Below are 144,179 nucleotides of genomic sequence, written 5' to 3'. Positions count from 1 at the left end.
TTATGTAGCATGGGAAGAGAGAGTATTATACAGATGGCAGTACTGAGGCAGAAAGCGGGGGATAGGGGCATCAGAGGTGTTATACAGAAAATGTCACAGTACTGCTCCAAGAAAGTATTGAGCTCTGACTCCAAGAGGAAAATTATATTTCCAGGAAAAAGGATTTAACCCAGCCATACCTGCCTCCACCCAGTAAGATCATTGTAAGCTTGGGAGGAGGAGTCTTAGGGACTGCCAAGACTGGAGTCCAAGAGCAGGGAGAGCCAAGGTCACCCAGTCTCCCAAATAAATGGAGCTGTGCATCACACAGATGTCTCCTGCAGCTATAGAGCATCATGTAGGGAAAGCAAACCTTCCTCACAAAGCATCAGATGAAGACAGGAGACATGTTCAGACGTTCAGACTAGTAGTCTCTCCTTCCCCTTCCAGAATTTCTTATTGATTTTAATTCTGACAGGGATGTCTCCATGTTAAAATTAAAATCCAGGAATAGTTAAGAGATAGGAGAATTCATAGGATACAAGGAAAATCTGTTAGAATTAGGAACAAGAGACTAAGATTTATAACTCTACTAATATGCAGATAAGATATCATTAATATCATCCTTCAAAACACCAGGAAATTCTGGATAATATATAACAAACATCCTTTTAAATGTATAGCCTAGCTTTTGATAAATCAAGAGAATTCCCTCAGGGGCCAAAAATAAAGAGGAAGCTGAAAGCCAAGGAATTAAGCTGTCACTTTCAGTGCCTCGAAGGCATCTGACTTTAAATGTCTTCCTTGACTTTAAGCATGTTAATTCAATTATGCCTGTAAAAGTTTTGAAGATGAAATAACCACCAAAAAGTAGAACATCTCAACCAAGAGTGGAGAAATAATATATATGAAAAAAAAATGGTAGAAATTCAGGGGACTACTTGAGAGGGGCAGCTGAAATAATTTTCTCCTTGGACCTAAGGATCTTTTTTGAGCAGTTGACAATAAACATCATGCAAAATGCAATTTTTAGGTGGAATGAAAGCAAATTTTCAAAGCTCTGTTTATGCTTAGATTGTACTCTTCAGCGTTGCTCAATGTTCATGGTGTCTAAGAATGTCTACAAATTAGCAAGTCTTTGACAATAGTGTGTCTTCACCTCTTTCTCCCCCTCTTCCTTTGCTAAGGTGAAGAGACACCTATGCCTCTTCCTATGCCTGCCCCTCCCCCCTCCTCCCCCTCTTCCTTCTCCTCCTCATCTTTAGTAAATGGCAATATCTGTTTAATAAATATTATCAAAAAGCTTATCTATCCTAAAACTTATCTTTGGTTCTCTTAATTCCTCCTCCATCCCATCTCTAGCCTTTCTCCAAGGAAATAGAAACCTCCCCCCTTTTTTGTCTATAACCAAACCTTCAGGGACCTTTAAACCATTGCCTAGTCTATTTTCTCTCTCTCTCAAAATTTAACTTTCCTAAGTCTCTCTAATAATTATTCCTCAAAAGAAGACTTCTTACTCAACATTGCATGGCCCTTTGGCCATCTATTTTTTCACTTTGCAATCAATAAATCAATATTTGTAAAAACATAGTCTATGCATATTTTCTATACTATCCCACTTTCAAACTCCAAATCCCATGTATGATGCCATTATTCTCTTAATCCCAACTAAAACTTCTAACTGTGGGCAGTAGTGACATCCTTGATGTTAAATCCATGGCAGGTTTGATTGTTGATCTTAAATGTCTTTTCTGCAGCTTCAAACACTGCTGATTCACTTCCTCCATCTTGATCACTTCTTCCTTCTTGAAATGATTTTCACTTTTATCTGTGTAATAACCACTGTTTCTTATCTCTGCCCCTCCTATGACAAGAGTTCTCAAAATCTATGAGATTCTCTTTTATGTTGATAGTTTCTAGAATTTTCTGATTCTTCTCACATTATTCCTAGATGATTTCACTCTTTTTCATGGCTTCACTATCATATACACAATGCTAACAAGGTCAATGCTTGATTTTATCTCAAATCTATGTATTTTATATCCTACTAGATACTTCCATTCGGGTGTCCTATAAACACCAGTATTCCTATGTTAAAGATGAGTTCGTTACCTTCTTCATAAAATACAGTTGGCTTTCCATATCTGTGGGTTTGGATCCTCAGATTCAAAGACCTGCAGATCTTGTACTACGTTTACAAGTACATGGTTAGTTGAACCTGAGGATAAAGAACCTGTGGATACAGAGGGCTGACTATGGGTATCCATAGTGGGTCCGGGAACCAATTTCCCATGGATAACGTGCAACGACTGTATTCTATTATTCCTTCAATCACAAAGAAACATCACTTTTTACTTAGTTGTCCACGTTAGAGATCAGATCTCATTCTCTACTCTTGCTTCACTCACCCACTGAAAAAACACTGATTATGATCCTGACTTTGAAACATATCAAACACTCTTTATCATACCAGTTTCATTAAAGTATTGCTGGAAAGGTGTTGTATAACCATAAGCTATTAGATATATAAGATTACATATCCATAGTTGTCTCTATCAAAAATTGGGAGATAGGGACTTCCCTCGCAGTCCAGTAGTTATGATTTCACCTTCTAATGCAGAGGGTGTAGGTTCAATCCCTGGTCAGGGAGCTAAGATCCCACATGCCTCATGGCCAAAAAACCAAAACATAAAACAGAATCAATATTGTAACAAATTCAATAAAAGCTTTAAAAGTCCACATCAAAAAAAATCTAAAAAAAAAAAAAAATTGGGAGATAAGTTCTGAAGTATAAGTGTACATTCTAGTATAAATATTTGGAATTTTGGAAACTATGAGGTATATATTTCTTAAACATTGTTGTATGGATTTTTTGAAATTTGACTCTTGAGAAATTCCATATTCAATGTTGAGACTTTCTGAGTATAAGTATTTTGAATTGCGAATTTATCAGATTTTAACATTACATAACTGAAATAGATGTTCTCTGTGGGATTCCGATCTAAAAAATGTGAATGGCATAATGTAAAAAATAATATAAATAGGCGAAAAATGAGAATGAAAGGAATAATAAGTTAAATTAATTTTTCCCATTTTGTATTCACACAGTGTATCTGTTTTTATTCAGGGAAAGAAAGAATGTGAGAAGTCTCTTCATTATTTCTATTTTTTTAAATATAGGCATGATTTTTTTTTTTTTTACTTTAGAGAGATACTTCTTATTTGATAATAATGAAAATTATTTAGTGATAACATCCAGATAATTCTATTGTTAACAGAAATTCTAACTTTTTATAGTCATCATTTTTATCCGAATTTAATTCAAGAACCAAGAAGATGTATAGAAAAGAACAAACATAGCAAATAATTTTTTTCAACCTCTGTGTTACATTAGTGTATAATATTCCCACTTATAAAAAGTGTTAAAATCACCATTTTTTATTTTTGATAACCTTATTTTCAAAATTTTGAGATGTATTATTGAATTTAATAAGACACAACTAACCTTAAAGCTCACTAAGAATGTAACTGTAAGATGAGTCCCTCTTTTTCATATTTTCCAGAAGGTTTTTAAACTATGGAATCGATAGTAAGAATAAACAAAGAAATTAACACTATAAAAGTTATCATTATAAAAATATCAGCAAGGTATAGAAAACAATAGGTATTTGTAAAACTATAAAGGATGTTTAGGGAAAATAATATTTAGAAAATATTCACTGGCACTAAATACTAAACAAAAGGTGAAGTAAAAATCTATCAATACCAGTAAAGGAAAATATTGGCAATACCTAATTTTCACCCCATCTAAAGCTCTGAAAAAAGGAATTCCCATCCCAATCAGAAAATAAAAGACTTTTGGAGAATTCTATGACTTTCACAAAACCGTGGCAAGTTAACAATCACGAGTGGACTCAAGTTTGAAATCATGAATGGCAAAAATATTTGTTTTCTCTGTCTCATTCTTTTCTTTTACTGTTGTGTTTAATTTCCTATAGGTGTTTTTTGATCATTGATTTACTTGAGAATGTGTTTATCCCCTGTTCCTGATACAGACCTTCTAAAACACTTAATTTCCTGAGTGATAGGGGTCAGAATAGAATCTTTTGTTATTCATAATAAGGACCTTTCAGCCATACCTGACTTTATGCTAATGAAGTGACCATTCGAGGATGAGAACTGGTTGTCAGAAGAACCAGCTATGTGATTAGAATGTCGCAGGTTTCATCCTCACACCAGAGCCTCAAGGGAGGGGAGAGGGTCTGAGATAATCACCAATGGTCAATAATTTAATCACTCATACCTACACAATGGAACCTCCATAAAAATTTTAAATGAAGGAATTGGTAGAGCTTCCAGGTTGTTGAACATAGGTACATATGTGCTGGGAGGGTGGCACTCCTGAACTCCAAAGGGAAAGAAACTCGTGTTCTCAGGACCTTTTCAGACCTCACTTTATGTTCCTCTTCAGTGGGCTGTTCATCTGTATTCTTTATAATATCCTTTATAATAAATTGGTAAACATAATTAAAATGTCTCCCTGAGTTCTGTGAGGTCTGTAACACATGATTGAACATGTAGGAGGGGTTGTGGGAAGCCTGACTTTGTAGTCAAGTCAGACAGAAGTGGATACCTTGGGGATGGCAGTGTTGTGGGACTGAGTCCTTAAACAAGTAGAGTCTGACACTAATTCAGGGTGAATCAGATACTTCAAGTTAGGAGCAATTCTTTGATACAGTAGATTTGAAGTCATAATGTATTTGGCATAAAACTTGCATGGCAAACTTGCATTCTGCTATTATAGAGATAACTGTGCTTAGGTGGATCTTCTGAGTTTCTTAGATTTCAGTTCAATTCAACAAAGAGTCCTCAATCAGACTGTGTGAGAAAACATAATCAGCCCTGGGCCCGTGAGTTTTGATGCTCCAACATAAAAAGACTATGTTGATGTAAAGTTTACTGAGGACCCCCATTTATCTGTGGAGGTGGCTTTTTTTGGATCATTTTACTTTTCTTCATTTTATTTTATTTTTTTATTGAAGTACAGTTGCTGTATAATATTATATGTTACAGGTGTACAATACAGTGATTCAAAATTTTTAAAGGTTACACTCCATTTATAGTTATTATAAAATATTGACCATATCCCCCATGTTGTACAATATATCCTTGTAGCTTATTTTATACCTAATAGTTTTTAATATGATATTTCAATTGAATGCTGGATTTGGTGGCAAACTATGTCCTAGTTGAATATCATGTTGCATAAACTGGCTGTGTATTGCTCATTATAAAAAATTTTAAGGGAACACTAAACACTAGCCCAGTGTTTCTAAATTGATTCCAAGATAACAAAATTATTTTTGTAAATGACTATCCCTTGCTACTCCAGATAATTTGTTTCTCTCTTTTTCTTTTCTTTTTTTTTTTTCATGTCTGTTTGACACAGTGCTTAGCATAGGCACAGTGAAGATGGCAAGACTGAATTTGATGGCACATCTTACCACTAAGGGATAGATTGCAGATTTCTCAAATGACTCAGCTAAGGAACGTAAAGCTTTCTTTTGTACCTTTACCTTATGCAACTGACGGAATTATGCCAATTGCATGGCAAATGCCAAGCAGTAAATATAAACCCTCTGCCTCTTACAGAAACCCATTAAAACTTGAAGAATCTTATTGCTCTTAGAAATAGGCTTTGATGGCCCTAAAGTCTCCTAGAATTGCATATAAAGTTTCCCAAAAACCACCTTTAAAAATTCCTGCAAGCTGCCTCCCCAACTTCCAGCAAGAAAAGCCAGAATGCTAATTAAACACTACCAAATTGTATTACTTTACAAAAAATCAAAAAAAAAATCATTAGTGAAAGAAGACATGAGAATGAGAGAGAAATGAATGAGCTAGTTAGCTGAAACATGCTTGTTACAAATAACAGGTATCCCTATCCCCTTTCTATATGAATACAAGATTGAGACATTCAGTATCAGAAGCCAAATTGGAAAATAGCACCTTATATTAAATTATGAAGAATAATTTATTTCACATAAATTCATTGCGTGCCTACTGAACTACAATGATGAAGGATTGCTGAGGGTACAGAGACATTTTTACAAAGTAGCTGATCTCAAGAAGCTTATAATTAGCACAAGAAAAGTAGTATTCATGCATATAACACAGACATGAATGAAATAAGTGTTACAATAGAAGGGCAAGCAAAATGCTTTGGCAACAAAAAGGAAGGAAACTCTTAACAAAGTAACTTTTGAGTGAAGCATAGAAAGTTTACTAGGATTTCACAGGAGCATGAGATTCTAAATTGAAGGACTGTCATTAGCAAAAGCAGAAATCATGAAAGTGCATTTGGCATATTATGTTTGGTCTTTACCACTACAAATGTGTAAATGTGTAAAGACTTAGTTTTCTTAAATGCTCACTGATTAGCAATGTGAAATTCCTGTGCTCCCTTTTCCTCATCTACAAGATGGGCTTAAAATAGTACTTCATATATTGTTGAAATTAAAGAAGAGAGTACATGTAAAATATCTATAACAATGCCTGACACAAAGTGAGAGCTCACCAATTTTTAACTGCTTTAGAAAGAAGTTATGTATATATGTATTGTTAGATTGGGAGCCTCACAGCTTTACAGAATTAGCTAATATAGCAATTTAGTTTTCCTATAATCTTAAGGGTCTTTTCTGCTAACGATCTTTAGGTACATGTCTTTGAATGAGTAGACAGAAAGCTCAGAATGGATAACCTTTACAGTAAAGGAACTCAAGTGGTCCAGTCAAAGAGAGGTGATGTGCAGAGAAAAGTACAATCCAGTTGACTAAAGCATTTGAGAAAATAATATACTCTCTACTGCACTCTTTAAAAAAGAAAAATAAACAAGTGGGTCAAAATGCATATATTACCATAGCTGTTATTTTAATCCATTTTCTATCATCTCTAGTATTTCTTTCATAGTACCCCCAATGAATGTCTTAAGCAGTGGAAAATAAATATAATATTGAAACGCATTGTTCTATTTACAAATGCCCAATTCTGTTTTTTTATTGGTTATTTGGTGATGTTGCTAATCAGTCGTATCTGAGCAAATATCCTTCCATTATCCATTCATTTATTCAACAAGAGTAAGTTACATCTCTCTCACATATCACACACTATGTTAGGAACCAGAGGTAGAGGAAAAACAAGTTAATTTCCTTTCTGGCAAGGAGTTTAAAGCCTAGTAGGTAGGAAAGATATGTTTAAATATTTGCAATACACCCTGATAAATATAATAAAAATCCTTCACAAGTTTTGACAAATATCTAAAGTGGGTCAGATATTTCCCCAAACCGGTGACACCGTAACTGACTCTCAAAAGGTGAGTCATTCGTTCTCCTGACAGGCTAGGAAGTAAAGGGCACTTCAAACAAGGAGCAAAGCATGTGCAAGGGTGGAGGCACCTAGTGCTCAGGGATCTTTAAGTTGTTAATTAAGGTGTGAGTGTACATTATATTTGGGAAGTGGTGGGTAGTTAAAAGCAGAATGTTGACAGTTAAATATGTTATATCTAGGAAATTAGAAAGACATTGAAGACTTTCAAACAGCAGAGTAGCAATTATCAAATACCCCTCTCTCTAAATTCTGATACACGTTCTACTATTCTGTCTTCTCCCAGGTTCTTTTATCTCTGATCTCCTTATCCATCCCACACAGATTCTACCCATGGAAAAGAAATGAGACTCACTGAAATGTCTTCTCTCTCTGACATTGCTCAAAAAATTGACTCTAATGCTTTGAAACATCATGTTTCAAATATCATTCAGTCTCCTTATTACAAATGGTAATTTTTTTCCATTTCTATTTTGTTATGGTACAAACCAATTCCATATAATTACTTTAGGATATGGGACTCATCTCCAATGTAAATATATTCACAAAATATCCTCTCTGAAGATTGTATACAAAATGTCTACTAATGTCTTTTTTAATGGCCTTATCTGAGAGAGGAGTATTTGAAAAGTCCACTTACATGATTTTTCTTCATTATTAAAAAAAGTGCTCTTTTCTGTCCCTCAATATGGCCTAACTTCAGAAATTAGAGTTAAAAATCTTTAGTATTCCTCTTTTTGGGGGTTTTTATTTAACCATTTCCTGCTTACCACACAACAGTTGCATCAGCCCTTCTTTTAATATGTAATTGGTATATATACAGAACTAAACTTAAAAAAAAAATAATTTACAGCTAAGAAAAAAAGATTAAAAAGAGTGCTTTTTTTTTTTAACAGATGTGAATCCTTAAAAATGCCTAAAATTTAGGACAAAGGTAATTGATCAGCAATTTTACAAATCAGGTATAAGAACAACACAGGATTCCAGTTTGCAAACCACCAGAATTTCTGTTTGTGTAATAACTGTCTTGTGTTTTAAAATGCAAATTTCTTGCATTAAAATGGAAAAGGGGTTACTAACAAAACGTATACTCTGTTATGTTCATTGTTGGCTTTACATATCATATTTCATTAATTATTTCATAGCATTGGTATTAGGATTTTAAAATTCCCAAATCACATTCCAGAAAAGTTGATTTATATATCTTTATTACTGATGGAATAGTGTGAAATGTCACAGGCTTTAAAACCACTTTCTATTTTATATTTAACTTCACAACTTCAGGCTAATATTAAAATATTTAGTAGAGTCTGATCATTTCCTGCTGGTTGGTTTATATTAAAAATATATGGCTTTATGGGCATAGAAATTAAATACGTGAACAATCAGGCTTTGTAAAAATGCACCACATGTTAACCTAAGTAAAAGCCATAAAATATAAACAAAATGTGAAAATTTAGAACATTCTCATAATGTATGTTCTTTTTATGAGCTAACTGCTCTGTTTTGGGTCATATTGCACAGACCAGAAAAAAAGGAAATAATTTAAAAGATCTTTTCATGTAGTTTTGAAAATGATAAACTAAGCTAAATCTTTAGTTGGGTTTTTTAATCATAAATCACTTTTAAGTTTAGTGACATAGTATTCTGACACCTTGACAATAAAAAAGGGCTTATGACAGTGCTGGGGGCATTGTTTTATTGTGTTTCCTTACAGTTAAGCAGTAAATCTGTGACAGACAGGATTCCTAACCTGCCACATTTTACCATGGTTACATTAAATCCACATTACAATATAAAATGTAATTTCTCCCATTCCCAGTTGAAGAAAAGTTACTCCTCGAAATCTGCATTTAAAACTTCTGGATGAAGTCTTGTTTGCATACAACCATGTAATTTCCAAGAAAATACAGCAACTTTTTCAATAATTGCTTGCTGAAGGCCCAGGAAGGGTCATTCCAGAAAAAGAAGTCATAGGTTGATGGGTTTTTTTTTTTTCTCTTTAATGGATGTGTTTGTTCATTTCCCAGACTTTATGGCAATGAATAAATTTAATATATCATCCAAAATTATGAGATTATTGTACTAATTTTGAAAGGAAATACGATGTAATACTTTGAATAATATGCTAGCCTTAACTGTGTGTAGTATAGAATAATACAATAGAGTGAAAGAATATGGGGGACTTCATTTAGTACATCCAAAATAACCTGATTTATCTGCATATTCACGTCAACCTCTCCATTACACTGAGTTTCTTGTAGAAAAACTGTGACCAATTTCAAAGGAAACTGATTATGCTCAATATTTGCAAATGTCACTCATGTAACAGCAATGCCATACAAGCTTTCCTGGAAAGTTTTACTTGTAAAAGAGTAATATTTCCCTTAAATTATAAAAATAACAATAATTTAAAGTAAAAGGAAACTCAGGCATGAACTCTCACCTGGAAGAATTATAGGAAGAAAGAGAAAGTGAAAATACTTTTATAATGCATAATCTACAATGTCAACATATGTCCAAGATATGTGAGCCAATCTTTGGAGACATAGGGTTTAGGTGCTTTCATTTCTATTTTATTTTCAGTTCATTTACAAAGTTACTTTTAGCATAAGGTGATCAGATTATTCTTTACACAGCATTTCAATACTCAGTTGCAATCAATATATAATAAAAATAATTGAAATGTGTCCATTTATGGATTGGATTTGATAAAATTTGAACTAAGATTTTGCAAACACAGAGCAGTCCTCAGACATGATTAAGCATTATGCTGCATAAGATATTCTAGCAGATGCCTTCATTAGTTGGTGTCTTCATTTTTTTTTTTTTTTTTTTTAAGTCCCAGGGTTTAAATCAGGTCAAAAATCATTTAGGATCACAGAGCCTGCAGTTTTTCTTCGTAAGGTCTACAAGAGATAGGTGCTATGAAAGGGACATTTAAAATTAAATTTGTTTAACTTTGAAATTTAATTTGCTTCTGAAATCAGAACTGAAGTGTGTCTTAGACTCATTTAGCAAGCAGGAGAATGTAAATACTCTGAGAAGACACAGGTTCACCCTGTAAGTAAGTAGTAGCTGTTTAGATTCCAATCTCTGTCTGCATGCTGGAACAGTAACATTATTCCATTGTAGGATATGCTTATCATTTTTTAATTTTTGAATGCTATTTATTGATTTATTTATTAGAATTTTTAATGTCTCCCTAACTCATGTGGTCTGTCTTGGTAAAATGAATAACAAATTGTTGTTTGGGGGGCGACGTACCATGTAGAGTGCAAATGGGATTCCTGAATGGAAGACGTCCAACATAGATCAAGACCTTGCCCATATGTGGGGTTTTTGTCTAAGCAATCTTTTTATAAGCTTTTAAATACTTAAACAGCTACCAAAGCAAACAGAGACATATTATTTATTAATTGTGCACCATTAATAGTGAGGTCTCACCAACTGCCAATCCATACGGACATAAAGCCCTCAGTCCTAAATCTGCTCAGATTAATTTCTTTCAAGGGCCTCCAACAGCGTGAGGCTGAAGTGAGAACGGGGTTTTGCTCCTGCCTTTTTATGTCATGCGTGGCAGGTTAGTTCGCTAGGACTTCTTCACAAGCAAGAAAAGCTGCCATCCTCCTTGGTCCTGTCCAGTCTAGAGAGTTACTAAGATGAAGATGAAAGGACTTTAGATCTGTTGTGTTTTTCCCAGATCCTCTCCAAAACCTGCATAATCCTTTTGTCCCCAACCTCACCAAAAAAAAAAAAAAAAAAAAAAGTAATAAAAGAAGATAAGAAACATGCTTCAACAAACTCAAACAGCTACAATATCTAATTATATTAAGTGGAACTCTTACTTGCAAAACCTCAAACTTAAAAAAATAATTAGGCCTATTTGCAATTTCAAGATGTTCATGCTTGTGATTCCTGGCTACTTTCAGTCATCTGATTCTTCATGTGAAAATGTAAAAGCTACCTAATCTAATCATAACACCCCTACACACATCGTCTGCCACATATCATTATGTTCGTTTTTTTAAATTGAGACATATTCTGGTCTTTCCTGAAATTTGCAAACTAGCTCAATATTCCTGGATGGATCCGTTCAGAGAAAGGACCCAGATTTTGCTGCTTCCAGATCTTTCTGCTAGATGCCTCCTCCCATTCTTAAAAGGCAGAGATGGTCGTTTTGAGGAGCTTGCTTGTCCTTGGTCACTCTCTTCTATCTTCCTGCTGCTTCTGGGTTTGGCACAATGTGACTTTTCACTCCTCTCCCTCCTGTTGTCTTGCCTCTGTCTGTCTAAATGACTTAAGTCATTTTGTGGTGCATTCATTTCCTTGTAGAGATTTGCAAATGATAGAAATCAGACAAGTTTTTGTTTAACAAATTAAAATATAAAGCCTGGAGAATTTGAGTGGGCTTGTATTCATGCATGAGTGTGTGAGTGTGTGTGCATGTGTGTGTTTTAACCATCGTCAAACTAAAAGCATTTTTAGTCACCTCTTAGGACAGTATGTTTACCATGTTAACCAGTTGTTCAGTAGACTATTAGAAAAGCTAAACTACTGAACTTGTGGAACTACACTGTTTAAACAGGAACTCTGAATTCTGACTTCCCCCCTTTGCTGAGAAAGAGCTGAAAGCAAAGTTCCCAAAGGAAGGTCCCCTTGAGAGAAGCTGGGACTCAGCAGTATCAACCATAGATTTTTAATTTTTTAATCTAGAAGACCAGCTATTTTAATCTTTCCTGTCCAGTGCACATTCCCTGTAAAAAGTATGCATGAAGCAGCCTATTACTCACAGGTAAGAAGGGAGCCAGTGTGTGGACAGTCCCCTCAGCAGACTCAGGGAGCACTCAGCCCAGTTTCTGCCTGGGCCTCCCAGGGCAGGAAAGGTCATTTTCCTTAAGAAACAGCTGAACCCTTCAAGCAAGGGCTAGGCTCTGGGCCTATGGAAATCACTCGTTTTCCACTGGAACAGTATTTTTAAAACAGCATTTACTCTTAGCAGTGGTAGCACTCCCTTTGTATTGTTTTTTGTTTGTTTTCAAACAAGTCATTTTAGAAGGTCACCACTGCTTCCTGAAGAATGTGTTCATATTTAAAGTCGATTGACTTTTAGTGACTTGCCAAGCTTTGTACGTTGCACTCTGGAGCAGTATTTAGTTGGCTGGGTAAACTCACTGCAGAAGAATCTGACTGTGAATGTATTTCTTTTTTCTTTGCTTATATTTTCTCTTTCTTCATTTTAATTCTTAAATCCAGAGGGATGAAGGCACATTTTACTAATCTTAAAGATGTCTTCTAAACCATTTGAGGATAGATCCTTGACTTTTTTGGATCTCAGGCAGCAGCTTGCTGTAGATGTAATGAAAATCTGTGCATGTGCACAAATTGACTAAAGGGAATACATCAAATGTTAATTCATAGCTATAGGAGTAATATGCAAATAGAAATTCTAAACTTACTGCACCATCATTTTTAATGAAATAAGTTATTCAGCCCTTACATTTAAAGAAATAATAAAATTATGCCTTGGCTCAGCACACTGGAATAGAGAGTCTCTTTCTCTTAATTCACTGATTGCCAATTCACTTCTCTTCAAATCCACCAAATGGATTTGAACTTTGTGAACTAAAAGGATTTTTTTTTTTTATCTTAATTTAGGTAAGCTTGACAGTAAAGATACCTAGTTGTGTATAAATTATGTGCCAATATGTTTTTACTCATATGTAAATATGCACAAAAATGAATACTCATGACAGATTGTTAATTTCATGCAATATTAATATAAATTCAATAAATACATTACTGCCTCTCAACGATGAGAGCTATAAAACAGATAAACCTCACTTGCACCTGTAATGTTTTGAAAATTGAATATTTACAAAAAATTATAAAATTGTATCTAAGTTAAAAATTATAGTTATAACATTTACCTTAATTTTATTATTTTCTATTACTTTCAGAAAATTTTTTATTGTAGAAAAAGAAATTTATTTAATTTTTATTATAATTGAGGGTATTTACTACAGGTGGGAAATATTTATTAGCAATAATTTTACAATTTGGTTCTAACAAAGTTTTGAAAGCAAAGGGACTCTCCATTGGGCAGCAGGACATTCCCACGGAATTCTACCAAAGAGATACTTTTTCCAATAAAGTTTGTGGACCCTTCATGATTAAACCAGTTCTTCGCCTTCATGAAGCAAAGTGTAATGATACAAAAACAAAAAAACTGAAGAATGATCATGGGGTGAGCTAATGCAGATGTTGAGTCAACTTTCCCAGATTCTATCCATCCTGTCCATTATCTCCAAGCACATGTTGACATGTATAGATTTGCTTCAGTCTAAGCAACCTAACCATCACAGTATAAAGGTAGAAGAGGTTATATATCAAGGAAAATATGGTGGGAATACATGAAACATAAAAATAGAAGAGAGGCAAAATGTATACAGTTCAGAGAGGAAGAAATCTTGGACATTTAAGACATCATCTCATAGCACAAAATGTCAGTAGGCATGGATGAAAGGAGGAAGATACCTTTACTTACCACCTAGTTATACAAGCTGCCCTTAGCATCAGGGGGAGGGAAGACTTGTTTATTCTTTTTTTTTTTTTTAAGTATCACAAATGAGGTCTTTTATTTGTCACCATTAAAAGTCTGATTTTTAAACAGATTCGTGGACTGGTGGCTCATATCCATCAGCTCATTCAACTTTAGCACCTGTCTCGTCCCCAGTAGCTTTTCCAGAACTACTACCTTCACCATGTAACTCCATGAGTTTTCCCAATTCAAACTTGGGCTTCTTCAGCATTTTTACTTTTCTAACAAAGACATCATGGAGTGGATAAATAGACTGGCAGGCCTTTTCTATGTCTTTTCCAATGCTGTCTGGAATCAATTTATTGACCACCTCTTTCAAGTCATTTGTCTGCACCTCTCGGGTAATGATTTCCATCATCTTCTTGTGGATCTGGCGGACCTGCTGGTGCTGGGCATAAGAGGTCTTCCGAATCTGATTGCTGCGTTTTTTAGTAAAATCCACACAGAAGAGACGAAGCAAATAACCATCGGTAGTCTTGACATCAACGTGAGCTTCAATCATGGTCTGCCATTTTTTGACCATGGAGCACATTTTGTCACGGGTAAGATCCATGCCATGGAAATTAGTCAGGCAGTTTTTGCCCTGAACGTCCTCAGTAATAAGCCTGAATTTTCTAAATGCAACTTCATCATTCTGCAGATCAGCAAGGCTCATTTCAAACACACGACCCTTGAGGCCATCAGATGCGATTTTGGTTCTTTGAGTTCTCGTGACTAGTGTTTCCCAATATTTCTTATATTGAACATAGCTGGTGCTTTCACATCATACCAATCTTTCTTAGAAAATGGGTCAACCACTTTCTTCTTGGCTCCCTTTTTACCGCCTTTCGTAAGGCGCTTGTTCTTTCCAACCGCCATGGTGCTATTCTTTTTTTTTAAATTAACATATAGTTGATTTACAATATTGTATTAGTTTCAGGTATACAGCAAACCGATTCAGATATATATAGATATAGATAGATTACCTATCTACCTGTTCTTTTCCGGATTCTTTCCCCTTATATGTTATTACAAAGTATTGAGTATAGTTCCCTGTGCTATACATAAAATCCTTGTTGTCTATTTATTTTATTATAATGATGGGTATCTGGTGATCCCATACTCCTAATTTATCCCTCCCCCACTCTCCCCTTTGATAACCATAAGTTTGTTTTCTATATCTGTGAGTCTGTTTCTGTTTTGTAAATAAATTTTTCTATTATATTTTAGATTCCACATATAAGGGATATCATATAATATTTGTCTTTGTCTGATTTACTTAACTTAATATGATAATCTCTAGGTCCATCCATGTTGCTGCAAGTGGCATTATTTCATTCTTTTCTATGGCTGAATAATATTCCATTATATATATATAATATATATGTAGATATCACATCTTATTTATCCATTCATCTGTTGATGGACACTTGGATTGCTTCCATGTCTTGGCTACTGTAAATGGTGCTGCTATGAACACTGGGGTGAATGTATCTTTTGAATTAGAGTTTTGTCCAGATATATGCCCAGGAGTGGGATTGCAGGATCATATGGTAGCTTTATTTTTAGTTTTTGGAGGAATCTACATATTGTTTTCCATAGTGGGTTCACAAATTTACATTCTGACCAAACTGTAGGAAGGTTCCTTTTACTCCACACCCTCTCCAGCATTTATTATTTGTAGACTTTTTTTTTTTAACATCTTTATTGGAGTAAAATTGCTTTACAATGGTGTGTTAGTTTCTGCTTTATAACAAAGTGAATTGGCTTTACATATACGTATATCCCCATATCTCCTCCCTCCTGCATCTCCCTCCCACCCTCCCTGTCCCACCCCTCTAGGTGGACACAAAACACCGAGCTGATCTCGCTGTGCTACGTGGCTGCTTCCCACTAGCTATCTGTTTTACATTTAGTAGTGTATATATGTCCGTGCCACTCTCTCACTTCATCCAGCTTATCCTTCTCCCTCCCTGTGTCCTCAACTCCATTCTCTATGTCTACATCTTTTTTTTTTTTTTTTTTTTTTGCGGTACGTGGGCCTCTCCCTGTTGTGGCCTCTCCCGCTGCGGAGCACAGGCTCCGGATGCGCAGGCTCAGCGGCCATGGCTCACGGGCCCAGCCGCTCTGAGGCATGTGGGATCTTCACAGACCGGGGCACGAACCCGTGTCTCATGCATTGGCAGGCAGACTCTCAACCACTGCGCCACCAGGGAAGCCCTATGTCTACATCTTTATTCTTGTCCTGCCCCTAGGTTCATCAGTACCTTTTTTTTTTTTTAGATCCCATATATATGTGTTAGCGTACGGCATTTGTTTTTCTGTTTCTGACTTACTTCTGTATGACAGACTCTAGGTCCATCCACCTCATTACAAATAACTCAATTTTGTTTCTTTTTATGGCTGAGTACTATTCCATTGTATATATGCACCAGATCTTCTTTATCCATTCATCTGTCAATGGACACTTAGGTTGCTTCCATGTCCTGGCTATGGTAAATAGAGCTGAAATGAACATTGTGGTACATGCCTTTTTTTGAATTATGGTCTTCTCAGGGTATATGCCCAGTAGTGAGATTGCTGGGTCATATGGTAGTTCTATTTTTAGTTTTTAAGGGAAACTCCATACTGTTCTCCATAGTGGGCTATATCAATTTACATTCCCACCAACAGGGCAAGAGGGTTCCCTTTTCTCCACACCCCCTCCAGCATTTACTTTTTGTAGATTTTTTGATGATGGCCATGCTGACTGGTGTGAGGTGATATCTCATTGTCATTTTGATTTGCATTTCTCTAATGATTAGTGATGTTGAGCATCCTTTCATGTGTTTGTTGGATAAACCATATTAACAAATTGAAGGAGAAAAACCATATGATCACCTCAATAGATGCAGGAAAAGCTTTTGAAAAAATTCAACACACATTTATGATAAAAACCCTCCAGAAAGTAGCCATAGAGGGAACTTGCCTCAACATAATAAAGGCCATATATGACAAACCCACAGCCAACATCGTTCTCACTGGTGAAAAACTGAAACCATTTCCTCTAAGATCAGGAACAAGACAAGGTTGTCCACTCTCACCAGTATTATTCAACATACTTTTGGAAGTTTTATCCACAACAATCAGAGAAGAAAAAGAAATAAAAGGAATCCAAATTGGAAAAGAAGTAAAGCTGTCACTGTTTGCAGATGACATGATACTATACATAAAGAATCCTAAAGATGCTACCAGAAAACTACTAGAGCTAATCAATGAATTTGGTAATGTAGCAGGATACAAAATTAATGCACAGAAATCTCTTGCATTCCTATACACTAATAGTGAAAAATCTGAAAGAGAATTTAAGGAAACACTCCCATTTACCATTGCAACAAAAAGAATAAAATACCTAGGAATAAACCTACCTAAGGAGACAAAAGACCTGTATGCAGAAAAATATAAGACACTGATGAAAGGAACTAAAGATGCTACAAACAGATGCAGAGATATACCATGTTCTTGGATTGGAAGAATCAACATTGTGAAAATGACTATGCTATCCAAAGCAGTCTACAGATTCAGTGTAATCCCTATCAAACTACCAAAGGCATTTTTCACAGAACTAGAACAAAAAATTTCACGATTTGTATGGAAACAAGAAAGACCCCAAATAGCCAAAGCAATCTTGAGAAAGAATAATGGAGCTGGAGGAATCAGGCTCCCTGACTTCAGACTATGCTACAAATCAAGACAGTATGGTACTGGCAGAAAAGCAGAAATATAGATCAATGGAGCAAGATGCAAGATAGAAAGCCCAGAGATAAACCCACACACATATGGTCACCTTGTTTTTGATAAAGGAGGCAAGAATATAAAATGGAGAAAAGACAGCCTCTTCAATAAGTGATGCTGAGAAAACTGGGCAGCTACATGTAAAAGAATGAAATTAGAACACTCCCTAACACAATACTCAAAAATAAACTCAAAATGGATTAAAGACCTAAATGTAAGGCCAGACGCTATAAAACTCTTAGAGGAAAACATAGGCAGAACAGTCTATGACATAAATCACAGCAAAATGCTTTTTGACACATGTGCTAGAGAAATGGAAATAAAAATCAACAAATGGGACCTAATGAAACTTAAAAGCTTTTGCACAGCAAAGGAAACCATAAACAAGACGAATAGACACCTTTGACAATGGGAGAAAATATTTGCAAATGAAGCAACTGACAAAGGATTAATCTCCAAAATTTACAAGCAGCTCATGCAGCTCAATATCAGGAAAACAAACAACCCAATCCAAAAATGGGCAGAAGACCTAAATAGACATTTCTCCAAAGAAGATATACAGATTGTAGACTTTTTATAATGGCCATTCTGACTGGTGTGAGGTGGTACCTTATTGTAGTTTTGATTTGCATTTCTCTAATAATTAGCAATGTTAAATATCTTTTCATGTGTCTATTGGCCATCTGTAAGGATGTGTTTGTTTCAAAGAGCAAAGCTTTTACTGTAAGTGTATTAGTTACAGTATATAGCACTTAATAGATAGTAGATGCACTTACCTATCTTTGTTATTTATTCATCCATTTATTCTTCTTTAAACATTGAGGCTTAAGAGCCTCATGTATCACTCTCCTAGGTGTACATTCTAATGGTAGGAAAAACATGTTAATCTTTGATTATATAGAATAATATCATTGTTAAGAAAAACATGTAAGAGATGGAAATAAAAAAATATTTTTAATGGTGACTAATGATAATTCTGAGGTTGTTAATATAAATTTTCTTTCTAAATCATTCATCTGAGAATCATAACGTAGCCTTAATCTCATGATTTAGATAATTGGAAAGTGACTCTTTTTAAAATTAAGTCTATTGAAATTGTATAATTAAATATCCAAAGTATAAAGTTTCATAAAGAAAGTAAATAACAGCAAGGCATTGCATAAAAGCTTTTGGAGGAATAAAGATATTAAGTTAATTTTTTGTCATTTAATATTGGGAGGATTTCAAAGTCTTGGTTATTGCATGCACCCTTTTAAAACTTATTTCTATTTAAGAATAAGCTGCATGTATATTTAGATGCATTAAAGCATAAGATATTATTTTAATAAAAGTATAAATTCTAAAGTCATGCCCTTTTCTGAGATATTAACTTCAATTCTGTAATGGGATTTTAGCCTGTCAGATTTAAAAACAACTGGAGTAAGAAAGATAAGTGAACAATACACATGAACAGAAGTTTAACAGAAATAAAAAAGTGAGAAATTTTGGTCAATGGAAGAGAAAATATAGAAGTCTTGGCAGAGAAATAAGTAGACCATACTTAGTTCTTAATGGCATGCTTATGGGACATAGCAATGTGTGTAGACCCACAAAGCCAATTTATGGCACACTCTACAATTGCAGTGTTGTTGTGCAAAGGGGAATGTGCCGTTGTAATGTGTAAACACAAAAATAGAATATATGTCTTTTTAATGAAATATTTTGCAAGGGTGTGACCACTTTTAATAAACTTATAATTTCCACTCAGTCCAAATACCTACCAGGTATAATTCCAGATTTTATCAGTATAAAGGTTGTGTATGTGTGTCTGTGTGTGTGTGTGAATGAGAATTCAAGCAGAGAGGGCGGGGTGGGGGTTGGGAGAGGGAGAAAGGAAGGGAGAGGTGTAAAGAAGAGGGAAAGAGAGAGAAAAAAATATGCCTGGACCTCCTAGTGAGTAGGATTATATTTAATATAGAACTAATCTGGGCATAATTAGATTCAACAAATCTTATGTTTCCACATGTTGCTAATATCTACTTCCATTCCTGAGGAAGTGGTAAAAACTGCATAACATTGTTCTGACTTGGTCTGAATTCCTCTTGTTTCATTGTGCAGCTTTAGCTTATCCTCTTATTTCCTTCCACACTATTTATGCTCCATTCTGTTCTGTCCCGGTTTGGTCACCATCCTCTTGTAGGATACAGATCATGAGTCTTTACTTCCAAATTTGTTACGTGTTCATTTTAAGACACACTGTTATTGCCAAAGAAGATTTGCTTCTCCCTAATACACACTGCAAAACTCCAATGGCATGAATGTTTACAGAGGGCTTAGATGGCTTTTGTGTTGCATATTCAGTTAGGAATGCTCTCTAACCTGAGAAATCTTTGCTTATTTTCTCTATGCTTGATTCTTTGTCAACTTTCAACAGGGGAGTTTGAAATAATTCTTGGACAAAGAGTTGGACAGAGGGGGAAGCAGTTGCCTGATTACAATCTATAGAAGTTCCTAACCAAACTGATTCTGTTAGATTCCACACCACATCCTTTATATCTTTCATGACAGATGGCCACTGTCCTCAGGCCCAAGAATGAATCATTATTTGTCTAAATGGGTCACACTGGTCTCATTCCCATTCACACTGCTCTTAATTCCCTAAAGTGATTACTTTAGGCCTGGCAGGCTACGTGGCTCTGGCCAATGTTACATGGGGGAACTCTGCTGCATGTCATTTGGGACAGATTTTCTACTCTGATAAAAACTCTTTTTCTGAACTGAGAGGTTATCATGAGAATGGAATCCACAGCATCTTGCAACCAAGAGAAAGCTCACCTGATGATGGTGGAGCAGAAACCTAGAAAAAACCCAGGTCTATGTACAGCTATGTGTCACTATGCTGAGCAGTTTAACTAACCAATCCCAACATCTGTCCCAAATTCCACTGAAAGCAGAGATTGGTAAAAACATACACTATTATTTCATTAAGATGCATAGCCTCAGTTTTTATAAATGATGAAAGGGAGAGTGGAGATAGAAAGGAAAAAAGCTTTTCTTTTTTTTTTTTGATATGTTATCAAACTGATCACTGTTTGTATCAAATGTGGCTAATTGCTCCACCTGGAGCTACTTTCTTAAAGAATCCAAATGAAGAACATAGGGCAGCTCTAGAATTGGTTATTGTGATATAGATTTGGAAGAAAAGAAGAAAACTTTATCTAGGGGCTCGTTCCTCCAATTGTGTAATTTGGTGTTCAAGAAGAGAAAGACAAAAAGATCTAGAGTGGTGCATAGCAACACATAACGGTACATATATGTACCTTCTATTTTACTGTTTCTTGAGCACTTCATTCCTTTGTGTAGAGAAGTCTCTTCTGGCGTATTTTTTCTAAATGAAGAACATTCCTTGCAGTGCTGGTCTGCTAAAAAGAAATTCTCTCTCTCTCTTCAAAAAAAAAAAAAAAAAAAGCTTCAATCTATTTTCATTTTTGAGAGATCTTTGAACTGGGTATAAAATTGTGGGTTGACATTTTACTTCTTCCAATACAGCCATAACTTTTTATTGTGTTTCACTTTATTGTGTCTTGAAGGTACTGCATTTTTTACAAATGGAAGGTTTGTGACAAACTTGCATCAAGCAAATCTATCAGTGTCTTTTTTCCAACAGCATTTGCTCATTTCATGTCTCTGTTTCACATTTTAGTGAGTCTCACAGTATTTCAGACATTTTCATTATTATATTTGTTATGGTGATCTGTGATCAGTGATCTTCAGTGTTACTATTGTCATTGTTTTGAGGCACTGTATTAGAAGGCGAACTTAAGTGATAAATGTTGTGTCTGTTCTGACTGCTCCAGCAACTGATCATTCCCCCTCTCTCTTCATCCTCTCAGGCCTACCTCTTCCCTAAGATACAACAATATTGAAATTAGGCCAATTAGTAACTCTAAAATGGTGTCTAAGTGTTCTAGAGAAAGAAAGAGTCCCACGCCTTTCACTTTAAATTAAAAGCTAGAAATGATTAAGCTTAGTGAGGAAGCTATGTTGAAAGCTTAGATAGGCTCAAAGGCCTCCTGTGCCAAACAGTTAGCCAAGTTGTGAGTGCAAAGGAAAGGTTCTTGAAGGAAATTAAAAGTGCTCCTCCAGTGAACACACAAACGATAAGAAAGCAAAACAGGCTTATTGATGATATGGAGAAAGTTTTAGTGGTTTGGATAGAAAAATCAAACTAGCCACAATATTCCCTTAAGCCAAAACCTAATCCAGCACAAGGCCCTAACTGTCTTCAATTCTATGAAGGTTGAGAGAGATGGGGAAGCTGCAGAAGAAAAGTTTGAGGCTTTCGGAGGTTGGTTTATTAGGTTTAAGGAAATACGTCATTTCCATAATGTAAAAGTGCAGGGTAAAGCATCTAGTGCTAATGTAGAAGCTGCAACAAGTCATCCAGAAGATCTAGCTAAGATAATTCATGAAGGTGGCTACACTAAACAACAGATTTTCAATGTAAACAAAACAGCCTTCAATTGGAAGAAGATGCCATCTAGAATTTTCATAGCTAGAGAAGAGAAGTCAATGCCTGGTTTCAAAGTTTCAAAGGACAGGCTGTATTGTGTTTGAATCTGGTCCTATTGATTATTTATCACTTGACAATAACTAGTTTTTCTTATTTTTCTGCATATTTTAAAATTTTCACTGAATTCCAGATATGGGCTTTAGATCTATAGAGACTGAGATTAATAATATTTAATATGAATATGGGTTTTTCTTCATTCAGACCATTAGAATGGAGGGCTATTCAGTCAGTCTAATCAGAAACTTAGCTGGGTTTTGGTTTTGTTGCTTGTACAGTTAATGTCAGTATATTACAAGCTTCAGTTCCTCTGGTTGTCAACTAGCATTGCATTATGGGAGGGCAGATTGGGGTGCAACACAGTTTTTTTTGAGCACTTATGTTCCACATTCAGCTTTCACCATCTCTGCATGTCCATACCACAGAAAGAGTCTCTCTCCAAATTCTTGTCTTTCCCTCAGTCGATGGCTGACATTGCTTGTTAATAAGTACCAACTTTGTTTTAGGGGTAGCAGGTTCTATGTTATCCTTGTCTCACTTCAGCCTTTGGGAGGCCATATACATCTGGACCTTGGTGTGGGATTATCTTAGCATTGATAATCCATTTCCTCATGGGAGCCAAATCCTACCTTGTATCTGTGGTTGGTACTAGGTGGGAGTTTCCTACCACTGCTCCAGTAGAAGGAAAACTCTGCTTGGTGTTCATATAAGATATAAGACCTAACAACACTTGCCCTTCCCTCAGAGGCTAGTACATCATCATAGAGAAGAACCTTGTAAAGAGAGCAGAGCTTTGCCTCCATTTCTCGTGCTACTGCTTATTACTCTATCCACATCTTATAGATGAGAGTGTTTGCTACTCCTCCCCAAGCAGCTTAAGGTTTTGTTCCATACAACAGAAAGGTCCACAGAGGTGTGCAGGATGTTGGCCTGTCCCCCAGCATCCAAAAATCACCTCCTGCTTGCTATCATCATGGATAAGCTCTCTCTCCCCTAACCTGCTCCCAAATTGCCACAATGATGGTGTTCCAGTTATCGCTGCAAATAAACCATCCCAGTGCTCATTGGTTTAAACCATTAATTTGTTAGAATCGTTCATAGTCCTCTTTGTTGACAAGCTCACCTTGGCTATCCTTGAGGACTTTTATGCAGTTGCAGTCAAAAGGAGACTGGGGCTGGAGTCAAATGAAGGCTCAAATTCCAATATAGCTCATTCCCATGACAGATAGTGGATTATGGCTCTAGACTAAAGCTCAAGTGGACTTTTTAATGGAATAGCTATTCTTTGTACCTTGTGCTTCTTATAGTGTGGTGGGTTTTCATTAAGGATAAGTTCTAGGAGTCAGCATTTTAACATGCCCAAGTGTAGTGCAAGCCTTTTAACTTAGCCCCAGAATGTCACATTCACCATATTTTATGAGTTAAATAAGTCACTAGAGACAGCCCAGATTTAGGGAGAGAGGGGATTTCACCCTTTAATGTGAGGAGCAGTAGACATGGATAACAAGGGAAGGAATTGATGATGAGTATCTTCAGGACCATCCTCAACAGACTGCCCTGTGGGACCCATAATTCATGTCTCTTGGGACATCCAGTTATTCACCAAATCAGAGCTTGAAGCTCACCTCATTACAGTACTAGTTTTAAACCCAGGATTTTAGCATCTAAATTGGGTTTAACTCCAGGTTATCAGGTATGAGTCCTCTTCCTCGCAGTCTGAAAATCTGTGAACTATAATGTCTCTGCCTCTTCTATGCCTTCTTCTCAAACCCAGTGTAAAATGGTGATACAGGGATAAGAAAATTGTAATAGATATTCCCATTTCAAAAGTGAAGAAGAGGATGGGGGCACATAGACATCATCAGTCCACCTCTGCACATATCACCAGTTACCTGGTTAGCTTAAAATCTACCCTCTAGGAATGATTCTCCATGGCTCTTAAGTCCATTTTCCAGACTCTTGGTTCTGAGATCCAAGTCATCCATAACAAATGACCAATGTGTGCAGCTAAGTAGCTCTCATCTTGCTTTCTGCCCATAGAAAGTTGGGGGCCCTGAAGGCTTTCATTTTGAACTGCCTCTGCCTTTTTTACTCCAAAGTGATGACATTTTTATTCATCCAATATCCCTAAAATGTTAGACATTTCTTATAAATCTTATTAGGGTTCAATTTACTTGACTGAAGGCATAGTCAAAAATTTCTTTGAGACAAGCCCCATTCTGGTTAGAGCTGAGAATCATGACACAGTGCTATAAAGATTTTAGAAATCTTTTTGTCTAGAGAGAGAGTCTAAAAGATATATCATTATCATACTTCCCAGTTTAAAATGCCTAGGAAGTATACCCTTAAAATTCTTAGAAGTCTTCTTTCTTAGCTGAGATGGTACACAAAGCACTGCCTTAAATATTTCTGAAGTCTTAACAAAAGGCCTTATAACCACAACTTCAGTCTGAACATTGCTACCCCGAAGACTCATTTTACTGGAAAAACCTTGTATTTGATCTTTGCCCAGAGTCCGTTCCTTATTTTGAAAGCGTTTTTGTTATGGTGAAAGTCCAAGAATGAGAAATGATTTAATTTTTGACCTAGAATATCCAGACTCTGTTATATTTGCTCAAAATTATTTTTGAAAATGAACAATTCACTTTTCATCCCTTCTCTATCTGTACCTGATCATACATGGGTTTCAAAACACATTTGCACTTTTATGGTTCTGGAAATCTTAATCAAAATCCATTATAGTATTTTCTGTTTTCTGCTTAATCCCAAGTGTTGTCAAACATTTTGATACAACAAATATAAAATGGGTCACTTTTCTTTATCCTCTAACAAAATTCCCTCCATGCCTTTCAAATCTACCATAATAATCCTCTTGAGATCCCTTCAGCTTGTGTCTGCCTCTCAGTTTCAAAGAATGGCCACATGTTTTAAGTTTTTGTGAAGGCAGCAACCAACCTCTGGCACTACTTTTTGTTCTAGTTATTTATTACTGTGGGAAAAAAAGTACTCCAAAACTCAGGGGTTAAAACAACCATTTATTGTGATTTCCCATGGTTTTGTAGGTCGACTGATCTCAATTGGTTGATTGTTTTTTTGCATTTCTTATGAAGTTACAGTAAGTTGGCAGCTACTGCTGGAGTGATCTGAAGACTCCACTGGGCCAGACATCTAAGGTAGCTCATTCATATTGTCAGTGATGCTATCTGTTGCCTAGAAACTCATCTTTGTTGTCTACCAGGGCAGCTATATGGTCTCTCCATGTGGTTTCAACTGACTTCTCACTGCCTGGGGGCTGGTTTCCAAATAGAAACATCCCCAAAGCAGGCATTCAAGAGACCTAAGTAGAAGCTGCAAGACTGTTTTTGGACTAAGCTTGTAAGACCCAGAATATTACTTCTACTGCATTCTGTTGGATAAACAGTGCACTAAGGCTAAACCAGGAGCAAATAACAAACAGTATATGCATATAGGGAGAGAAGGATATTATGGCAGTCATTTTGGAAACTATCTACCATGGAAGCTGTGTGCAAATTCAGTGAAGGAATGATGCTCAGAATGGGCTAACTTGAGAAGTAGATCTTCCATAAAACTTCTCTGTATCTGTGCACCATACATAGTCCATACAAAAAACATATCATCTCGGTCCTCTACTAACTTCCTTGTCATTAATTTCTATCTTGCCTTTAATAATCATGTTAGCGATTGAATGCTATGTCAATCTGTCAATTGCTAAATCATTTTGTTTTTATTGTTTTATAAAATCTACCACTTGTATGTGAGCCTCATTTTATGACTACACACACACACACACACACACACACACCCACCCACCAGGAAGGCAGAGATTAACACTATGACAGATGACTCCCCTAATAAGTGCCCATGTACCAAGTAAAATATAACATTTAACTTCTATTTAGTTTGGTTAGATAAATTTTCAGAGATTAATCTGCTATGGAATTTTGATTCCCAAATACTGTTTTAACTAACCCAAATTTTACTTTTCTTTATACTGTGCTGATTTCTAATTAACCTCCATTACTCAGTTATCTAAATAATGACTACAATTACATATCACTAGACTATTTTACCAGATTGAGACTGTAATGGTTGCTGGTGATTTTTTTTCATTTTTACCACAAAATTGTTGGCTCTTTGCCTTCTGTATCATCAGGTTGCTAGCTTTTGAACTACATGTACATTCATAAAAATTTTAGGAGTAAATTGCACAGGTAATTTAAGATAATTAAAAATACAGTACGTAAATGTTCTGCTTTCAAGAAAATTACTTAACCTCTATGTGCCATCTTTAAAAATAGAACAAAATAATTACCCTGTATTATTTCACTGACATGTTTTAAGGGGCTGCTTAGAGGATCTTTTAGCTTGCCGAAGTCCTTCAGTATGTTGTAGTTCAAATTCAAAGTAAAAGAACCGAAACAAATGCATTAATAACCTCTACTTTCAAAAACAAAAAGACTGTTACTTTCAAAATACACACCCACAAACATACACATTCTTATTAAAGTTGGATAAACCCAAATGTTTATCACCCAATATTCATTTAAGAAATCAATAAATGAGCACTATATTAAAATCTGTGAGATTCATTTTTAAATGAGTAGTTATAAACACAGGAGCTAATTTTAGGGATAAACAATATATAGAAAATACACATTTAAATAGTCAAGGAAAAGAATCACAGATATCAGCTAATATGTCTTGTAAGAAATTGTTGGGTGAGGTAACAGTAGAAGGAGTACTTGGAGGACTTTTAAAATTTTGTTGGTATTACGAAGGAAATACATACTCAATGCAAAATATTTGAAAAATAAAAAATAAGGTAAATAAGAAAATGACCACACTTCTTGGACCCTCCACTTATTAGCTTTGGGAACTTGGCCTGTTTCCTAATTTGTAATGTCAGAAAATAATGGTACCTACATTATAGAGTTGTTTTCAGGATTAAATGCATTAATATGTATAAAGAATCTATTAAGATTAGTTAACACATAGAAAATATTCAATATGCTGGTCATTTATCTTATTATTATATAAATTTCTTTTTAAAATTTGTTGAAAGCCTACCAAGTGTCAGGCATTGGTCTGGCCATTAGGCAAAAACAGGAAAGATTAACAGACTTAAATCTTTGCCTAATGGAGCTCATATTCTAATGGAAAGAGACAGAAAATGTACACCAAAAATAAGGGGTATATTGCCTGTTAAAAAGTAATAAATGTTATGGATACAAGTGAGGCAGAACTGAAGAGCAGGTGATCATACTTTTAATCAGTGTGGACTGGATAGACCTAACTGAGAAAGTTAATTCAAACAAAGACCTGAAGGAGCTGATGAAGTAAGCCATGCAAAACACACAGTGCAAAGGTCCTGAGGTGTTCAAGGAACAGCATGGAGGCCTCTGTCAAGAGCAGACTGAATGAGGGAAAGGGCAGAAGAGATGTGGTCTGAGAGCAAGAGGAGGAGCCCATCACGCAGGGACATGTAGGTCTATGGTTTCTAATCTGTGTAAAATGAGGAGCTATTAGAGAATTTTGAGTAGACATGATCTGATGCATGTTTTTAAAGAATCTTCTTTGCAGCTTTGAAACTAGACCATACGGAGACAAAGGTGGAACTAGGGAAGCCAGTTGGGAGGCTATTGCAATCACCCAGGGGAGAGATGATGATGACTTGGGCTAGGATGGTAGCAAGAAGAAATGACAGTGCTGTGGAAAAGGCTGGTGATTCAGGAGAGAGAAAACAAATTTCTTAAATAAAATCATTGAATAGGAAAGAGAAGTAGACAGACTGGCTTTAGATTAGAACTACTGTTCATACAGTAACAGGAAGGATGGCAGGAAGGTGTGGGATTAGGGATTTGTGAGATTCTCTTATACCATTGTTTCTAACTGCAGAGAAGAAAAACGTTGATATTTGATGTGTCAGTGTCCAGGCTCTACTCTCTATATCACAGGAGAAAATGAGGGCAGAGATCAGGGTGACGCATTTATAAGCCAAGAAATGCCAAAAGATAGCTGGCAAACCACCAGTAGGTAGGAGAAAGTCATGGAAGAGATTCTCCCTCAGAGCCTTCAGAAGGAACTGAATCGGCGGACATGTGATCTTGTAGTTCTAGCCTCCAGAACCAAGAGACAATAAATTTCTGTTGTTTAAGGCACCCGATGTGTCATACTTTGTTAGGCAGCCATAACAAATTAATACACTACCATAGCCAAGTGATTAAGGTCAACATCAACAGTAATAAGTCATGTTGATGGTATGTACCCTTGATAGGATGTGATGAAAATGGCACTTTATCTCTGTGATCTTCCTCCAAAACACCACAACCACAGCCAAATCATGGGGAAAACATCAGAGGAATCTTAACTGTGGGATATTCTGTAAAATACTTGACCAGTATGTATCACAACTGTGAAAGTCATTAAAAACAAGGAAAAATGTGAGAAATTATCACAGCCAAGAGGCATCTGAGGAGATGTGATAATTAAATACAGTGTGGTAAAGTGGATTGGATCCTGGAAAAACAACAAAAGTACATTAGGTAAAAACTGGGGATATCTAAAAGTATAAATTTTAGTTAATAAAATCTATCAATATCAATTAATTAATTATAATTAATGTACCATACTAATAAGCATGAGATATTGGGGAGATTAGGTGTAGGTTGTATGGGAATTCTAATATCTCTCATTTTTATAATGTTAATTTTTTGCAATTTTAATACTTTCTGCAATTTTTCTATAAAGCTAAGACTATTCTAAAAATAATATGTATTCTTAAAAACTATGGAAAATGGTGCACCTGCAATGGAAAACAGTATGGAGGTTTCTCAAAATATTAAAAATAATTACCATATGATCTAGCAATCCCACTTTTTGGTATATATCTAAAAGAATTGAAAATAGGATCTCAAAGAGATGTTTGCACATCCATGTTCACTACAGCATTATTCACAATAGTCAAGAGGTGAAAGCAACCTAAATGTTCTTTGATAGATGAATGGATAAACAAAATGTGGTATATACATATAATGGAATATTATTCAGCCTTGAAAAAGAAGGAGATTTTGCCATATACCACAACACGAATGAACCTTGATGACATTATGCACAAAAAGACAAATAATGCATGATTCCACTTAAATTAGGTATCTATATAGACTAGTCAAATTCATAGAAACAGAATGTAGAATGGTGGTTTCCAAGGACTGGAGGGAGGGGAAAATGAGTTGTTGCTTAATGGGTGTAGGGTTTTAGTTTTGCAAGATTAAAAACTTCTAGAGATCTGTTGCACAATAACGAGCCTTTATTGTACACTTAAAAATAAGATGTATCTCGTGTTAAATATTCTTACTGCAATTTTTGAAAATCTTGCTTTCAAATTTCACTGAACTAATTCTGATCTTCTCTCCCACCACTTATCTCAGCTGATTTAATTGGTCCAAGCCCTAATAATTAATATCATAGAATTTCAGTGTTGAAAGAGACCTAAAAGGTCATTTAGTTCAAACACTCATTTTTCATAGTAAGAAACTCTGTCCAGAGTGTTTAAGATCATAAAGCGACTGATTAACAGAGTCTGAGCAAAAAACATCAAGTCACCTGACTCCTAGTCACTACACTATAATGCCATTTACAAAAGTGTTTCTTCATACCAATTTTTAATATTAATTTTCTATGCAGTGTCATTCAATAGTTGGAATTTGTCTACTTTCTTTCTTGTTTTATGGAAGTTTTTTTAAGGAGAACCTCCCTCCAGGAATAACATCTATTTAAATGTTTTTATGCAACCAGTGCTTCTTTTTGGTTTTAAACTACTATTTTCCCACCAAGATCACGCTATTTTCAATGAACTTACTCTCACAAACTATAGTTAGGATGCAGCACATTAATTCTAAAAGAGGTCACTTTTAAATGGAGAAATATTCAAAATGTTTTTGATAAAAATGACAAGACACTACACAATCCCACCACTCTAATTTAACTGTTTTCATTTTCAGTTATTCCAATATTTATACAGAGCCTTACACATTTCATAATTCTCTACATATGCCTCCATATTTATCAGGCCTGATAACGATTATTTTTAATCACTACACTGTAGTCGGTCAAACTGATACATCATCATATTCTTAACCATGCACTTATTACAGACTATTTTTATTGTTTCCAATTTTCATTGATAATGGTAAATTGCACATAGCTTTTGTCTTCTGCTGAATAATTTAGTAAAGACAAATTCTCAGGATTGTTAGTTAATTCAAATCCTTTATTGTTTTTTTTATCCCTAAAGTTAACTTTTAAGGATATGCAATTTAAAATTTTTAATGCAATTTAAAAATAATTTTAAATTATCATTGCATAATTAAAAATCATTCATCAACCCCCCCAAAATAATTTAGAACCGTAAGTATGCAGACAATGTTAGTAAATGATAAGATGTGTCTATTAAGTCAGCAGAGCCAACATTTACCAACTAAGACTATATAAATTCAGGGATATACATTGATAAAAGTTCAGGAAATGTTCGAAGGTAATATGAAGATATTTTTCAAATGTATAAGGTTTACTATGTGCTTGTTTTTACAATAAAAAACTAAATTTAAAAAAAACTGGAAATTTTTTGGCTGAGCCCTATGCTAGTTTAGCCAAGACCTAGACCCTCTCTGATTCTGCCATACTTAACTGTGTCTAACCCAAATGCTTTCCACAGTTATGGTTAAAACATACAGGTTTTTTTTGATCAGCTTAGTTTATAGTGACATGGATAACAAGGTAGTGTGTTCACAAACAAGATGAAGGCCATGTTTGTTTTCCTTCCTTCACTAGAGACTTGAGAAAAGGCAAATGAAAAAAAGCTGTTTGATAATGACAATTTTTTTTTAATTTGAAAAAATGTTTAGTCTTCACATCCGATAGGTACACAATATAAAAGAGGATAAAGAGGTGAGATTATAAAGAGGAAGAATATATTCAATATACAAGTCTGTCTTCATGAAAACCAAAGAATAATTTTATAAGTCAATTGCATGCAATTGTGATAAAGAAAGAAAATACAGAAAGATGTTATATATTGTCTTTCACTGTAATTTTAAAACAGCCAAGTAGATTAAATAAAAAATGTTTGAATTTTTTATATTCTAAAATTATCCGTTAGAATAAAGGGCAATATACAAAATATTCTAACATTATAATATAGAGAAATATTTTTTAAATATTATTAGAAAGCAAAAAGAATTCCACGAGAATAAGAGCTTCCACAAAAAGAAAACAAATTAACAAAAACCTGCTTATAATACTTCTGAATAGAAATAAAATATATAATATTTTAAAAACTTGTTTTACTTGCTTTCAAGTGTGAAATAATCTTTAAAGAATCCCAATTGACTTTAGAATGAATATTATATTTTCCAGTCTCTTTGAGCAATGCTAATGACTTTGTGGATCTAAATAAAAGGAAAATAAGTGAAATTTAATAAAAACTGAGGTAAAACTCTATAATTTCAATATCAAAAATCATGCTAACCTTCTGGAAAAAGTTCATAGTATAAACTATATTATTTATTGTAATGATCAGTTATATTATTTAGCTAAAAGATGTTCTAGTCATGTTACAGTGGAAAATAAGATTTTTTAATTGCTATAATATTTTTAAGTGTATTCTTTGAGTTTGCTCATTTAGAAGAAGTCAATTTGACCTTATGCTTTATAGCAAGTTTCATATTTTCATTTTTTAAGACTACAAAATGAAAATTAGGAGTCTAAATTTCATCTTTTATAAATAAATATGTCATTACTGATCCCTGTCTGCTGAGTGTGCTTTGGGGTTGTTGTTCTCACAGTACTGTTCTTTCATCTCATCCCTTCTTGCAAACAAAGGCAACTTGTCAGGGTTTGGGATATGAGCTGTGACCACAGGTTAGAGCAAAGTTAATTACTCTGTAGAAGCATCAAACCCAAGACTTTGACCTCAAGAATGTCATGCTTGAAGCAACTGGACTAGCTTGGTCATAGAAAAAGCAAAATAAAGTTGCAAATGAGCTAGCATTTGAACCAGTGGTGGTAGGGTGAAGCTGGGAACTCATTTTTCCTCCACATTTTGATTTTACCTTTGAGTATATTAATCCATTCCAGAAAGTTCCTTGTACTTTTACTCTCTTCCCCTTCTCATTGTTTATTCTCATTCTCCCCTGCTCACAAATGCCCAAACCCTCACAGAGTCCTAAGAGAGTTGAGAGGATGAAATAACAGTCTTTCATCTTCCTTTAATTCCCAATCATCTACATGCTCTATCAACCAGTAAGTTTTTCTATCAATTGGGATAGCTTTCCTAATTTACATAATTTGTAGTTTAAAAGGAAAAAATGCTCATTTTCAGGTTTGGACCACTGATAATGTGTAAAAACCCTAATCTGTTCTTCACTCCGCTTGCGAGAGAGATTAATCAAGATGCTGTGCCTACAATTGTGATTTTCCCCTACAATCGTCTTTTGGTTTTATCATTCTTTGCCTTGACACAGCTTCCCTTGTAGCCATATGCTCTCCATGGCTGATCCCCCATTTAAAGAACACTCTTAATGACTGACTTCCCTGACTTGATTCTACATCCTCTCCAATACATTCCACTCATGATCATTATAATGTTCTCCCTCAGATCCCTACGTAATTACTGACTCCTCGTCACCAAACATATCACACTCAAGCTCTTCTCACTAACCTCAAGGGCACACAGATATTTCTTATCTCCGTCGATGTTAATTTCTCATTAACATCCAATGTGCCCCCATTTTCAGCCCAGGGTCAATACCTCCTAAATCATGGAGAAAAGTAACCTCTTTCCCTGTTTTTGAGTCACTGAACCCCCAACAGCTCCCCTCTTGCCCCTCATGCTCTTCATGAAGTTGATTTCTTTTCTGTGTTCCAGTCCATAACCGTAACACACACACCAGAACCAACCCCAAACATAGCTGAGGAACCCTGACTGCTTCTGATCATATTTTCATGTGGCCTCTTCCAAGTGCTCAAGGACTAAGTCTATGCTATTTTTCTTTATGTCTTCAAAGTTAAAGGTCATGAATTAGAGCGCTCTACACAAAACATTGATGAGCCACAAAATACTGGGTGAAAAAAGGTAGAAGAATGTGTAGTTTGACATCACTTTTATAGAAGATTTTTTAGCACAGAAAACAATGTTATAAATATAAATACAAACATAATAAATCTGTCATAGATATATTAAGGTATGATTAAAACATATAAAGAAATGTATGGGAATGGCAAATCTGTAATTCAGGGGTAGAAGCAAGTTCTGTTCAGGAGTAGAAGAGGGGTCTTTAATCCTATAGAAAATGCTTTATTTCAGGCTTCCCTGGTGGTGCAGTGGTTGAGAGTCCGCCTGCCGATGCAGGGGACACGGGTTCATGCCCTGGTCTGGGAAGATCCCACATGCCGCGGAGCAGCTGGGCCGGTCAGCCATGACCGCTGAGCCTGCGCGTCCGTAGCCTGTGCTCTGCAACGGGAGAGGCCACAACAGTGAGAGGCCCGTGTACCGCAAAAAAAAAAAGAAAATGCTTTATTTCTTAAGCTGAGTGAGGAGTACATGAATATGTGTTACATTATTTCTCTTTTTTGTGTATTCTATGCTTTTTTATAGTAAATTCAAAGAGTAGGCAATATCCTTAACATTTCACACCAAATTCAAAATACATGCGCTATTTTCTCTACTGACCTGTAATATTAAACACATAATTACAGAAGGGACTTACAAAGTTATCTATTCCAAATTTCCCTCAAATTAAGAATCCACTACCTAATATTCCAATCACGAATTTATTGTTATTCTTTAACTTAAAAGAAAAAATTTTAAGTATCTCTTTGTGGTAAGCACCAAGATGTCAGTGGAAAACACAGAGAGGAATAAAAATCTGCCTATTTACTCTGGGAATTTAAACTGTAGAGGGAGAGACAGATCTTCAAAAACTTAAGTGTTGTAGACACTATAATAAAAGGATCCAGGCAGAAGGCAAAGCCTGATGATGTGAAACTGAAAGTAGCCTAGCATATATATGGGCTGGGTGCTCAGGTCCAGAGAGGAATACGGCAACCTCTTAGATATTAGGATTTTGTTTTCCACCCTGCACACTCCAACCCTATAAGCACACTCTGTACACGTGATCTTTATAAGTGTGTTAGAGCTATACACATAATGAATTTAATAATATTCCCCCACCACCACAAAGTTCCAATTGGTAAGATCTATGCATAGTCAAAATGCATAGCCTGTGTTTATGAAAGTCAAGCTAAATGAGGTGAAGAAAGGATGTGAAATAAAAGGAGGGATCAGCGGTAATGCTACAATTTTAATTCTAGAGATAATGTTGAAAACATTCCTTTTGCTTTTCGGATTTTTTGTTATCTCGATTGCAAATATTGTTTTGTTCAACTGAGTAGTTATTGATACTTTCACCTTTATTTAAAGAAGTAATTAGAAGCACGTATGTTGGCATCAGAGACACTGTCACAGTATAGCTGTATGTCTTTAAGGAAATTTCTTAACCTATGACCAATTTTCTTTTATGGAAAAGAGGAATGACAGGAATATTACTCCTAAATTGTTATGAGAATTAAAATAGATAATTCACACAATGTTCTTAACACATTACCTGGCACACAGTAAGCAGTCAAAAATGCTCATGTTTATTATTATTATTTCAAACTGCTTATAAGGAAAATCTAAAAGGCCATATGGTATTTCTTATCAGACATTTGAAACTCAATTGTACATTATTTCTTCCTAATCCCCTTAGTTCTTTCACTATACATTTTCTAAGATGAGACACTTTCAACTCTATATAAATATGAGTAATGTTACAAACTAGAGACTTATGAAATCTGCCTGCCACTCCAATCAGGGAATTGTCTACGTGCTTTTCAGCAAGCATTGTCATGCATTTACTTCTATTCTCTTTAGAAAGAAACCATTGATTTTAATGGATAGCACAGAACGGTTGTGAGAAATTACTGCAAAAAATCATGGCATCAAATTACATGCCACTAAGTGCAACATAACATCTAATGGCAATGTAAATCTTCGTTGTATCTCCAAGTGTTATAATAATTGTTTGCTAGGGAATTCAGCATAATTTGTATTTAAAATATTTGTATGCTAACTCTGGTAATACCTTAGTTTATGTCGTTTTGTGAAGTTTATCTTTCTATAATTTGCAACTATGATAAAACTAATTATTAGAAAGTTGAAAGTTTTATCTGGTAGGTATATTCCTTAGGAAGATCTTGGGACTATAAAGAAATGACAATAGGTGGTCATTCACAAATGATTATTCTCTTCATTCTTCTGTATTGTCGGCCTCAAAATACATTCCTTACAAATAAGTTTCTTATTGTGTAGTTTCAAAGTCTACACAAACAGTAACTACTGATGAAGAAATCAAAAACATTTTAATAATTTGCACAAACTCATATCTGAAACCTTGAATTTCCACAGTTCTTGGGAAATAAAAATTAGGGAGATAATTTTTTTGTGAAAAATGAGATACTATGTGGAAAATTTTATATATATATTTATATAAAGAAATTATGTATGTGTCTTTGGGAATCATTAATATTTTAAGAGATTACAAACAACAGAAAATTTATTTTTAAGGTGTTTTATAAGATTACTTAAACTAATAACAGCCACCACTTTCTTATACACACAGTGGGACCTCTTTAGAAATAACTACATAAAAAAACTTCCATAACCATTTATCACAAAATGTGGCAACTTTTAATATATATATATATATATATATATATATATATATATATATATATATATATATATATATATATATATATATATATATATATATATAAATATAATGACTGGTGCTAACTTACTGGCATATTTTGAAAACATGCGGTATCATCTATGGTTTTATTTCTTGTAAGGGATCGGTATACATTAGCCTTTCTGTGGGAATATGAAATATATGACATAATCTGGTATTTTAAAGTGACCAGAAGTGAAATCATGGTCAAGAGACAGTGTGTGGTGAAGAACAGGTACAAGCCATTTATCTTCATTTTCTCTGTCTTTTTTTGGTTAATACCTGTTCAGGGTTTGAAGGTAGTGCTGAGCGTCATCCCCCACTTTAAAAAAAAAGCTTCCTTTTTCTGTTAATAAGTAAACCTTTGATTTTTAGATGACAGAGTTAATAATGCTTTAAAAAAATTGCTCAACAGGAAATCATATGGAGTGCATGTGGAAAGTCAGGAGAGGTGAGTGGTGGTTGTCGAGGAGCCCTTGTGGCTGATGGACAGATCACTGGAGAACAGGAGGCCTTGTACTTATCAGAGCCTGACAGGCTCCAGGAAGGAGAGGTCCTCTGCCAGCACTCACTCCAACACTTGACTGGTGTGCAGTTAGACACAGTACAATGATCACAGCATTGGATGCAGTCAGAATTTAATACCCTGGCAGCTGTGGAAACAGTAAGAGGATCCACCTCGCTATAGTGGGATTGAGTAACGTTCACAGGCTTCGCTGGGGGTTCAGAAAAGCATAGCAGTGCCTGCTCCACTGAGCTTCTTATAATTCTCTAGAAGTTTGAAATTTTTCTGTTTCAAAAGGGACATTAGCTGAAGGTCGTTTCTCCTGACTGAGGTTGCAGTGATTAATTTCATTTCCCTTGTTCAAGTGGCCTGTGTATACCTTACAAAATTGCATCAACAAATTGGGTTAGTGGCCTATTAGGCTAAGAAAAATAAAATTATTGCTCCCCAGCTGCTCTTTGTACTTTCTGCTGAAGCATGAGTGTGTCTCCCTAGGTCCTGATATTTTCACATGATAAGATGAACTTTAATAGAAAAATCATAAGTTAGCAGAAGAATACTGCTAATTCAATTTTCCTTGAATGTGAAATAATTAGAAATCAGGGAAGTAGGAAATACTTCATTTTCTGGATCCATATATGAGAGTTTAGGAATCCAGCAATACCTTTTGTTTTTTTTTTAAGTTGAGATATAATTGATATATAACATTGTATTCATTTTCAGTGTACAACCTAATGACGGAATATGTGTATATATTGCAGAATGATTACCATAAATCAGTTTAGTTAACATCCATTACCACAGTTACACCATTTTTCTCTTGTGATGAGAACTTTTAAGATCTACTCTCTTGACAACTTTCAAATATACAATACAGTACTGTTAACTATAGTCACCATGCTGTACATCACATCCCCAGGACTTATCTATCTTATAACAGGACAGCAACGCCTTTTGACATATAGTTTTGCTTAGTTCAGTGGGACGCTGCATCTCTTTTGATACTTGTTTTTTCTTTGAATGTATGCAACCATTTTTTACAGTGATGTTTCCATATTTTCTGTTCTGTTACAGATCCTTAAATATTTTTTCTTATAGTAATTTATTCTGTTCAAAACTAAGAAATATTTTAAAATTCTAGTCATAGAAATATTCTGTTCTCAGAAGAGCAGAATAAAGAGTCTTTATGCTAGGTCTTTATGCCATTTTTTTAAAACAAAAAAAATGGATTTCTTGGATATGGTGGGAAGCAGATAGACAAGGGTGTGAGCAGGAAGAAGTGTGTGTGAGGGGGTGGAGGTGTGTCCGTGTGTCTGTGTTTTGTTGCTGTTAGTACACCCCGCTCCTTCATCAGGAGGGAAGAAACAAAGAGAGCAGGTAAGAAGTGTGGGCGATGAATTTTTCAGAGGAATAGATGAAGACAAACAGACTTATGTGAAAGCAGGTGGAATACTATTTAAAAGAAACAACAAACAGCTATTTTAAAAAATCAAAACAAAAACCTGAGAGTGCCACTACAAAGAACTTTTGTCTTCCTATCAGTATGAATAGCAATTCACTTTTCTTTAAATTTTTGCCCCAAGATAAAGTATAAAATATGTTGTTTTTTTTTAAAGATTTGTTGATATGTCAAGTGTCCTGGAATTCTACATTGGTGATTTAGTTAATCATGAATCAGACATCACGTTTCTATAGCAGAGAGGAGGAGATGAGGCTGTTTCATAGGCCAGTGATAACGCTTGTGATGAACAAGGGCACTTACTGCTTTTTCCAATGGGAAGGATCTCTCTGGAACAGTTTGGGCTTCTGGCAATGAAAATCAGTGCCCCCCAAAGGACTTTGACAAAGGCAACTGTAGGCAAAAAGAAAAAGATATAAATTACTAGTCGTTTATGTCAACTTAGGTAAAGGAGTTTTATTTTGGTGTGATGGGTTGTTTTGTTGTTTGGAGAGTTTGTTAATTCGACTGTTTGCTCTCAGACTTGTATATTATTTACACATATATTCTCTATGCAGATGTCAGTGATTATTTTTTCTAAAGGGATAAGGGATATGTATATATAGATAGATAGATCGATCGATCGATTGATCGATCTTTATGGGCCACATAAGGTCTCTGACTGGGCTGTTCCTTCTTGTACCTTCCCTCCTCTCCCCCCCCTCTTTTTCATCCTCCCCCTCCTAAAACGCCTGAATTGTTCCTCCCATACAATAAAATATTGCAGCTTTGAGGAGCCACTTATATAAGAACATTGGAAGGATACTAACCATAAGACCATAAGACCACTATTTCTAGAAATGACCTTAAGATCATTCCATTTAACACTGATATGCTTCTGACATTGTTTTGTCTTCCTGATGAGGAAACTTACTGAGAGAAAACAGTGACTATATGTTGTCTTCTGTAATTCTCGATTAAGACACAAAATAGGTTTTAAGTCATCAATTTTATTTATTTATTTATTTTAAATATTTATTTATTTAGGCTGCACTGTGTCTGAGTTGCAGCATGTGGACTCTTAGTTATGGCATACATGCAGGATCTATTTCCCCAACTAGGGATCAAACCCAGGCCCCCTGCATTGGGAGCGCTGAGTCTTACCCACTGGACCACCAGGGAAGTCCCTAAGTCATCAATTTTAAATCAGTGCCAATTCTTTTTCTAAGACGTCTAAAATGTTTGCATCTCACTAAAATGCTGACTCTGTAGATGTAATTTATAAGGTCGAAAGATAGAAGATGGTGTGTCAAAGCAGCATCAAACTCCACGTTTGCATAGCACAAATCATAACTAGCGTTTAAATATCTATTTTCTTTCAAGGAACATCGTATAAACATTGCCTAATTGCCCTAATTGAACATTGCCCTAATCCTAATCAGAAATCTCTTTAACAAGCAACTGGGCATTCATTTTTCATGAGTCTTCAAGAGTTCTGTTTCAGTCTTCTTCCTTTTTTACTTTTCACAGATTTCTTGAAGGATCTCATCAACACCAATCATTTTTATATCTAGTTTCCCAAATCCCTACCTTTATAACTCCAGTCCTGACTTTTAATCTTTCTCTTGATCCATTTATCTAATAGCCTAATAGACATCTTTTTCTGGGGCTACAACATATATATCATAAATGTCACGTGTTGGAAATATAACTAAGTCTCATTTTTCCCAAGCCTCTTTTTCCATCTGTATTACAATATCAGTCCTATTGAGTTCCTCAAGTCTGAATGCTGGGCACCCTATTTAGTTTATCTAACCACCAACCCCCCCGCCCCCCGACCTGCCCCTTATCCCCATGCTAAACCACTTACCGAATTCTGTTGATTCTCTCTCTTTTGTATCTTATATATACATAGGGTTTCCTTTTCCACCACTACTGACAGTGCAGGGCCTCATTATCCTGGCTTATACTGGTTCAGTAATCTCCCTGCCAGCAGCCTTGACCCTCTCTAATCCATACCTGACACTGCAACTAGAGTAATCTTTTAAAATGCAAATTTAATCATCTTATTTCCCTGTTTAAATCCTTCAAATGGCTTCTCATTTCCTCTAGGTTAAAGTCCAAATGCTTTTGTATGGCATACAAGGCACTTCTGTGATCTCACACCCAAACTCACCTCTTGCCCCTGCACCCACCTTCCACCCATTCTAACTCCCAACCATGAAGGCCCAAATGGAACTTCTTGGAGTTTCTGCACAACCCAATTCTAATTTCTCGCATTCTGCTTTCTCTACTTATGAGTCCTTTACGTCTTCATCCACTTCTCAAAGTCCCGCTCACGAGTTTAATGTTTAGGATAAGTGGCATACTCTGTATTAGGGCTCTCAAGAGAAAGAATCATCTATATACATACATATATATCATATATATATATATATATATATATATATATATATATGATATATATATATTAAAATATATGATTTAGAAGGAATTGGCTCATGCAGTTATGGAGCCTGGTAAGTCCAAAATCTGCAGAGTGGGCCAGTAATACAGGAGCCCCAGGGAGAGGTGAGGTTCCAGTTCAATGGCCATCAGGCAGGAAGAAGCCATGTCACCAGTGAAGACTGAGGCAGTCAATTGTAGGCGTTTTTCTTACTTGGGGGGAGGACAGGGGGTGTCAGTCTTTCTGTTCTATTCAGGACTTTGACCCGATAAGGCCCACCCACAATGGGGAGAACAAACTGCTTTACTCAGGTCCACTGATTTAATACTAATCTCATCCAAAAACACCCTCACAGAAACACCCAGAATAATGTTTGATCAACTACTGTATCTGGGAACCCAATGGCCCAGCCAAACTGACTCATAAAATTAACCATCACACTCAGTATGAAGTAATTTTTCAGTGTTCTAAAAAGAGTGAGTTGATTATTCTCTCAGTGTAGCATAAACATCTATTATATGCCTCTATTTCTATTTACAATGTTTTTACAATTACTTATGTCAGTCTCTCCTATCAGATATGAGTTCCATGAAAAAAGATACCATTGCCCTGGCCAAAAATAATGGTTATGAAGATAATAATAAAACCAGAAATTGTAGAGCTCTCTATTATTTTCAAAATATGCTCTCTCATTTGATTCTCACATTAACCATGCTTATATAAAAATGGCTGGTATTTTTTACATCTAATAGAAGTGGTAACTGAGGCTTAGAGAAAATATGGATTTGACCAAAGTCACAGAGTTAGCACTGCCAGAACTGCTGGATTCTATCTATTTAGCACTTTTCCCCTCAATAATCAGGTTTTAATAAAAGCCTGTCCCAGTCTCTTATTTTGTCATTTTTTTTAGCTAAGTGTCTTTTACTTGGTTATTAATTTTCAGACTCTTACTGTACATAGTGAAGTGATATGCTGTTACTTGGAGCAATATGTTGGAACATGCTACTGCTTGACTCATTTCCAACTTTCAGTATCTGTAAAAAATAGAAGTGGTTCAAGTAGCTGCAAATTAAAGCACAGTTTAAAATCACTGTATCATATCAAACCTATCTGTACTTTGGCTTATAAATGCATGCTGCCTGTGCAAGGATAATCCATCACAGCTTAAAAGTAGAAAAAGACTCACAGCAGGTCACTGGTTTTTCTGACAACATGACCTTCTAAATACTTTTTAAACTGAATAGATGTGTTTTCCACTCCACATTTTCAAATCCAGATAGTTTCAATGGAGCCTCATTTCTGTCTGGGAAGCCTATTCGAGTCCATCATTTAATTAAACTGGTATTTGCATTTATAAAGCAGAAAGGACCGAAGGCAAGGGCATCTCCTCATACATGTGCCCTAGTTCCATAATGGAGATGTGCACATCTGTCAAGGTTGTTTAGACTGAAGCCATGTGTCCTCTGATGTTGGATGGTATTCTGGACACACTGTTTTAGCTTGTCTGCAGAGCAGTGTCAGATTTCACAGCCCCTCAAGGGATAAAAGGAATCTGTACTGAGATGTAGTAGTATTAAACTTGGTCAGTATTTCTCATCTCCCTTTTTAAAAACCATTTTTATTATGTTTATTTTCAGTGAACACTTAAGAAGTCTGGGGAGAACTATAAATGCGACTGTTCACAATACCCACCCGATTCAAATATCCAGCTAATATCAAATACCCAACTATTTAGAAACATGTGGATGACTGTGAGAAGGGTTGAACTTCACAAAGATTGTGCCAATACAGTCTCCTTTCTAGACTCAACATCCATGTTATTCCCTCAAACCAAATTTCTTCTCTTTGTTTATGTGACTGCAATTCTGGATATTTTCCTCAGCATGCATTATCTTATATAACCACTTATCCAAATTTGCATCTCCCTGCCCCCCATACTCACAACAATTAAAAAATTTTATAACATTAAATTAAACACATAGTGGGTGATATTTTATGAGGCATTGTGGGCTTCTTACAAATGTAGTGATCATATTTCTTTTAGCCAGGATCACCATATTCTTTCTTTTTTTAAATTAATTAATTAATTTCTTTGGCTGCATTGGGTCTTCGTTGCTTCACGTGGGCTTTCTCTAGTTGCAGTGAGCAGGGGCTACTCTTCGTCACGGTGCGCAGGCTTCTCATTGCGGTGGCTTCTCTTGTTGTGGAGCACGGGCCCTAGGCACACAGGCTTCAGTAGCTGTGGCCCGAGGGCTCAGTAGTTGTGGCTCGTGGGCTCTAGAGCGCAGGCTCAGTAGTTGTGGTGCACGGGCTTATTTGCTCCACAGCATGTGGGATCTTCCCGGACAAGGGCTCAAACCCATGTCCTCTGCATTGGCAGGCGGATTCTTAACCACTGCACCACCAGGGAAGCCCCACCATATTCTTAACTATGAGTGGAAGGCTGCTTCTTTAGGATAAAATGTAGGTTCCTGGTCTGCCTTTGGTGGGGAGGATTTTAAATTGTGCAGCTGAGGGAGGAAACTTTAGGTTTCTTAACTGTTAAGCTGTTCCAGGAAGTTGTGCAGCTGAGGGGGGGAATATATCAGTGAACTTCTCCTCACTGGGAGGCAGTGTAAAAGTGAGAGATCCTACAGTGACATGGGCATGGGGAGCCGTGAGAGCCTGCCGCAGCTTTGGAGAATTGCAGACTTCCTTTTGGCTAATGAGAGGGATCTAGAAGAAGCATCTGGCAGCTGGGAGGGGCCTACATTTTAGTATAGACAAGAATAGAAGATAAAAGGATGTAGTAGATGGAATACATGCACTTTGGTAAAGCATTTGATACAGTGTCTGGTGAAATTGCACTTTAAAATACTTCTAGTAGGTATAACTATCCAAACAGATGAGAAACACATGAGAAACTACACATAAAGGCAAAGGCATCGTAGTATGGCATGGTTGGCATGGGACTGCCTGGAGGACTCAGCCTGCTCCGTGGAATCTGATGGGTCATGGTGGTGGGTCTGCCTGGTGTGTCACCTCCTCCAGTGACTGGAAATAATGGGAGGGGGTTTGTACATGATTCACAGATGATGCTGAGCTGGGGATGTGATATGTGTACAAGTAAATCCTACAACAGGACTCAAGAAGCTCGGGATATATATATATATATGTGTGTATGTGTGTGTATATATATATATATATATATATATATATATATATATATATCAGAGTCTAGAAGGTCATGGGAAGTAGGATTTGTGTTCTTCCTATGTTCTGAGCAGTACCTGGTTCACTTTGGGGATTCTGCCCTCATTCATTTAGCCCAAAGTGTCAAAGTCCATCCTAAATAAAGACTTGATTTTGTTAACCTATCTTGACAAAAAGAGCAAGAGCCAAAGACAGCAACTGGAAGCTGACACTTCCTTAATATGAAAAACAAAATGAATTTTAAAAAGTTAAGAATAAATATAGCTAATATGAAAATTAAAGCCGCAGAAATGTACATTTCTATGTAAAATACAGTAAAAGTCATCAGGATAAAAGTTAATTGTTGTATTTTTAAACTGTTAGTGTGAAAATTATATTCCCGTACTTAGTAAATAGAAGATCTAATGAATAAAGAAAAAGATACAAAGCCAAATTTAAGTGAACAGAAATTATGTTTTTAGGTTTCGTTAGAGTAACAATAATTTAAAATGCAAAGATAATTGTAACCTTGAATGATTGCAGAGTATTTTTCTTACAAAGAGTAAGTCAGAATATGCTAATTATGATATAGGATGTGATAACGTATTTCAATAGCTTCACAAAGCTAGGACAAAAGCCATATGGTGAAATCAATGTATATCTCCCTTTCTAAATCTTGTTATGTTTAAAAGTGGTCTTAAAAATCATTTGTCTTATAAAAAGACACATGTTCCTCTAATGGAAAACAGTGTGCATCTGAGCACAATTTGTGACTTTAATCTGATTGCTAATAAGAAGAAGACTTTATATAAATACAAGGCAAATAATTGATGAGAGAGAACAAAGGAGGAAATCTAACACAAATTTTCTTCTCTTTTGGCCCTGAAAAAGGAAAGATGCAGAAGTTATCAAGCTGCATGGAAAATGTTAAAAAGGCAGAGTAAGGCTTTATCTCTAATTTACAGAAAGCTGTCATGGATGAGACTTGCACTCAACTGAAAGAGCAAAGCAATTGATGGATATTGGCCTAAAGCCCTAGAGCAGTGTGTGCACTTTGAAAACATTTTAAATTTAATTAAAATATTCAAGATGGTTGAAAGAGAGGTCTACTCAAACCAGAGTATAAACTACTACTAGAAAAATTAGTCATTATTAACAATTAAGGATCAAAGTCAAAATATAATAAAATTGTACGTAAGTATTGGTTTTGGCATATAGAAAAAAGAAATCTTTTCCAAGACCAAAACCTATATTTTCATAGCTTACATTTTAAAGTAAATAGTGGATATTCCCATAACCACCACTCCAAAAAAAAAAATCCTTATCTGTTAGTTTTGTTTTTAGGAAAGCTTGGTGTCCCAAACATGACGGTAAACCCAGGGAACCATTGCTCTCAGCATAACCTAAGTTAGTAATTTTAGTAATAAGCTTAAAAGATTAAGCCTAGAAATGGTGATAAATAGAACCTGCCTAGATGCAGAGCGTGTACATTTTAACCAGAGAGGGAAATTTTGTGATTAAAATTACCATTGACCTTAAAAATGTTATCTATTATCTTTTAGAAATTCTTTTATTGTATCAATCTCTTTTACTTCTTTCATTTTTTGTTATTAACATTATTGTTTTCTTTATTCTCTCCTTATTTTGCTCTTTATTGCTTCTATTTCTGAGTGGAGACTAAGCAAAGTGAAACAGTAGACTTTTGAAGTTATGTGAAGCCTGGTCTGAGCACTGACTGGGTGCCTGGCCTCCCACTCACCAGAATTTGCATCTACCTGAATTTCTGCATCCCACCCTTTTGGCCTCCCCTATCTGGATACTTCCCTGTGTAGGAACGGTCACACACATCCAAGGCGCTCCCTACTGTCTTCACATTATTACATTCTTATTTGTTCATATTACATTCTTTGTGGCTTGTTTTGGTTTCAAATCTAATATTGAGTAGTTTATATGGGGATTCAAGATTTTGAGAGTGTGTGATAGGAGGAGAGACAGGTCTTTGATACAGGAAGAGAGAGGGTCTTGTGGCTGTTGTCTAGTCTGATACCCTTCTCAAGCTGGCCAGGAGTCAGGTCATCCCATGAACGCACATTTTCTACAATATTCCTCTGCCCTAGTGATGTCCAATCTGTGTAGACTTCTTCCTGATATCTTGTCTCTCCTAGTCTGGAACATTTCATATCCTTTTTGCAAATGCTTAAGTATTTACATTCTAAAAGGAAATTTTCAAACATTTCAAAAGAAATGTCTTAATTACCAATTCAATTTTAGTATAGAATAATAGCCCTCACAAAATTAAAATATAGAAATACGTATGTTCATATAATAAGATTTATATAATCTTTACTATTTAAAGATGATATTATTGATGATAAACAAATGTTACTATCAATGATACAGTAACTGGAATTAAGAGTGCCTGGAAAGAGCAAAGGAAAATGAATAACATTTTCTAATCAGGGTCCATGAATTATATAGCTTAATCTACATTTCATTTGTCTCTTGTAATAAAACACTACATTATCAGAAAGTGAATATGTATATTTAATATTAGATTATATCCATTAGTAAATGAAAATATTGTTGACATGATGAAATTTAAGTTTAGAATATTAATTTGGTAAATAAATTCACTGCTATGTTACTATTTTATTCTTGAAAGTAAATTATAAATAAATATATACATACATATATATATATATACACATATGTATTGCAGAGAGAGAGAAAAATTAATGTGATTATTTTCTATCCATACAAGACATTTAAATCACAATTATTAATTGTTTTGGCAATAATCTTTATGATTCTCACAGTGTCAAATTGTTTTGGAAACATACTCATTGCAAGGTAAAAGAACCCAGTAGAACCAAAGGATAAAGTTGTCTGGAATATGAAAGTGTCAGTGATTCATCCATTAATTCAATAAATACTGGTATCTACCATATACTCGACAACCGTTCAAAATCCTAGAAATTCACAGATAAGGTGTTCCCTGCTGTTAATAGTCTAGCCAGATATGGTATCTTTTAGTTACCCTAGCTTCCTGGGTATTAATAAAATGGCAGCTCCATGTTCCTTGACAGACTAAGGCCCTGGCTGGACACTACTTTTCCTCTTTCCTTTTACTCTTGATTCTTCCCTCTTTTATTTTTCATTTATGATTTTTAATTGAAGTACAGTTGATTTACATATTCTTCCCTCTCTGAAATCCTCTAGACTTGAGCCCTACTATACTAATTTCTTGCTTTCAGTTTATCTTCAGTTTGGACCTGAAAGATAACCCCTTTTTATATAACTAACTGTGGACATTCCAGACAATCTTTCAAGTTCTCCTCTTGGCTGTACTGTTTCAAGTTTCAGCCATCCTGAGTAAAAGTTGGTCCCAGCCCTGAGGTCCCCCTTCTAAATACTGCACATCTCCAACGCACTCTTTCATCATATCCTTGAGCAAGATCTGGAAGTCAAACAAGAGAAACAGATATGTAAACACATAGTGAAACCATGTATGTGGGATGTTATTCCACAGAAGTCAACAAGGTACGTTTATGATCTAGAGCAAAGAAAAAATACATCCGTTTTTTTAAACTATAAACTAAGATCATTTTGCCATAATTTTAAGGCATTCTCTATATCCTCTAAAATAGTTCTTTACCTATTTAGTAAGTAAATATTTACCTACTATAGCTCTGGATATTTAGTAGTGAGGAAGGCCCTACCCTGTTAGAGTTTATAGTTTAGCAGTGAAAACAGACATTGAACAAGAATCACAGGGTGTTGTGTGCTATAAAGGAGAAGAGCTAGGATCAATGAGACGTATGATAGCCTTTACCTGGCCAGCCTTCTGGGAAGAAGTGAGAAGCAGTGACTTCACGTAATAATGTGTCAGTTTCTCGAGCACCATATCCATTATTATGAGCCTACCTGTGATTCACCCAAGAGAAAGTGATCAACAATTATCCACATTTTAATTCTCTTTTAGAACAAGGCACTGTACTCTTAGGAAGTAAATATATTTACTGCTTGATTGCATTGCTTAATGTATAATAACACATTTCTCTCACTGATGATCTTCTATTATCATAAGTGCTTATGGCAACAAAAAACAAATGAACCAAAAAGTTAACGGACAGGAGTGCATTCAGCTCTTCCCATAACACGTTCCCCAAAGCACTAAGGTGGTAAATCATTCAACACAGCATGAGAAATCCACAGGTACTTTTTTTGTTCCATATAGATACATTTAGGAATAAGTAGATGCATAAATTTATTCAGGTGTCCAAGATGCTATCTGCATAATGTAGTTTTGCAACAAAGTACTGAACTGCTCAAATCCCACCTTTTCCATTAAGCCGGCCCTCTACCCATAAATTTGGATAAATCTTTTATTATTATTTTCATGTATTGCATATCCCATTTTCTCTCTGTGTCAGAGTTTTGTCAGTCTGTACCATTGGAGGACCCTCTGCTACTGAGTGTTTGTTTATTCCCCCCTTTAAGTTTCCCACAGGAACCCTAGCACAGCGTCTGTTCTGCAGCCAGTATTTAACACATTTTTGGTGGGTAAAATGGAATGCAATGGGGGTAAGTGAAATGTCTATAAGATCAGTCATATTAAAGGTGTTAAAGTAAATGATCTCAAAAAACACATCTGAATACTGAACAGAAGGTCCACAATTGTATAAACATCTTAACCATGATTATAATTATTTTCCTACCGAACATGGGGACATGAAAAATTGAAATCACTGAGTTATTTATTTCAGTTGCTTTTTTTTTCAACCAATCTTCTTATTAGAATCAGTAGCTAATTTTCTGATTTGAGAATTTTTTTTCTTCCAACTGATTTATGTTATAAAGGGAACAACATCAGGGGAATGATTAAATACTGAGGAAACAAAAGACCTGGGCAGCCCATAGAGGACAAGCCCTGAATTATCAAGGTTCTCTTGCTAATGACAGCCCAATTACGACAGATTGGGATGTTGCTATGTCAGAAAGACCAGAGTCAAAAACCATAGATGTCAGTACTAAATAGGCATAGAGAACACACACAGCCCACAGGGAAGACAGTTATCAATACAGTTCGTTCCCCTGTGGAAAAGACTTTGGTATCTAGCGTTAGTCTGCAGGAAGGTAGCTTTCCTAGAAGGAATAGGGATTCAAAAAAATACCCCAGGCTAAGAAGGATACTAAATGTGATGAAGAGGTCATTGAGCAGAGATCAAAGGAAGTCTGCAGCTGTTGTATTCTGGTTGTCCAGGGGTGTTCTTTGATGTCTGTATAACTGTTTGGGCTAAAATCAGAGCCCTGTGGAGGAAAAGCCACGCCCCCCTACTTTCCCCAGTCCTACCCAGAAATTGGGAATTGGGTAAACACCCAGGCATATCGGCTGTTTAAACATTTAGAGTTACGGGAAAGTTCTTACTTTGGAGAAGTGTGGTAGATGATTAAATAGAAAGTGTACACAAGTTAAAGGTCTTCTTTCTTAATCCCCGATGCTAGTATAATATTTCATGTGTCAGAATTTCAGATTTCCAGTGATGAATCTGCTGCCTCTTTCAAGTTGCTTCTGTAGTACCTTACTACCTTCAAAATGATCTGATCTTTGTCTATCTTTAGACATGTTCCTAGAAATTAAGAGGTTAATGTTGAACTAGCTAAATTAAATATATTAGCCACCATGAATGTTATGTGTTATGATGTCATTACGCTTTGTCTCGCTAACACTTTATATATTTTCTAAAACTCAGCCATATTTCATTTAGACATATTTCTTTTGGTAATGGTAACTAAATAACTAAAATATAAAAGGTTTAATTGTGAGAGGAAAAGAGTGCTTACATGTGTAAGGGATTTAAGGATAAATTCAAAATCCCCTATTTTCACAAACCAATTGAGTGCACATTTCCTAAGTCTTTCACCATGGCAACAGTGCCGGCGAGTTCACTCAGACCAATGTGACACAAATCTGGTATCATTGGCACATTTTCATAGCCAAAATGAAATTGAGAGTAATTATTGAATAACTCAAGCAAGAAACCCCTATCCCACAATTCCCTTAACTATTTGGCTAATAGGTTTCTGTCTGAAACATCCCAATTAATTACAGCATTTCACACTTCAGCCTGACTGTGGACACTTGCCAATTCAATGATATTCGCCTGTCCTCTGTGCATGCAAATGTCTCCATAGCAAGGGACGTGCTTTCTGAAGAGTGACTCTCCTAGATACCTTAGAACATAAGTGAGGCAATCCAAACAACAACATTGCAGAATGGGTCTGTTTTATTTCTATTTAAAAGCCAGAGAGACTCAGCACCAAAAAGCCAACCTGTTTCCTCAACTGGAAACTTTCACTTAATCTCTGTGACACTAAAGGAACAAGTATTTAGAAGGTGTCCAATTAATGGGAGCAATGAAGATCACCGATACAGACTATATATGAAAAAGCTGATCCCAGTTACTAAGTTTGTAGTAGTTTATTCTGAAACTCACTATATCTGCATTTATACACCATGAGCAAAGTCTGGTTGACTGGGTAGATAATACACTGACCAATAGACAGAAGACAGAAACAATATTTGCTTTTTTATTGAAGACTCTGAAGATGATGAAATAAACATTTTAAATAAGGCTTTTTTTCATCTTTATTGCAATTCAGGAATACTTCATCTGCTAATTTGCAAAATATAAATATCCATTTTATGATGCATAATTTCTGGACAGACTTGTTTCTAGAATAATTTCTAAAAGTGCTTTATTTCAGCTGGGTTTTTGTCTGGCTTTGTTTTCCTCAAAAAGAAAGCGAGAAACTATAAGGTTAGACATTTCAGGCTCCTTAAAAGCTTTTGATGCATTCTATTTCCTTTCAAGGTTTTATGTTGAGAAGTTATTTTAGGGATAGAAAAATTAATTACAATTATAGCAATTACAAAATGGAAGGCAAAAAGATACTGGGTTAATATGTCATATACAAAGTGCAGGGTCTTGTTTATGTAAGAAGTTTATAAAATACTCCTGTATTACCAATCACATCATGCAAAAGTAGTTCTAAGGTAGCCAGCAGACGGGATTTAGAGATCAAGGGTGTATCCCATTGCTGTGCAGTCCACCGTGGGTAGTGCCTGTTGCAGTGTGGCTTTTGCTCTTGGTTTCAAGGGGAACTTTGGCACAGAGTTGGCCCTGGAGATGGAATTTTGGGAGCAACATACTGACCATTCTGGCCTGTGTGTTCAGCATCTTAAATAGGAATTAATTGAATGGTTATGCCCATGGCATTCTGTTGTCCTGCCCACTTCCTCTGTCCCTGAAGGGATGGAAGGTAAAGACACCAAGCTCTGGGAAAATTAAGAGATGCCTAAAGGGCAAAGGGACAAAGCTGCACTGCGGTCAGGCATGAAAATTTCCCCAGCTGTCAATTTGGACTCCAAACACTAATTTTAAAGCAGAAAGATAAACCTTATCAAGTTGTATGCCTTCCTTAAGTGAATCTGTATGCCTTCCTTAAATGAATCTATCTCAAAATGCTAGCCTCCTTCCTAAAAAAGAAACCAGACAAATAAAAGCTTATGTTCATTAATCTTATCAAAAAAAGAAAAAATTGCTGAAATGATGCACTACTCTTCCCCTGTTTTCGGGTTACTTCAGTCCTTTTACACTCTTATGCATGGTTTCTTCACACGTAATATGAATGTTGTTCCTATGTAGAGCATTGCTCTTTGTCTGTTTTAAAAATTACAGTAATGGTTTAACCTCAGTCTCTAATTCTGTTCAAAGGCAATCTTTTTTGTTTGTTTCAATGTGTGCTTTCTTTAAAATGTCCAAAATAAAAAGCAACATTTCTCCAGATGAGTGAAAATTAAAATATAATGTTTTAGCGAAGAGGAAATCACCATCCCATCCCCAATCTCTTAGGGTGCAATTGGTGACAAGAACCCACCATTTTGCAGGGCTCAGAAACATACCTGTTAGCGAACTTTGAATCTTCACTTTCAACCATCTCCACTTTTGAACCTTTAAAAGTACAGGCCACACTACTTGCTACTGTTTAATACAGTGGTATCACTGTTTCTCTCGTAGGTTGGCAGTACAGACAGTACGTTGCTCCCTGGGACACTCATTCAACAGACCTGCCTTCAACAAAAATTTATTGAGTGCATCCTATGCACTCAGCATTTTATGTTCCAGTCACACTAAACTACTTGCTATTCCTCCCACATGCCACCGTTTCTAGTCCTCATTCCTTTGATCGCACCAACCCCCCGCCCAGATTGATCCCCCCCGCAATTACTTCACCACATATATCTCTGTTCCAATCTCCTCCTCTTCAAGGAACAGCTCACATGCATCTTCCTTTTGAAACTATTTCTTATTCCTTTCAGCAGGAGGTGATTTTACCCTATTTCATGCCCCATAGGACCTCATCTGTACCCAGCTACTTAGTTTGTGGGATCCAGTACAAAATGAAAATGAAGTGCCTCTCGTTCACAACTAAATAAGAATTTCCAGAGTGACAGCAGAGCATGAAACGAAGCGTGGGCCCTTCTAAGCGTGGGGCCCCATGAGACTGCACAGGTCATACGCTCATGAAGCCAGCCCTGTCTCTGCCTCCCCAGTGCACTAATTGCCATCAATTCTGTTAATGCGTGAGCTATTTTTACACACAGATTGACTTTTCTTTTTGCATATACTGTACACTCCTTGAGAACAGTGTCTGCATATATTCCCACAGTAACTAAGAGAGAGAGAGTGTGAGAGTCTTGCAAAATACCAGATATTCTAATTCTTGCTACTAAAATGTAGTCCACAGACTGACATCACCGGGAGCTTGTTAGAAATTCGGAATCTCAGACTTTACCCAGAACAATGCAATTAATCCACACTTCACAAGATCTCTGTGTGATCTGTATGTATATTCAAGTTTGAGAAGCACTGTTGAATGAGTAAAAGAATAGCTCTCTAGAACAGAAGGCACACGTGAGGTGAGAAAAATTATCTGTTAAGGGTTCTGTTACTATCTGTTATTCCTTCACTCTCTGACAGAAAGGAGATTTCTGCCTTTTTCAAAAGGAGGGAAGTGTTGAGTTAATGGTTCCTGTCCCTCATTTAATCCTCTGATTTTCTCTTCCCTTTGAGAGGAGGGGCTACTTTCCTCATTGGTGATACAGGGAAAAGCCTGGTAGCTTCTAGAAGTGGTGCCTTGTAAAACACAGGTATGGAAACACAGGTCTGGAAATTCCAGTCTCTCTCTCCATCCAACCCTCCATCTCTCTCTTTGATCTATCTCTCATTCTCCTGTGCTTTCTGGTATTCTGGTTTGCCCATGACTCCTGTTGTTAAATAGCCAAACAATTCTGTCAGTATGACAAGAGTTAAACAAAACAGGCTTATTAATTGATATAACTCAGATTTCACCAGAAAACTCAAAGGGCGTCATGTCTACTCTAATGTTCTGCCTTTGAGTCTCCCTTTGATTCCTGTCAGAACCGTCCACATTAAGACTCTTTCATAGCAGCCAACATAGCGGTTTTGTGGGAAGATGGAGTGTTTTGGAAATTCTCTAAAAATTCCAGGTCTCTATTCCAGGAGATCTTGAAATATGTTTCCTCGAAAAGATCGTAAGATTTGTGCAATCATGTAAATCACTCTCTCATAATGACAGCTCTGTGACTTGTCTTTTAAAGAAAACCTAAATAAGTAAATAGGAAATGTGGAAGGAAAAGTAAACTTAATCTTTTTAAAAATTCTCCTAGAGAATCTAAATTCACCAATTTAGGAAAAAGTCTATTAAATAAATAGTTGCTTCTATGGTGCCAGAAAGAAAGCCTGATTTTATTTAGAGTGTATTCTGACATTTACTTATGACTACTACTGGCTTACTTGCTCCCGAGATAGTTTATTTTTACAGGGCTAGATCTTAGGGCTCTGAATTCTTAAGATATATAATCAAAGGTTAGAATTTCAATACACATGGATTTTAAGAAAATTTACAAGACCTTTATAAAATTTCAATTCCAAAAGTGAGCTTATGTATCCAAGCATATTTGTGCATAAAAGTCCTCTAGGGGAAAGTTTTAGCTATTTTTAATCTGAATAGTCCTCTAATTTTCCAGCCCTAATTTCACTTGTTCACATTCATGGAAGTGAAGTTTCTTTGCTATTACATTTCAGAACCTGTTTGTGTTGTAAAGGTAATCATTGCAGGTAACATCATATTGAGTTCTGCTACCGAAGGTCCAAAGTGTTAAATAGAAGGCAATCGTGGCAGACCAGTAACATAAGGGGAAAAGCCAGAAATTATGTATTGAGTTTGCTTAGAAGAGAGAACTTTATTCAAGTCTTTTACGGTGATAGTAGCAGCTAGGAGATTCAGATAAAGCTGAAACAAGCCAAATTTCCCTTAGCAGATTGCTTTTTGCTAATTGGTGGCAAGAGATAGCTACAGTTTTACAATAGCAACTTTGATCCCGTTGTATAAGCTCTGATCATGATTCAATTCCTATGTATTGTTATCTATTTCTGTGTAATATACTCCTCCAAAGCTTAGCAACTTAAAATAGTACCCATTTGTTATTTCATATTTTCTATGGATTAAGGATCTGTGTGCTGTGTATCTCGGTGTCCATGACTCCAGCTCACTCATGAGGTTGTAGTCAACCTATGATCTGGAGCTGCAGTCTAATCTAGAGATTTGATGACTGGCAGACGATCTGATTCAAATCTAATTAACATGGACTCCTCCACAGGACAATACATGAGATGGTGAGAAATTCACGAAAGAGCAGGAGAGCTTCAAGAGGAAGCACTTGTTTCTTTATAGCCTAAATGCAGAAATGATGTCATAGGTTTCTATTGGTTAGAAGTGAGTCACTAAATCCAGCCCACAGTCAAAGGGAGGAGATTATCAAAGGCAGGAATACCAGGAGTGGAATCACTGGGGGTCATCTTAGGGACCACGTATTACACCCTCCCACTCAAGAGAAAATAAGAGCTAAAAAAAAAATGAGTCATGTCTTCTGTTTTAGTCTACTACCAACATTTTCTAAGGTATTTTTACTTGATCAGCCTAAAGAAATTTATGTGTAATTCTCCCATTCCATCCTAGAAACATGTCATACTCTGGTACATTTTTGTTTCATGAATGAAACACACTCTTCACTTTGGGGGAAATATGAAACAATTGAAAATGTGTTAATCAGAATTCTTTCTTTTACTAGTAACCAAAACCCAATACAGATAAATGTAAATTTAAAAAAATTTTATTCAATACCTGAAAATTACAGGTGTGTTTGGATTTAGGCATGGCAGAATATAGGAATTTATCCAATTTATCATGTCTTTCTGTCTCTCGCTCTTTCACTCTCTCTGTTTTTTCCTGTTTTGTACTCTTTCCTAAACAGGCAGTGTTGATGTGGAGAAACCTGACATTTCCAGACTCATGTCACTTTTATAGCCAGAATTTCTATTAGAAAGCAAGATTTTTTTCTATTCCAAAATTCCAACTGACATCCTAGAATCGAGCATTTATCATACTGGTTTAAGTTGCATATTCATTTTGACCAGGAAAGGGCATATGTAAAATATGTGAAGAGCCAGGCCTGGGTAATAGGTCTGAGCTTTAAGTTGGGGGGGGTGGGTAGGATCAGTCTCACTCAAATAACAAGTACTGAGCGTGAAGGAAGAGTAAGTCCCGAAAGTGAAATTGGGTGCTGAAGACTGGAATGGGTCCAGCCAAGATTACGTGTCCGTTACACATATTTCTATTACAAATATTTATTCAATGCCTATGACGTGCCAGGCACAATGCTGTCATTAGGAACAGTTCTTCTACCAACTAGTAGAGTTTTCTTCAACTCCTGGGAGAGCAGCACAAGAGGGCTGATTAAATGGTAACGGTGGACAAAGTCCCCTAGTTCTGAGGAAAAACAAAATCAGCCCAAGTGAGTATTTTGCATCATAAAAATTTTTATAATTGCGTACAGCTTTAACAATTATGTTAGTTATACTAACATACTTAAATAGCTTATAATAGAAAATATTTTCAAAGCGATTATTTTATGGTTAAAAATTAGGATCCTCCACGTTTGGCACTGTAACAGTATCAACTCTGGTACCACCTCCTGCCTCTTTGGCTACATAGTCATGGCAAGAGCAGAGTTACTTCTTCATTGTCCTGATTTGTCTTTCTCTCTCTTTGATGACTTGGAGCCTCTTTCACTAGAACCCTAGGGAGGCCAGGGTGGGCTTAAAATAATCACAAGGATCAAACATTATGGTGATTATTTTTACTTGGGAGTATATTCCTAAGGTGAAGTTATAAGTTTCCAAATCCGGTTTTGTCAAGGATGATATGTTAATTCATGTCATAGAATAGATCCAAATTTTAACATGCTTTAGGGCAGTCACATTACACACATTTGGAGTTCTCTTACACTTTGTTAGGAGATGAAGATCTAAAGGAACACTAGAAGACTAAAAGTTACCAAAAGAGACATACTTGTTTTTCTGACTTTAACCAAAAAAAAAAAAAAAAAAAAATCAAACTGGAGAAGGGCTGAGGGTCAGTGTATGTGTGCAGTTGTTTAGGGAATATGTTAATTTTTATTTGCTTAAGATCATGAACTGTTGGATCACTGTGGCAGTTGTGAATGATTTATGGAATGAGACACATCCCTGTTTAGTGCACAGACTATCAACTGTGCTAGCAATTACAGAGACATGGCGCTATTTTTAGTGGTACAGTTACACAGGAACCACATTATTATTATATGAAATATCATGAAATATAAACTAAGCTTCTCTCACAGTGGAGTTCTTAGGAAGTTATGCCTAATAGAAAAGTCATGAGAGAATGATTATATTTCTCTGCAGACTGTGTCTACACTTGCAAAATGAAGGGATTAACAGAGATTATACATCATTTTAGTTATAGCACTTGGTTCTGCAGGGAACCTTAATGGTCACGTGTTATATGCATCCCACTTCAAGGGTACACATCCTCTACTATATTTGGGCAAGGTCAGTGTGTCTTGTCTCCACTTCTCAGCCAGGCATTTTCCAGCTGCTTCTCTGCTTACACTGTGTACTAGGCATGGTGTTCATTACTATATTATGGCTCCTCCAGGTATAACTCAGATTATTTTATTCTCTAAAGCACCACCAACTTATAGATGTATGTGTGGCAAACATTACGTACATGTTTTGGAAAATGGAGGGGGTAGTTTTCAGAACATGGAGACCAGAACGTTTTTTAAATAACTTTTAAGAAATGTTTTTCTTAAATATTCTTCACCATTTCTGCTATGGAATCTTCACACTTGTTGACTCTTACCCCCAGGATTCAGCTTTGCTCCCAGACTGTAGTACTCTCCTTTCGCCCTTGACCTATTCCCCAGTCGTCTCGAGCATTCTTCAAGCCTCATATCTGTTAATTAGTGTGCTCTGCATATGGAGTTATCATTTTATCTAGTCTTAGTCCATGGGGCTACAGACCTATTAAAGTATTTTCCTTGCAATGTAAATAGTTGATTGCAGAGCTGCGTAAACTAACACAGATAGAAAACAAGACTGAGAGACACAGAAACACATAGAAACACAAGCAGAAAACAAGATACAGAGATATACAGACAAAGACATGCTATATATGCATGATACACACATGCACACACTCAACATATATGAGTAACAAAATAAGAATGGAATAGAAAAGAGCGATTTATTCTTATTGATGCCACTCATTATTTGAATCAACTTTTTGAGGTATAATTTGTGAAAGAGTTCCTTGCAATCTAGACATAAAAAAACCTGAATATTGTAGACATATAAAAAGTAATGGTTACTAAATAAACCAGTTTCAAAAGACCAATATGGTTACTAAATAAATAGGATTCAGCTGAAGCATGCTAAATTAAAATCACAGAATAAACACACACACACACACACACACACACACACAAAAGCACACACACATGAGCTCACACACGCTGAGCCGATGCAGCAATCTACACAATTCAGGGGAATACTGCTTCTAAGTTCTGATTGTGCATTTACATGATCAGCATGATGGAAGGATTTCTGTAACTTAAGTAGCCATTGTCTTGTCCCTATTCTTTTTGATGACTGTGTATTGTCATTTTTATCCTGGCTTCTGAAAACCATCATCACTCTGTGAGTAGAGAACGGACACTGTGAGCAAGAAAGGTTTGTCAAATGCATGCAGGAATAGGAATAAAATTATCTGGTGTCTTGTCCTCATTTTATTTCTAGGCTGGACAATCTTAGAAAATCCACCTAATCTCTCTGTACTCTTGTACTTTCCTATTTTATAAAGTGAGACAACCACATATTGTTTATGATTTCTCTCACCTAAAAATTCCTATTATTCTATGAAAACATAATAGTCGTATCTCACACTTGGGATCACAGAGTAATCATAATGCTGAAAACTTCATTTATAGAGAAAGTCCGTCAGTAATTAACTAATATGTGTGATACTGGATAACCCTCCCCATGTATGTGGTGGGTAAACCCAAGAAGGGAGTGCCAAATCCCCTTGGGTGCTGTGGAAGTATCAGGATGATCCAGGCACCATTTCCATAAAATTTCCTACTTAGGACTTTTACATGAAAACTGTACCCAAACAAAAACAGAACTGAAGCTCGTTCAGTGAGCACAGGGTGGCTAAAAAGGCATATACTGATTTACTAAGCCATTTTATTAGTTATATACAACAAATTCAGACATCTCTATATGAAACATACAAACTTGAGTTGAATTGAGGCTACTTATGTGGGGCTTGTGGCTAAGGACTGGAGGCGGGAACTCAGCTCCAGGTTCGAGCCTTTTTTTGTCCTTTACTCTTAAGCTAATTTCTTATGTGTCACAAGTTGTCCTCGTGAATCAAACTTGTTCACCTGGCCATTATATTGTCTTGTCTTTTTTTTTTTTCAGTTACTTTATATTGCAGTGGGTTTACTTATACAAGTTATTACTATATTTTGTTATCATTGTTAAATATTAGTTCATATTAGTAATGGTAATAGCTAATATGTACTAAATGCTCACTATATGCTTAGCACCATTCTAAGTACTTTATAGAGGTTAACTCATTCAGTCCTTGCAAAGAGGAAGGAAAGCAGTCAGTATCTCCATTGTACTATTGGGGGAACTGAGGCACAGAGTAGTTAAGTAACTTTCTCAAGGTAACACAGCCAGTAGGGATGGCTTCAGAACTTGAACCCAGATGCACTGATTCTAGAGTCTATCCTCTTAACCACTAAGTATCATGCCTTTTGTTGGTTTAATTATTTCTATTGCATATTAACTCATTTATTACTATTGTTCCAATGCTCTGCATCCTTGTTGCACATATTAATATTTTTACTGTATCCATTTTACCCCCTTCTCCTGTATTTTTAACATTTTCTCTATGGGACAAGATTCCCTGCAACAATCTATTCAGACCTGATAGGGTCCTCCTTCCTTTTCTCTGATCACTGTCTGCACCTTCTTTTTTCTCTCTTCTCACACCACTTCCCAAGCTTGAACATAAAACGATTCCTACCCTCTCCCTTCTAGCATTTCCACTCAATCTCTGCTCCCAAGGCTGTTGGATCAAAGATCCTCTCCTCCTAAAATGTGACTTAGTATCTGATTTATTTTTATTATATATGGCTTGAATGAATAAATTTCCTTCAGAAAAGTCCATTCCTTGAGTGAAAAAAAAATCCATCCAGGTTTTTGTTGTTGTTGATGCTGTTTCGTTTTATTTTTAAACAATGTTCCCGGAGAGACCAATACTCTGAAATTCCTTTCCGTTTACTTGAAAGAGTCCTCCCACCTTAAAAAAAAATCCATATGTCAAAACTTGTCAGCTCTTTATGAATGGCAAAAGTATCCCTTAAAGTCTAAGATACTTAAGATTTGATTGACCAGTTTATGTGTACAGGACTCTGCTAGACTCCAAGGAAATGGTGATCTGAGTGTCCTTTGATTGAACTTACAAAGAGACGGGGCAATTTATTCAATTTTACAATGGCTACCCCCAGCACGACCAAATTGAAGGCTGTTGCTTTTGTTTATCACCAAGTGCATTTAAAGTATTATGGGACTCGTTTAATCCAGAGATCAGCTAAAAGTTGTTTCTTTGGATCTTAATGAAATTGTTTCAAACCTCTAATCTACAGATTATGGAGAATCAAATATCTTCCCCAAGGTTTCTATGAATTTCTGAAGATGTTTTTGATTTTCAGCAGTTCTCTTATTTATATTTAGGGATTAACTAAGTGTCTAGATCGTCTTATTCTGTTTTTAAGTTCTAACACTGAGGAGGAGCTCAGTGTACTCTGTGTATAAACCTTCATTAAGTGTTAGAGGGATAGGAGTGCACAGCAAGGTTCTCAACTTAAAATTCCACCTTGGGTGGGTAAAGGGAAGGGAAGGATCAATAGCCAGAGTATAGAGGATATTTAGGGCATTGAAACTACTCTATTTCATACTATAGTGTGGGTACATGTCATTATACATTTGTCAAAACCCACACGATGTACAACACCAAGAGTGAACCCTAATGTAAAAGATAGTCTTTGAGTGATAATGAAGTGTCAGTGTAAGTTCATCAGTTGTAAGAAAGTACCACTGTGGTGTGAGATGTTAGTGGGAGAGGCTGGGGAGGTGGCAGTGGAAACAGGGGGCATATGGGAACTCTCTGTACTTCTGCTGTGAACTTAAAACTGCTCTAAAAAGTTGTCAATTTAGAAAATAGCCCACACTGGAAATACTGATGTTCCTAAAGCTTCATAACCATTTCTTTTGTTCTGACTTTATCTTCCTACCATGCTGCTCAGCCAACTCCTATCTCCTATTTTCTTTACTCTCTCACATCCCCCTAAGATTTCTGTTCATATCCAATGCAAGGCAGTATTACAGTCACCTTTACTAGCATGGATTCCACAGAACCATGCTTTCAGTCTCATCAACCACTTCCAATTGTCTTAATAAGGTATTTTCCCCAAAGACAGTTCTCTTCCTTAAGTTAGAATTCTGGAGCCACCTGTTGAAGTAATTAAATCTCAAACTCCACTCAGTGACCAAGGCTCTGATTGCTTGAAAGCAGCCCAGTACTCAGAATAAAATACTATTCTGAGTATTTTAATGCCTAAAATAAGTATAAACATATTATGGTTCTACCTCTTTTCTTCTCATCATGCAGTGTAAAGGTGCATTTCCTAAGCCCTTTTCTTCTCTCATGATTATGAAAAAAGGATAAATCCTTTGAAATCCCAAGACATTCCCAGCCATTTAATTTTTTGAGCTTGTCTCTGTTAAAAGTCAGAGTTAAATATTTCAGATTCTCAACTTGACATTGATTACTTCCCTTAGTCCTTTTATGTCTCTAGATATTCCAAAAATTCCATGTTCATCTAGGCAATCTGAGGCAAGAATTCCAGCACCACGATTTCCATTCAGCATACATGTTACATCAGGAGAGTTATAACATAGTTTGTTTCCAATCCACCTTTACAATCTTCATGTCAGTGATGCTGACTTTTGATTCAAAGTGATATCCAAACATTGAATAAATTAGCTTCAGTATTGATCTACTGCCTTTTTGTCACTGACTTTTCTACTTAATAGGGACTTATTTAATCCTGAAAGTGGAGGTAAAAATGATTCTCAGTTGAGTTGGTATGTACAGCAACATCCTTGTGGTCTGTTTATTCTGGACAATTTCATTTGTTAGACACAGTGGTCAGAAGAACATGAATTTAAAATTAATATACTAAGATTACTATTGTAATTATCTATACAGAATTAAAAAAATATTTTTTCTCTATTATGTGTATGCCTACACTTTGAAGAAATCATTGTAAGTTTAAAGCCAAGTTTAAACTGTTATTCTTTCTGTTGATAGTTGCTAATTAATTTGCTTAATTATAACTCACTTTAAACACAGTCATTATGAAAGTGTAGTTAACTATTCCACATTGTGATAGATTGGGGGTATAAAATATGTATTCAAAGAACATCAAAATATTCTGTTGAAGTAAATATTTTCCAAAGTTTGTGTAATTTTTACCCTCTGCTGCTGAAAACTCTATGAAATGACTCATTCTTAATATATATTATTATAAGACCAAATTAAAACTTGTTGAAGTAAATATTATGACATCTATATTTTATATATGAACTTCAATTTTTTCTGCTAAATGTATGCGCATACATTTAACAATTAAAATTGAAAGATAGTTGAGCTATCCAATGATGCAAACTGAACAAAAATGAGAAAAGAATGTAATAAAGCATGACTTTTTAATGACTTTAACGAAAATAAAAAAGATTTTCATTGGTGAAAATGCTTTTATTAGAACCGAGATCATACATCGGAAAGTTTAAAAAGTGTTGCAAAAGACCCCATCTTGCATTGTATCTTATATCCCTCTTTCAGCTATCTGTTGTATGACAAACCACTCCAAAACTTAGTGACTTAAAACAGCAACCACCATTTTTATTTTTCACCTTTCTGCAACTGGGGGCATCTTTGCTCTACATGATATTGTCTAAGGTGGCTTGACTGGGGCTTGATGATCACAGATGGCTTCACTCACACGTCTGGCACCTCAGAATAGCTAGAAGAACTGTAGGGATGTCTGAGACTCTGCTCATAGGCTTTATCACTCAGAATTCTTGCCCAACCTTCTTTACACGGAAGTAGGATGCCAGGAGAGCAAACATTAAGCAACCAGGTTTCTTAAAGCCCAGACTTGGAACTGGCACAGTCATTTTGGTAGCATTCTGTCGGTCAAAGCAAGTTACAAGGTCACCCAGATTGAAGGAGAGGAAATGGATTCCCCCTTGTGGCGGGGGGTGAGGACAAGCATGTAGGGGAACATGATGAACTGTTGGCAGCCATCTTTGCAGCCGTCGCCTGCAATCACTATCAGACTAGCACTTAAGAAAGAGAAGTGGTGGCTAACAGGAATTTCCAATGTGCGAGACTTCAGATATCAAGTGAAACACCAACACTTTTTCGATGAGGTTGCTGCTATTTAAGAATTCTGAGACTCCAAAATAAAATTTTAAAATGAGAAAGAACAGGCTGAGATGTTGGCAAAGTTAGATGCCAACTAGCAGCTACCAGTTAGCACTGGTTAATTAAATACCACTGATTGTAGCCAGCTCAGTTGTGTTAGCAATCTATTCTAGGCACTCAGAATTTTTATCAGAAGGACATACAAATATTAGAATCAGTGGATGATGTGCTAATAGCCAAAATTATATGTCAATTATCACATTTTCAATTATCTACCACATTTGACAATTAACATGTTGTTAATCACCCGTTCTCCAATTTGATGTGACTTTCTAAAGTAAGTAGCTTATCCTCTACCTCTGAAAAATTACTGTTTACCATTGATGAATACATAATCAGTTCCTAAACTTTATATTTAATTTAAAACTGTCTTGTAATGCATTCACCTCAAGCAGAATTTGTTTGGAGTAGTGTACATATGTGAGAGCAGACTTTTGAAGCAATGGTTCTGTGGTTTGGATGTCCTCACTATACAAATAGTATGTCAAAAATGATTCTCAGGCATTAAGAAAGGAGTTTTAATGATGCTCATTTTGACAATCAGAGTGCTTTACATACAGGAGTGTTCTGGTGGCACTGAAAGGAAAGCAGAATGCTACTTTGATCAATATGAAATTATATGAGCTGAGATTTTGAGTAATACTTCAAATGTGGTTCTTCTGTGTACATTTTGGCTCATGAAGCATGGTATAGTGGAAAGTACATGGATTTTGACAGATCTGAGTTCAAATCTTAGCTCATTGAATTATTAGTGGATTTGGCAGCTATTGGGGTGTTAATGCTACCTAACAAACCATCCCCAACAATAGACATTTAATTTTCTAGCTCATAGGTCTACAGATCAAGGCAGTCTGGTTCTATAGGCTATGCTTGGCTGGGCAGCTCTGCTTCAATCTGTGATCAGGATGGGCCTGATTCTTCAGTACAGGTCAGGTTTAGGTACATCTTCCATGGATCAGTGGCCACCTAGGGTATATTCTTATCATAATAAATAGTTAAAGGCCAAAGGCAAGCTAAACTACACAATGCATCTAGAGGCTCTGCTCACAAAATATCCAATTATGAATATTCTATTGCCAAAGTACATGGCCAAATCAAGATGGGGCATAGAACATACTGGATTCCAAGAAGGAGGCAGGGACTTAAGTGAATATTTGCTGAATAATACTTCAATCAATGACAGTAGCTTTCCACATTTTGGCACTATCCTTATTGTCTCTGAGTTTCAGTGCTGTCATCTGTAAAATGGGAATAATGATATAACATGTTCAGAATTGTGTGGGGATTAGCATGTTCTTGACACAAAGTTGATTGGATAAAAATAATTATGATGTCATTGAGTTCAACAAGGATCTGTGTTATGCAATAGATTTAGCTAAAATTAAAAGAAGTGAAGTTTTTGCTAGTTTGAAATTTCTGTCATCAACTAGTAAATTGCATTTACTTCTGTTAAAATTAAAGTTGAACTCAGGCTATTAGTGAAAGTTCACATAAAAATACTAAGTTCCATTTAATATAGTCATAAAACCATATTCCTTATATGTATGTCATTGACTTAGTAATATATCAGTAGATAAAATAACCAACAAATATACATTAAATGCTCTGAAAATTTGTGAAATTGCCACTGTAGCAAAGAACTGAAAATAGATATAACATAAGAGATTTCCCTTCTAGTAGCTTCCAATCTTGATATGGAGTATAAACAAGAGCATTTAAAACACAACTTAATGATGCAGATAATTAGATTGCAGAAGTAAGGGAGGACAGAAATCTCAGTAGCTTGATAATAATCATGAATAAAACTCATAAGACAAGAAGTAATATTGTTGTAATTTAATTGAAGGATTAGTCTTGAGTAATAGAAATGGTTGGAAACTACTAGCTGGGAGAATTTGCCACCATTATTACAGTTACTACCAGCTTTCTTTATAGAATATCTCCCTTGCCTCAAGCTCCATGCAGGCACTTTACCTTCATTAGTTCATTATCCTACAAATTTGATGGTTGTCCCCCTTGAAGAAGAGACTCAAAATTTAATAATTTTTAGAAATACATCATAAGAGATAAAAGACTAGTGTTAAAACGACAGGTCTCAAACTCTATACCCAAAGTATTGACTGTGCAACACCCTTTCACACGGTGACTTACCTGGCTAAACAAGAGAGAATATGTAGTATAGCAATAAGAAGTAATAATTAAAAGGGAAGCTTAGTTCATATTATAAATAACTTTGAATATCAGGCTAAGGAATTTGAATGCTTTGTGTCAATAGGGAGCCATTGATGGATTTTGAGCAGGAGGTTGAGGAGAGTAAAGAAGTGTTATAAACAGGTCAGTATGCTACAGAGACATTAGACCACATTAGACAGATGAAAATTAGATAACATATTATGCCATAGTCCAGCACTGTCAGTGAAGGGTATGCAATAGAACATGAGAGAAGTGAAATAGAGGAGGGACATTATGAAGACAGCATTAGCAGGGTCTTGAGAAAGGGGACTCTACTTTTTTGAATTCTTCATTCAGCCATATTTTTATATAGCATAGAAGGGAGAAATCTTTCATGTTATTATTATATAATGTACAGCCATTCATATCTTCTGTGTGTATGTGTGCAAATATGCCTGGAAAGCAGGGCCAATAAATTTGTTACCTTTCCCCTGTTAAGACATTCCATTGGCTCATACATTATTGTTGAAAGACAGTAGCAGATGTTAATGGAAGTGATGTTTAATGATCTGTGACCCTATATACAAAGAATACAGGCATCATAGTCATCTGCTAACCACATCCATGAAACCTGCCAGTGTGATAGAATTCCTGACCTTCAGATCTCAAGCACCAGCCCCTTCCCAGTGAGCTGAAAGAGCTCAGCTGGAAGAGGAATAAAAAAGAGTGTAAACATTTGAACAAGTGTGACATCCCCTTGTATTGGGGGTAAGTAATATATACACAGCCTTCCCTTTACCTCCCATTTCCCTTGCAATTAGGATGAAGCTTGTTCTCAAGATGCAGAGCAGCTGGGGTTCACAGAAGGGCATTACCACAGTTGGATGCCAATCTTTAATGATGCAGTACTGTGTATGTACACAGACATCAAGGTCAGCAGCAAATATGTGAAAAATATCACAACAAGATTCTATTAAAAGCATCAATAATGATTCAGTGACCAAAGGAAGTTCACTTTGATTCATTAGAATCTATAGACAGCTGAGCACATGAACTTTGTAGATGAAAGAAAGGGCAGTATGTATTATCAGTTTGAGGGTAAATCTCCAAAAAGTAGGTTACGTTAATTATCATTACTGAAATGAAAGTTTCACTTTGACACTGAGAGTCGCCAAGAGAGAAGCAGTTCAAAATTCTTAGGCGTGCTGCCATGTTATGATTAATTTTACAGTCCATGCATGGAAGTTTAGTTAGAGAAGAGAACTGTAGATATCTTGTACAATCCATCAAAATAGTAAGAATAAACTGTCACTCCCAACCTGAGCCGTGAACATGTTTATTTATGAGCCACTCTGCTGAAATTGAAAAAAAGAAAATCAAGACAGCAATGCAAAGAGAGGTATCTAAAATGCTCTCTGTTAAGCAACAGCTAATGGAAAATATGCAACAAAGAAAGCCTGGCTTATTTCCAGTTGTCAAAAAGATTGAGGACATTGGTTCAAATGGTTCAGGTTTCTTATTTGACCCACCTTAAGACCCTTAAAATCTAATGTGATTGTCTTTAGAATTTGGCTTATGTTTTAAAAGTGAGTGAAATCTCTTTTTCAAATCTTTACTTTTAAACCTTAGTAAGAAAAACTGGAAATAAACACAAAAACGTGGTAACTGTTCATCACTGATGAAAAGTACTGTGGATGATTTTGTATCTTTCCAGTTAGGCATTTTTTTCTCTTTTTCTACATTATAAATTATATCTATAATGCTACATAAAGCCAGGATCTTTGTTCTCTTTTACAGCAGCCTTATCCCCATTTCTTGGGGCAATGACTAGTGTAAGGTAGGGACTCAGTAAATAACTGTTAAATGAAGAAATGAATGAATTAATTGATCAAAGTGATATCAGTCTAATACCTCATAAGGAAATTGCTATTAAATTACCACTAATATAATTATAGATATAAATAAATGAATACAGATTTACACAAACTTTGACAGCTTCAGCTAAAAAATCCACTTATTATTAGCACTTGGAAGAAATTTCTACAAACTGCAAGGCCAAACTAGAAGCAAGTAAAAGTTAATTGGTGGCTCCAATGTGCTATGCAAAAATAAGAACCATGTAAACTTAAAAATATTTGATCCTCTTATTCAATATTATGCCAAAGGGAAGACAAAACTTTGATTACAAAATCAAATGATATGTTGCCAGAGATTTTTTGATGGGGAAGACAATTCATTACTTAAAAATTTGATCTAAGATGTTAAAAAATTGACAAGAAGATAATAAATAAGGGATCAAGCAAAAGAGCAGCGAACTGACAATTCATAGTCTGATACTTTATAAAAAGATGACAACTAGAAAAAACAACAACAAAAAGAGCAAACATTGGAAACCTTTCAGAGCAAAATAAAGAAAATTACTGAGAAGAGTAATTATTGAATACAAAGAACTACAATTGCAGTGGGTATGTTAAAAATCATGAGAAAATACTCCATACACAATGGAAATAAATTTGAAAACAAGTATTTATTTTAAACAGGTAGTAAACTGGTTTTCTGAAGTGGTAGAAAATCTAGGAGTTAACCTATAGCCACAAATATAAAATACAAAAAGTATCAAAGAAATACTGAACCAGACGCAGCCAGTTCCTTCTGATTTTTCTGACAAATGCTATCACACCTTCAGCAAGTAAATAATCTCTAGTCCACTGAAACATAGCCCAGAAAATAGAAAATTCTAAAGTTTCTCCCAATAATTTTTTGATGCTAGTATTACCAAACCTAGAAAGCACATAAAACACTAAAACCACTTTCTTGGAACTTTGCTTTCTTGCCTTCTCCCTGGAATGTTCTTCCTAAGCTGTGAATCCCTCTCATCACTCAGGCTCAAATGGCAACTCCTGAACTTTCCCTCAAAGGCTGTTCTGTCCCAGCATTGCTGTCTTTCTTATTCAACCAATTTTATTTTACTTGTTGAATCACAATGTGAACTTATTTTTTTTCTTTTTAACATGCTATTTTTTGCATCTCTGGCCACTGAAGGGTAAATTCCATGAAGACACAGCTGAAACCTAAGTGCCTTGAACACTGCTGACCAAGCACTGCTGAGTAGGCACTCAATAGATATGTCTAAGTGTTATTATTTCTCATTTATGAAAGACATGGAAACATCTTAGATATAAGTTAGATACTAATGAATGATTTCACTGTAAGTATAATAATTACATATATTTTTATATGATCATAGATTAAATACAGCAGTGCATTAAAAGGATACTAGATCATAAACTGATTATGGTTTGTTTATTCTGCAAAAGCAAGGATGCTTGGTTCAACATCAGGGAATCTGTAATTGTTCACATACACATGTTAAGAGGCAAAAATATGATTGTTGGTCTAGATATATTTAAAGTATTTTATAAAATTCAGCAAATATTCCTACTTAAAAACATTTAGTAAAATGGCATATTATGATGGAGGTAACTATGTAAGTAAAATGAGTTTTTGTGTGGTATTTGGTTACAGTCCTGTGGCACATGGCCATAGATAACGGGTGTTGCTGTGGTCTGGGAGATAACTAAGCTTGACCAGGTCACCTGACAGGAAAGCTTGAATTCTAACTTGGCTCAATTATCCCTCCCTTCTGATGTTCCTGATATAATTCTGCATTCTTTAAAGTTAACAAGTTTAAGAAATGGAAGAAGTTATTAGTTGGACTGAGACTATACAACCCCCTACACACACTTTGTGGAAGTTGGACTGGAATGTGTGGCCTGGTCTATAGGAACGTGAAGCTGCAAACGTTGTGAAAAAGCACAAGGTCCAGGGCACTCAAGGGAGGCCAAGGACTTCTCTATGCAAATACAAGAGAAAAAAAAATAAAGCAAGCTAGCCAGGTCTTCTGGGAGAGAGGACTTTAAGTCACCAAATTAAAAAATAAATTATTAATGGGGACAGAACATGCCAATTGGCAATAATATTAAAATATTTTAAGAATCTAATGTAATTTTAAACCTTCAAACTAGAACAAAAATAGAAATATGCCTTGCTGAAATGGAATTAAGTCCAGACAGAGAGCCAAATTTTAAAACAATATGATAAAAATTATATTCAAAAGCAGTGGGGGATATACTGCATTAGGACAAATGAAAAGCCATTTGTGAAAAATAGTTAAATCTTTATGTTATTCCTTCTACTTGAATAAATTCCGCATTCATTTCTAAATTAAATATGAAATGGAATTATTAAAAGTTCTAGGAGAAAATTTAAATTTAAAAAATCTTGTGGGTGTCACAACCTTTCTAATTCTGATCTAAAACCAGGAAAAAAAGACCTCACAAAATTAATTTTAAAAAATGAACACTGCTTGTGGTAAAAACATGACAGCATATTTAACAGACAAATGACAAACTGGGGGAAATGTACAACATTTGACAGTCAAATATGAGCTAGTTCTACAAATCATTAAGAAAAAAATACTGTCTAATAGATAACAGAAAAAAATACACACACATAATTTAAAAATAAATACATATGACCTATAATCATTATTAGTAATCCAAATAGGTAAAAATTATAATTAAGATGAGATATCATTTTTGCCTATCAGAAACAACTTTTTTTGTTTTTTCTAATAATAATGATAAAATGATAATGATAATTATGAGGGAAATCAGGCCATTTAATAGACTACTAGTACACTATTTGACATAAATTCATAAATAGGCATTTGAAACTATATTACAATTATGAAAGGGGCATGTGTTGAAATTCTCCTTATGGGAACTTGTATCAGTTAAATAATCTGGTAAGTGCAAAGACATATGCATAAGGATTTCCATACCAGCACTGTGTTTTTTGTTTGTTTGTGTTTTTTTGTTTTAATTTTTATTGGAGTATAGTTGCTTTACAATGTTGTGTTAGTTTCTGCTGTACAACAAAGTGAATCAGTTATAAATGTACATATATCCACTCTTTTTTAGATTTCCTTCCCATTTAGGTCACCACAGAGAATTAAGTAGAGTTCCCTGTGCTATACAGTAGGTTCTCTTTAGTTATCTATTTTATACATAGTAATGTCTATATGTCAATCCCAATCTCCCAATTCATCCCACTCCCCCTCCCCCCCTCCTTGGTAACCCTAAGTTTGTTTTCTACATCTGTGACTGTATTTCTGCTTTGCAAATAAGTTCATCTGTACCATTTTTCTAGATTCCACTATAAGTAATATTATATGATATTTGTCTTTCTCTGACTTACTTCACTCTGTATGACAGTCTCGAGGTCCACCCACATCTCTGCAAATGGCACTATTTCATTCCTTTTTATGGCTGAGTAATATTCCATTGTATATATGTACCACATCTTCTTTATCCATTCCTCTGTTGATGGACATTTAGGTTGCTTCCATGTCATGGCTATTGTAAAGAGTGCTGCCAGCACTGTTTTTTAATAGACAAAATGACACATGATTGAAATGTCCTTCAGTATTAAAACATTGACAGAAATGTTGTACATCTATCTTCACAAGGGAAATAATTCTATGCAGTCATGATACACAGAGTTATGGATAAGTGCATTTTCCACTGTGACTCTATACATACAAAAAATTGGAAACTATATGTGAAATATTAACATTCTGAGCCTATTGTAGTCCACTGATCTTTATTTTCTTTTATATATATATTAATGATATATAATGATAATCTTTATATATAGAAATATATGTAAATATCTTTAATCAGAAGAAATAAGAGTAGTAATAAAATGGATAAAGAAAGAAGACTTCAAGATATTAAATCATAGCACAAAGTTTTAATTATTTCTATGTGATACTGGTGTAAGAAGGTAATCAGGTCAAGCAGAATTAATTTTGTTGATACTTAAATATAGATAGTTGATATTTAGAATATGCCACAGGACATACCACAGATAAATCAGGGAAAGGGATGGATTGATTATTCACCAGATGGTATAAAGAAATACACCTAATTATAGTAAAAAATTAACTTTAATCCTAATCTTACACTATACTACATTTTGGAATAATACATTCAATCTGAAAAATGAAATAATAGAAAATTGAAGTGAATTTTGATCTGTGTAGGGATTAAGAATTATTTACTAAATATGAGAGCAGTAGAAGATATGATAAAGTAAAATAAAAGTTTATCTAAATACATCAATTTTAAAAGCATTTTGTGCTGAGAAAACACACTTTTAGAAATACAATTCTTTATTTATTCAAACAATCAAATGTTAAGGCAGAACAAAGGTATTTCATTCATGAAAAGATTCTTACATCCTGGGTACCTTTCATAGGAAGATATTGAGGTTATACTTTAAAAAATAACATGAGTACAAGAGATAAGAAGCAGTTAAGAGGGCTTCCCTGGTGGCGCAGTGGTTGAGAGTCCGCCTGCCGATGCAGGGGACGCGGGTCCATGCCCCGGTCCGGGAGGATCCCACATGCCACGGAGTGGCTGGGCCCGTGAGCCATGGCCGCTGAGCCTGCGTGGCCGGAGCCTGTGCTCCGCAACGGGAGAGGCCACGACAGTGAGAGGCCCACGTACCTCGAAAAAAAAGAAGAAGCAGTTAAGAGATTCAAGATTGAGTTGATCTAATCCTTTAGGGCTACAGTTGACCAAAAGATCAGGCTTGAGAAAAAGATGCTCCACAGAATAATTACGATAATAGAGACATTAGAAGAAATAAGGTATGAAATAACAGGCAATCAGAAACTTCAGGAAAAACAAACAACTGTAAATGACAGCCACAGATCAATTGTAAAGAAGCCTATCCAAGACAAAATAAGAAGATTTTGGTGTTTACGAAGAAAAATAGAGGGGAAAGAGTACATCCAAAATAAAAATAGAACGGCATCATTACAACCACGAATATTCTTTATGGAGAAGAAAGCATGTATTAAATTTTTCCCAACAAAACAAAAGAAAGGTAATTAGCAGCTCTAGGAGGAACCTAAGGAGGAACGTTTTTCAGTTCTGGAAAAGCCTGATTCAAATATGAAGGAGAGCAAAAACAGTGTAATTTGAGACACCTACTAGGCCTTAACAAAGAAGACTCTTGATTGGTGCTGGAGTTGTGACATTGAAAGCACAGAGAAGGAAGTGTAATTATAGAAAACTATATGATTCTGCAGTGAATTTTATCTATTTAGTCACAATCATAAATAATGCTTACTTCAAATTTTAGAACCAACCTATAAATAAAACAAGAAACATTTAATAAAGTGTGCAAAACACAGATGTAAAGGAGAAGAGAAAGAGAATGAGATGGCAGAGTCCTTGATAAGTTCATTTAAACTTACGAGGGAATCAAGAAGTACTTATTACCTATATATTTAAGGTATTGATTTAATGATCAAATTATAAGCAATAGAGGAATTACAGATGGGTTTACAAAACTAATTGGAGTTGGAGATAGAGGTGGAAGGGGATGTAAATTAGCAAACCCTTATCAAGGATTGAATTGATGAAATTTATTATAAGCAAATTATTTAGACATCTAGATGTGAATTCCAGAAGAAATAAAAAGAGAAATGACAATACAGGGTTAACTCAAGAAAGTGGCCCTGAAATCTAGGAGGAATGAGCACGAAACTGTTGCTACTGAGGTTAAAAATATAAACCTCTATATTAATGATAGCCCTATAAATGAAGTTAAAATGAAAGAGGCAGGCAGGGAAAATATTTGTAGCACATAGGATATTTTCAGGGTTAAGAACACAAATATCTTCTAAATAAATAAACATGAGTGTACTAATTTTTAAAAAGAAAAGGAATCTAAACTGGTAACTAATAAAAGCAAAAATATAGTCAATAAATATAAAAAATGTTTCATCAAACCAAATAATCTAATACATGAATTTGACAAAAATGTCTTTTTAATCAATTAATTTTTCAAAATATTCAAAAATATTATAATATTAATGCTGTGATAGGGACAGTAATGTAGATACTTTCACACATTGCAGTTGGCAGTGTGATAAAAGGTTACAGGTCAAAGAATAGTAAATGTATCTAGTAGGTTGATCTAATAAATTTTTAGTAATTCATTTTAAAGATATAATCTTATTCATTCAAAGATTTATTAATGAGCATATTTATGTCAATATTATTTATAGTAGTCAATACAGCCATCCCTTGATATCCCCAGGGGAATTTGTTCCAGGACCCAACCCCCAATACCAAAATCTGCGATACTCAAGTCTTTTATATAAAATAGAGTATTTGCATATTACCTATACATATCCTCCCGTATACTTTAAATCATTTCTAGATCACTTATAATACCTAATACAATATAAATCATTGTAAATACAGTGTAAGTGCTAGGTAATAGTTGCTGGTATGTGACAAATTTTGCTTTTTGGAACTTTCTTGAATTTTATTTTTTTCTAATAATTTTGATCTGCTGGCTGGTTGGTTGAATCTTTGGCTGCAGAACTTGCAGATGTGGAGGGCTGACTGTAATTGAAAACAAGCAATGTCCAACTAAATGATTAAGTATGAGTGAAGATCCAATCAATGTTTTCTTAGACCATATAAAAACTGAGGAAAGCACACACAATATAAGATTAATTGACACAGCAGGCTGCTTACAATCTCAATTTTAATGTATTTCCATTATCCATATAAATTTAAGTAATTTATTATAAATATGGATTATATGCACAATTAAATTTATATGTATGCATATGTATGAACTTAGGAACAATTGCAAAATATTATGTCTGAGTGGCTTATTTATGGTTAATATTTTTCATGTTCTTTATATAATTCAAATTTTTAAAGGTGTTCTTTTATATTATAATCAGATAGAACACATATTATTTATAATAAACTAAAATTAACTAAAATAAAAATAGTTATTATTTCACAAAGCCAAATATAAGTTGTCTAATAACTTTGTACTTAGCTCAAATCATATCACTTGAATTAAATTGCAAAGTATTTTCAAGGATTTTGTGAGACTTAGTGGTGAGTGACTAGCTATAACTAATTCATCATTTATATAGCAAACCCCTCATTCAAAAATAGAACTGAGTGGTCTCTGAACACATGATCAAAAATGAGTAGAGGTTTTATTAATGAAGATTATTGGGTCAACAGAAAGTTTTAGTTACCTATTCAGGCTTAATTACAGTTATAGAATTCCTCCAGAGATGGTTGACATAAATATTTATAAATTTTAAAATTAAATACATTTATTTTCATGAAGATATAGCATTGTGATACTGGTAATTTTGTTTCAGTACGTATTTGGAGGAATTCATCAAGCCAAGGAAAGATAATAAGGATTTTTAAAAATTCAATTTCAGTGTATCTTAAATCAGTAGAATATATCATTTATACACACACACATATAAAAACTAGAATTTTGCTGTGATATCACTTATTATGGTAAAGGATTTTATACAGGCATATCTGTTATAAACCTCAACCAAAGAGCTATAGATGATAGTCTCAGGCCATGTACCCTAAGGGGAATATTATTTTAAGTTTTCTATGTATAACAATTTTTTCTTCACTAAAAATACAAAACATTAATTATCCAATAAGCTAGAATCTTGAGTACCTGAACTGTTTGGAAAATAAAACCTTCTGTTTTATCCCAGTGGAAAGGTGGGCAATAGAAGAGGGTGCCAGTAAATGAAGAAGTAAAATAGATTGGGGCCAATTTCAAGGGAAATTATAAACTATAATAGAATTTGAACTATGTTCTGTTGGACAGAGGGAAACATTGTGGTTTTTTTTCGTTGGGTAGAGATTGGGCCTATGCTTTGGACAGAATATCCCACAGAAATGCTCAGTGAATGAAGCTTTCTTGATTTAAGAATTTAGGAAATGCATTCTACATTTATAGACATTTGTTCAGATAATCACAATGAGTTTTATCATAGGAAAGGCTCTGAGAAGTCCTGTAATAAAATGTGAAATCTGCTTAACTTCATTAAATATATTTGTTCAATATATTTCATCAGAAATTAGTTTTGGAAATAACATCTAATCTTCTAAATAATCTTTGGAAACAACTGCTTTATAATGACATCAATATATTCTATAACGTAGAATATAGACAGGAATAAAAGTCTACATTACGCATTATTCATATGACTTACCAGGGGAATTTATTTTTAGAAATTTTTTATACTAGGTCTGATTTCTAGATCTTAAGCTTGTCTTTTTGTGTAAAACATTAGTAAGCCCAATTATTAAAAATATTAAAAGGTAAATCCCAACAGGTTAAAATGTGTCTAAAATGTATAAGAAGAATTATTTTAAAATAGTAAATAGTTTTTTTCTTTATGAGATATGCTATAGTCTATTAATTCCCTTAAAAGAGTTAACAATTAAATTTAAAAAAAATCAAAGCTCAGAAAGAATTTTTATTTTAGTGTAAGTCCATGGGCATTACTTTCAAATCTTAAGTCAAACTCTATATAATCTCCACTCCCACCCCCCCAAAAAAAATCCATAACCACTAAAAACTTCTGTTTCATCCAAACTAAGACTACAGTTTAGGATTTCTGAAAGATTTAATTCATACTTTTTACACAGAATTGATTTTGTGAGAATAAAAGACTATTTCACCAAATCACTTACTCTGAGCAGAGAATACTGTTCACATAGGCAAAATTAGAAAAAAAGAAATATTAACATCTTTGAATGTCAGTGTTTGAAATACGTCTTAAACTATTGACAGTTCTGTCTGGCACAGCTTTCTGACCACCTCATGAATTAGGAGGACGAACACAGCCTTGAAAAGTTAGAAGCTTTCCTCTTTTGGAAAAGTCATATTCACGATGACTTGTCATCTCCATTGTAAAACCCCCTCTCTGTGGAAGTTCTCTTGGGTCTTTATTTCAGTATTAGAAGGGACCAAACTCATTATACTATTTAACACCTTGAACTAGACAGCAACTTGGCACAGGAAAGGAGCAGCCAGTGTTATATTTGCCATTAAACACAGGCACCTTTTAAACTATTCAGAGTGCAATTTTATTAAGCAAAAGACATATTATTGGCCTAGGGCCATTTACTATAAATATTTCCTGGTCAAGAACAATTGATGTAGAACATCTTGAATAATGTTACAGGAAATATAAAACAAGGCCTAGATGTCAGAGGATATAAAACATTACATAAATGTTACAAATTAAACCTAAATTATTTTGAAATCATAATTCATATATGATCTGGATATTGTTGAAATAAGGTACATAAAATCCAATCCTAGATATAATGATAAGGCTGAGTTTATACAATATATAGGATATGCAAATGTCTCTCTTCTCTAGTGCTCTCAAAGTGGAATCCATGAAAAGCAAATCAGTTTTTGGCTCGAGAGAATGTTTCTTTCCCTCCAAATATGGGAACATTAACCAATCAGTATCATTTTGGATGTCCTTTTTTGTCTTCATTACTTTCAACCAGGAGTCCTGAAAGTTAAGTAGTAATAAAGGAGAAAAATTGAACACATTATAATGAAATTTTACTGAAGGCCAAAGCTTATTTCAGTGGCTACTAAGTGGTTAACATCAATTTGTAGGAAGATGGTAACTTAGTTATTCTTGCCTTGTTTCCAGATGGATACAGAGCAGCAGGAGGACTTCATGAGAATTTTAAAAAGTAAGAACTATTTTGGAATGAATAAGAAACTGATAGTCCTTATTTTAAAGGAATTCAAAAGCAAATCTCTTAGGTAGCAAAGGTATAACTTTGATTAGTAATATTTTGCAGTAGATATCATCTGTTCTTTGCCAACAAAGTTTTAGCATTGCTGTATAAATAAAGAGAGAAAGTATATTTGGGGCTCACATAATATATACTAAAACAGAAATGGAAAATTATTTTTATTTATAAATATGTTTTCAATGTAACAGAATTAACTTAGCAGAAACTTGTTGTACGTGCCCCTAACTAGGTTCAAAAATTTGTCTAATGATTTTTGCTGAATAAAGTAATTTGTCATTTGATGACCCTGAGACCAGCAATCTCTTTCATCTAAGCATAGTTTTATTTTTCTTGATACAGGAAGTGAACAATGTAGAGAGAACAAAAAACACTAGGAAATGAGAAATTTGTAATATAGACACATCTTTCACCTCACATACCCTCCCTCACTAAGAAGATTTGCATACATGTGTTATAATTTCCTAAATAGAATACCAATTTCTTAAGAACACAGAGATAATCCTTCTACTTAGTTGACTTCTCACAGAAATCAGCAAATTGTGAGTATCTAAGTTAAGGATCTGTTAACCAAATTAAATGTAAAGTTTAATAATGACTAATTATTATATATGAATCCCCAAATTTCAACTTAATTAAATGAATAGACATAACACAGGACAGAGTAGGGAGATCAGTGTCTAAGTTAATTCTTCCCACTTACCAAGTGAAGTCAACTTGTGGACCTTAGGGAAGTTACCTAACCTCTCTAGAAGTAGGTTTTGTCAAAATTAAAATGGCAATAAAACAATATCTACTACAAAGTTGTTATAAGACTGTAATCAAATGTATGTTACATACAGTAGTGAAAGCACTATGGAAATAAATGTATCATAATTTACAAAAAAAAAAGATATGGCAAATCAGCTCTATACCTACATACTCTTCAATAAAACTTAGTGTAAGTAATAATGATTATTACATCTATTTTAGAAAAGAAACAGCTTTAGCCTGAGAGCACTTGAACAAAAGAGTATAGGATTAGAAACCTATAATTAAACCTAGAGAAGTATGTACACTTATACCACATATTCCTGAAAAAAGAATGAAGGAGCTCACACATCTAAATACAATTTGAAAGGGACAATTAAAAATAAAAATGGGAGAAAAACAACTCCTAAGAAACAGGGAAATAGCCATATTTTCAGAACCTGTTATGACTTATTTAGTGTAGTTGGCATTTAAATTCCATCTGAGCTTTAGCAAAATTGTTGCTGTGGACAGATTGAGTGAGACCAACTTCCCCCAGCTGGTGTGAACTTCTTCATGAAGGGTGAGCAGCTATAAGCCCTTGTACGTGATGTTGCAGGGTCTTGCATGCTCCTCAGTGAGTTGTCTCCATTTTACCTACACTCTTCTGTTTCCAGCCAAAATTATAGTTCCCTCACAAATAGAAAATCCCCTCACCCTGGACTTTATTCTGATCTAGGCTATTTAACTCTATCTTCCTTAAATATATTCTATCTTATCTGAAAATATCTGTATGTTTTCATCCATCCTCTTCTCCTTCCTCTACTGAGAGAAAAATATAAAACCCCTCCTGTTTTCTAAGGCTAACTATCCTCTTGTGATCTTGATTGTCTTCTAACCCTCTTCCACCATCAATCTCCTGTCTATTCATTGTATTTTAAACTCTTCCTCTCCACTGGTTTCTTCCTCTCTACTCAGTAAAATATTGGTCTTTTCTTACAAACTGCATTTCCTGATTCCTGACTCATCCTAAAGTACAGAGAATACAACCAAGGAGGTAAACTGAATTCACCTTGAATACCAGTTACTCAAGAGCTACCCAGATCCCCATCCCAAGTATTCAGCTTGAGTCTTATTTTGAATTTTTCTCCCCTCCCAACTGTATTTGAATTTAGCACAGTGTGTCATCGTGCAGATTTTCTCAGCAATGTTTTTGCTTTGACTTCTTCCTATTTGTTTCTTCTAGAATCATACAAATTTACACTTTGATTCCTTCATTTCTGAATTATTGTCATAGCCTACTGTTGGCTCTTCCCACCCCTAACTTCCCGATCTCTAATCTATATTTTACGATATTACAAGAATTGTTTCCCCGGATCACACTTTTTATCTAATTTTTGTTGTTAAAATCTCAGTGATTTCCATTGCCTGAGAAATAAATTGCTATCTCCTAAGCAAGGCATTGAAGCGTTCTACAACATACCCCTAATGAGCTTTCCAACTGTCCCTACAATGGAGTTTCATGGACTCTCACTTTGCAATTGCAATGCAATAAAGTTGGCCTGTGCTTTCCTGCCTCTGTGCCTGTGGTCATAATTTTTTTTTTTTTTTTTTTTTTTTTTTTTTTTTTTTTGGCGGTACGCGGGCCTCTCACTGTTGTGGCCTCGCTCGTTGCGGAGCACAGGTTCCAGACATGCAGGCTCAGTGGCCATGGCTCATGGGCCCAGCCACTTTGCGGCATGTGGGATCTTCCCGGAGTGGGGCACAAACCCGTGTCCCCTGCATCAGCAGGCGAACTCTCAACCACTGCGCCACCAGGGAAGCCCTGTGATCAAAATTTTTGATACCAAGATCACTCTTCTCAAAACCCTGAATGTCTTTGATGTCTTTAAAGATGCCCTTCAAAGTCTTCCTCTTAGAGTAAGTTTTCTAGAATTCCCCAGCTTGAACTTTTTTCCATGTTTCAATTTTCCACAAGACTTTATGGTTTTCTTTTGACATTCACCTTCTTCCTTATTCTTTAGTTCTTTCTCCATGTATCTTTTCTTGGCTGGTAGACTCAGGCTCATCCATATCAGTCATTATGTCAATTTTGTCTCTGCCCCACTCTTCATCAAATCTTTCTGCCTTAAAAATACTTGGTGTTCATTTAAAGGTAAATGAAGGTTGACTTTGCACATCTCTACAAAATAAAGACCCAATTCTTCCTTTCTTCTTACATCAAAACAGAAGTTCACATTTTGCAGCCTGTTTGTGCACACCTACACACACAAAGAGCCCCTGAGATCTCATCAACTTCAAAAGTAAAATCTTGTGCCAAAGTGATGTTTACATGGTGGGTGAAAAGAGAGAACTGGATGACAGGAAGGATGACAAGTCAAGTGAACCAAATCTGAAGTGGTAATTTTTACAACCTGAATAATCTGCTCTCCATATGTTCCCTGCAAATCCTAGGAAAGGTACTATAACCATGATCTTTGCATTAGAGCTGCGCATATATAGATTCACCTCTACGCAGGAATAAATTTAGAAATAGAAAAACGAGGAAAGATTTTTGGCAACCTTTCCTGAAAGTGTGTGCAAAGCTGAAAAGCCAAATGGAGAGAGGAGTCTGCTAACCTTTATCACACACCACATACAAAGTAATCACACATCATAATGCTTTCATATCCTATGTTCCTTTCACATTCTCGGACATGGCACCACATAGTTAAGCTTCCAGCAGCTGGAGAAATTATAATGCAGCAATGGTCTGTCTACCCATAGAGTCCAGTGCCTCCTTTAGAGTTCTTGGCTTCAACAGTTTGAGACAAATAGAAAGTTTTATGCTCATACGCTGAATCCAGACTGTGACCTAAATTAGTTTTCTTAGATATTTTTTAATGTTTTAAATCTATACAATCAAAGAGAAAGTAAGGTGAGTTCACTTTTATATGGAGGTGTAATGCAAATTTTTATACTCTTAAAAGGAGATCTTGTCTTTCCCTCTTGTCCCCTTGGTTCTCATTGTCCCTTATGTGTCCCATCATAAGCAGGGAGATATGGACTACCATTTGGGGAAGGAGATATTTTAGGTGATTTGTTCACATCGTTTTTAAAATACTTTTTTAGTAGATCTTGAGATTTTTAACTTAATTGTGATGCTATTTATTTACTTATTTATTTATTTGTTTATTTTTGGCTGCCTTGGGTCTTCATTGGTGTGTGCAGGCTTTCTAGTTGCAGCGAGCGGGGGCTACTCTTCATTGCAGTGTGCGGGCTTCTCATTGCGGTGGCTTCTCTTGTTGCAGAGCACAGGCTCTAGGCGCGCGGGCTTCAGTAGTTGTGGCTCATGGGCTCTGGAGCACAGACTCAGTAGTTGTGGTGCACGGGCTTTGTTGCTCCGAGGCATGTGGGATCTTCCCGGACCAGGGCTTGAAACTGTGTCCCCTGCATTGGCAGGCGGATTCTTAACCACTGTGCCACCAGGGAAGTCCCTGTTCACATCTTAAGAAGTGATTTTATTGCCATCATCCTCAAGTACCTACCTACCCTTTTGGTAATTTTCATTAGATAGCATCCCCTTTATTGGAAAATATGAGTACTCATGAATATAGCACATCAGAGGCATTCATATTTGGGCTCTGTGTTAATGAGAACCTGTTCTCCTGAGGTGCTCCAAAGCAGACAGAGGCCACCATTCTTGCCCCCTTATTTATCTTATTGGCTAACAGAAGACCAAGAAAAGAATAAGCAAATTGTTAATGTACATCTGCATGGCTTTTCGTAGTTGTATTGAGGTAGTGGTGTGGTAGGAGGAGCATGTCTTGGGCCTGGTTGTCTGGGTTTGAGCTATTCCCAGCTTCTCCTCTTCATTTGCTGGGTGATATTGAACGAGTTACTTAGAAAACTTATTTTGCATCTATTTAATCATCTGTGAAATGAGGATAATAAAACTCACTCTCAAATTGTCCTAAGGATTTAATAATACAATATGAGTAAAAGTGTCTAATACGCTCATTAAATTGTAACTCCCTTTTATCTACTTCTTTCCCCCACCTCCATTATAAAGGTAATTCAAGCACTATTTTGTCTTTCAGGTGGACTATAGGTGTGGGCCCCGTTTTGACTTTTATCTCACATCTGATCTCTGGACCCATCTCCATGCTATATCTATTTCTGAAACACTCTATTGCTTTTCACCATTTTTTTTAAAAATGCTTATTTTTTAAAAAATGCTACCGGTATACAAACCACTTACCTCTGCATAATACCTCAGTGAATTGTCATAACAGTTATTCAAAATAGATTATTTATCTGTAATCTATATATGAGGAAACTGAGGTTAAAAGGCTAAGTGACTTTCACAATACCATGAAGGCCGAGCAAGATTAAGTGGCTTCTGCCATCCCTTAACATGAGTAAGTAGCAGTTCTGGAAATTGAACCCGGTTGTCTAATTTCAAACTGACTGAACTTTCTCCTCCTTCATCCTGGGAGAGCTTTACTTTAGATAGTATCCCCCCCTTTAATATACTTCCATAATTTTCATATTAAACTCAACATTTTGCCCTCGTCCGTTTCCTCTTCCTGCTCTCCTCTAGGAACCGAGAGAAAACTCTGCCTATTTCTGTAAATAGTCATCTTTAGTCACTATTATGTTAAAACAGACTTTTAACTGGGGAAATATATTTCAAGCCATGGTGTTTGAGCCAAATGAAAGGGGGGAAATAGTGCTTATCAATGATATGAAATGACTTTTTTGGGTACATGGCAGATTATACTTTTTAAAACACATACCACTTTAGGGTATTACATGATCATTAACTATAAAGAAAAGACATTAAATTAACTATGGCAGAAGGAACATAACTATTTGTACAATTAACAGTTAACAATAGCAATCTTGGAAATAAGGTTGTGTAAACATCATTAGGTAAGTAACCAGGCTTAGGCTTTAAGGAAGGAAAAGTGAATGTGCACTATGGAATTTGAATGTCTGGATAATGTTTAGAGCACTTCTATAGGGTTTCTGAGTAGCATTTTGTTGAAAAAAATATAACTTATCCTTCTGATTAAGATGAAAGAGAAGGGGAAAAAGAGAGAGACTATGCTGATGTAAAAGGAATGTTTTTGCACAATAAAAAGCAGCATTTCCACAAAAATAATGTATCCTCTTAATAAATAGTAGGAACACTGAGAATTTTTCTTAAGCTACCATGTCATTAAATATAAAAGCATATTATTTCTAAGTATCTCTATTATAAATAATTTTTTAATTCAAATAATACCCTAATAAAATTAACAGCAAGAAATTATGAAAGACAATGGTAGAAACACATTTGGCTGAAGGATAAGAATATACATGTGATTCCTCTTGAAATGAGAGCTACCAAACCACACAATATAGTATAGTGTAATGGAATACAAAAAAACAAACAAACAAACAAAAAACAAAGTCTGAGTGATTTGAACAAAGAGGATAGGGAAAAAAGAAGAAAATGAGTAAGTTTGTCTGGAAAATGTTTACAGTTTCAGACATTCTTATTTTGGACCCTGAGAAATAAAATGATTTTATAAATATGATTTACAAATAAACTCAAGGACATCCATACAATTAAGTTGCCAAAACCATGAATATGATCAGGACGAATCTTTAAAGCAATGGAAAATTGTTAGTGATAAAGTGAGTTACAAATGGTAATGTACCAAAAATACAGACTCTGGCCCCAACTGTCTCTAAAATCATTACATTTAGATGTATGACAAATTGATAATTGTTTGGGGAAATATAAACAAAATATTAACAGAGGTTATCTCTGGATAATGTGGTTGTGCATAATTTTAAATTTCTTTTTGTGCTAGTATTTTCTAAAATGGACATAAATTAATTTTGTCAAGAAAAGGCAATAAAGCTGACATCAGAAGTCCAAGATGACTTAGTCTATTTTGGATGCTGATCACTCAGACATGGCTCATGCATTTTCTTCAGTCAGGGAGATGCCACTACCAAGTGACTGACAAAGGGAAATAAAAAGAAACTCATTTTTCAAAGAAAAAAAAATAAAGCAGCCCATTTTTGGTTGTCAGTATGATCACATCTGACTCTAAGACCCATGGAGAGAGACGTTTCATTTAGACTCTGTGCTGTGCAGAGCTACTGGTGCCATGCACACAGTTATGATCGTTGACAGTCACACAATCTCCTTCCTTCTCTTCTGCGCCATTGCTGCCCTGGTGCTGCCTCGGCAGCATATTTAGGTTTTAAGTTGTCAATCATGATTCTTTTATATTCCTGCAAAATGAAAAAAATTCATAATATAAAAAAGATGCCTGGTGGGACAAAGTTTTTGCTGGACAACTGCATTCTTTTCCATTTGTGTACTTTGCAAATTTCTAATACACCAAATGTTCCATAGTCCAATCAACGTAAGTTTCCTTATTTTAGTTTCCATCTAATATATGTCAAAAATTTGGCTCTTTTTTTTTTTTTTTTGCGGTACGCGGGCCTTTCACTGTTGTGGCTTCTCCCGTTGCGGAGCACAGGCTCCGGACGCGCAGGCTCAGCAGCCATGGCTCACGGGCCCAGCCGCTTCATAGCATGTGGGATCTTCCCGGTCCGGGGCACGAACCCGTGTCCCCTGCATCAGCAGGCGGACTTCCAATCACTGCGCCACCAGGGAAGCCTGAAAATTTGGCTCATTTTAAAAGAATATTCAGCTACTGTTGCGCAACTTCCCAAGACTGCCTGAGATTAAATAGGGAAACCAATCAGAACAAAACAAGATCTCCTTTGCCCTTCTACATCAAAACACTACAATCCATTCTCTAACTGTTCCCAAAGGAATATCTTCATTAAGCTGAAATACACACATTGCCATAAATCAAAGCAGCCATATATCTCTGCTTTGCATGTTCTATTTTAGGCTGAGTGATCAATACTACTTACCACTTAGGGAAAGAAAATAGGTGTGTGTGTGTGTGGCACTGTGTGTGTCTGTGTGTTTCAGTATTTCAAATGGAATTTTCAGAGAATCTGAAAGCTAAAGAAAAGCTCTACAAGCACAAGATTAGCATTACAATAAATAGACACTTAGTGAACTTAAAACTGAATTCTAAGAGTAGTGTGTGTGTATGTGTTTTCTCTTCATGAGTCAAAATGACATAGGAAATATTTACTACTCAAGAGATCACCTTTGAAAGCCCTAGAATCCTAGGATGAACAGGGAGGTGGCAAGCTTGGTGTTTTTAGGAACAACTACTTAGGGTTTAAAAAAATAAATTGTTTGATGAAGTTCTCATCCCATTGCCAACAACAGCTGGCCAGATATGTGGCTGGTCATGCTGAATAATGAAGTTTGGGACTGGATTGTCCCCTTGAAGTGTGTGAACTCCTAGACCTTCAAGTTCATTACCAGAGTTCTTCATGCACACACTTCTCAGTAAACTAGAACAATTTACTATGCCTAAAATTGTGTGAAGCATTTACCTTAATTGACAATGAGAAATAATTAATTTTATACCAGGGTTTTGTTTGTTTTTTATGTTTCTTCACAGAATAAATTAGATATGTGCAAAATCAACAACAACAAAACCTTGTCAATTATCACCGCACAATTTTTGTTTTCTGTGCTTATTTAGTATTACATTTATAGATTCAAATGCAGTGTTTTTTCTTTTTCTTAATTGAAGTATAGTTAATTATAATTAACTTCTACTTTTTTTTTTTTTTTTTTTTTTTTTTTGCGGTAGGCGGGCCTCTCACTGTTGTGGCCTCTCCCCTTGCGGAGCACAGGCTCCGGAGCACAGGCTCAGTGGCCATGGCTCACGGGCCCAGCCGCTCCGCGGCATGTGGGATCTTCCCAGACCGGGGCACGAACCCGTGTCCCCTGCATCGGCAGGCGGACTCCCAACCACTGCGCCACCAGGGAAGCCCCTTAACTTCTACTTAATTGAAGTATAGTTAATTTACAATGTTGTGTTAGTTTCAAGTATACAGCAAAGTGATTCTGTCATATATATACACACACACATATACATATTTTTGCTTTTTCAGACTCTTTTCCATTATAGCTTACTACAAAATATTGAGTATAGTTCCGTGTGCTATACAGTAGGCCCTTGTTTATCTATTTTATACAGAGAAGTGTGTATATGTTAATCTCAAACTCCTAATTTATCTCAAATGCAGTGTTTTAAAAGAAGCTTGCCCATGGAAAAATAAGCCAAACATTCAGAATGAAATTTATTTGCTGTTTGAAGTAAATGTTTCAAATTTCTGACGTTTTTAAGTGGAGAAATATTAATGTACAATGTGTTCCAATAAGTGCTGTGAACAGAAGTAGTTAGGACTTTGATTATATGTCTCATCTCAGAAAATCACCTTCAGAAACCTAGAATGCCCTAACTTGAGTATAGGGCACTACTGAAATTACATTAAAAAGGCAGGGAAAATGTGGTTACAAGGTAAAAATGTAAGAGTAGTAATTACTTGGTCTGTGTTAGGGCAAAGTCAGGAGACGGAGTCGTGGAATGAAACCCGATTAGCAGAGGTTACAAAAAGAAATAAGGAAACACTTATTGTAAGTGCCTGAGAATCAAAAGAATGTCACTGAAGAGTCCAAGTCCACTACTTAATAGGAAAAGGGAAAATTACAGACTACAAGGAGGGCAACACATTTAATTGCTCCTTGGGTTTCTTTTCTAAATACTAATAATTGTAAAAGGTTGCTTAATGTGATAATAGTTATCAAGGTTGAAGAGATCAAAAGGCAATGTCAGAAAGTAATAGATTGAGGTGAGTGCACGTTATTGTGAATGTATTCATATTAATGGTACCTTGAGATGGACCAAGGAAGGAGATGCATCTGATGCTGAGGTGACTGTGAGTGTGGAGAATGGTAAAATAAATTGAAAATATTCATTTCAATTTGAGTGGTCAAAAGACAACCATTATTCCAGCAAAATCTTTTAAAATTGATAATCATAAAATCAGCCAACTAGCAAATGTTTGTTGAATGTAAATTGCATTCCTAAGAGAGACTATGGACCCCAGTAAAGCTCTAAAATATACATGACTTATTGCTACTCAAGAGGATTTACTCCAGATTTTGGTGAGTAGCTAATAATGTATATTACTTGTGTACACATTATTAGCTAATTGTGTACAGTAATTAAAGAACAGTTATGATGAATATGAAACTTGGTAATGAAGATATTCTAGGTAATATGTGACCAATGATCCAGGGTATTAAGCTTTATTACTAATGTGACACTAATATGAACTCTAACCATGTCAATTTCAGTGTGTAGAATAATTCTATTCTGCATTCTAATACCGTTATCAAATTTTTCTCTTCAAGAGGGCTTGTTCAAGTCCCTGTGAAAAAAATATGAATTGTAAATAAATACTTTATACCAAGGGAGCAGAACATATAAATGTACATTCTGACTTCCTTAGATCACAAAATACTTTTAAATAATAAAAAAGGCTTTTTCACTTAGTTTATCTGCTTTCCTTCAAAGAATCAGCATTTTTTAATATTTTAATTTTTTACTTAGTGGCATTGAACTTAAACTAAAGAAAAACAAAAACTGTTCACCCATTTGTCCCATCACCTACCCCCACCCCTCTGGCCTCTGGCAACCACCAATCTGTTCTCTGTACCTGAGCTTATTTTTGTTTTAAATTAATTAATTTTTAGATTCCATATATAAGAGAGAGCATATGGTGTTTGCTTATTTCACTTAGCATAATGCCCTTGCGGTCCATCCATGTTGTAGCAAGTGGTAAGATTTCATTCTTTTTTTTATTGCTGAATTATATTCCATTGTATGTATACGTGTGTGTGTTTGTGTGTACATATATATATATATATATATATATCACAATTTTTTATCCATTCATCCATGGATGGACACTTAGGTTGTTTCCATATCTTGGCTACTGTAAATAATGCTGCAGTGAACTTGGCTGGTGCATATATCTTTTCTTTTTCTTTTCACTCTTTCTTTTTTGTCACTCCTTTTTTTTTTAAGTACAGTTGATTTACAATGTTGTTTTACTTTTAGGTGTATAAAAAAACGAATTCAGTTATATATACATATATATCTGTTTTTTCAGATTCTTTTCCTTTATAGGTTATTACAAAACATTAAGTATAGTTCCCTGTGCTATACAGTAGGTCCTTGCTGGTTACCTATTTTACATAAAGTAGTGTGTATATGTTAATTCCAGCCTCCTAATTTATCCCTCCTCTTTCCCCTTTGGTAACTATAAGTTTGTTTTCTATATCTGCGACTCTTTTTCTATTTTGTAAATAGGTTCATTTGTACCAATTTTTTAAGATTCCACAAATAAGCGATATCATATGCTATTTGTTTTTCTCTGACTTATTTCACTCAATATGACAATCTCTTGGCTATCCATGTTGCTGCAAATGGCATTATTTCATTCTTTTTTCTGGCTGAGTAATATCCCATTGTATAAATATACCACATCTTCTTTATCCATTCATCTGTCAATGGACATTTAGGTTCCTTCCATGTCTTGGCTACTGTAAGTAGCATTGCAATGAACATTGGGGTGCATATATCTTTTCGAATTATGGTTTTCTCTGTATATATGCCCAGGAGTGGGATTGCTGGATCATGTGGTATCTCTCTTTTTAGTTTTTAAAGGAACCTCCATACTGTTCTCCACAGTGGCTATACCAATTTACATTCCCACCAACAGTGTAGGAGGGTTCCTTTTTCTCCACACCCTCTCCAGCATTTATTATTTGTAGATTTTTTGATGATGGCCATTCTAACCTGTGTGAGATGATACCTCACTGTAGTTTTGATTTGCATTTCTTTAATAATTAGTAATGTTGAGCATCTTTTCATGTGCCTCTTGCCCATCTGTATGTCTTCCTTGGAGAAATGTCTATTTAGATCTTCTGCCCATTTTCTGAGTGGGTTGTTTCTTTTTTTGATATTGAGCTGCATGCAATGTTTGTATATTTTGGAGATAAATCCCTTGTCGGTCACTTTGTTTGCAGATATTTTCTCCCATTCTGTAGGTTGTGTTTTCGTTTTATTTACGGTTTTCTTTGCTGTGCAAAAGCTTTTAAGTTTAATTAGGTTCCATTTGTTTATTTTTATTTTTATTTTTATTTCTATTACTCTAGGAGACAGATCCAAAAAGATACTGCTGTGATTTATGTCAGAGTGTTCTGCCTATGTTTCCCTCTAGTAGTTTTATAGTATCTGGTCTTATATTTAGGTCTTTAATCCATTTTGAGGGAATCAGAAATTTTAAAAGGAACTTCAAATATTGTAACCCAGCTATCAAACCTTATTGGGGGTTCATGTATATTTTTTCTTTAAAATAGCCCTTATTTAAATTACTGCACCTTGAACCAATAATTAATAATTGTGTATTTACAGAACTAAACCTCAACTTCTTCACCTTCCTATTGTACAACTTGTAATTGAGTGCAAAGCAGACCATGTTAATAATAATTAGCAGTATTATTGGTATCTTATGACTATAGTAAAATAATGCTAAATAAACCATAAAGCCTCAGGCAAAATAAAATTGAAATTGCTATAATATCTTTTTTGGCATAATTAGTAAATAAATAAAAATAAATTTAGAAGTAAAGATAGTTACTACTTTCCCCCAAAGTAGTGTCAATATTGGTTTCAAAATTACATGAGTATTTAAAGGGTTAAATATATGAGAAGAAATAATAGGAACAGACCAAAATCCAGAAAACAATGTTGAAAAGACTTCTAGACTAGACATTTTTATAGGTGAGCTGTTTCCTACTTCCAATGATAGTAATAAGCATTTATTGTAAGAGTAAAAGGTGAATTAATTTAATAAATTTATTAGTAAAATATTTTCTTTTTCAAATTAAACAAAAATTATATTCGTTCGTAAACTTATAAAAGTTAATTAAGAAATCTTTTATGAAATCCCCAAAACTATTTCTAATTTTTAAAATCAAATTATCATAACAGATTAGAAATAGAAAAAAACATTTTAAAGGTGAACCACTGAAAGCAGTCCCATTATAATGAAGAACAAAAGAAGTATGGCAATCACTATTACTGTTATTCAAAAGTATTCTGTACATCCTAACCAATTCATGGTTCTTATATGCTGAACATCTTCTATTCAGTTGTGGTCATTATTCTTTTTCATTTGTAAATTTTCTCAGGTTTGGCAACTGGTACCTCTTTCTAATTGTCGTCTGTGTCAATTTGACTTGGCCATATTAGTTGTTGAGCATATTTGCTTTCTGACACAAAAAGGTGGTCCAGACCGCTCATGTATATTTCTGGCTTAAAACTGGAATCACCCATTTCTCCATGAACCCTAGTTCCTTAGTCAGGAATGGTAAACTGAGGTTGGTTCTTTAATACTTTTACATACACATACACACACACACATGCGTGCGCACACACAGTGATTTCTAAAGCCTGTTGCCATGTGTATTCTAATTTTTAGAAAAGAGTATAATGTTTTATTGAATATATTTATACTAATTTCTTAATATATAATGTTTAGTTCCCTTTTTAAAGCTTTTTTTTTTTTTTTGTTTTGCGGTACGCGGGCCTCTCAATGCTGCGGCCTCTCCCATTGCGGAGCACAGGCTCCGGACGCGCAGGCTTAGCGGCCATGGCTCACGGGCCCAGCCTCACGGGCCCAGCCGCTCCGCTGCATGTGGGATTCTCCCGGACTGGGGCACGAACATGTGTCCCCTGCATCGGCAGGCGGACCCCCAACCACTGTGCCACCAGGGAAGCCCTTTAAAGCTATTTTGAGTCAATAAATTCCTGTACTTCTCCTCCAGTATCAAATTTAAACTGGTTAACTTTTAGTCCCAGTTTATACCTGTGAGGTAATAGTGAGTTTAATCCACTTTCCATGGACTCTCCCATCCTCTTCTTATATTTGTCTGTGGCATTACTCTTATATTATCATACATTTCTGTCATCTTTATGCCCATGATTTAGTCCTAAGTATAAAGTTAAATTATTATATGTTCATCAACAGTACCTGTGGCAAAGTTTCATCAGTCATATGCTGGATAGCTGAATCTTATTTTCTAGTTGGTTCTTCAGGCCAACCACATGGGAACAATATTGTCAAAGTTCTTCCATGCCCATAAATGTTTGCCTATGATCTATGAACAGTGTGGACAAATTTAAAATACCTCAATCACGTTTTCTAAGTGTCTAAATAATGCTGCTCTAAGGTCTTCTGGCATCAAATATTACAGCCAAGACATCTGGTACTAGTTGATTTTTTGTGCGTGATTCTTTTTTTATTGAAGTATAGTTAATTTACAATGTTGTCTTTCAAGTGTACAGCAAAGTGATTCAGTTACATATATATATTATTTTTCAGATTCTTTTCCATTGTAGGTTGTTACAAGATATTGAGTAGTCTCCTGTGCTATACAATAGGTCCTTGTTGTTTACCTATTTTATACATAGTAGTGTGTATATGTTAATACCAAGCTCCTAATTTATCTCCCTCTGCCCACTATCCCCTTTAGTAACCATAAGATTGTTTTCTAGTTCTGTGAGATTATTTCTCTTTTGTAAATAAGTTCATTTGTATCATTTTTTATTTTTATTTTTTAGATTCCTTATATAAGTAATGTTTTTCCTTGCATCCTAAAAGTTTTTAAACCAGTGGCTGGTCAAAGTTAGTCATTTTTCTGGAAACTCAAAACATGTTTTTTAAATCTTTGAAGTTCAGTTATTTTTTTAGGATATATCTCAGAATTTGACATTCAGATTTAAATTCCCAGGTACATTGTGCCTTTTTAATTTATGATCTTAATTATTTCAGGAAATTTTTATTTGAATTATAATTTAAAATACTTCATCCCATGGCTTTCCTTCTTTCCTCAGCATACTACAACCACACATATTGTTCATCTCCTTTGACTGTCTCCTATATTTGTCACTTTTTCTGATTGCCTTTTCCCTTTATGATTTCTTATATTTTCATCCATCTCATTTCAATTCCTTCATTCTGTTTTACATATCTTTTTACTCTTACCTTTCTTCTCAGTTTATCTATTTAAAAAATATTTTTCTCCTGGTTTTTCACTCTTATTCCTGAATTCTGTAAGCTATTCTTTTAGTTCTGTTGTTAAGCCTTCTCATTCCTGAGATTTTCTGATTTATGACATTCTTTCCAGGATTTGAGAATTTGCCTGATGTCTTTAAGTTATTTTGAAATATTAGGATACTGTGTTCATCTTCTGTGTGGCACCAATTTAAGAGTATTTCCCCACCAATTGAGGTATCATTTGATTTTCATGTTTTTTAGTACAATATTGTTTGTGTCAGATTCGATCTGACACAAACAAAACACAAATTTCTTGTGTTTTCTAAAAATGTTTTCCTGTGTAGGGACAGAGATAGGTCATGCTGGCTTTCCAAGCCTCAAAACTCCAGGGTTCCCTCCACTCTGATAATATGAATCGTTCAAACAGCCATTTTGTGCCTCCATTTGTCTGCCTTTACAGGATAAGCCTGATTCAGGACAGCTTTGTCCTTGATATTTCTCTAGGTTAATCAGATTTCCAAGGCCTGGCCTTCCAAAACTGTGCTCTCCCTTTAAACTTTGTATCGTACTGCTATAATCATTTCATAGGTTTGCCTCCTCTGTTCTTTTTAACATATTTATAAAACTACTTTAACATGTATATAAAAGAATAAAATAAATCAATATCAAAGTCAGTCATAAAAGAGGAGAGTGAAGGACTTGCCCTATCATATATCCAGATATACATCCCAACCATAGTAATAACATACAGGAATGAACAAATAAACCAGTGAAATAGAATGGAGACTGACCCATATATAAAAGAATTTAGCATAAAATTAAAATGGCACCACAATCTAAAGGGAAAGGATAGATTGTCTGATAGATGGAAGACAAAATGGAATCCTCATCTAATCCCCATGTAAATGTGAAGCACATGAATGTATAGAGTGCTAACACAGGTCAAGTATCGTTAAAAAAACAAAGCTTCAAAAGCTAGAACCATAAGACAAGAAATTTGTAGATTAAAGGATAAGAGCTCCAACACCTATTAGTTGAGTGAACTTGGACAATCCTTTAACTTTTATGTGCCTCAATTCCCTCATTTTTAAAATGGGTACTAAATGGTTTAATATATGTGAAATGTTAAAAAATACAATGTTTTGCACACAGTAAATGATAAATAATTGCCTACTATGACTACCTCTATTACCATGCCCAAATCGAGAATTTCTTAAGGAGTGATATCAGAAACAAAGTAATAGACAGGAGAAAGAAGAGAAGATATTTGTCAATGTCTAAAAATCATGAGATTAGTATTTAGAATATAAGAATCTTCTGCAAAAGAACCAGAAAAGGAAAGCAACCTGAATGAAAATGAGTAATAAAATAAAACAGGTATTTGTAGAAGATGAAACACAAGAAGCTATTAGGTTGAATCATATGTAACTGCCATATATTGTAAATCAAAAATGTTTGGATCTCAGCAAATTCATATGCTTCAACTTAATTAGTAATTGATGAGACATGGAAAATCATTAGAAATCAAAAAAATGCAAATTAAAACTGCAGTGGGAAAAATAAAAGGCTTCATATAATGCTAAATGCTATCAGGGATGTCAAAATATAGGAACCCTCGTACACTGCTGGTGAGTGTGTCGAGCGACATAGCCATTGTGGAAAGCCTTCAAGTAACACTTAGTCAAATTACATAAGTACATAGCCTGTGAAACAGCAGGTCCACTTGTGAATATGTATTCCCAGGAAAATATTACTCTAGTTCATAAAGGGATATGTATGAAGACAGTTCTCCCAGTGTGTGGCAGAAAGAAGGTGAAAACATCCTTTGTGTCCATCATTGGGAAAGTGATCAGGTAAAATATGGTAAATGTCAACCACGGAATATGCAATACTTAGTAGCACTGACTAAATGCAAAATGCATACCTATCAACACAGATGGATCTTAATAATACTGCTTCATTTTTTAAAGTAGAAAACAGAATTTGGTATATAACATAATACTATGTATCCATATAACAAAATGCTATTTATGCACACACAAAATATTATACTTGAAACACTAAAATGACTGATTCTGCAGAGAGGGAAATGAGATAGTGGTTATGGGCATTAAAGGAAATTAATAAAACAAGGATGGGAAATAGAGTAAATATTCAGGTCAAGAACATCGCAAAATTAAAAGGCAACTGCAAACTAAGAAAATGTTGCCACAAATATGACAAGGAGTTAATGTCCTTGATTTAAAGAGGAGTTTTCAACAATGAAAAGAAAAACAGTAATGCCTCAATAGAAAAATGGGCAAGAAGAGAAACATAGAGTTCCCAAAGAATAAATAAAAACGGTTATTAGAGATGTAAAGAAAATTCACACTTCTTAGTGGTAAAACTAATTTGAATTAAAAGAAAAATTTGTTTTTATTTTTCACACAAATGCAAATGTGAAAAATCATTGTACTCAGTACTGGGGAGAGTGTGGTGACAAAGAGACATCCAGTGCTGATTCAAGAAGTTTCTGTTAGTAGAAAAGGGTCTGGGAATGTGTGTCATCCTACTGTTGGCCAGTAATTCTGTTTTGGGGGATCTATGATAAGGGAATAAATAGATGCAGGAGAGAATATTTATTGCACAGGAGTTTGTTACAGAGTAAGAAACAATAGGGGAAATTAGATAAAAACAAAGTAAAGGGGCTTCCCTGGTGGCGCAGTGGTTGAGAGTCCGCATGCCGATGCAGGGGACGTGGGTTCGTGCCCTGGTCCGGGAAGATCCCACATGCCACGGAGCAGCTGGGCCCGTGAGCCACGGCTGCTGAGCCTGCGCGTCTGGAGCCTGTGCTCCACAACGGGAGAGGCCACAGCAGTGTGAGGCCCACGTACTGCAAAAAAAAAAAAAAAAAAAAGTAAAGGGAGATGATTAATTCATAAGAAATATGAGTAAAATTATGTTTTCAAAGATTATTAATCTATGAAAAGCTTACTTTAAATTAAGAGAGAATAGGGAGGGTGGGAGGGAGGGAGACACAAGAGGGAAGAGATATGGGAACATATGTATATGTATAGCTGATTCACTTTGTTATAAAGCAGAAACTAACATGCCATTGTAAAGCAATTATACTCCAAAATAAGTAGGTAACATTTTTAGTTAATTAGCTCTTAACAGGATATATATTTACTATATATGTATTGTAAAAAATATAATTAAAATTTTAAAAATCAAAAAAAAAATTAAGAGAGAAAATCATGATTAAAAAATATATACATATAAATATACACACATAATATATATATGGTAGGCTTTTTGAGGTTTCTGTTATTTTGACATTGAATAAGTACCATTTAAATTTGCTCGCCTATTCTACAAGATAGGTAGAACATATTGCTTAATATGTTCTACAAACCAATGTTATGAAAAAAAAGTGAAGAATGGGGGAGGAGAGTTACAGATTAAGACAAAGTTAAGGAACACAAAACCCAAATGCAAATCATGGTCTTTGATTAGATACTGATATGAACAATTTAGAAGTCAAAAAAGACTTTTCTGGGACTACTAGAGAATTTTGAATATATAAGGTTATTGCCTCATATTATAGATTTATTGTTAACTATTTATTGCTTTAATAATGTTTTGGTAGAAAAATATCCTTACTATTTAGAGCTGCAATCTGAAGTTTTTAAGATGAAAATGTAATAATCTTGAATTTATTTAAAAGAATTCATCAAAGGCAACATAATACAAATATGACAGAATTGTACAGTTGTTATATCTATCATGACTATAGGAGTGTTAATTGTATTTTTTGCTCTACTTTTCTTTGAATTCTAAAATTTTTACACTATGGTGTTAAATAAAAATTTCTCATAGATTTCTCTCTAGAGATAGATCCATCAACTTAGCATAGAATTATATTGTTTTTAAAAGAAAAAGCATAAAATAGGCTCTTTATAAAATTATATGTCCACCCATTAGAAAATAATAATCTTAAACTTACCATGAACCTGAATTCTAATACTTCAGAATGCCTTGGTAAGACTTTTGTTTAAATTTTTACACAAATTTGGTATATCTTTAATAGAGTGCTGTGCTTACAGATTAAAGAAATGAATTATTTTGTTTTCCTAAATACATGTGCCTTATACCAGAAAATTCTTTGTTTGGAGGAAGCAAGTGCATCTTTTGTTTTCCAGTGCTTACATAGATAATGTAAGATTCCACTGAGTGATGAAGGAAAGACAGAAAAAAAAAATAGAACTGGGCTGTTTCCTTTTGTGTGTCTGCTAGCAATTATGAATATATCCTATTTTTTAATCAACACAAATGGTAGCGTACTACCTACACTCTTCTACACCTCGCTTGTTTTACTCAACTCCATACTTTAGAGATCTTCTCATATCAGAACATAGAAAGCTTTCTTCATTCCTTTTATCTGCCTGAATGATGTTCTGTGTGTATGAATATATCATGAGATTTATTAATCATTGTCTCTATCCATTGACATGTGATCATATTTCTAATCATCTGCTATTTGCTTCTCTTGTAGTCAACATTTTACTATTATAGCCTGTTCTTAGCATATTTGGAAAAATTAAAAGGGGGAGTGTAGGTGGGCACTGCACATGCTTAAAGCAGAAACAAATTGAGAAAAAGAACAAATTGAAGCCCAGTTACAAAACAGAAGGAGTTTCTTTCAGAATTCTGGGGCAGGCTCATTTCAAAGCAAGGACAGAATGTGGAGGTGAAATCACATCTAGCATGGATTTCTGGGACATCCAAGCAATCATTAGGGATTCCAAGTAATCAAAGTCAGAAAAACTAACTAGGTAAAAGAATATTCTTCCTCATTTTTTCCTGCAGTACGTGAAGTCGGACATTGTGTGTGTGTGTGTGTGCGCGTGCATTTGTATGTGTGTGTTGGAGGGGATGTATTGCAATAAACCAATAGATCTCTATGAATCTATCCCTGCCCCTCTACCATTTATTATTAGCAGAGCAGCCATAATGTCCTTTTAAAATATTAGTATGTTTATGGCAATATACTTGTCAAAAACCTTCAATGGTTAGTGGAGACCAAAGCAGACTCCAAAATCTCAAGGGTAATTCTGAAAGAAAGAAAGAAAGAAAAAAAAAGCTGTAGGTGCTTGCTGTTGAAAGTAAAATTACACTGAAGCTTCCCACCCCCAGAGGCTTTCAAACACATTAATATAGTAAAAAAGGGGGCTCAGATGATCTCATCAGAGCACTGACACAATCTTCTACAAAATGCAGGTAGAGAAAAAGAGATTAAAGATATTAAGCCTAAGAAAACTCCACCTTTAAGAGGTCAGAGGAAAGCAGAAAACCAATAAAGGTGACTGAGAATGGGTAATCAGTCAAGAAAAAGTAAAACCAAAAGAGTAGGCCTATTAATTTCCTAGGGCTGCTATAACAGAGTACCATAAACTGAGTTCCTTAAAGAAACCAAAATTTCTTCTCTCACAGTTCTGGAAGTTGGAGGTCCAAATTCAAGGTGTCAGTAGGCTCATATTCTCTCCCAAGGCTTTACAGAAGAATCCTTCCTTGCTTCTCTAGCTGCTTATGGTTGCCAAGAATTCTTGGTATTTCTTGACTTACAGATTCATCACTCCAACCTATGTCTCCACCTTCACATGGTCTTATCTCCTGTGTGTCTGTTTCTTCACATTATCTTCCTTCTCTCTAGGTCTCTGTGTCCAAATTTCCCTTCTTCTATAAGGACACCAGTTATATTGGATTTTGTGCTTACCCGAATTCAGTATGACTTCATCTTAATTTGCTTACATCTGTAAAAGACTCATTTTCAAACGATGACATATTCACAGGTTCCAGATGGATGTGAATTATGTGGGGACACAATTAAACCCAGTACAATTAGTTGTCCCAAAAGCCCAATAAAGAAAGATTACCAGGGAAGGAGGAATGATTAACTGGTTAAGTGCTGCAGTGAGAAATATCCCTTTGATTTAGCTACTGAAGTTCAGTGATGAATTTGACAAACGCAGTTTCAGCTGAAATTTGGGGGCAAAATTCTAATCAACTGGCTCAAGAGGGAATGAGTATTTAGGAATTAGAGAAACTAAACACAGAAGAATTTTGCTAACAAAGGGAAAAAAACATATAGTATTGATACTAGCTGGTTGGTAAGTAAAGCTGCTTGTGTTGTTTGTTTTGGCTTCAAAGTAAAGCTGGGGGGGTGTTTTTGGTTTTTCTTTTTTTAACATCATTATTGGAGTCTAATTGCTTTACATTGTTGTGGTAGTTTCTGCTGTATAACAAAGTGAATCAGCTATACTTATATTCCTATATCTCCTCCCTCTTGCGTCTCCCACCGACCCTCCCTAACCCACCCCTCTAGGTGGTCACAAAGCACTGAACTGATCTCCCTGTGATATGTGGCTGCTTCCCACTAGCTATTTTACATTTGATAGTGTATATATGTCAGTGAAACTCTCTTTGTCCCACCTTCCCTTACCCCTCCCCGTGTCCTTAAGTCCATTCTCTTCATCTGTGTCTTTATCCCTGTCCTGCCCCTAGGTTCTTCAGAACCATATTCTTTTTTAGACTCCATATATATGTTTTGGCATTTCTCTTTCTGACATACTTCAGTCTATATGACAGATTCTAGGTTCATCCACCTCATTACAAATAACTCAATTTCGTTTCTTTTTATGGCTGAGGAATAGTCCATTGTGTATGTGTGTCATATCTTCTTTATCCATTCATCTGTCGATGGACACTTAGCTTGCTTCCATGTCCTGGCTATTGTAAATAGTGCTGCAATGAACATTGTGGTACATGACTCTTTTTGAGTTATGGTTTTCTCAGGGTATATGCCCAGTGGTGTGAATGCTGGGTCATGTGGTAGTTCTATTTTTAGTTTTTAAAGGAACCTCCATACAGTTCATAGTGGCTGTATCAATTTACGTTCCCACCAACAGTGTAGGACAGTTCCCTTTTCTCCACACCCTCTCCAGCATTTATCGTTTGTAGATTTTTTGATGATGGCCATTCTGACCGGTGTGAGGTGATACCTCATTGTAGTTTTGATTTGCATTTCTCTAATGATTAGTGATGTTGAGCATCCTTTCACGTGTTTGTTGGCAACCTGTATATCTTCTTTGGAGAAATGTCTGTTTAGGTCTTCTGCCCATTCTTGGCTTGGGTTTTTTTTTTTTTTTTTTTTTTTTTTTGATATTGAGCCGCATGAGCTGCTTGTAAATTTTGGAGATTAAACCTTTGTCACTGCTTCGTTTGCAAATATTTTCTCCCATTCTGAGGGTTGTCTTTTCGTCTTGTTTATGGTTTCCTTTGCTGTGCAAAAGCTTTTAAGTTTCATTAGGTCCCATTTGTTGATTTTTGTTTTTATTTCCATTTCTCTAGGAGGTGGGTCAAAAAGGATCTTGCTGTGATTTATGTATGGAGTGTTCTGCCTATGTTTTCCTCTAAGAGTTTTATAGTGTCTGGCATTACATTTAGGTCTTTAATCCATTTTGAGTTTATTTTTGTGTATGGTGTTACAGAGTGTTCTAACTTCATCCTTTTACATGTAGCTGTCCAGTTTTCCCAGCACCATTTATTGAAGGGGCTGTCATTTCTCCATTGTATATTCTTGCCTCCATTATCAAAGATAATGTGACCATTTGTGTGTGGGTTTATCTCTGGGCTATCCTGTTCCATTGATCTATATTTCTGTTTTTGTGCCAGTTCCACACTGTCTTGATTACTGCAGCTTTGTAGTATAGTCTGAAGTTAGGGAACCTGATTCCTAAAGCTCCGTTTTTCTTTCTCAAGATTGCTTTCGCTATTCAGGGTCTTTTGTGTTTCCATATAAACATGAAATATTTTGTTTTAGTTCTGTGAAAAATGTCATTGGGAGTTTGATAGGGATTGCACTGAATCTGTAGATTGCTTTGGGTGGTATAGTCATTTTCACAATGTTGGTTCTTCCAATTCAAGAACATAGTGTATCTCTGCATTTGTTTATATCATCTTTAATTTCTTTCATCAGTGTCTTATAGTTTTCTGCATACAGGTCTTTTTTCTCCTTAGGTAGGTTAATTCCTAGGTATTTTATTCTTTTTTTTTTGCAGTGGTAAATGGGAGTGTTGCCTCAATTTGTCTTTCAGATTTTTCATCATTAGTGTAAAGGAATGTAAGAGATTTCTGTGCATTAATTAGTAGTAGTATCCTGCTACTCTACCAAATTCATTGGTTAGCTCTAGTAATTTTCTGGTAGCAGCTTTAGGATTCTCTATGTATAGTATCATGTCATCTGCAAACAGTGACTGTTTTACTTCTTCTTTTCCAATTTGGATTCTTTTTATTTCTTTTTCTTCTCCGATTGCTGAGGCTGAAACTTCCAAATCTATGTTGAATAATAGTGGTGAGAGTGGGCAACCTTGTCTTGTTCCTGATCTTAGTGGAAATGGTTTCAGTTTTTCACCACTGAGAATGATGTTGGCTGTGCGGTTGTCATATATGGCCTTTATTATGCTAAGTTCCCTCTATGCCTACTTTCTGGAGGGTTTTTATCATAAATGGGTGTTGAATTTTTTTGAAAGCTTTTTCAGTGTCTATTGAGATGATCATATGTAAATATTTACAATTGTTATGTATTCTTCTTGGATTGATCCCTTGATCATTATGTAGTGTCCTTCTTTGTCTCTTGTAATGGTCTTTATTTTGAGGTCTATTTTGTCTGATATGAGAATTGCTACTCCAGCTTTCTTTTGATTTCCATTTGCATGGAATATCTTTTTCCATTCCCTCACTTTTGGTCTGTATGTGTCCTTAGATCTGAAGTGGGTCTCCTGTAGACAGCATATATATGGGTCTTCTTTTTGTATCCATTCAGCCAGTCTATGTCTTTTGGTTGGAGCATTTCATCCATTTACATTTAAGGTAGTTATTGATATGTATGTTCCTATTGCCGTTTTCTTAATTGTTTTGGGTTTGTTACTGAAGGTCTTTTCCTTCTCTTGTGTTTCCTGCCTAGAGAAGTTCCTTTAGCATTTGTTGTAAAGCTGGTTTGGTGGTGCTGAATTCTCTTAGCTTTTGCTTGTCTGTAAAGGTTTTACTTTGTCTGTCAAATCTGAAGGAGATCCTTGATGGTAGAGTCCTCTTGGTTTTAGGTTTTTCCCTTTCATCACTTTAAAAAGGTCCTGCCACTCCCTTCTTGCTTGCAGAGTTTCTGCTGAAAGATCAACTATTAACCTTATGGGGATTCCCTTGTATGTTATTTGTTGCCTTTCCCTTGCTGCCTTCAATATTTTTTCTTTGTATTTAATTTTTGATATTTTGATTAATGTGTGTCTTGGCATGTTTCTCCTTGGATTTATCCTCTATGGGACTCTCTGTGCTTCCTGGATTTGAATGACTATTTCCTTTCCCATTTTAGGGTAGTTTTCAACTATAATCTCTTCAAATATTTTCTCAGTCTCTTTCTTTTTCTCTTCTTCTTCTGGGACCCCTATAAGTCGAATGTTGGTGCATTTAATGCTGTCCCAGAGGTCTCTGAGACGGTCCTAAATTCTTTTCATTCTTTTTTTCTGCTGTGTGGTATTTATTTCCACTATTTTATCTTCCAGGTCACTTATCCATTCTTCTGCCTCAGTTATTCTGCTATTGATTCCTTCTAGAGAATTTATAATATCATTTATTGTGTTGCTCATCATTGTTTGTTTGCTCTTTAGTTCTTTTAGATCATTATTAAGCATTTCTTGTATTTTCTCCATTCTGTTTCCAAGATTTTGGATATCTTTACTTTCATTACTCTGAATTCTTTTTCAGGTAGACTGCCTATTTCCTCTTCATTTGTTTGGTCTGATGGGTTTTTACTTTGCTCCTTCATCTGCTGCGTATCTCTGTCTTCTCATTTTGCTTAACTTACTGTGTTTGGGGTCTCCTTTTCGCAGGCTGCACGTTCGTAGTTCCTGTTGTTTTTGGTGTCTGCTCCCAGGGGGTAAGGTTGGTTCAGTGGGTTGTGTAGGCTTCCTGGTGGAGGGGACTGGTGCTTGTGTTCTGGTGGATGAGGCTGGATCTTGTCTTTCTGGTGGGCAGGACCGCAACTGGTGGTGTGCTTTGGGGTGTCTGTGAAGTTAGTATGATTTTCGACAGCCTCTCTGCTAATGGGTAAGGTTGTGTTCCTGTCTTGCTAGTTGTTTGGCATGGGGTTTCCAGCACTGGAGCTTGCTGGTCATTGAGTGGAGCTGGGTCTTAGCATTGAGACAGAAATCTCTGGGAAAGCTCTCGCTGATTGATATTACATGGGGCCAGGAGGTCTCTGGTGGTCCAATGTCCTGAGCTCGGCTATCCCTTCTCAGAGGCTCAGGCCTGACAGCCGGCTGGAGCACCAAGACTCCGTTAGCCACATAGCCAGGTACGTGGAGAGTTTCTTGCCTTTTGGGAAGTCTGAGGTCTTCTGCCAGCACTCAGTAGGTGTTCTGTAGGAGTTGTTCCACATGTAGATGTATTTGTGGGGAGGAAGGTGATCTCCATGTCTTACTCCTCCACCATCTTGAAGGTCCATCCTAAAGCTGGGTTTTAAGTAAAGTATTTTATTTAAAAAAATAAATAGCAATATGTTGTTAGACTTAAGGGACTGATCCAGTAGAGAGCAAATAGTGATGAGATACAGGGGAAAAATGAGAATTACCGGACAAGAAGTGCTAGGAAAGTTGGCTTTTGGAATAGCTCATTTCTGATCATAGATGGGAAGGCAAAGTATGTGGCTATAAATGCTAGAAGGTGGGTATACATAGTTTGGAAGTCTGAAGAAATTTGCTTCTGATTGTTTTAATGTTCTCAGTCAAGTAGGAAGACAAGTCATCAGGCAAGAAAGAGAATGTAATAGGAGGTGTACAAGTTTGAAGAGAGCAGAAGGTGTGAAATATTCACCTAGAAAGGTGACTGAGTGAATGAACCGGGGACATATAATGTGATTGTCTGGCAGGATTAAGGGACCCCTTGAGGTTTATGACCAAGAATTTCAAATGGACACGTCTATGAACTTTTATGCATTTATCTAATCATATTCAGCTGGCTCAGGAATATAATAGCTGTCTGCATCCAGTCAACTATATAGTTTCACCAAGCAAATAGAGGGGCAAGGGAGTCTAGTACGTAAATATAGGAGTGGTTATACTGATTGACCATGGAATTATAATTTCAGTTGAGTAAGAAGATAAGTCAGGATATACATGGAATGAGAGACAAAGAAATGTCTATAGAATCAACAGATTGCAAGTCCCAGTGAAGTGAAGTCAGAATAGTAGAGGGTGGAAACTTTAACAAGTTGTTATCTTAAAGCTTTGTTGTTTTAAAATCTGTTGTTTTAAAGTCTGATTAGTGACAGCAAAATATGTTTAGGTTACCTCATTTTACCCTTTTTATTTTCCTCATATTCTTTATAAACCTGATTGTGTGAGCATCAAAGATGATTTGTCATAAATATTATTGTCCATGATTTTAAAAAATTGTCTTCCTCATAAAATATGAATTGGAAGGTTCTGCTTTTAATTGAGCCTTACAAGATGAGGTATTTTTAAATAGAGCTTTTTCTTGAAAAACTTGTATCATTGATGAATAACTACAAATTAAATATAGCTATTAAATATTTTATTGAGTATTATTAATACTAGTACAATAAACAATTCCACAAAGATTAGAATTATAATTTAATATAATCTCTTATTCTGCTTTGTGTCATTTAAATTTTAGATTTCTTTTTTTTCTTTTTGCTAAAAGGAGATTATTTCTCTCTAGTTATCTAGCTAAGGTCCTCTTTTAACATTCATTTTTTAATCATTAATCTATTTTCCTGTTCTTGTAAATATTTGAAAGCTTTCAGTAATTATTTCTGTGCGTACAAGCATTTTTCACTAATTAATAGAGCATTTTGCCTTTGTAATAATAAACAACTATATGAATTGAGAGGAATAATAGAATTTCAACATATAAGCACATAAAGAAATTTTCACTCCAAGCTGCATTTGAAACACTTGGTTCCAACACATGTGAGTTGCACCTGGAATCTTTATTGCTCCATTGATTATTTTCTCTACTCTAGCACCAATATTACTCTATCTTAATAATTTTGCTATAACATCTTAGTAATTTTGCTTTAAAATAATTATAATTATGGTAGATTATGTTTCTCCACCTTTGTTTTTTTCTAAACTTTCATAGAAATCTAAGTGGCAAAGATGCACTCATATTATATGGGAAAGTATAAGGGTACACACACAAAATCTTTCTTATGTATAACATTTGGCCCTGTGCTCTTGGCTTCTAAACAAACACCACCCACCAGCCCAGGCATACAACACTTGCCCCAGGAATTTGGCACAGATTCCAGAGATTTTTATATGAGACTCTTGATACTTTGATATCCTACTGGATGGGTACTATTATCTTTCCCATTTCACACAGGAGAAAATAGAAGTTAATGGATTTTAAGTAAATGGACCAACTAGATTTTATCAGCTATATATTTGTATACTTCAGAACTTCTAATATTACTTGCCTATAAAGAACACAAAAATTTGATCATTGACTTATTATATACTTCATAAACAAATTCATTATTATAGATCACAGAATGTATTTTGGAGAGGAGATCAACAGAACACTCTTACTATTTTGACGGATAATTATTAGCAAACATCAGGAAGAAGCATCTTCTATTGTCTAGTTTGGGCATATAAAGTTAAATGTTGTCAAAACCATGTATTATTTGTCTTTTAGACAACAGCTGAGACTTGGTCAGCTCATATATATGGTAATTGTCATTATCATGTGCAATCCATTACAAAACAGTAATAATGTACCATGTGGAGGAGGTTGTCAAAGCACCTCCATAGTTTTGCTGCATGACATACCTGTGAAGCTTGTTTTTAGTTTGAAGCTGCAGTCATGGACTATTTTCATCCATCTGTTCTGCATCATGTTTTAAGTGATTATTCTTGTTGAAAAATGTATCTCATCTCTGATGACTGCATGCCTAGTTGTGCTCTCTGCCCTTGCTTTTTGCTAGCAATTTATCTAAGAATGCTTCAAGTGAAGTTGTACTTAAATATTTTTTAAAAATTTATTTCCCATACCTCTTATTCAATAAAATCAAAGTGAAATTGTAAAAGACCACTTATTAGAGATGTACCCCTTCAAAAATTTCTCTGAAGCAGCAGCCATAAGTGTGCCTGAGAGAATTCCTTGTTGCAGAATCCCTAGTGCATCAAATTTCAGTAAAATGACTGGTATAGAGCTGGTAAGAAGGTGGGTATACATGGTTTGGAAGTTCCAAAATATCAGGAACATGAAAATACAAGAGATAATATATAATTAATTAATTATACAAGAGACCAAGATATACTAAAAAGTATTTCTACTAAAAAGTATAGCTTAGAATTAAATGTAACTATAAGACTTACTCAACTAACTACAGTTCATATGAATACATGTCCAATTCAGATTTCTTTACTCCCTACGACCTTTCTTTCCATAAGAGAAACTGTATAATGAGTGGAGTGATTGTTATGTACTCATAATTCAGGCAAGCACATACATTCTGGGTTACACGAGAACAAATATCTTGGCCCTTGATTTTCCTTAAGATATCATCCAATCATAGCCTAATGATTGTTTATTCCCCTTTTTTATCACTCTTTATTAAGACTTCTTACTGATAGTAGATGTCACAACATATTTGTCCTCTCTCATTCTTATATAATTTTCCATCCAAGCCAGATTCCTTTATAATAGTTATTATTTCTTAATATCATTCTACTCAAATCAATCACAATCTACTTTCATTATCCAACCACATGAGTCCTCCTAATTTTATCCTATCCTCTGAATCTGCCTTTTTTAAATAAAATAGAGCCCCCCACAAAGACAAGTTTCTTATGTTACTGTGGACATTAGCTCAACACTCCCAAGTAAATAAAAATAGATATGTAAGAAATAAACATGCCCAGAAAAGATCAGTAAGCCTTATTAACATATGTTGGTGATGATAATGATAATAGTAATTTGTTGACCATTTGTTCTGTGGGGTAAGTACTATTAAGATGTACATTTTACTGATAAAGAAACAAGCTTAGATAATTACATAACTTAATGGAGATCATTCACCTAGTTAGTGGGAGAGTTTAGAAAAAATCAACTTTGAGTAAAAAACCATGATCATTATGGTAAACTATGTCAGAATTTTGGGAGATCAAAGTGAGAACCCTTCAAGGTATGGAAGCCTTGAGCAACAACACTACATATATCTTGCCGTTGTGCCTTTAACTTCTATAAGGGCTGTCAAAAACACAGCATGTTCTCAGCTACTGCTACAAAGGTGGCTAGAATAATGTATATAAATTGTGCATTATTAAAAACAAACCAACACATAAACAAAATAACTTTTGAACCTGTCATGGTAACATGTTTGGTAGGGTGGGGAGGTGGGGGCCCTTTCTTCCTGAGATGAAATAAAATAGTTGTAAATTCCTATGTGGATGCACCAATGCCTCAGTTCAAGGTTATCTTTATTACAGACATGGTTTAAGCCTCAACATGATGCTTGACTTATCAGGGGAAGATTTAGAGTCTTCTGTGCTCTAGTAAAATTAGCATTGTGGCTCCAGCAGAGATATGTCAAGACCCAGCAGATAATAGAATCCATAAGATGTATTGGGAATTGTAGATTACTAAACTACATTTTTTCTCACAAGAATAACTTTTGATGTCTAAGGAAACCCACCAGAGTCATGCCTCCATCATATCCACAGGGGTCTCCTTGGTCATGGTGATGCCTAAACAGAGTGAACAATCGTATTATTTGCAAAGTACTTAAGATCTGCCATGTAGGCCAACCCTTTTGATACTGTCTTGGAAGACCTGTTCTGTTGCCTCTGATCTCCTTTCTCATGGATATAGCTAAGAACACACTTTGGACCTGCGCCCCAAAAGGATCAAAGGCTGATACCATGTACCATGTGGTCAGTAAGCTAAATTGGCACCCAAAGGATGCCACTGGACTAGAAGCCAGACAGCATCCACTTTGGGAAAAAAAACAACAACGTGTTTACATTCTAGTAGAGGGTTTGGTTTATATTGATCAGACTTCACACTGTATTTTTCCAATATACCTTTTAATGATCAGGACTAACATCCTTCATTTTGACTAAAGCATCAATGTAATGTACAATTAAGCATTTCAGAATATGTCTAAGAATTCTAAAAACAAAACAAGCAAACTAAAAATAAGCCTGAGATTCGTTGGAATTTATTGGAGGCACTCTCCTAAAAAGAGTTAACAAGGAAAAAGATACCAGAAGTGAATTTGGATACACTGCTGGAATGGCTCCTTGAAGCTTGGAAAACATGATGGCCTACAGTAAAAATGGGAGGTAGTTGTGAAAATTGCCTTGGCATAGTATTGAGCAAGGATGTAAGAGGTTCAGAGAGGTTGTCATGCTAGAATGAATTTATTATGTGTTATCAATGAATTTATTATGTGTATTATGTGTTATCAATGAATTTATTATGTGTTATCATAAGCTGCCTATGCTCCCTAGGAGGACCTAGAGGACACTTCCTTCACTAAAGCAATAGGGGATGATCCAGCGGTGAGGGCGCTGCCATTTCTGGGGAGCTTAGTTGTAACTTTCCGTTGTGGGTCAGAGTTAATGGTAGGGAAGCCTTCTGGGTTCTTTAGAGGCAAAAGAATGAGATTCTGAATAGGACAAGTCAGACAACAGCAATGAACTGTCAACGGCAAGGTGTTCATTATTACCGTAACAGGTAATTAATCCAAAATGGTAACCACAAGTCCTGACTTGCAGGGATCTGTGCCGACGGCTGATAGACTGTGGTGTGAAATGCATGGATATCCAACAAGGGTGTCATTGACCTGTATAATTACAAATACCAAATGAGAGTGAGCTGAAAGGTGATGTCCACTAATGCAGTTGAAAATCTCATTCCTCATCCAGTTTGTGTGGGAGTGGGCACAAAGGCACAAATTTTTATATATCAGTGCTAAGTAAAGAGTATCTAGCATAGAAGAGACACTAAATAATGAGGAGGATAAGATGACTCATTCAATGGAGGTCAGTCAGCTTTAGTCCTTGACTATTCCATACTTGTATAAAGGACCCATGAACAGAGTCACCACTAGTATTTTGGCCAAAGGAATAAAGGTGACATACTTCTGAGCAGGTTGGAAAACTATTATGTTATCTGCTACCTTGCTTCTTTAACCTTGTCATTAGCATGGAAATATCCTTAAAAGGAGGTGCTCTGTCACACTTGGTTCCAAGGTGAAAAAAGAGAAGGGGTCAGAGAGATGAGTATACAGCTGACCAATGATGGACAAATAACATGTGCAAAAATTAAACCACTGTTTTTTTTAAAGCCACTGAGGTTTTTGAGGTCCTTTGCCACCACAGAATTGCTCATTCTGGCTGATCACAACTATCAACTCTGAGTAATTATAGCAACAATTTATCAAAAAAAAAAAAAAAAAGAATTAACTAGCCCTATTTTATAACCTATAATTCCCAGTGCTTAATTTTCACAGGGCCCTGAAGTCTCTTTCACAGGGACATAGAGAGGAGGACATGCACATTTCTGGATCATGACTTAGTATCTTTTATAAAGACTGAGCTTAGTTTCCTTGTGGCAGAGCTAAGTGTGCACAGGACTCATTTCAAGAGCAATCCTTGACAGATGTTCAGCCAAGTAATAGCTTCCTTATCACCATGTACAATGGGCTACCCATGTAATAGTGCTTTCAATTTCAATATATGCCACTTCAAATGAATTCATAGGCAATAAGTCAGTAATTTTCAACCTTTGCCTTCAAAATTTTATAAGGGAGGGAAGAGAGCAGCATATTCATTGCTGACTACCTTTCCAGGTCTAAATCAGGATCTCTACCACTCACAGACTGTCATTGTGAGTGAATGTTCAGTTTCCTATTAATTTGCAGTATCTTTGTAGACCTATCATTACCACAAATGCAAATGCAAGATCAGTTTGATTTAACCACATAGGCACCTGCTCATTTGCAAAAACAAAACAATCTACAATAATGTATGATGTAGTTCACATTTCTGAGACTGAAAAGATAGTTTCTTACCACAAGGTAGAAATAACAATGACAATAAAAATCTCTTTTCTTAGAAATATGAAGAGCCTGATAAATTCAGTGTGGACTTGAACCTGTAGCCTCAAGGTCTTTACACTGCCCTAGGTGCCTTGGAAGCCCACAAGCCTTTGAACATGCATTAATGTTTGTAGTAAAACCGTTAATTCTCATATGTATTTCATGGAAGGGAAGAATTAATTCAAGGAGTCTTCCTGACAGGTGTACCCATGGGTTGGGTATATGCAGAAGCACAGCATGTAAACACAAGTGTAGGATAACCCCTTCCTTTCCTTACTGTGAAACACTACTGTGTATTCTTATATCATGAGGTGATGGGAATAGTCCTTTACCCTGGGCAAAATCTCCACCATTGCACATATAAATATTGCCTTTGTTAGTCTAAGACACAATGAATCAGTGTACCTTCCAGATTCTTTTTTTCTATTACTTCTCTTGGTGGCCCTGGATCAAAATCAGTTGGTTGTTTTTAAAAACCAAGACAGTTGATGGTTAGACTTCCAGAGGGTAATAGCAGTAAATTCCTACTTGCACGTTGACTGAATTAAAGGAATAATATTTTGCTACAGTCATAGTTATACCACCGCTTCAGCCATCATGTTCCCTTTTGAAAGACATGGTAATATTGGTTTGCTGATGGAGCCCCAATGTCTTTAAAATGCCCACTCAAAATGTCCGTGAGTGATTTTTAGCATATTTTGGGATACATCTTGGGCGGGTGCCACTTTTGTTATCACAGGCTATCTGGTGGTTTTCCCCAATTAAGATAGCTATGCACTCTTACACCTTTCCCAGATATTTAATGCAAGAATACTTTAGGGTCAGTATCAATAGCGACTCCATGTGCCAAGCATTGCATGTTCTTTACTCCAGCCATGGAATTTTATATTCTGACAAGAGCCTCACGGCACCCACCTAGATACTTAAATTGTTGCATGACCCAATAGATAGCAAGAACAGTGACTTTATGGGCTTGAAATCATTACCTATGCTTCTCTAAGATGAGGACCAGAAAGAGTGAATGATTTTGGCAATTATAAGTTACTGAACAATTTGGAGGGTGGCTGCAGTAGAGTCAGTAATCGAAGCAGAAGCTTTCACTCAAGAGGGCTCTTTCCAATAACAGGGAAAGTCCAACAGAAAAAGCTAAATCCATATGCTACATAAATATTTTATAATTTTTTCTCAATTTACTAAGTGATTTAATATCTTATATCCTACTACATGTCATATCTGTCACATTAAAATGGCCAATTTTGCATTTTGGTAAGTATTAATTAGCTTAATATAATTGGAAAAAAGAATGCTTCCAAGTATCCTAATGCAAATTGACTAATAATCTATTAAAATTTAGGACCCTATGTCCCAATTCCTTCACATATGCTTTTCAATTAATTCTTTATTTTCAAAATTACTATTGTGTTCTACCTGAAAAAAAGAGAAACCACCAAAAACCATAAATATGAAGTTGTGAATCATAGGTAGAAATTAATTTCTATTAAAAAATTGAAGTGTGTACTAACTGTCTCTGGAACTCTATGACAAACATTTTTCACAGGCATTCACCTTCTCATCAGAAATATATATATAATGGTTTGTTACAACCATTTAAAACTATTTTGAAAAAATGCATATTAATGCCATGGAAACAAACTTTTTATTGGTATTTTTCAAAAATAATTTCCAATTAAACATAGTATTTAGGTTGGTCAGCTGCCAAGTATTTTTGTAATTTTTGAATAATTTAGTTTTGATGAATACCAAAAATAAATTAGTATACTTTTATTTCTTCTGTCATTGTCAAGGATAGAAAAAGCTCTCAATTTGTATTACATATACAGATGATTTATGTTTTTTCATGCATGGTATGGCAATAGGACTTCTTAGAAGGATGCATATTAATAATCTTAGCTGAAGTTTATTCTTACTATCTAGCAAGCATGACTTCTTGTAATTTTATGGAGCACTGACATGGGTCTAGAGTCCAGGAATTGTTTGTATGTAGACTTCCAAAAATCTAAATGGTAATCAGTGTTTTTCTTCTTAAACCAGTGGAATTATTTTCATTTAAACTGGCAGAGGAAAAACAGTTTCCTCTTCAGTAAATCATGGTATAGGATCACATATGGCCATAATGCAATTGTGTAATAATTATATAATGATGAATTCTTGTGTAGACTGCTGTATCAGTGGAGGTCCAGTCAGGAAAACAGAAACCATATTTGTTATTTGAACACAGAGAAGTCAGTATATGAAATTGCTTAAACATATGTTAGAGAACTGGAAGTATATAAAGGAAATACTGAGGTAACACAGAGACAGTATCTGCTGGAAGTAACCACCACCTCTGGGGCTGGGGAACAATGAGAGGTAGGTGGAGGGCCCTGGGAGCCATGTCCCTTGCACTTCTGAGGGGTCTGGCAGTGGGCACAAAAACAGGCACTGGAATCAACTGCCAGTTGAAGGGTTGTTGTTGAGCCATCTGTCAGGACCAGCAAGCAAAGAGGACAGAATAAGCCCTTTCTTCCTCTCCAGCCTTCCAGGCCCTTTCTGGTGACCCTGCTGGTGGAAACTATCAGGTAGCAGCTGGCAGTGTGGTCTGCAAGGTCTCCACCCCAGCACCATGGTTTAGAAGGATGGGTTTGTAGTCAAGAGAAAGAATAGCTAAATAACTGACTCATATTTATTAATGTTATTACTGTGAAATTCTTCTTAAAAATCTAAGGGTTTAGATTTCATGATTTAATATATACTTTTAAAAAGTTTGATGTACTTTATTTGTATATATCATTACAAATCTTGGTATTTAATGATTTTTACTTATAGTAAAGGATTACACTAAAAAGAAACATTGTATTTTTCTTTGGTACTTCTTAACCTGTTCTCAAGTTCCCTCTGGATTTCTCCACTTGAGGGAAAGTGACAGAAGTGTTTCATATCTATGTTCACTTCTGTGTTCTTTTCCATCAAGAAGGGCAGGTTGACTGGCTGGGCTGTGCCATTTGTCAAGTTTGTCAAGGAATGAGTGAGCAGTACGTTTAAAGTGTAAGCTGCTCCTCTTTTATTCATGAAAGAATTTATATATGTGTATTGTTATTGGACTAGTACAAATTTAATAATTGATTTTTCTATTAATGCCATGCACACTGTTTATATTTCCATTAAAGCATAATATTCATGTTTAGGTACTAATGAAAATGTTTATATATGGCAAAATATATGATTAGTTGATTTTCCCATTCAATCAGTATTGGCATTTCTATGAAGTAGAAAGAATTCTTTAAAGAAATTTAGAAAATTGTAATTAAGGTTTTATGATTAGAAAAGTTAAGTTCATACTGAGTGGCATTTGTGGCATATTTGAGACTTTCTCTTAAGTAGAATTTGTCCTCAAGCAGCTAAAAAACATGCTAAGAAAGAAATGTTTGAATAGGGTCTCAAGAACAATTGCTTCCATGTATTGATAAAAGATCAGCTCAATTTAATTTATCAGTTTTTGTTTTGAACACTGGTGGACTTACCTGTTTGTAAGTGGGATCCTTAGTTAAAGTTCCTAAATATTCTTAAAACAGTCCATATATCTAAATGAGTGGGTAAGAGATTCTTTGGAGTTGTATAGCATCTTGATTCCATTCAAGGAATCAGGGACATGAAGCTTGAAGAAATTTCTATGACTGTATTTTTTTAATTAAAAGTATTTTTATTGTAAAAGATAACATATATAGAAAAATGCACAGAACATGTACAGTCCAATTAATAACCTTAAGCAATTACATAATCTCCACCAAGGTCAAGAAATTGACCATTGCCATCTCTGGCAGGCAAGCTCTATGGACCTCAATGACACCTGCTTCCCGTTTATTCATGCCCTTGTATGATTTGAGCTAGACTTGCTTCCAACAAAAAGAATAAGGCAGAGGTGATGGAATGTCACTTCTGAGTTTAGATAATACAAAGGACATGGCTTCCCTCTTGGCACTCCTCCTCTTGTTCTCCCTTAAATCACTCACGCTGATGCAAGTCAGCTACCAAGTCGTGAGGCAGCCCTGGGGAGAGACCTGCACGAGTGAGCTTGGAAGCAAATTTCAGGGGTCTGCCAAACCCACATTAGTGAGTTGGCATAAGATACTTTAGACCCAGTTGAGGCTTGAAAGGACTGTCCTGACTGACGCTTTAATTTCATCCTCACGAAAGACACTGAGACAGAGGCACCCAGCTGAATTGTGCCCTGATTCCTGATCCATAGAAACTGATATAATAATTATTTTAAACCGCTAAGTTTTGCAGCAATAGAAACACCATCACTCAAAAGCTTTTTCTGTCCCCTCCTAATCATTTCCCTTCTCCCCTACCCCGTCCCCCAAAGTAACCCATATTCCTACTTCTTAAAATTATTTTTTAATTGGAGTGTAGCTGATTTACAGTGTTGTGTTAGTTTCTGCTGTATGGCAAAGTGAGTCAGTTATACATATACGTATATCCACTCTTTTTTAGATTCTGTTCCCATATAGGTCATTACAGAGTATTGAATAGAGTTCCCTGTGCTATACAGCAGGCTCTTATTAGTTATTTATTTTATATGTAGTAGTGTGTGTATGTTACTACCCATCTCTCAATTTATCCCTCCCCCACCATTTCCTCCTTGGTAACCATGTTTGTTTTCTACATCTGTGACTCAATTTCTGTTTTGTAAGTAGATTCATTTGTACCATTTTTTTTTTAGATTCCACAAGTGATATCATATGACATTTGTCTTTCTCTGACTTAACTTCATTTAGTATGATAATCTCTAGGTCCATCCATGTTGGTGCAAATGGCATCATTTCATTCTTTTTTACGGCTGAGTAATATCCATTCCTCCATGGATGCACATTTAGGTTGCTTCCATGTCCTGGCTATTGTAAGTAGTGCTGCAATGAACACTGAGGTGCATGTATCCTTTCAAATTATGGCTTTCTCCAGATATATGCCCAGAAGTGGGATTGCTGGATCATATGGTAGCTCTACTTTTAGTTTCTTAAGGAATCTCCATACTGTTCTCCAGAGCAGTTGTACCAATTCACATTCCCACCAACAGTGTAGGAGGGTTCCCTTTTCTCCACACCCTCTCCAGCATTTATTGTTTGTAGATTTTTTGATGATGGCCATTCTAACCAGTGTGAGGTGATACCTCATTGTAGTTTTGATTTGCATTTCTCTAATAATTAGTGATGTTGAGCAGCTTTTCATGTGCCTCTTGGCAATCTGTATGTCTTCTTTGGAAAAATGTCTATTTAGACCTTCTGCCCATTTTTTTGTTGGGTTTTTTGTTCTTTTTGATATTGAGCTGCATGCGCTGTTTGTTTGTATATTTTGGAGATTAATCCCTTGTTGGTCACTTCATTTGCAAATATTTTCTCCCATTCTGTGGATTTTCTTTTTGTTGATCCATATTCCTGCTTTTAACACAACAGTTTTGATTTCTCTGCTTTTGAACTCTTATGAATCCAACAATACAGATGACATTCTTTTGTGCCTGGCATCCTTTGCTCCACATTCTATTCAGGAGATTCATTTTCATCAATCTATAGTTTTAGTTGGGGCTCTTATTGTTATTACTGTTAAAATTCTTTTAGTACTCAGATTTATGTATTTCTAATTAGTACAAACCTTCAACTAGAATTTCTGTGTCAAAAAGTCCTCATATTTCCAATGTTGGTGTATCATGACAAAATGTTTTCTGAAGTGGTTGCACCAATTTACACACCCAACAGCGGGGTATTAGAGTTTCCACTGTCCCACATCCTCACTAAATTTTGTTATCTTAAACTTTAGCCCTTCTTCCACGGGAAGAATCTCAGAGTGGGGTTAACTTACTGATGGCTAATGTGGTCTTATTTGACTTCACGGCGGAGTCCTGCCACTAAATCTATGGATTTGTCCTTTCCTTATCGATTTGTAGTAGTCCTTTATAATGTAAGGATACAAACCCTTTCTTAGCTATATGTGTTTAAAATCATACCACCCATTTGTGGGGGTCAGGGGAGCTTGCATTTTTATTCTTCAAACGGTGCCTTCTGATAAGCAGTAGTTTTTATTTGAACCTGATTTCTCAGTCTATTTTTTATGGTTATCACTTTTATAACTAATACAAGAAGTCTTTCTCTTTCCCAAGGTCAAGATGATTTCCCTCTATATTATCTTTTAAAACTTTACTGCCATACTTTTCATATTTATAACTATAATCCACCAGGAATTGGCTTTTATATAAGTGTGAGGTAAGTGCCAGATTTCATTTTTTCCCCTATGGATATACAGTTGACACAAGATAATTTATTGAAAAGATCATCTTTGCCCCCTGGCATTATAGTGTCATCTATGTCATAAATCAGGTGACCATATACAGGTGGCATGTTTCTGGACTCTCGATTTCATTTCATTAGCCTATATATCTATTCCTATACCAATACACACTGTCTTAATTACTATAGCTTTATAATAGTTCTTGAGTTTTGGTATCTGTTAGTGTACATTCTCCAATTTTATACTTCTGTTTCAGATTTTCTTTTTGCATTTCCATATTTACTTTTTAACCAGTTTATCAATTTCTCCTAAAAAATACCCTTAAGGATTCTGGTCAGAATTGCACTGAATCCTTAGATAAGCTCAGGAAAAATTGATGTAGTTACAATGACTAGCCTTCCAATTCAAAGCCAATATAGTCCCTTGATTTATCTTTGGTCTTAGTTCTGTGCCTCCAGCTCTGTGCAGTTTTAGAGCTCAGGACATACACTGAGGGGGAGAAAAGCCATATCTGAGCTCCCTGAAACCTCCCATTCTGTTAACCCAGTCCTGTGTGACCCCCAAAATCTCTGCTGGCCACTCTGTCCCCCTAGTAGCAACACTATATGCAGGTTTACTTAGGGATCTCTGCTTTTGTCTCAAATCTACAACCAACAAATGCCTGCAAGGATGCTCAGGTCCTTAGCTCTCCTCCATAAATGTGTCCCCTTGTTGGAATCTTATTCTTTTTAGTCTTTGTAGCTGCTGAAGTTCTCTGATGCCTTTAAGTAAGTCATTTTGTAACTTTTCCAGGTTTACTAAATTGTTGTGATCTGCATCAAAATGTAGTCATCTCAAGGCTTAACTAGGGAAATATCCACTTCCATGTTCAGGGGGTTGGTGGCAGGATTCTGTTCTTTGCAAGCTGTTGGACTGAGGGCCTCAGTTTCTCACTGGCAGTTGGCCAGAGGGAACTCTCAGTTCCTTGTGTATGGACATTTCCAAGGTGTCAACTTGCTTCATGAAACCATGCAAGCTGAGAAGGCAATAGAGTCTGCTATTAAGATGGAAGTCACAATCTTGTGTAACCAAAGTGACAGCCCAGCACTTACACTGTCTTCTGTTGGTTAGAATCTAGCTACAAGGTTTGGCCTACACTCAGCGAAAGGGGATTACACAAGAACTGGAATGTGAAAAAGCTAACATGTGGAAGAACTGACCAAAAAATTCATCTATAATTGGGACTTAGGATCTAGTCATATCCTGATCACTCTTACAGAAGCAGCTCTCTGATCATATCACGACCCTGCCTAATAAATACAGCAAAGAACCTCTTGCCAACAACTACCCACAATCAGACCCCAGGCTTCATTCCCAACTTTTCTATTTTCTCTTACCACTCCTCATGAATTTCATGCTGTAGCCAGTGCTGTGAGCTCATTTCACAAGGTGCTTGCTCTGCATGTTTGTCGTGTTGCTCCCCCTGCCTGAAATAACGGATTCTTCTCTTGCCATAAAGTAAGGATTTTGGCCTGGAAAAAAGAAGGAGAGGTGGAAGGCACATTATTTTTCTCTTCACATATGTAAAGAGATAGCACCAAGTAAGCCAATGTATAGAAGACTGAAAGGGCAGGTTTTCAGGTATAATGGAGAATTCCTGAGAGCCATCAAGGCTGCCCAACAGTGAAATGAACTGCCTGAAAAACAGTGAGTGAGTTTTCCATTTTTTTGTGTTCAAATGAAGGAAAAAAATCTGTCCATTATGGGGATAAAGGGATACCAGTGTTTAATGGTAGTTAAAATGAAAAGACTTCTGAGGTACCTTCCAACTCTTAAGAGTCTATGAATCTGTGAATTTATATAAGGATAAAAAAACATTGAAATAAATGTTTGTTTAATGAGTCAGTCATTGAGTGAATGAATACAATGACTGATATGAGACTCAAATGGGGTCCCAGTGTACTGCTGGCCTTAGAACTTTAGATCCTGCTGAGTTGTTTGTTGTCCTGCATGCAAGGATTGTGTGTCACAAAAACCAGGAGCCTTAACACCACCAACTCCCTAATGACGAGAAATAGACATGGGTGCAGGCCCATCTGGCCAGGCTGTTTCTGTCACATACATGATGTCATTCAAGACAAATAAGCCAGACAATAGACAGTGAATTTGACTATTGCATAAATTTGGTGTTACTTGGTGTTAAGATGCAACATACTCTTGTATAGATGAGGGTGGACTTTCCTTTAAGATAAATGGGAAGAAGTTAATTCTGGCACCCATGGCAGTGGATTTTAGATTAGGGAAAGAAATTTGTTCTGGTCTTCCTGGGGCCTCAAGTAGATCTGACTCTAAGATGTAGGAAGGGAAGAATTGCCATGGCCTCTGGAAGTGGGTCAGGAGTAAGACAGAAAGCAAGCCAACAGGAGGTTCTATGATGGGTCTGGACCTGTACAGTTAACGAAAGTACTCTTTATTTTTTACATACACCTACTTTCCCAAATGTTTACTAAAATCTCATTACAATTTACAGTGTGGAGCCTATCGGCCAGCTGCAGAGTGTTGTAAAGTTAGTGCCAAGTCCCAGAAAAACAGAGTGGGGCCTACTGCAGCATATAGTGCAAGTGGGGCAGGACGTGCACAGCAGGCCCCTCCCCCGGAGACACACAAGATGAGGCATTTGTCAGAAGAGTTTGTGAGACCCTCTCTCTGCCCAGAGCTCCAGGACCAATGCATCTTTCCACCACCTTAAACCACTGGTGAATATCTCCTCAAATTACAGAAAGACACACTGTGGAGGAGCAGCTAGGTGGAGACAAGATGGTGGAGTAGAAGGACATGAGCTCACCTCTTCTTATGAAAATACCATAATAACAAACTAATGAACTGCTGAACAACCATCAACAACAACAAAAAATTGCTGGAACCTACAAAAAAGACATCCTACATCCAAAGACAAAGCAGAAGCCACAACGAAACAGTAAGAGGGGAGCAATCACAATAAAATCAAATCCAATACATGCCAGGTGGGCGACCCACAAACTGGAAAACAATTATGTCACAGAAGTTCTCCCACAGGAGTGAAAGTCCTGAGCCACATGTCAGGCTCCCCAGCCTGGGTGTCCAGCAACAGGAGGAGGAACCTCCAGAGAATTTGGCTTTGAAAGCCAGCGGGGTTTGATCACAGGAATTCCACAGGACTGGGGAAAGAGAAATCCCACTCTTGGAGGGTGCACATAAGGGCTCGTGCTTACCAGGACTCAGGGAAAAAAGCAGTGACATCATAAGATCCTGGGCCAGACCTACCTGCTAATATTGGAGGGTTTCCTGAGGTGGGAGGGGGGGCATGCAGCTGTGGCTCACTGCAGGGACAAAGACACTGATGGTGGTAGTTCTGGCGTGAGCCCTCCTAGAGGCTGACATTTTCCCACCAAGACCAGACCCCACAAATAGCCTGTAGGCTCTAGTGCAGGAACGCCTCAGGCCAAACAACCAACAGGGTGAGAACACAATTCCACCCATCAGCAGATAGGCTGCTTAAAGTCTTCCTGAGTACACAGCTGCCTGCTAAACACACCCCTTGCCATAAGTCTGCCATGGGACAAGAGGGACAACACCCAGCTCCACCCACCAGTGGGCAGGCACCCATCCGTCCCACCAGAAAGCCTGCACAAGCCCCTGGACCAACCTCAACCACCAGGGGGCAGACAGCAGAAACATGGAGAACTACAACTCTAGCCAAGGCAATGAGAAGAAAAATAATAAGTAAAAGGAATGCAAATTGGAAAAGAAGAAGTAAAACTGTCACTGTTTGTAGATGACATGATCCTATATGTAGAAAATGCTAAAGATGCTACCAGAAAACTACTAAAGTTGTAAGATATAAAATTAATACACAGAAATCTGTTGCATTTCTATATATTAGCAATGAAAGAAACAATCTCATTGACCACTGCATCAAAAAGAATAAAATACCTGGGAATAAACCTACCTAGGGAGACAAAAGACCTGTACTCCAAAAACTATAAGACACTGATGAAAGAAATTGAAGGTGACACAAACAGATGGAGAGATATACCATGCTCTTGGATTGGAAGATTCAGTATCATCAAAATGACTATACTACCCAAAGCAATCTACAGATTCAGTGCAATGCCTATCAAATGGCATTTTCCACAGAACTAGAACAAAAATTTTAAAAATTTGTATGGAGACACCAAAGACCCCGAATAGCCAAAGCAATCTTGAGAAAGAAAAATGGAGCTGGAGGCATCAGGCTCCCTGACTTCAGACTATACTACAAAGCTACAGTAATCAAGACAGTATGGTACTGGCACAAAAACAGAAATATAGATCAATGGAACAGGATAGAAAGCCTAAAAATAAACCCACACACCTACGGTCAATTAATCTACAACAAAGGAGGCAAGAATATACAGTGGAGAAAAGACAGTCTCTTCAATAAGTGGTGCTAGGAAAACAGAACAGCTACATGTAAAAGAATGAAATTAGAACATTCTCTAACACCACACACAAAAATAAACTCATAATGGATTAAAGACCTAAATGTAAGACCTGGTACTATAAAACTCTTAGAGAAAAACAGGCAGAAGTCTTTGACGTAAGTTACAGCAATATCTTTTGCCATCTGTCTCCCAGAGTAATTGAAATAAAAAATAAACAAATGGGACCTAACTAAACTCAAAAGCTTTTGCATGGCAAAGGAAACCATAAACAAAATGAAAAGAAAACCCACAATAAAGGAGAAAATATTTGCGAACAATGCAACTGATAAGGGATTAACCTCCAAAACATACAAACAGCTCATGCAGCTCAATATCAAAAAAAACAACCCTATCAAAAAATGGGCAGGAGATCTAAATAGACATTTCTCCAAAGAAGACATACTGATGGCCAAGAGGTATATGAAAAGATGTACAACACTGCTAATTATTAGAGAAATGCAAATCAAAACTACAATGAGATATCACCTCATACCAGTCAGAATGGCCATCATCGAAAAGTCTACATGGGAGTTCCCTGATGGCCTAGTAGTTAGGATTCTGGACTTTCACTGATGTGGCCTGGGTTAGATCCCTGGTCAGGGAACTGAGATCCCACCAGCCATGTGGCAGGGCCAAAAAAAGTCTACAAACAATAAATCCTGGAGAGGGTGTGGAGAAAAAGGAACGCTTCTATACTGTTTGTGGGAATATAAATTGGTAGCACCATTATGAAGAACAGTATGGAGGTACCTTAAAAAAACTAAAAATAGAGCTACCATGTGGTCCAGCAATTCCACTCCTGGGCATATATCCAGGAAAAACCAAGGTTTGAAAGGATACATGCATCCCAATGTCCATTACAGCACTGCTTACAATAGCCAGGACAAGGAAGCAACTCAATGTCCATCAACAGATGAATGGATAAAGATGTGCTACATATATACAATGGAATATCACTCAGCCCTAAAAAAGAATGAAATAATGCCATTTGCAGCAACACAGATGGACCTGAAGATTATCATACTGAGAGACGTAAGTCAGAGAAAGACAAATATCATATATATCGCTTATATGTGCAATCAAAAAAAATGATATAGATGAGCCTATGTACAAAACAGAAACAGACTCACAGACTTAGAGAATAAACTTATGGTTACTAGTGGGGGAGTGTGTGTGGGGAGGGAGGGATAGATTGGGAGTTTGGGATTGACATATACACACTACTATACTTAAAATAGATAACCAGCAATAGACCTACTGTACAGCACAGGGAACTCTGCTCAGTATTCTGTAATAACCTGAATGGGAAAAGAATTTGAAAAAGAATAGGTACATGTATAACTGAATCACTTTGCTGTACACCTGAAACTAATACAACACTGTTAATCAACTACTTCAATATAGGATAAAAATTAAAAAACAAATGGAATCACAAGAAAAAAAAAAAACAATTTGCAATGTGAACTTTGCCTTTTATTTGGGAAGAAGTGAACACATTCTTGAGTGTCCCAGTCACAGTGGCAGGGACAGTCACCAGAGTGGTGACCCTGGCAATCAACAGAAACAGCCCAGTTTCTTGCAGAAGGCCAGAGGGAAAATCCCTGACAAATTGCTTGAAAATATTCTGAAGACATTTAGAGAGTGGCCATTTAGTAATAAGGTACTTCATCTGTAAAATGGGGCAATAATACTTGTCTCTGCTTCCCTCCAGAGAAGTTATGAAATGTAAAATAATTCATGTGATGTGTCTGAACACCTTGAAAAAAATACATACAAGTATATGATATCATGATTACCTCCATAATAAAAAGAAAATATTAAAACAACACTATGTGTATTTTCAACACCTGCAGTTGTATATGAAATATATAATTTTATTGTTTTCTGTCTAATCCACTGCACCTGCATTAAAAAAATGTACCCCAATGGTCCAGTTTTTAAAAATACATAAAATTTAGACAGGTACTTATTCTTTTATCCACCCCATTGTGCCTAGGTCTCACAGAACATATTTTAAATAATATACTACCATAAAGAGACCACTTCAATACAAATCTCCATAGTGTGGGTTAGTAAAAATTACTTTTAAAGGCAAACATCTGGCACCTCATAAATATATATCACCTTCCATCAAGAGTTTCTCAAACTCTCTTCATATATATTACACTTATAAGCATTATTAATTCAGCATATTGTACATTGGTTTGAAAGTAGTCCCAAAGCAGAATTACATATGTAAAATATGGGCTGCAATACCTAGGCCCGTGCAGCTCATAAAGAACATTAGCCATGATCCTAAATCCTTTTGATTTAATGTTTTCTGTTAGCTAATAGCAGTCGGTGATTTTTTTGAGCACGGATACAAGAAAATACTATAGTTAAGCTTAAAGGCAGCTATTCTTTTTTTTCCTCTCATGACATTTTAGCAAATTATTCTAGGCTTACATTTAGCTTGAGTCAAAAAAAATGTCTGAAATATTTTACTCTGGTTTATTTTTACAGCTAAAAGAAATTTTCAGAGATGACTTGCCTTTACAAAGGCTGAATCTGAAACACCTAACTGGTATTTCTCCTTTTCTAGGAGATACTGTAAAAAAGAATATTCTGTAATGCCCTTTGGCAACTTTTCCTGTCATTAATGATCTTACGGGGAAGTTATCTGAAGTTGTACTTCAGTTTGTGTTTTTTCTGTACAAGTAAATGCCAATTCTTCTTGCTGTGTCTTTAATAATGCTGCAGAAAATACAATCAGGTTTATTGTTGTATTTTTGTAATGGTGCATATATTTAGTTCAGAAATCTTATTATTTTGCCAGTGATAATACTCACTCCTTTAGCTGTTCCTGAAATGTAAAGTTAGAGGCATTTTCTTGTATTTTCATATTTCTCTCAACCCCCTTAAGAAATGAATACCACAAAATGGGCACAAAGCTGAAAGTTGTGAAGGTTTGTGGCCTGACAGACTACACAGACTGTTTACCTCACTTATCTCATATCCCTGGTAGCTCGTCTAAAACTATTGATTTTCAGGCACTATGTTAGGCAGTGGAGATACAACTACAAACATAACAGAATTTCTAACCACACAGAGCTTTCAACATAAAAGAGAGCAAAGAATAAGTAAAGAAATGGTTAAATAACTTAAAATTGTTTAAGTGCTCTGAGGGGAAAATATAGATGGTTATGCCCCAAAATTAAAAAAAAAAAAAGGACCTTCTTTGGATGGGACAGTCAGAGATACTCTCTCTAAGCACTTCATGTTAAGTGTATCATGCTGATTTCCTGATTAAATAATGAATGGGATACATCTTTTTCTCTAAATCATATTAAAATGACTATCTAAACATACAATATATACAGAGAAAATCCTGTACCAGTATTAGAAAACATGGAAGAATAGCAGTCACACACCAGAAACTTTAAGAAAATTCTCTACATAAGGAGAATCTGCACAGACAACTGCTTGTCTGCATGCAGATGAACACCTTGCTTGGGAAATAAGTGAGGAGATCCCAAAAGAACTCACTAGCAGCAGCATGCAGAAGGACAAACGGGGTGTTAGGACAGTAAGACAGCAATATGTGATCCCATCGGAAACTCAGTAAGTGTCCAGTTCGTGTCTGCCTTACATTTCTGATCCCATGGCACTCGCTCACGGCGTATCCTTGGAAATACCCCTGCCAAATAATGGCTGCCATGATAAACATAAAAAGGTGGTCTCTGAATAGAGGGAGGCTCCCTGCTGCAAAGCCTATCCCATTGGTCTCTCTCTACAAACCTCTGGAAATAGAGCTCTAAACTGACAAATGATATATGGGAACTTTATTCTTCTCCCTTCATTTCAGCTTGAAAGACTCAGTCTCACAACCTCTGACAGGTCCCATTTCACACCAGAGCAGAACGACCCAAGAGAGTTCTCTGTAAGGAGAAGCTAGTATAGAAAAATCACTGGATATACAAAATTACAGGGAAGTTGAAAAGAGAGTAACTCAGAAGAGCAGTCAGAAGACTTAGGTTTTCTGACAACATCCTAAACATTTTAGAAGTATGTTTACTCAGTGTCTCTTTATAGGAGTCAAGGCAGTAGTGCAGACAATGAAAGGGAAAATATGAACCAGAAGAAACTACACAGAGAAGAACAATACAATCACTGAATTAAAAACCTCAGTGAAGCAGACATTAGTAGATTGAAAAGGCAGAAACTAATGGTCAACACTAATTTTCACTATGAGCCAGTCTTCTCAGCACTGTGGATACAGAAATGAAGAAAACCAAGGCCCTCTCTTCACAGACTTCATGTTCCACTGGGGAGAGACAGCCAGAGACACAATGAGCAATTAAACTTCTGCTACATTGGAAGATGATACATGTAATCAAAAATCCATAAAAAACGGGGAAAGGGAATAGGGAACAAGGATGACAGTGAGGTTGCAGTTAAAAATGCATGAGGTCAACAAAGTCGTCACTGAGAAGGTGACTCTAGAAAGACTTGGTATTGTAGAATAGACAGTGTGTGACTTCTTCCATCTTGACTTCTTAGATCACTCTCTAGGGATATCCAGCTGTCATGTCATGAGGACATTCAACCAGCCTGTGAAGAGGCTATCATGGAGAAGAAATGATGTTTCCCACCAATAGCCAACACCAACTTGCCATACATGTGAGCAGCCTCTTTGGAATTGGGTCTCCCAGGCCCAGTAAATACATAAATACATGGGATGTATACAGTCCCAGCCAACATCTTGCTGCATCCCATGAGAAGGTGAGACAGAATTTCTCAGCTAAGATGCCCCTGAATTTTGGACCCAAAGAATCTGTGAGAGCTAATATTTAAAATTTCAAATCACTAAGTTTTGAGATAATTTGCTAGGCAGCAGTAGATAATCAATACACATGCAGATATCCAGAGGAAGGGCATCCAGAAAGAACAGCAAGGGCCAGTCTCTGAGATAAGAACATGCCTGGCATGTTTGAGGAACAGTAAGGAGGCCAATGTAGCTGGAGCTAAGTAAGGGAAAAAAAAAAAAAAAGAATTGGAGTTAAGTGAAGAAATAGGTGCCAGAAGGTAAAGAACTGAGCTAGCCATGGAAAGGATTTTGATTTTCACCTTGAGAAAGACTGGGACAGACAGGGATTTTAAAATCAGAAGTAACATAATCTGAATTAGAGTTTAAAACATTCACTCTGGCTGAGGCTCAGAATACAGTGGGATGGGGGGCAGTGAACAAGTTTATAAGTAAAGAGTTAGGAGGCTATTGCAATAATCCAGGCACAAATGATAGTGACGTGTACCAGACTGGTACCAGTGGAAGTGGTAGAAAGTGGAAAGATTCTGGATATGTATTGAAGAGAAGTCAAAAATTAGACATAGGGTGAACAAAAAAGAATCAATGGTGACTCCTACATTTTTAGCCTTAACAAGTAGAGTAATAGAGTTAAATCTGAAAAATATCATAAACGAATAGCTATAATATTTCTTGAGGCAACTAGAGGATGATGGAAATAACAAGCAGGTTAGAAAAAGATCAAATCACACTTCTACAAATAAAAATTTTAGTTTGAAATTAAGAATTTTTCTATAAAAAAGCAGACAGAGGTGAAGAGAATTAATGAGTAGGATAAAAAGGATGTTGCAAAATAATACAGACTATAGCACAGAAAGCTAGAGAGATAATCTGTCAGATAATATGAGAGATAAGTTATGAGATAAGGAGGATATAATAATGTTTGACATAAATCCAAGGCCGCTAGTTCCATAATACCTAGACAGGTACTCGGAACACGGTAACTCTCAATAAATATTTACATATTTATTGAATTAATAATAATGCTAGAGAAAAGGTGTCAAGAGAAATTCCTATGGCAGCATAGGAATTTCTAGCTCTACCCCAACAAAAACATCAATTTGATTAACTATCTGCATTCAAAAATACCTTCATAAAAGTGAAGGATTCACTTCACAGGTGAGAGATTACAGCACGTGGGTGAAGCACAAAAATGAGAAAAGATGGATTGAGAAGGGTAAGAAGCATACATTCACACTACCTCCCATCATCCTTTCCCCAAGCCTGGGCAGTCTGGTGTGGAGACAGACACTCCCTGTGTGAGAAGAAGGAGAGTGAAGTGAGCGCTTGACTTTACCATGAACCCCAGAGGAGGCCTACCAAATTCCAGGCTGATCCCTGGGCCTTAGGTTGTCCCTGCATGCTCCCACAAACCCAGGCCCCTGATGTACCCTGGCACCTGCCAACTCCAGTGGCCTCAGTGGCTCCTGCAGCCCCAGGCAGCATAAATGGCACCAGGCTCCACATAGGCTCCCAGCTCACCTTCACTCCTGCCAGCTCCTAAGGACCTGGGCAGCTCCTGAGGCTCCAGGTGGCTCCCATGACACCAGGCGGTCAGTGGAACCCAACAATCCCAGGCTCCCAGCCCACTCCAGTGCCAACTGGCTCCAATGGCCCAGGGTGCCTCCTATGGCCCCAGACTTTTGATAGGCTTCTGTGAACCTCAGCTCTGGCTCACCCCAGTGCCAGCTGGATCCCATGGCCCTGGGCAACTTTCGTGGCACAAGGCTCCAGGTGGGCACCTGTGAATACAGGCTCCCAGCTAGGCTGTATGCCAGGCCAACTTCTGAGAACCCAGACTTTTGACCCACACCAGTGCCAGACCAGTACCCACAGACCTAGACTCTAGACCAGCTCCCACTGACCCAGGCTCATGGCACTAGGCTAGGCCCAGGGTAGTATCCGAGACCTCAGGTTATAGGCTGACTCTTGTAGCCGCAGGCTCCAGGCTCATCCTACTATGAGAATGACCTCAATAACCCCAGCTTCCAGAATGGGTCCCACTAAATCTGGCTGCCAGTTAATCCCAGTACTGGTTTGCTCCTGTGCAGTCAATCTCTAGGTCTACAACTGCAGATCCAGGCACTGGACTGGTGCCCATGTACCCAAGCACTAAGCTTGCCCATCTGCTGACCCAGGCACCAGCTGTGCCTACCCAAGGACTCCAGCAGCAAGTCCACCCATGGACACCATCAGATGTTCCACCCAGAGTCTCTGGACAGACTGACTCTGGAGGGCTATGCCTGCTGAAACCAGTCTATAAAGTCTAGAAGAGGTGCCTCTCAAATGAACAGACATAAACGCAAGGCCACAAGGATCATTAATAATGAAGGCAATAGGACATTGCCAAAGGAAACTAATAGAGCTTCAGTGATGAATCCTAAAGAGATAAAGACCTACAAATTGTCTGACAAAAACTAAAATACAGATCACTTGAAATCACACAGAGGAGAAAAAGATAAAAGAATGAAAAAGAGTGAATTATGGGCTATCATTAAAAGAAACAATCTAAGCATTACTGGAGTCTCAGAAGCAGAACTGAACAAGAAAGGAGCAGAAAGATTACTTAAAGAAATAATGGGAGTCCGAAGGAAGATGGCGGAAGAGTAAGACGCGGAGATCACCTTCCTCCCCACAGATACATCAGAAATTCATCTACATGTGGAACAACTCCTACAGAACACCTACTGAACGCTGACAGAAGACCTCAGACCCCCCAAAAGGCAAGAAACTCCCCACATACCTGGGTAGGGCAAAAGAAAAAAGAATAAACAGAGACAAAAGGATAGGGACGGTACCTGCACCAGTGGGAGGGAGCCGTGAAGGAGGAAAGGTTTCCACACACTAGAAGCCCCTTCGCGGGCGGAGACTGCGGGTGGCGGAGGGGGAAAGCTTCAGAGTAGCTGAGGAGAGCACAGCAACAGGGGTGCGGAGGGCAAAGCGGAGAGATTCCCGCACAGAGGATCGGGGCCGACCGGCACTCACCAGCCCGAGAGGCTTGTCTGCTCGGCCGCCGGGGCGGGCGGGGCTGGGAGCTGAGGCTCGGGTATCGGGTTTCGGTCGGAGCGCAGGGAGAGGACTGGGGCTGGCGGCAGGAAGAGCCTGAAGGGATTGGTGCGCCGCGGCTAGCCCGGAGGGAGTCCGGGGGAAAAGTCTGGAGCTGCCGAAGAGGCAAGAGACTTTTTCTTCCCTTTTGTTTCCTGGTGCGCGAGGAGAGGGCATTAAGAGTGCTGCTTAAAGAAGCTCCAGAGACGGGCGTGAGCCGCGGCTGAAGGCGCGGACCCCGGAGACGGGCGTGGGACGCTGGGGCTGCTGCTGCTGCCGCCACAAGGCCTGTGTGCGAGCGCAGGTCACTGTCCACCCCCGCTTCCGGGGAGCCTGTGCAGCCCGCCACTGCCGGGGTCCCAGGACCCAGGGACGGCTTCCACGGGAAAGCGCACGGAGCGCCTCGGGCTGGTGCAACGTCACGCTGGCCTCTGCCGCCGCAGGCCCGCCCCGCACTGCATGCCCCTCCCTCCCCTCAGCCTGAGTGAGCCAGAGCCCCCGAATCAGCAGCTCCTTTAAACCCGTCCTGTCTGAGCGAAGAACGGATGCCCTCCGGCGACCTACGCACAGAGGCGGGGCTAGGTCCAGGAGCTGTGAGAGCAGAGAAAAGACAGGGAAATCTCTCTGTGCGGCCTCGGAGGCAGCGGATTAAAGCTCCACGGTCCGCTTGATGTGCCCTGCGTCTGTGGAGTGCATGATGGACAGCGAATCATCCCAAATTGAGGAGGTGGACTTTGAGAGCAAGACTTCAGACTTTTTCCCCTTTTCCTCTTTTTACAATGAATTATCCCAAATTGAGGAGGTGGACTTTGAGAGCAAGATTTTCGATCTTTTTCCCCCTATTCTCTTTTTGTGAATGTATATGTGTATGCTTCTGTGTGAGATTTTCTCTGTATAGCTTTGCTTCCACCATAGGTCCCAGGGTTCTATCCGTCCAGTTTTTTTCAATAATTACTTTTTTTATTTTTAATAACGCTACTATATTTTATACTTTATTCTATTTTACTTTATCTTCCCTTTCTTTTTTTCCTACCTTCCCTTCCTCCCTCCCTCCGTCCGCCTTTCTTTCCTTCCTCCCTCCTTCCCTCCTGTCTTTCTTTCGTTCCTTCCTCCCTCCCTCCCTTCTTCCTTTCACTATTTCTTTTTCTTTCCTTCCTCCCTCCCTCCCTTTCTTTCTTTATTCTTTCCTTCTTCCTTCCGTCCTTTCCTTCTTCCTTTCTTTCTTCTACTAATTCTTTCTTTCTACTTTTGCTCCCTTTTATTCTGAGCCGGGTAGATGAAAAGCTCTTGGTGCTGCAGCCAGGAGTCAGTGCTCTGCCTCTGAAGTGGGAGAGCCAACTTCAGGACACGGGTCCACAAGAGACCTCCCAGCTCCACATAATATCAAGCAGCGAAAATCTCCCAGAGATCTCCATCTCAACACCAGCAGCCAGCTTCAGTTAACGACCAGCAAGCTACAGTGCTGGTCACCCTATGCCAAGCAACTAGCAAGACAGGAACACAACCCCACCCATTAGCAGAGAGGCTGCCTAAAAACATAATAAGGCCACAGGCACCCCAAAACACACCACCAGACGTGGACCTGTTCACCAGAAAGACAAGATCAAGCCCCAACCACCAGAACACAGGCAGTAGTCCCCCCAACCAGGAAGCCTACACAACCTACTGAAACAACCTTAGCCACTGGGAAAGTCACCAAAAACAACGGGAACTACAAATCTGCAGCCTGCAAAAAGGAGACCCCAAACACAGTAAGATAAGCAAAATGAGAAGACAGAAAAACACACAGCAGGAGAAGGAGCAAGATAAAAACCTACCAGACCTAACAAATGAAGAGGTAATAGGCAGTCTACCTGAAAAAGAATTCAGAATAATGATAGTAAAGCTGATCCAAGATTCTATTTCCAAGATCCAAAATCTTGGAAATAGAATAGACAAAATTCAAGAAACAGTTAACAAGGACCTAGAAGAACTGAAGATGAATCAAGCATTGATTAAAAACACAATAAATGAAATGAAAAATACTCTAGATGGGATCAATAGCAGAATAACTGAGGCAGAAGAACGGATAAGTGAGGTGGAAGATAAAATAGTGGAAATAACTGATGCAGAGCAAAATAAAAAAAAAGAATGAAAAGAACAGAGGAGAGTCTCAGAGACCTCTGGGACAACACTAAACGCACCAACATTCGAATTATAGGGGTTCCAGAAGAAGAAGAGAAAAAGAAAGGGACTGAGAAAATATTTGAAGAGATTACAGTTGAAAAGTTCCCTAATATGGGAAAGGAAATAGTTAATCAAGTCCAGGAGGCACAGAGAGTCCCATACAGAATAAATCCAAGGAGAAATACGGCAAGACACATATTAATCAAACTGTCAAAAATTAAACACAAAGAAATCATATTAAAAGCAGCAAGGGAAAAACAACAAATAACACACAAGGGAATCCCCATCAGGTTAACAGATGATCTCTCAGCAGAAACTGTACAAGTCAGAAGGGAGTGGCAGGACATAATTAAAGTGATGAAGGAGAAAAACCTGCAACCAAGATTACTCTACCCAGCAAGGATCTCATTCATATTTGATGGAGAAATTAAAACCTTTACAGACAAGCAAAAGCTGAGAGAGTTCAGCAGCACCAAACCAGCTTTACAGCAAATGCTAAAGGAACTTCTCTAGGCAAGAAACACAACAGAAGGAAAATACCTACAATAACGAACCCAAAACAATTAAGGAAATGGGAATAGGAACATACATATCAATAATTACCTTAAATGTAAATGGACTAAATGCTCCCACCAAAAGACACAGAGTGGCTGAATGGATACGAAAACAAGACCCATATATATGCTGTCTACAAGAGACCCACTTCAGACCTAGAGACACATACAGACTGAAAGTAAGGGGATGGAAAAAGATATTCCATGCAAATGGAAATCAAAAGAAAGCTGGAGTAGCAATTCTTATATCAGACAAAATAGACTTTAAAATAAAGACTATTAGAAGAGACAAAGAAGGACACTACATAATGATAAAGGGATCGATCCAAGAAGAAGCTATAACAATTGTAAATATTAATGCACCCAACATAGGAGCACCTCAATACATAAGGCAAATACTAAGAGCCATAAAAGGGGAAATCGACAGGAACACACTCATAGTAGGGGACTTTAACACCCCACTTTCACCAATGGACAGATCATGTAAAATGTAAATAAATAAGGAAACACAAGCTTTAAATGATACATTAAACAAGATGGACTTAATTGATACTTATAGGACATTCCACCCAAAAACAACAGAATACACATTTTTCTCAAGTGCTCATGGAACATTCTCCAGGATAGATCATATCTTGGGTCACAAATCAAGCCTTGGTAAATTTAAGAAAATTGAAATTGTATCAAGTATCTTTTCCGACCACAATGCTATGAGACTAGACATCAATTACAGGAAAAGATCTGTAAAAAATACAAACACATGGAGGCTAAACAATACACTACTCAATAACGAAGTGATCACTGAAGAAATCAAAGAGGAAATTAAAAAACACATAGAAACAAATGACAATGGAGACATGACGACCCAAAACCTATGGGACGCAGCAAAAGCAGTTCTAAGGGGGAAGTTTATAGCCATACAATCCCACCTTAAGAAACAGGAAACATCTCGGGTAAACAACCCGACCCTGCACCTAAAGCAATTAGAGAAAGAAGAACAAAAAAACCCCAAAGTTAGCAGAAGGAAAGAAATCATAAAGATCAGATCAGAAATAAATGAAAAAAGAAATGAAGGAAAGGATAGCAAAGATCAATAAAACTAAAAGCTGGTTCTTTGAGAAGATGAACAAAATTGATAAACCGTTAGGCAGACTGATCAAGAAAATAAGGGAGAAGACTCAAATCAATAGAATTAGAAATGAAAAAGGAGAAGTAACAACTGACACTCCAGAAATACAAAAGATCATGAGAGATTACCACAAGAAACTCTATGCTAATAAAATGGACAACCTGGAAGAAATGGACAAATTCTTAGAAATGCACAACCTGCCGAGACTGAATCAGGAAGAAATAGAAAATATGAATACACCAATCACAAGCACTGAAATTGAAACTGTGATTAAAATTCTTCCAACAGGGCTTCCCTGGTGGCGCAGTGGTTGGGAGTCCGCCTGTCGATGCAGGGGATGCGGGTTCGTGCCCCGGTCCAGGAGGATCCCGCGTGCCGCGGAGTGGCTGGGCCCGTGGGCCTTGGCTGCTGGGCCTGTGCATCCGGAGCCTGTGCTCCACAGCGGGAGGTGCAGCAGCGGTGAGAGGCCCGCATACCGCAAAAAAAAAAAAAAAAAAAAAAAATCTTCCAACAAACAAAAGCCCAGGACCAGATGGCTTCACAGGCGAATTCTATCAAACATTTAGAGAAGAGCTAACACCTATCCTTCTCAAACTCTTCCAAAATATACCAGAGGAAGGAGCACTCCCAAACTCATTCTTCGAGGCCACCATCACCTTGATACCAAAACCAGGCAAGGATGTCACAAAGAAATAAAACTACAGGCCAATATCACTGATGAACACAGATGCAAAAATCCTCAACAAAATACTAGCAAACAGAATCCAACAGCACATTAAAAGGATCATACACCATGATCAAGTGAGGTTTATTCCAGGAATGCAAGGATTCTTCAATATACACAAATCAATCAATGTGATACACCATATTAACAAATTGAAGAAGAAAAACCATATGATCATCTCAATAGATGCAGAGAAAGCTTTTGACAAAATTCAACACCCATTTATGATAAAAACCCTGCAGAAAGTAGGCATAGAGGGAACTTTCCTCAACATAATAAAGGCCATATATGACAACCCACAGCCAACATCATCCTCAATGGTGAAAAACTGAAACCATTTCCACTAAAATCAGGAACAAGACAAGGCTGCCCACTGTCACCACTCTTATTCAACATAGTTTTGGAAGTTTTAGCCACAGCAATCAGAGAAGAAAAGGAAATAAAAGGAATCCAAATTGGAAAAGAATAAGTAAAGCTGTCACTGTTTGCAGATGACATGATAGTATACATAGAGAATCCTAAAGATGCTACCAGAAAACTACTAGAGCTAATCAATGAATTTGGTAAAGTAGCAGGATACAAAATTAATGCACAGAAATCTCTGGCATTCCTGTACACTAATGATGAAAAATCTGAAAGTGAAATCAAGAAAACACTCCCATTTACCATTGCAACAAAAAGAATAAAATATCTAGGAATAAACCTACCTAAGGAGACAAAAGACCTGTATGCAGAAAATTATAAGACACTGATGAAAGAAATTAAAGATGATACAAATAGATGGAGAGATATACCATGTTCCTAGATTAGAAGAATCAATATTATGAAAATGACTCTACTACCCAAAGCAATCTACAGATTCAATGCAATCCCTATCAAACTACCACTGGCATTTTTCAAAGAACTAGAACAAAAAATTTCACAATTTGTTTGGAAAAACAAAAGACCCCGAGTAGCCAAAGCAATCTTGAGAACGAAACACGGAGCTGGAGGAATCAGACTCCCTGACTTCAGACTATACTACAAAGCTACAGTAATCAAGACAGTGTGGTACTGGCACAAATACAGAAAGATATGTCAATGGAACAGGATAGAAAGCCCAGAGATAAACCCACGCACATATGGTCACCTTATCTTTGATAAAGGAGGCAGGAATGTAAAGTGGAGAAAGGACAGCCTCTTCAATAAGTGGTGCTGGGTAAACTGGACAGGGACATGTAAAAGTATGAGATTAGATCATTCCCTAACAGCATACACAAAAATAAGCTCAAAATGGATTAAAGACCTAAATGTAAGGCCAGAAACTATCAAACTCTTAGAAGAAAACATAGGCAGAACACTCTATGACATAAATCACAGCAAGATCCCTTTGGACCCACCTCCTAGAGAAATGGAAATAAAAACAAAGATAAACAAATGGGACCTAATGAAACTGAGAAGCTTTTGCACAGCAAAGGAAACCATAAACAAGACCAAAAGAGAACCCTCTGAATGGGAGAAAATATTTGCAAATGAAGCAACTGACAAAGGATTAATCTCCAAAATTTATAAGCGGCTCATGCAGCTCAATAGCAAAAAAACAAACAACCCAATCCAAAAATGGGCAGAAGACTTAGACATTTCTCCAAAGAAGTATACAGACTGCCAACAAACACATGAAACAATGCTCAACATCATTAATCATTAGAGAAATGCAAATCAAAACTACAATGAGATATCATTTCACACCAGTCAGAATGGCCATCATCAAGAAATCCAGAAACAATAAATGCTGGAGAGGGTGTGGAGAAAAGGGAACACTCTTGCACTGCTGGTGGGAATGTGAACTGGTACAGCCACTATGGAGAACAGTATGGAGGTTCCTTAAAAAACTACAAATAGAACTACCATATGACCCAGCAATCCCACTACTAGGCATATACCCTGAGAAAATCATAATTCAAAAACAGACATGTACCAAAATGTTCATTGCAGCTCTATTCACAATAGCCCGGAGATGGAAACAACCTAAGTGTCCATCACCGGATGAATGGATAAAGAAGATGTGGCACATAAATACAATGGAATATTACTCAGCCATAAAAAGAAACGAAACTGAGCTATTTATAATAAGTTGGATAGACCTAGAGTCTGTCATACAGAGTGAAGTAAGTCAGAAAGAGAAAGACAAATACTGTATGCTAACACATATATATGGAATTTAAGAAAAAAAAAAAAGTCATGAAGAACCTAGAGGTAAAACAGGAATAAAGACAGAGACCTACTGAGAATGGACTTGAGGATATGGGGAGGGGGAAGGGTAAGCTGTGACAAAGCGAAAGAAAGGCATGGACATATATACACTACCAAAAATATGGTAGATAGATAGTGGGAAGCAGCCGCATAGCACAGGGAGATTAGCTCGGTGCTTTGTTACCGCCTGGAGGGGTGGGATAGGGAGGGTGGGAGGGAGGGAGACGCAAGAGGGAAGGGATGTGGGAACAGATGTATATGTATGACTGATTCGCTTTGTTATAAAGCAGAAACTAATAAAAAAAAAAAGAAATAATGGCCTTCAAGATGGCAGAGGAGTAAGATATGGATATCACCTTCCTCCCCACAAATACATCAAAAATACATCTACAGGTGGAACTCCTCCTACAGAACAGCTACTGAAGGCTGGCAGAAGACCATAGACTTCCCAAAAGATGCCCTCAGGTGACCTACACACAGAGGCAGGGCCAAATCCAAAGCTGAACCACAGGAGCTGTGGGAACAAAGAAGAGAAAGGGAAATATCTCCCAGCAGCCTCAGGAGCAGTGTATTAAATCTCCACAATCAACTTGATGTACCCTGCATCTGTGGAATACCTGAATAGACAACGAACCATCCCAACATTGAGGCGGTAGATGTTGGAAGCAACTGTAGACTTGGGGTTTGCTTTCTGCATCTAATCTGTTTCTGGTTTTATGTTGATCTTAGTTTAGTATTTAGAGTTTATTATCATTGGTAGATTTGTTTATTGATTTGGTTGCTGTCTTCCTTTTTTAATTTTTTATATATATATATATATATTTTTCCTTTTTCTCTTTTTGTGAGTGTGTATGTGTATGCTTCTTTGTGTGATTTTGTCTGTATAGCTTTGCTTTTGCCATTGGTCCTAGGGTTCTGACTGTCCTTCTTTTATTTGTCCAGTATAGTTTTTAGCACTTGTTATCACTGATGGATTTCTTTTATGGTTTGGTTGTTCTCTTCTTTCTTTCTCTCTCTTTTTTTTTTTACATTTTTTTATTTTTAATATTTTTTTTCTATTTTAATAACTTTATTTTTTTCCTCCTTTCCTCCTTCCCTCCGTCTCCCCCCTCCTTCCTTTTCTCCCTTTTCTTCTGAGCCATGTGGCTGACAGGGTGTCTTGGTGCTCTGGCTGGGTATCAGGCCTGAGCCTCTGATGTGGGAGAGCCGAATTCAGGACATTGCTCCAGCAGAGAATTCCTGGCACCGTGTAATATCAAACGGCAAAAGCTCTCACAGACATCTCCATCTCAACGCTGAGACCCAGCTCCACTCAACGACCAGCAAGCTACAGTGCTGGACGCCCTATGCCACACAACTAGCAAGACAGAAATACAACATCACCCATTAGCAGAGATGCTGCCTAAAATCATAATAAGTTCACAGACACCTCAAAACACACCACCAGACATGATCCTGCCCACCAGAAAGACAAGATCCAGCCTCATCCACCAGAACACAGGCACCAGACAACTCCACCAGTAAGCCTACACTACCCACTGAACCAACCCTACCCACTGGGGGAAGACACCAAAAACAACGGGAACTATGAACCTGCAGCCTGCGAAATAGAGACACCAAACACAGTAAGTTAAGCAAAATGAGAAGACAGAGAAATAAACAGCAGATGAAGGAGCAAGGTAAAAACCCACCAGACCAAACAAATGAAGAGGAAATAGTCAGTCTACCTGAAAAAGAGTTCAGAGTAACGATAGCAAAGATGATCCAAAATCTTGGAAATAGAATGGAGAAAATGCCAGAAATGTTTAACAAGGACCTAGAAGAACTAAAGAGCAAACAATGATGAACAACACAATAAATTAAATTAAAAATTCTCTAGAAGAAATGAATAGCAGAATAACTGAGGCAGAAGAACAGATAAGTGACCTGGAAGATAAAAGAGTGGAAATAACTACCACAGAGCAGAATAAAGAAAAAAGAATGAAAAGAATTGAGGACAATCTCAGAGACCTCTGGGACAACATTAAATGTACCAACATTCGAATTATAGGGGTCCCAGAAGAAGAGAAAAATAAAGAGACTGAGAAAATACTTGAAGAGATTATAGTTGAAAACTTCCCTAATATGAATAAGGAAATAGTCAATCAAGTCCAGGAAGGGCAGAGAGTCCCATAAAGGATACATCCAAGGAGAAACTCACCAAGACACATATTAATCAAATTATCAAAAATTACATACAAAGAAAAAATATTAAAAGCAGCAAGGGAAAAACAACAAATACCATACAAGGGAATCCCCATAAGGTTAACAGCTGATCTTTCAGCAGAAACTCTGAAAGTGGCAGGACATATTTAAAGTGATGAAAGGGAAAAGCCTACAACCAAGATTACTCTACCCAGCAAGGATCTCCTTCAGATTTGACAGATAAATTAAAACCTTTACAGACAAGCAAAAGCTAAGAGAATTCAGCACCACCAAACCAGCTCTACAACAAATGCTAAAGGAACTTCTCTAGGCAGGAAACACAAGAGAAGGAAAAGACCTACATAACAAACCCAAAACAATTAAGAAAATGGTAATAGGAACATACATATTGATAACTACCTTAAATGTAAATGGATTAAATGCTCCAACCAAAGACATACACTGGCTGAATGGATACAAAAACAAGACTCATACATATGCTGTCTACAAGAGACCCACTTCAGACCTAGGGACACATACAGGCTGAAGGTGAGGGGATGGAAAATGATATTCCATGCAAATGGAAATCAAAAGAAAGCTGGAGTAGCAATTCTCATATCAGACAAAATAGACTTTAAAATAAAGACTATTACAAGAGACAAAGAAGGACACTACATAAAGATCAAGGGATCAGTTCAAGAAGAAGATATAACAATTGTAAATATGTATGCACCCAATATAGAAGCACCTCAATACATAAGGAAAATGCTAACAGCCACAAAAGGGGAAATTGACAGTAACACAATAATAGTAGGTGACTTTAACACACGACTTTTACCAATGGACACATCATCCAAAATGAAAATAAATAAGGAAACAGAAGCTTGCTTTTTTTTTTTTTTTTGACGGTACATGGGCCTCTCACTGTTGTGGCCTCTGCCGTTGCGGAGCAGTCTCCGGACGCATATGCCCAGCAGCCATGGCTCACGGGTCCAGCCGCTCCGCGGCACCTGGGATCTTCCCAGACCAGGGCACGAACCTGCATCCCCTGCATTGGCAGGCAGACTCCCAACCACTGCACCACCAGGGAAGCCCAGGTAACACAAGCTTTAAATGATACTTTACACAAGATGGACTTAATTGATGTTTACAGGACATTCCATCCAAAAGCAGCAGATTACACTTTCTTCCCAAGTGCAAATGGAACATTCTACAGGATAGATCTATCCTGGGTCACAAATCAAGCCTTGGTAAATTTAAGAAAATTGAAATCATATCAAGTATCTTTTCTGACCACAATGCTATGAGACTAGATATCAATTACAGGAAAAAAACTGTAAAAAATACAAACAAATGGAGGCTAAACAATACACTACTAAATAACCAACAGATTACTGAAGAAATCAAAGAGGAAATCAAAAAATACCTAGAAACAAATGACAGTGAAAACACAATGACCCAAAACCTATGGAATGCAGCAAAAGCAGTTCTAAGAGGGAAGTTTATAGCAATACGATGCTATCTCAAGAAACAAGAAACATCTAAAATAAAAAACCTAAATGTACACCTGAAGCAATTAGAGAAAGAATAAGAAAAAAAAAAAAACAAAGCAGAAGGAAAGAAATCATACAGATCAGAAATAAATGAAAAAGAAATGAAGGAGGGTTTCCGTGGTGGCGTAGGGGTTAAGAATCCACCTGCCAATGCAGGGGACATGTGTTCGAGCCCTGGTCTGCGAGGATCGCACATGCTGCAGAACAACTAAGCCCATGTGCCACAACTACTGAGCCAGCACTCTAGAGCCCGCGAGCCACAACTACTGAAGCCTGCACGCCTAGAGCCCGTGCTCCACAAAGAGAAGCCACCTCAATGAGAAGCCCGTGCACCACAACGAAGAGTAGCCCCCACTCACTGCAACTAGAGAAAGCCCGTGCGCAGCAACAAAGACCCAACTCAGCCAAAAATAAATAAATTTATAAAAACAAAAAGAAATGAAGGAAAGGATAGTAAAGATCAATAAAACTAAAAGCTGGCTCTTTGAAATGATAAACAAAATTGATAAACCATTAGCCAGACTCATCACAAAAAAAAGGGAGCAGACTCAAATCAATAGAATTAGAAATGAAAAAAGAAGTAACAACTGACACTGCAGAAATACAAAGGATCATGAGATATTACTACAAGCAACTCTATGTCAATAAAATGGACAACCTGGAAGAAATGGACAAATTCTTAGAAAAGCAGAACCTTCCAAGACTGAACCAGAAAGAAACAGAAAATATAAACAGACCAACCACAAGCACTGAAATTGAAACTGTGATTAAAAATCTTCCAACAAACAAAAGCCCAGGACCAGATGGCTTCACAGGCGAATTCTATCAAACATTTAGAGAAGAGCTAACACCTATCCTTCTCAAACTCTTCCAAAATACAGCAGAGGGAGGAAAACTCCCAAACTCATTCTACGAAGCCACCATCACCCTGATACCAAAACCAGACAAAGATGCCACAAAAAAAGAAAACTATACACCAGTATCACTGATGAACATAGATGCAAAAATCCTCAACAAAATACTAGCAAACAGAATCCAACAGCACATTAAAAGGATCATACACTATGATCAAGTGGGGTTTATCCCAGGAATGCAAGGATTCTTCAATATATGCAATTCAATCAATGTGATTCACAATTTTAACAAATTGAAGGAGAAAAGCCATAGGATCATTTCAAAAGATGCAGAAAAAGCTTTCAACAAAATTCATCACCCATTCATGATAAAAACCCACCAGAAAGTAGGCATAGAGGGAACTTACCTCAACATAATAAGGGCCATATATGACAAACCCACAGCCAACATCATTCTCAATGGTGAAACACTGAGATCAGGAAGAAGACAAGGTTGTCCACTCTCACCACTATTATTCAACATAGTTTTTGAAGTTTTAGCCATAGCAATCAGAAAAGAAAAAGAAATAAAAGGAATCCAAATCAGAAAAGAAGTAAAGCTGTCACTGTTTGCACATGACATGATACTATACATAGAGAATCCTAAAGATGCTACCAGAAAACTACTAGAGCTAATCAATGAATTTGGTAAAGTAGCAGGATACAAAGTTAATGCACAGAAATCTCTTGTATTCCTATACACTAACGATGAAAAATCTGAAAGAGAAATTGAGGAAATACTCCCATTTACCACTGCAACAAAAAGAATAAAATACCTAGGAATAAACCTACCTAAAGAGAAAAAACACCTGTATGCAGAAAACTGTGAGACACTGATGAAGGAAATTAAAGATGATACAGATGGAGAGATATACCATGTTCTTGGATTGGAAGAATCAACATTGTGAAAATGACTATACTACCCAAAGCCATCTACAGATTCAATGCAATCCCTATCAAACTACCAATCGCATTTTTCACAGAACTAGAATAAAAAATTTCACAATTTGTATGGAAATACAAAAGAGCTCGAATAGCCAAGCAATCTTAAGAAAGAAAAACGGAGCTGGAGGAATCAGGCTCCCTGACTTCAGACTATACTACAAAGCTACAGTAATCAAGACAGTATGGCACTGGCACAAAAACAGAAATATACATCAGTGGAACAGGATAGAAAGCCCAGAGATAATCCCACACACATATGGTCACCTTATCTTTGATAAAGGAGGCAAGAATATAAAATGGAGAAAGGACAGCCTCTTCAATAAGTGATGCTGGGAAAACTGGACAGCTACATATAAAAGAATGAAAGCAGAACACTCCCTGACACCATACACAAAAATAAACTCAAAATGGCTTAAAGAGCTAAATGTAAGGCCAGACACTATAAATCTCTTAGCAAAAACAAAGGCAGAACACTCCACGACATAAATCACAGCAAGATCCTTTTTGACCCACCTCCTAGAGAAATGGAAATAAAAACAAAAATCAACAAATGGGACCTAATGAAATTTAAAAGCTTTCACACAGCAAAGGAAACCATAAACAAGACAAAAGAACAACCCTCAGAATGGGAGAAAATATTTGCAAATGAAGCAACTGACCAAGGATTAATCTCCAAAATTTACAAGCAGCTCATGCAGCTCAATAGCAAAAAAACAAACAACCCAATCCAAAAATGGGCAGAAGACCTACATAGACATTTCTCCAAAGAAAATAAACAGATTGCCAACAAACAGATGAAAGGATGCTCAACATCACTAATCATTAGAGAAATGCAAATCAAAACTACAATGAGGTATCACCTCACACCAGTCAGAATGGCCATCATCAAAAAATCTACAAACAATAAATGCTGGAGAGGGTGTGGAGAAAAGGGAACTCTCTTGCACTGTTGGTGGGAATGTGAATTGATACAGCCACTATGGAGAACAGTATGGAGCTTCCTTAAAAAGCTACAAATAGAACTACCATACAACCCAGCAATCCCACTACTGGGCATATACCCTGAGAAAACCATAATTCAAAAAGAGTCATGTACCACAATGTTCACTACAGCTCTATTTACAATAGCCAGGATATGGAAGCAACCTAAGTGTGCATCGACAGATGAATGGATAAAGAAGATGTGGCACATGTATACAATGCAACAGTACTCAGCCATAAAAGGAAATGAAATTGAGTTATTTGTAGTGAGGTGGATGTACCTAGAGTCTGTCATACAGAGTAAGTCAAAAAGAAAAACAAATACCATATGCTAACACATATATATGGAATCTAAAAAAAAAAAGGTTCTGAAGAACCTAGGGGCAGGATAGAAATATAGATGCTGACATAGAGAACTGACTTGAGGACATGGGGATGGGGAAGGGTAAGCTGGGACGAAGTGAGAGAGTGGCACTGACATATATACTCTACCAAATGTAAAACAGATAGCTAGTGGGAAGCATCCACATAGCACAAGGAGATCAGCTTGGTGCTTTGTGTCCACTTAGAGGGGTGGGGTAGGGAGGGTGGGAGGGAGATGCAAGAAGGAGGAGATATGGTGATGTATGTATATGTATAGCTGATTCACTTTGTTATACAGCAGAAACTAACACACTATTGTAAACAACTGTACTCCAATAAAGATGTTAAAAAAATTTTTTCAATATAGAAATTAAACTAAAAAAAAAAAGAAAAGAAATAATAAGAACTTCCCAAATCTGGGGACATATTTCAATATTTTCAATATCCAAGTTCATGAAGGTAATAAGTCACCTCAAAATTTAAACTCAAAACAATCTAACTCCAAGACACCTAATAAAACTGAATAAAATCAAAGAGAAGGTGGGTAACAAAGGTGGGTACATCACAAGTCTAGTATGAAAGTTACAGACAAAAGTATTAAAAATAACTACGAAACAGTAATTTGTAAATGGATATGCAGTATATATAGATGAAAAGTGAAATAAAAAACAAAATATATAAGGAGATAGAAAATTGTAGAATATTAGTATGTGTTTGGAGTTATTATCAACTTAAAATAGATTGTTGTAAATATAATACGTTTTCTGTAAGCCTAATGGCAACCACAAAGCAAACACCTATTGTAGATATATAAAAAATACTAAGAAAAGAATTAAGACATACCACTATTAAAAAAATCATAAAATCACAAAAGAAGAGAGTCACAGAAAAAAGAAGGAACAAAGAAATTACAAAACAGCTACATAACAGATAAACAAATGGCAATAGTTAATCCATGCCTATCAAAATTACTTTGAATGTAAATGCACTAACTTCTCCAATCAAAAGAGATAAATGGCTGAATGGATTAAAAAATAAGACCCAACTTTATGCTGTGTACAAGCGACTCATTTTAGCTTTAAGGACACAAATAGGCTCCAAATGAAGGGATGGAAAATGATATTCCAAGCAAATGGAACCCGAAAGAGAGAAGGTTGCTATACTTATATCAGACAAAGTAGATTTTAAGTCAAAAACTTTAACAAGAGACAGATACATAATCATAAAGGGATCAATTCATCAAGAGAATATAACAATTCTAAATATATATGCACCCAGTATCAGAGCACCTAAATATATTTAGCAAACACTACAGAATGGGAGAAATAGACAATAATAGTAGGGGACTTCAATACCCTACTTAAACTATGGGAAGATCATCCAGACAGAAAATCAGTAAAGAAACGTTGGACTTGAACTATACCTTAGATCAAATGGGCCTGACAGACATGTATAAAACATTTCACCCAACAGCAGCAGAATACATATTCTTCTCAAGTGCACCTGTAGCTTCCTCCAAGATAGATTATATGTTAGGACACAAAACACGCCTTAGCAAATACAAGATTGAAATCACACCAAGTATCTTTTCCAACCACAATGGTATGAAACTAGACATCAGTAACAGGAGGAAAACTGAAAACATAATAAATGTGTGGAAAGTAAACAACCACTTCCAAACAACCAATGGGTCAAAGAGGAAATCAGAAGGGAAATAAAAAATTATCTTGAAACAAATGAAAATACAAAATACCAAAACTTATGGGATGCAGCAAAAGCAATAAACTTTTATGACAAAAACTCTCAACAAAGTGGGTATAGAGGGAACAAGCTCAACATAATAGGCCATATATAACATCACACTCAATGGTTAAATGTTAAAAGCTTTCCTACTAAGATCAGGAACAAGACAAGGGTGTTCATTTTACCACTCCTGTTCAACACAGTACTGGAAGTTCTAGCCAGAGCAATTATGTAAGAAAAATAATAAATAAATAAGAGGTGTCCAAATTGGAGAAGAGGAAGTAAAAGTGTCTGTTTGCAGGTGATATGATCTTATACACAGAAAGCCTGAAAGATGCCACCAAAACACTGTTAACACTAAAAAGTGAATTTAAAAAAAGTTGCAGGACACAAAGATCAACATAAAAAAATCAGCTGTGTTTCTATGTACCAACAACAAGCTATCTGAAAAAGAAATAAAAAACCCCATTTCAATAGAATCACAAATAATAAAATAGTTAGGAATAAATTTAACCAAGGAGGTTGTAGTGTAAGTGTCTGACAGTTTTTTGTTTATTTTTTGTTTTTTATCATAATGCAAGTGCCTAACTTAAGCTCTGATTGCTAAGGAATCCAATTCAAAGACAGCTCCCTTGACTAAACACACTGCCAGCCACATGACTAGGTAAGAGCCAGGCTTCACACCACATCCACCTCACCCCTACTGCACCAAAGTTTGCTTGTTATAGAGATCTTTGATTCACTTAGATAACTGACTGTTGGCTGTTTTTCTCTTCTTAAACTTTAATTCCTGATCTTATGCTTTAAATTCACCAATAAAGAATGAACCCACGAAACCACAGGCCCCCACTATTGACCCCAATAAAAGCAGAGCTTCCAGACCTGAGTGTGTGTGTTCTCTCTCTCCCCACCTGCCCTCATTCCACCTGAGGCCTCACTGTGTGGCCTCAGGTATGCCACGTACTCTCCAAGACCTGTGAGTAATAAACCCTGTTGTTTCACAGTGTCTTGATGTTAACATCTGAGGGCATCCTGCAGTCATAATAAGAACCACAAGGGCTGGTCTAGCCACAACATCGGTTCCAAAAGGGGAAAAGTCTACGGGGAGCTTGCCTCAGGCCCAGATAAGCACCCAACCCTCGTATTTCTAGCCAAGAGCAACACTATCAATAGGCTGGGATCAGCACAAAACAGAGGTGAAAAATCTGTATGCTGAAAATTACAAGAGCTTGATCAAAGAAATTAAAGAAGTCACATGCAAGTGGAAAGATATCCCATGTTTTATGAATTGGAATAATTAATGTTGTTAAAATGTCCATACTCAAAGCCATTTATAGATTCAATGCAATCCCTATCAAGATTCCAATGGCATTTTTTTTACAGAAGGGCAAAACAATCCTAAAATGTCTATGATTTTTTGGATAGACACCAAAAGTAATCAAAATAGTTTGGTACTGGCA

General features: G+C 36.3%; 1 pseudogene across 1 annotated transcript; it reads right to left on the bottom strand.

Annotated features, from left to right (window-relative positions):
* Nucleotides 1-13,989: 13,989 nt before the first annotated feature.
* Nucleotides 13,990-14,821, bottom strand: LOC307061307 (small ribosomal subunit protein eS1-like; annotated as a pseudogene). Its single transcript has one exon. The product of its transcript is annotated as a small ribosomal subunit protein eS1-like (transcript).
* Nucleotides 14,822-144,179: the final 129,358 nt, after the last annotated feature.

Source organism: Hyperoodon ampullatus (genome assembly GCF_949752795.1).
Source record: "Hyperoodon ampullatus genome assembly, chromosome: 12".
NCBI classification, from domain to species: domain Eukaryota; kingdom Metazoa; phylum Chordata; class Mammalia; order Artiodactyla; family Ziphiidae; genus Hyperoodon; species Hyperoodon ampullatus.
Note: the sequence above shows the minus strand (reverse complement) of the source record. Positions and strands in the feature narration are given on the sequence as shown.